Genomic DNA, 121,896 nt, shown 5'->3' with positions numbered 1-121,896 from the left:
CCAGTGGGGGGGGGGGAGGGTGTGCTCTGGTGGACGTTGGCAATCCATCCCCACGTGTCCCCTGCCCAACAGACGTCAGCCACCTGCGTTGAGGCAACCTGGGGAGGGGGATGCAGGTCGTGGCATGGGAGGCTCATTCCATGGGCTTTGAGGGTGAGGCCTTGCACACCCAAATGCCCTTTATTCCACCCTCTCCCCCGTTTTGAGAAGGGGCAAAGGACCAGCCCCCCTCCCAATTTCACCCCAGAGCGCCTGGAAGCAAATCCAAAACCAGGGTTGTTTTTTTAAAAAGGCATTTAACTGCTTTTATTTCAAAGTGGCTGACCAGCGTTTCCCAACCCCCTAGAAAGGACTAACTCAAAGCGCGGGACCCGCAAAATGGCGAGGCCAGGAGAGGAGAGAGAGATGGAGGGGGGGGGGCAGAGGGAGGCGGCTGGGCAGAGCCATTTCCTTCCGCTTCCTTCCGCAGAATGTGGCTCCTCACCCCCTCCCCACGAGGGGCACAGGCAGCGGGTCGGAGTCTGGTTCTGAGCACCCAGGGAAACCGCCAGCAGGCCGGGATCGGGTCCGGAGAAGGAGGAGAAGAGCAGGTTGGGTCGGCCGGCTACAGGCTGCGAGAGAGCAGAGGGGGAGCATTGCAGTGGGCAGGACTGGATGACCCCTGGGGTCCCTCCCCCCTCCAGGACCCTTCCTTCTCCTGACCAGGCTGCCTCCGGGTCAGGGAGCCCTCACCTCTCCTTGTGGTCTCTGCTGGCCTCCTCCTCTTCCTCCTCCTCGTCCTCTTCCTCCTCGTCCTCTTCCTCGGAGGCTTCCTCCTTCCCCTCGCCTCCGGCCGGCGCACCAGCGGCTCGGCTGCTGTTCTCCTCCTTCTCCCCGCCATCGGGGAGGAGACTGCTGGCCTGCGGCTTCTTGGGCTTCTCGGTCTCCTTGTGGGCGTCTCCCTCACAGCCCTTGGGCTTCTCCCCCCCAGCGCCCTCCTGGTCCTCGCTCTCCTTGGCGCGCTTGGGGGAGGAGTCCTGCAAGACGGACAGAGGGGTCAGGGAGGTCCAGCCTGTCTCCCCACAGCCCTTCTGTGCGCTCAAGAGCTGTGGTGCTGGGGTTGGGCTAGATGGCCTGGGGGGGTCCCTTCCGACACCATGGCTCCATGGCTCATTGGAGGTTCTTCAGCAGAAGTTGGGCAGCCATTTGTTGGGGATTCTCGAGTTGCGACTCCTGCCTTGCAGTGGGTTAGTTCAGCCTTGGGGATCCCCTTCCAACCAGGAACCCTTATTAATATTCGGGGGGGGGCAAAAGCTGGGCACAATAAAATAAAATAAAATGCAGGAGATGACAAAGCAGCACAGAACAACGTGATGAGAAATGCAGCCTTGAGTGTCATCGGCCTGTGGACCTCCCTGCCACTTGAGATGCAGCAGTCGCCTTCTCTGCCAACTTCTCAATGCCTGCCAAAAACGTTTCTATTCCTATGCAGGCAATTAAAAGAGTGCAAACCCCACAACTTTTTGTCAATCCTGGCTTTTAAACTTTTTTACTCTGAAATTGGTGTTAATACTTTAAATGCTTTCACAAAAATATTTTTAACGCTATTTTAATGCTTTGGTATGTTACGGAAGGGGGGGGGCATGTCTTCTTCACTACAATATATTTGCTCAATTTCTCTAGTGTCCTCCCTAATTCCTCAAGTAAGGTGTCAAGACCCTAATCCTGTCAAATCACTCTGCCAAACCTTTCCTCCGGGCAATGCCAGGTGACAGACTATGCATACACTCAGGAAGCGCTTATCTGCCCCCCTCCCTCCTCCTTATGTTAATCCGGTGTAACCCAACCTTTCCTTAATGTATTCATGATGTAACTGGGATGTATTTTGCACTGTATTCTGGGACATGGAGGGAGTTTCAAAAGTTCATGTCACCCCTTTCTCGGGGTTCAATCTCGTCTTGAACCTGTTGCGCAATAAACCTTGGATCTCCGCATTTTGCTCCTGTCCGGCTGAGCTCATTTTTCTTCCGCAGGGACCCGCGGACACTTAGTCCGACGAGCTGGGTGGCAGTGTAGCCCCGCACCCAGATTTAGCCGTAACAGGTACGTCTTGTGATTTAGCGGCATAGCAGTACTTTTATAAAGAGATGTGGGGATCTCAGGGGCCCCCAAGACACAGCACCCAGGATCCGTCCCTGGGAAAACACTGCAGATGGGGGCAGACGTGCCTTGCATGAGTAAGACCCCCGGCTCACTATCCCACACCAGAGGCATCTCCAGACCGGGCCGGGAGTGAGACTTGTGCCTGGAGCCCCAGAGAGCCCCTGCTGCTTCCAGTCAGAGCAGGCAACACTGACCTGGATGGACGCTTGGCCTGAGCTGGGATGAAAGCAGCTTCCGGCACCAGCTCACGTGTGGAGAGCAGGAGGACAAGATCCCCAAGAGATCTGCAAGGGGCCTCCAGCCCAGAGGGAGACCTCACCTGGCCGTGGGGGGCCAGGAAGTTCACTGGGTGTGACCCTGAGGGCCAGTCGCTGGCTCTTGGCCTAACCTACCTTTCAGGGCTGTTGTGGGGATTAAATGGTGAGGGGGGAGAACCATGTACCCCACTTTTAGCTCCTTGGGGGAGAGAAGGCAGGACAGGAACACAATCGATCGATCAATGAACCCCTCTAGTATCCCGGGAGAAGGAGAAAGGGAGCCCCACGGTAGGAGCCGCCACAGACCCTTTTCCTGCCCTCGCTTTTAACCCTTTGCACCCCAGCCGGCCGCTGCGAGAGGGCTGGCTGTGGGGTGGGCCACGTGTGGTCGTCCCCCCCCCCCCGCCTACCTCCAGGAGGGGCCCCTCTGCTTTCCTCTTGCTCCCGGCCTTCTCGTTCTTCTCCTTGGACTGCTCGTCAATCACCAGGTTCCCCTCCTCGTCGCTGCTCCCTTCGGGGGTCTCCTTCTTCTGCCCTGCTTCCGGCTCCCGCTCGGCCCCCGCGTCCTCCGTGGGGCCCTTCTTCTGGGTTGGCTGCGGAGGAAGTGGCAGATAGCACACACTCAGCCTCGGTTTCCCCACTGGGACTGGAGCCTCCCATCTCTGGGGCCCCGGAGGCCGGGAAGCCAGCCCCACAGAAGGAGCAGCAGCCCTGGCTGCCCCACACTTCAGGCGCACAGGAATCCTGGGAACTGTAGCGTGTTTGGGCCCCTGGGAATTGCGGCTCTCTTGGGCGGAGGAGGTAATCCCCCCCAGTGCGCACCTGGTACCCGGATGCCTTGACGGTGGGGTTGTTCTCTATCTCCCAGAGGCCTTCGCTGAAGCCTTTCCGCTTGTTGGCCTTCCCAAATTTCCCCTTGCACTCTTCATACGGGAAGAGGTCTTTCGGTCCCAGAAACGCCCTGGGTGGAGAGAGAGGAGCCGCGAGTCACACACGCAAACAAGGGCCGTGGGCTGGCCCAGACCGGCCCCTGAAAGCCCCGCTGGAGAAGCCTATACGCGTGGTAGGCCTCGCCTGAAGTTTTTTAATTTATGTGTTTCTTTGGCGCATCTGTATGGCCTGCTCCTCAGCCAAAATAATACTGCCAGAGCGGAACAAGGCAGTCCCTGCCTGCACAAGCTTACAGTAAAAGAAAAGGACATGACACACAAGGGAAATGGGATAGGGAGGGAGGAGGAAAACTCAAAACACAGGCAGGAATTTTTAAACAGTTGTTTCTATGATGAGAAGGTTAGGTCTGTTCAGACTGGAAAAGAGGAGAACAAGAAGCAACATGATGGCCCGCTAATATCTGAAGGACCATCCCATGAAGCCAGACTGTTTTCTGCTGCTCCAGAGGGGAGACCTTGACCCCGTGGCCCCTTGGAGTCCCTTCCAACTCTACAATTCAGAGAGGCTTTCAACATTTTGTCTCACAGTCCTGGCCAGGGGGTGGTGGAATGCCTTAAAAAAATAAGCTTAAAAAACTTAATTATAATTATGATTATCCAGTATTAGCACGCTGGCTCCATATTCAGAATTTCCCAGTGGCAATCGTACGCAGCCATTCTCCCCTGACACCCCCATGATGGACCCCAGCCCCAAATCACACAGGAAGCAGCAGCTCCAAAGTCTGAGATCCACAGAGGCAGCTCTGTTCAGGTGCAGAAGCGAATCCCCTCGCAAAGGAGAAACCGGCTGCTTCCTTCTACTCACGTTTCATGGGTCCCGAAGAAAAAGACCTGGTACTTGTTGGAAGCCGATTTCACAGCGGACTCTGGCATCTCATCAATCTGGACAGAGGAAAAGGAATAAGAAGTTTTTTGGAGTCACAGAATCATGGAATCGGAGGTCAGGATGGCTGCCTTGAAAACAAGGCTTCCACTTTATATGTAACAAAAGCACACAAAAAGGTTCTGCAGGTTCTAGTCTGCACTGAAATCTCAAACTATCTCCTAATTTTCTCCACAATAGCTCTGCAATGGTGCTAAGCACCCAGTGTCAGATTTTGGGACTAAGGTTGCAGTGACTATTTGAGCTGCTGAGATCACAGACAAGGCCAATGCTTTTGGCCATATACCTCTGCTGGTATCATCAAAAAGATGGAGGCGCAATAAGTCCAGACTCTAGACCTCGCAGGTGAAGGTGGAGGGGAGTCAGAGCCCAACTGTATCCGGGGGGGGGGGGGATTTGGAGAGGACAGCTGCCTGGTGTACAGAAGGTGGGATGATCTCCCAACTGGGAGGCAGCTCTAAACGGGGGCAAAGCCACAGAGGAGAGAGGCTAGAGACCTCCGTGGAGCCTCTGGGCTCAGGGGTAGTCTATTACAGAGGACCACTGGAAAGAGAAAGGAAAGCGGCAAGCAGGTGGGGAGGGACTTTGCACCCCGCACGAGGGCTCTGAGTTAAGCTGACTGGCCACGGGGGGGGGGGGGGGCACCAGGACATTCTCCACCCCCCAGGTCTGATCCGGGGCAGAGGGGGGGAATAAATATATTTTGGGGATTTTAAAAAATAAGTTATGTGAATTTGTTGCTCACTGTGATCCTTTTGCATCTTTTAATGTCTTCCAACTTGCTGTTATTTTTTATCAGCTATCGTTTATCAATGATTTGTTCCAACTCTTCTTCTCTATTATTAATCACTGATCTTTTTGAGTTAATCTTATTGTGTATTGCTATGTTTCAAATGGATTATTGGACATTATTTGATACAAGTTCAAAGAACCACAGAATTGTAGGGCTGGAAGGGACCCCACAGTCATCTAGTCCAACCCCTGCAAGGCCAGAATCTCAACTGTTTATTTTAAGTTGCTTAAAGTCATATTTTTATATTATGACTTTTGACATGGGGTTGGGTCATTATATGTAACTTTTATTGCACATGCTGTTGTTTCTTCGGACTGCAAACCGCCTCAGGTGTGGCAATAGAGGAAGATGGTGGACAAATGAACACTGAATGTTGAAAGGAAAAGCCCAGCAGTTGGGCTCTGTTAAAAAGGCCCCATCTTACAGGTTGCTTTGGGGAGGGGGGCCGGTGGGGAGGGCCAGCCTCCTGGGTGCTGGGGGGTGGGCACTGATCTGGCAGGCAGCCACTCTTATTTCGGCACAGGGCCAGGACTGCAAGGGCTCCCTGCCCCCTTCTGACCAATGGTAAGCTCCTGTCTAGACTGCAGCGCCAATTTAGCTCAGCAGATTCTGCAGCTGGGGGGGGGGGGCAGGGAGGAACAATGGCCAGGCAGCCACCGGCCCCTGCAGATGGGAAGAGAGGAGGAGCACTTCCAAATTCCTGCTGGATTTTCTTCTCTGCCTAACAAAGGCCATCCAGCTCCCTCCCTCCCATGTGATTTTGGCACTGCAAAGCCACCTGCTGGCCTGGGGCCGCTCTGGCCCCCAGGGGCTCCTTTTGCCACCTCAAACCAAAGCCCCAAGCCCCGGCTCTGGCCTCACCCCCAAGCTGGCTTGGCCAACAGCCAGGGACTTCTGCAAGCAAAGCAGCTGCCCTGCAGGCTCTCACCCTAAACACAAAGCAATATTCTAGTCCTCATGATCCCAAGTGAATGACTGGCTTCTGCACAGGAGAAGAGGATGCTGGACTTGGTGGGCCATTGGTCTGATCCAGAAGATTCTTATGTTCTCAGGGAACCTCCAGGTCCAGAGCCAGTCTATCCTGACTCCTTGGTTCTTTGGGGTACTGGAAATCAGGATGGTGGGCTCCATGGGCCCCTAGGATGGCCCTTCCCCCTGGCTACTCCCATGGCTGCCTGAGGCCTCACAGGGGCAGGAGTCTTCCTCTGACCCAGATGGGTGCTTCTTCAAGAAAGGCGGGGAGGTCATGATGCTTAAAAGCAAGCCTTAACTCAAGCAGGGGTGACTGGGCAGACCCCAAAAGGCCAGCAAAGCACTTTGTGCACGATCTATGGCCTCTGTCTGCCCCCTCCAGGCACCTGTCCTGGATGCTGCAGCTGCCATCCCTGCATTGCAGGGGGTTGGACTAGATGACCCTTGGGGTCCCTTCCAACTCGACAGTTATTTTATGATTCTGTCCAGAAGCTGTTTGCTGGCAGCCTGGCTTGAGAAATGCCCCTCCCCTCCACGTGGGCCCCTCCCTGGCCCAGACAACAGCCCCCCCCCCATCTGGTGATTGCTAAAAAGAAAAAAGGTTGGAGAGAGACAAAAGGCTTAATCCTGCTCCCAGGTCCCCTGAGCCTTTCTGAGCTGCAGGAAGAGGCAGGTGCTGCTTCTCCGGGGGGGGGGGGGGAGGAAGGTGTGGGGGAAACCCAACACCCCCATCACAAAGAGGAACAAAGGAGGCAGGTGGGCTGGAGAGGAGGAAGAGGAAGAGGCCCAGGGCCTCCAAAGGGCCCCCACCCTCAGAACCCAGCAAGAGCCCAAAGGGGGCCCATCTCTCCCACTGGCCAAATGCCCCACAGAACCTAGGGGGCTTGACAGACTGCCTCTGGACCTGGAGGCTCCATCAGAACAGGCTGCAGTTGCCTCCGGCCAATGTGAGGGCTTGAAAAGAGGAGGCGAAGAATTCACAGGCTCTTGCAGGGAGGGGGGCGCTTTCCTTTGGAGCCGCTGGTTGGCCCCGTGAGGCCCCCTTAGGCCTGATCCAGCAGCCAGGCCTCCCTTCTGTTCCTATGGAGCTTCCAAGTCCAGAGGCAGTCTATCTGGAGGGGGTTTGGCCATCGGGAGGAGAGGAGGCTGGAGTAGAGGGGCCTGTGGCCTGATCCGGCAGCCTCTCCCTCTGGCCCTGCCCTGCCAGCCGCCCTCCTGACTCACAGCGAGGGGGGAGGAGGAGGAGGAGGAGGAGTGGCCTCTGCCGCCACCCTTGCCGAGTCACTGCCAGGAGGCCCCTTCCTGCTTCCCAGCCCCAGAGAGCGCCCTTTGTCCCACCTGGGGATCTGGCTGGCCAAGGGGGCCGGTCCCATTCACCCTCCGGCCATTATCAGTGGGGTGGGAGGAGAGGGAGAGGAGCAGCAGCCGCTCCCACCCTCTGCCGCAGAGCAGCTGCTTGGCAGGCAGAAGGTGGCAGGTTCCCTCTCCGCAGGCAGCAGCTCCTGGTAGGGCTGGGAACGCCTCCACCAACCCAAATCCCTCTAGTGAGCGGCTGCTGCCGGCCCGTGCCAACAGTACTGAGTGAGACAGACCCGGAGGCAGCTCCCGATGTTTGGAACCGTGAGGACTGGGACCTTCGCTGTGTTTCCAGAGGGAAGGCCACAGATCAGTGGGGGAGCAGACTGCCTGGCCTGGGAAGGGTCCTGGGTTCAAGCCCTGATGCCTCCCAATGGAGATGGGGAAAGGCAGCCCTGCCCCACGCAGACAGCTGAGCAAAGGGGCTCCTGGACCCTCAAGAGCAGCCATGGAGGGCTGAGGGAGATCCCCAGCAGGGCCTGGGCACCCACAGCCCCAGCCAAGGCGCCCTGGGAAGCCTCAGCCCCCCAGAGAGCAAAGGGGCAGGTGCAAAGGTTGGCTGGAAAGACAGGCCTCACCCAGGCAGGGGGCCTTTCCAAGAAGAGCCCGCTGGAGCCGCCCAAGGGGGCCTCTAGCCCAGCCTCCTGAATCCAGATAGACTGTCTCTGGACCTGGAGGCTCCATATAAACCTAAGAAGAACCTGACTGCTGGATCTGGCCAAGGGGGGCCCATCTAGCCCAGCCTCCGGTTCTCACATCAGCTCAATATAATCTAAAAATGTAGGGATTGTGATAGACTGCCTCTGGACCCGGAGGTTTCATAAGAACACAAGAAGAGCCTGGTTCCTCTTCTCACAGGGGCTGGCAAGCAGGATCTGAGCACAACGACCTAGCCTTCCATAGCCCTCTCCTCCACCCCTGCCTCCGGTGGGAGGGAGTTCCAAAGTTTAACTCTCTGTGTGAAGGCCTTTCTCTTTGGCCTGACAGGGGAGGGAGGGGAGCCTAGCCAGAGGGCAGAGGGCCAGAGCAGAGCAAAGCAAAGCAGAGCAGGCCTCTGCCCTCTGCCCCCCTGGCACTGGCCCCACATTAACACACGCATGCAAGCACACACAGGCCAGGCACCTCCGCCAGGAGGCTGGGCCAGAGGCACACAGCCTGGCAGCAGAAAGGAAGCCCTCAAAAGTAGCTCCGCCCCCATGGCCTGGCTTTGCCCTGCCAGCCCCATGCCTCCCCACCTGTGGGGCAGCCAGACAGGGGCAGACGGGGGGGGGGTGTCCCCCTCCCAAACACTCTTTTCCACCCAAGGTTTTTTGGGAGCCTGATCAGCATTATCTGGAAAGGGGTGGGGTGGGGAGGGCACCCTAAGGAGCACCTGGGTGTCTGGTGGGTGGGTGGCGGGTGATTGAGGAGACCATCTGGGCCAACAGGAAAGGCCGGCTGGGAAACAGGTTTCCCTGGCTGGGGGGGGGGGGGCAGAGCCTGATTGCGACAGGGAGGCCAGCAGGCAGGGGCCTCCAAGACGCTCAGTGTGGGGATGTGGAATGGGGGTGGGTGGGCAAATTGGGGTCCAGAGAGGCCCCTTTCCCCACTCCTGGGTTGATCCCAAATGCAACCAGACTGGACCCTGGATCAACCCAAATCGTAGAGTTGGAAGGGACCTCCAGGGGTCATCTGGCCCAACCCCCTACAACAGGATGTGCAGAAACGAGGCCCCTGTCACTCGGCAAGCGCAGAGGCTGAGCAAATGGAGAGAGAGTGGCTTTCCTTTTGCTCTTTGCAGAAGAGCAGGGTTCAAAAGCAGCCTGGAACAGAGGGACAATTCCGCCTGCTGCTCCAGCTGGGAGCCAAGAGGCCCAGGCCCATCACCAGAAACCACAGGCCCTCTTTCCAAGAGAGTCACAAGAGGGGAAACCAAGCCCTATTTGTTTCCCACCATCTCATAGGAACCTAAGAAGAGCCCCTTTGCTGGATCAGGCCCAAGGGGGCCCATTTACTCCAGCATCCAGTTCTCAGTGGCCAAACAGATGCCTCTTTCAGAAAACCCCCAAGCAGACCTATCGCAAGTCCTGGGCCCCCTCCCTTCCTGCCTCTTCCAGCCACTGGCATTCACAGCATTGCTGCTTCCTGCTGTGGGGGCAGAGCACCGCAGTCCTGGCTAGGAGCCCTCCATGGCCCTCTCCCCCCTCCGGCATAACTTTGTCCCACTCTCTATTAAAGCCACCCAGGCTGGTGGCCACCTCCACCTCCAGTGGGAGGGAGTTCCACAGTTTAACTCTCACTGCAGCAGTCCTGCATCTTCCAACATTCAGCTTCAGTGAACTGCCCCTGCCCTCAAACAAACCCACCCAAGTCTGTAATTTATTTTAATAACCAAGCTACTTACAAACTACCCTTTATCAACAGATATCAGAACAGAGAGCAATAAGTATCACCAGAAGTGACCCTATAATAGGAAACAGGCCCAAAACATCATTAAAAGGGTAAATGGGTCCATTTGCTGTTAAAATACCCAAGGTATGACCCAAGGTATGCTGTTAAAATACCCAAGGTATGACCAAAGTCTGACCAAACTGCAGGAGACAGTGGAAGACAGAAGTGCCTGGCGTGCTCTGGTCCAGGGGGTCACAAAGAGTCGGACACGACTAAACGACAACAACAACATTTCAACATGCTTTAACAATCGCTGCATTTATATCACCAGGTTGTTTAGTTACGTTCTGCTTCATTTCTTATTCAACTTTGCTTGACTTTGACCGCTTTGTTTATTCCCTTCTTAACCCAACCCTTTGGGTATTTTAACAGCCATAAAATAATAGCAGTAACATCCATTTTTCTTTCCTCTCAATCTCTCAAGGTCTTCTGTATTTTCTGCTTTGGGCTGTAAGCCATTTGAGGGCAGGGACCTGCCCACTTTTGACTTTTGAAACTGCAAATTGTAAACTGAACAGCTCCAATATAGCTGCAATAAGGAATGCGATGTTAGGTCATCCCCCCATGGAGCTCAGCTCTATAAATTGCATCCTTTTGCTAAGAAACCCTCCAAACAGGTTGATTCGCTCAGCATCGAAACAATGAACACCTCAGAGCTGCCTAAATGGAGACGGTTAAATCGGGTCTGCTGGGTCAAGCTTCTGTGCTCATTTAAAACTTCTGATGGGTTTTAAAATAGACTGCAATTGCTTGGGTTGGTAATGTAAGATGGCCAAGTGTTAGAACTGAACAAAATGCACCAAGCACATAGAAAATAGAAGACAAAATTGCATGAGGAGGAAGCACATGCCAAGTGGGGGACTGGGAGATCCACCAGAAGTCAAGCCGGGCCGGGGGTCCTACTCTGCTGGCCTCCATGGGGTGGGGGCCCAGAGGACCCCTGGATGTGCTGAAAGAGGAGCACCTCTTGCAGAGCCAGCAGGGACAGAGCCCCCTCCCCCCAAACCGCAAGGCTTTCCTGGCTCCCTCTTGGGAGAGGCCTCCTCCCCCCCTCCTCCCCCAACGGCCACAGCAAGGAAGGAAGAAAAGAGGCGGCAGCAGAAGAGAGCCAGGCGGCTGCTGTTTTGTTCTGCAAGAGCGGCAATGACAAAAGGCAGCCATTCCCAGGCCCCCTGGCAGCAGGGTTTCCAGCAAACAGGGCGGCCGGTGCAGGCAGAGGCAAAAATGGCCGCAGACCAAGGGAAGCCAGCCTGGAGGAGGAGGAGGAGTTTTTGCTAGGTGCCCCTAACTCCCTTGCTTCCAAAGAGAGGCCTGAGCAGGCCTCCACTTTGCGGCTGGGAAGTCGCGCCCACACAGGACCACTCGATTCCTGCCATGGCAACCTAGAAATCCATTTCCCCATCGACCGCTCTGGGGGCGCCTGGCCCCTCGCAGCAAATCAAGCCACGACCCTGAGAAGGTTCCCTGGCAAATTAACAGGCCTGGCAGACGCCGCCATAGGGCACCCCACACTTGGGGCGGCTTCCAGCTCCCTTTGGAGCAGCGGGACGTTTGCACCTGCAGGGGCAGCAGAGGGAGCTGGGTGTCTGATGTGGGGAAAACCAGGCCCCATGGGATGAAAGATGGGGGAAAGCGCCACCCCAGGATTGGGGCCGGGGGACGGACTCAGGACCCCCATGGCCAGCTGCAGCAGCCCCATGGCATGGTACATTAAAAAAACACAAACCAGGCTTTTCTGAAGTTTAATCCGGATTATTTTAGAAGTGGAGCTACATTAGCACAATCCTATTCTGCATGTCTACTTAAAAGAAGAAGTCTCTCTTAATTCAGTGGGGCTTACCCCCAGGTAAGTGGCTTTGGGTGTGGGACTGCAGCCTCGATGCTCCTTAACAACCTGGTTTGAAATACCTGAATGCAAAAGAAACGCATTTAGGTCATAGCTCATTCCACCTCTCCTGCGTTCCCTGACTAGCTCATTTATTGTTTATCTTTATATAATGTTTAATCGGTATAACATATAAAAGGAACAGGAGCTTGTCAGTGTAGCCAGAATCCGTGGCCGCCTTTCAAGCACAGTGCAGGCCCCGTTTCCTCTGTAAGAGAGTGAATCCGGAGCCAAGATGGGACTCTGAAGCTCTAGCACCATCAATATGACACAAGAGGCCGCCTATTATTCTACCATTCGTTTATATCGGCTTATGCCAAACGAACAGTGTGGTCATCTACTTTCCTTATCATGGAGAAACACTCCTCTGCCCAGGACCTACCAGCCGCCCTTACTTCTGGAAAGTTCTTGGCACTTTGCCTTCCAGGAAGTGATCTTGCTTAGAATCATAGAATGGAAGAGTCAGAAGGGGCCCCTGAGGGTCATCTAGTCCAACCCCCTGCAACGCGCAGTTCCCCATCCAATGTGTCCTCAGTGTCCTTATACGCAACGGCTCCCCTAAGCAGATACAAGTTCTGTGATCCTGTGCGGTTGGACTGGATGACCCTTGGGTTCCTTCCAAGCCTAGGAGTCTATTAAATTTTGCAGTGCAAAACCTTTGTGGGCTCTGATGCTGGAGAGGTTCGAATTATGCTCCTGGGTAGCACTCAAGGTTCAGCTGGGTTGGAAGCAAGACGCCCAGCTGATGTTTATGCTTCCACTCCAGAACATATATATTAGAGTGGAAAACTGGAAAGTTTATTTGATCCAGAGATTTAAAAGTGATGCCTTTGGGGGATGGAGAATCGCTGAATTAAAATCGCAAACAGCCCTGATGTAAAACATCCCACCCCGATTGCTGGAATGAAACACCTGTGAAAATGAAAATAAGTTCCTGGGGGAAAGCTCCTGCAGCTGCGACTCCTGGCGTCACCAGGAAGGGCTGGGGAAGCCTTCCAGCCAGAGACCCCAAAGAACACCTGCCGGTCAGTCAGGTGAATGGCCCAAGTCAGTATAGGGCAGCTTCTCATGCTCCTCCCTAAATCTGCCCTTTATCCGACACCCTCCAGATGATGCTGAACTCCCGTGGGAGCCAGTCAGGATTGGCCCCAATGCTAAGGGACTGGGAGAGTTGGAGCCCGTCGTGCAACATCTAGAGAGCTGCAGGCCAGCCAGCCCCATCATAAAGCTTTAGGTTAGAAAGGTCTCTTCCACTCCCTGTATAGGAAGCTGCCTTATGCAGGCTGCTGGTCCGTCTAACCCAGTACTGCTTACACTGACTGGCAGCAGCTCACCAGGGCTTCAAGCACGGATCTCTGCCAGTCCTCCCTGGACTTCTTGGCATGCAAAGCAGGTGCTCCAAGCATCGAGCTGCGACCACGTCCATGTTAGAAACTCAGATATATAAGCGAGGAGCCAAATGGCTCCTTAAACCAGGTTTACAGACGCCAAAACGGAATGTCTAGTTGCCATTTTGGGGCCAGACGGCTGGAAAGCCGTATTTGTCAGAACAACTTTGTGGTTTCTGAAATATGTTCCGATTCTACAGGATGTGTTGTTAGTGTGTGAAAACAGGCAAGGCCCAAGGATCCCCAGATGGGGGGGGGGGGGGGGGAGCGTCAGGCGCCATCCTGGCGAATTGTGAATGCTGAGCTGTATCCCTTCTGCCAGAGGAAGATTCTAGTCCTCATGGTTTCCCACAAAAGTCTGGTTTAAAGAGGAAGAGAGTCAGGCCATTGGGGCATCTGGTTCAGTACTGTCCACACCAGGGACAGTGCTCCCATCATCCCTGACGACGGGGCGTGTGGCACTGGCAGACAGTGGCTCCCTGCGGGGTTTGGGCCAGGACATAATGTAATTAACAACAAACAGCAGACAAGTTTCGGAAACGTGCTGTGCTGGTTTGTGTGAACAAGGAGGGGGTGTGTGGCAAGATTTTGGCAACACTGCTGGAGCTGGAATATTGGATTAAAGGAAGGCACCCGCTATAGCCTCTTGGAAGAAGGAGGGGGATCCTAGATTGACAGGCAAAACACACAAAGTTTATGGGCTGTATCCAACTTTAGCCACACAAATATTTACGCAAATATATGCAGGTTTCACTGCTCATCATGTTGATGGTCATTTGAGGGCCATGGAGCCAAGTTCTAGGCAGGTTTACTCAGAAGTAAGTAGAAAAGTGTTTCTCTCGCAGCAACAGACCCATAGAATTGTGGAGTTGGAAGAGACATGACAGGATTAGAAACTTGAGTATATAAGCTAGGCGACAAATGGCAACTTGAATCCAGGTTGCAGTTGCTGCAAAGGAATATCTATTCACCAGGGGGTTGGACTAAATGACCCTCAGGGTCCCTTCCAATGCTACAATTCTATGAGCTCAGCTACATTGCTTGATTGTAGCTTCCTCTTACAAAATTCACTTGTCCCAGTGTGCAAGAAGGAGGAACGCACACGGTGGAAATGGAAATTACTATGGAGTAAGTCTCTAGATTGAGTAATTCTCTACATGAGCACAATTGGATCCACACCAGTAGGAAAACGCGCCTGGCTAATTTTGAGCACTGCCTGAGTTCATCTTGTCCACCCCACTGCGCAATGCAGGAATATGCAGCTATCCCATACGGGGTTCAAACCTGAAACCTTGGCATTATAAGCACCACGCTCTAATCAAATGAGCTACTACTGAATTTCCCTTTTTTTCATTCTGATAAAAACCCCAAGTTTCTAGCCCTCATGGTTACAGGAATAAACAGAAATAATTAAATAACTGAAGACACAACAAGTAAAAACAAAAAGACACACATGTACTTATACAGAGCTTTTTTAAAGGGCTTAACGGGCTAAAACCAAACATTATGTCAACAATCCTCTTAACATCCCTGTAAGGTAGGCTGGTATAACTCCACACTATTACAGATGGCCACCTAGCCGTTCAAAAGCACTCTTAAGTGCAAGTAGATAAATAGGGACCGCTTTATAGCAGGAAGGCAAACGGCGTTTCCGTGTGCTGCGCTGGTGCTGGCTCGCCAACTGCAGCTTCGTCATGCTGGCCACGTGACCACGTGGCCCGGAAGTGTCTCCGGACGGCGCCGGCTCACGGCCTCTAGAGCAAGATGAGCACGCAACCCTAGAGTGGGACACGACTGGCCCGTACAGGCAGGGGTACCTTTACCTTTATTACAGATGGAGGAAATCAAGAGGTTTAGCTTTTGGCTAATGCTCTTGACCAGCGTTCGAAACTCCTGTTGTTCTAGTTGCCTTCTGCGACAGGGAACTTCACTAATGCGCAGTACTGCACCTAAGATTTCAGATTAAAACTGCCTTGGCTGGAACGAAAGGAGGACCTATTGCTGCCTCCCCCCTTCCAACCACGCTCTGAGGATTGGAGAAGGGACCCTTGTAAGAATATTAGGGGAGGCGGGCAGGGGAAGTATGGCTTACTTTTTTGTAGTCTTCAGATGAGGACTAGACCATGTGAAAAATGAACATAGGATTTTAGCTGCAGTTCATTCATTTTCAGCTTTGTATTCATATTATAAAAAAGCATGGCTAGACATTCCATTGTTGCGCCCATAACCTCGGTTTAAGGTGCCATTTAGCTCCTAGATTTCATATCTCAGTTTCTAACGCTGCTCTTGACCCAACAAAAACTACACTCACCCCCTTTGCGTAGGTATCCTCATTCAAAATGGGGTGACACCCCACCCAAATCCAACTGCCATAAGCAAAGGTAGTAAAGGGGTCTTTAGAGGCCAATGTGGCAGCTCAGACCCCTTTCCAAAAATCACGCAGGGGAACTCTGCGGCGGCACAGGAGGTCTGCATGAGGAAAGTGACATCCCCAGCAACACAACATCCAACAAGGAACAAGAGTATTTCTTTTAAAAAGCAACTAACAACTATTATTATTTTTATTAGAAATAATCATCATAAAACACCATGGGAAGGTGGTGTATTCTCCTTCCTTGGAAGTTTTTATGCAGAGGTGCTCCCAGGAGTTATTTAGATGTGATTGGGGTGGGGGTGGGTTCCATGACCCGTAGGGTAACCTTCCAGCTCTACCACTCTATGATCCAACTCCACAAAAAAGGGGACGCGGGGTTGAAACAAACAGCAAGGCCAGCAAAGAAAGTTGTTCAAAGAAAGTCAACTGAAACAAAATGCTCCATGATCTGTTTTTGAGAAGTCTGCAGTGAAGCGGCCCGGTGGATCTCTTTCTCGAGGGAGATTTCCATAGCATTGGGCCATGCCAGAGAAGGCCCTGCAGCTCTGAGTAGAAGCTAGCTCCGCACCAATATAGGATGAAATTTTGAAACAGGAAGATCTGGTGTAAATGGGGGGGGGGGGTTAGTTGGCTGCTGGTGGGAGGAAGCCTCTGACCTCAGAAACCACATTCCTGGGACAGACACATCAGTGCCACCACTTGCATGCTAGCCTTCCTCATTCACAGCCCAGGGTGGCTAAGAACACCCATAAAAAGAAAAGAAACACCACACCATGTAGTAAACTTAAAGGTAAAGGGACCCCTGACTGTTAGGTCCAGTCGCGGACAACTCTGGGGTTGCGGCGCTCATCTCGCTCTATAGGCCAAGGGAGCTGGCGTTTGTCCGCAGGCAGTTTTTCCGGGTCGTGTGGCCAGCATGACTAAGCCACTTCTGGCGAACCAGAGCAGCGCGCGGAAATGGCGTTTACCTTCCCGCCGGAGCGGTACCTATTTATCTACTTGCACTTTGACGTGCTTTTGAACTGTTAGGTTGGCAAGAGCAGGGACCAAGCAACGGGAGCTCACCCCGTTGCGGGGATTCGAACTGCCGACCTTCTGGTTGGCAAGCCCTAGGCTCTGTGGTTTAAAGCACAGCGCCACCCGTGTAGTAAACTTAGCCTATGACAAATCAGTGGGATTCAACAGAAAGGGCTGGAATCATAGCACAGTCTGGTTGGAAGGGACCCCAAGGGTCAGGTAGTTCAACCCCTTGCAATGCAGGAATATCAGCTCAAGCATCCCTGAGAGATGGCTGTCCAACCTCTGCTCAGAAACCTCCAAGGAAGAAGATCTCCCGACCTCCAGAGGGGGTCCGCCAAACAGTATCCACTGTTCAATTCACTGAAATGAATGATTGTGACTTAACTTGGGTCTGTTATTTTCAGAGGGTTTGGACTTGGTTGGGTACTGCCCACCCAACAGCGTTCTGGGTCAGGAATAGCCAACATGGTGCCCTCCAGACAATGCTGGACTCCAATTCGTATCAGTCCCTGCCTGCCACCATGGAAAATGGTGAGAGGTGATGGGAGTTGTAGTCCAACAACACCTGGAGGGTATTATGACCACTTCCTCCTTTTAGGTCAGTGCTTCCCATACTTGGGCCTCCAGGTCCTTTTGGACTACAACTCCCATCATCCCTAGCTAGCAGGACGAGTGGTCAGGGGTGATGGGAATTGTAGTCCAAAAAAACACACCTGGAGACCAAACTTTGAGTGCACCAGGCAGCAGCCAGGATTTAGCAAGCGCTGCGGCCACTTGGGTTTCTAAGCAAATAACTGGACGCTTTTCAATCCCAAAGAATGCAGCTCCTCAGTATTAGTACATTGCTATAATTGCAGGCAACTATTTCTACCGAATGAATGACTACGAAAGAAAGGGTCTCCCCTTCCCCCCCCGAGCAGAAAGCGGGCGCAGGTGAAGGAAAGGCGGCTGCCTGGAGCAGGCCTCACCTGCGCCTCGTGCTGCAACCTGCGAGGCTGCTCCCGGACCCGCCTTGGGAACTCCCGGCCACGAGGGGGCTCCCCGACTCCCCAGCGGAGCCCCCTTTCTCCCGCCCCGTGGAAACATGTCCGCGCTCCACACGCCCCCGCCGGCCCAGGGACGCAAGCGCCAAAGCCCGCGCGGCCAGGCCGAAGGGCGGCTCTGGCTGGCAGCGCCCACCTGCGGCCCGCCCGGGCCCTGCTGCTTCTCCCGCCGCCCGGCCACGCGGCCTCTTTCCCGCCCGAGGCCCGAGCGACGGGGGCGCCCTGGCGGGAGCCGCGAGGCCCCTTCCCGCTGCCGCCCCCCCGCCGGCGCCTTACCCGGGCGGGCCAGTGCGGGTAGCCCTTCATCTTGGCGAAGACCAGGTCGCCGCACTTGTACTCGCGCTGCCGGTTGGAGCGGGACATGGCGCGGCGGCGCGAGGGGGGCCGGCGGGCGGCCTGCCTCTGCCTCTGCCTCCTCCGGGCTGCCGAGCGCCGCGCCTCCTGGGGCTGCTGCTGCCGCGGCTCCGGCTGCTCCTCCGGGCGGGCGCTGCTCTCCGGGCCGCCGCCGCGCAACAGTTTGGCTGGCGGAGGCGCGCCTGGGCTCCCCGGGGGCGCTTGTTTGTGTTTGAAACGCGAGGCTGGCGAGGGAGGCCCGGCTCCGCCTCCTCCTCCGACCAGGCCGCTGCCTTTCCCCGCCCCCGGCCGCCAGGAGGCGGGGGCGCCGCCGCCTGCAGAGCCCGCCGAGGGCGCCCCGAGAGGCGGGGAAAGCGGGGAAGGCGAACCAGCGCCACGCGCCTTCCCGCCGCCCAGACCCGGGGCGGCCCTCCGGGATGGGGCACCAGCCGCGCCAGCCCAGGAACCGCTCGCTGCGCGGAAAATACGCGATCCTCCCGGCCGCCTTTTTTATTCTCAGTCGCTCGTGGCGATGGGATTTGCACTGGCGCCTCCCCGGCAGAACCCAGTCGGCCCGACGGCGGGAGGGCGCTGCTCGGACCTGGGGCCAGCAAAGGGCGGGGCGGGGGGGTCTGCTGGCTTTTACTCAAGGGCGGGGGCAGAGATCCTAAGGGGTTGGCAAAGGGGATGAACCGCAGCCGCGTTGCAAGGAGTCACACTTCGAGGCTTCCTCCGCCTCTGGCGGGCCAGGCGCCTCAGGCGGCTGACAAAGGGGCCCCGCCCCCCGCCCCCCCCCCGCGGCCATTTTGACTCCGCGGCAGGTTTGAGCGCGGGCGGGCGGGCGGGCGAAGTGCCTGATGGGAGCCGTGACATTCCCTCCCTGGAGGTCGGAGGCGAGGGAGGAAAGGGAAGCTGAGCGGACGCCACCCAGGACTCTGCTTCCCGGCAGCCACCGCGCGCCACCATGCCGCTGGCCCAGCGGCTACTTCCGGCGCGGCTGCTCCTGGGAGTCGTAGTTTCTCCCTCCCCGCTCCCGCACTGAGGGAGGAAGAAGGCGAGAGCCCCCGCGCCGTCTCCTCCTTCCACGGCGGCCGCCATTGCCCGGAGCCGAGTCGGAGGTTGGAGCGAGCCGCCTCTGTAGAAAGAAGGAAGAAGGGAAAGAGGGGGCGGGGGGAGCCCAGAGCCCGCCTCCTCACCCGGCCTTCCTTCCGGCGGCGGGGCGTTGCCATGGCGACCGCTGCGGCCTAGCGGGCTTCACGCTCAAGCGAGCGCGGCCTAGTGCGGCGGGCGCAGCCTCGGCCTCGCGTAGCAGGAGCAGCCGGCGGTAAGGAGGGGGAGGCCATGTCCTTGGTGGCCTACGCCAGCAGCGAGGAGGAGGAGCAGGAGGAGAGCGACGCGGCCGAGGAGGAGGGAGGAGGAACAGACGGAGACGACGACGACGACGAAGAAGAAGCGACAGAGGAGCGGGAGAGGGGCCGGGAGCTGAGCCGGCGAGGCGGCCGCGGACTCTTCTCCGCACTCCCGCCGCCCAGGGCCGGCGCGGGCTTCGCTTTGCAGCAGCCCCAACGGCCCCTCACAGCCGGCCTCCCACTTCCTTTGGCGCCGCGGCCTATCCCGGCCTCGTCCCCGCCGCCGCTTCTGGCCCCGGCCGCTGCCGCCTCCGAGCGGGCCCCGGGCAAGAAGAGGACGCAGCCCGTGCGGATCGCGGCGCCTCATCTGGGGGACGTGAGTGTCCTGGGGGTCCTTCGTGGAGGAAGGGCGCAGGATCGGGCCCGCTTCCTCGGCAGGGAGGGACAGGAGGAGCCCGCAGCCGCAAGGCCGACTCGAGAGTAGACCCCTGGCAACGGAGGCATGGTGCCACTGGCGTCCCTCTTCGGCCCTGTCCCTTATCGTCAGTGGGTCTCCTCCTGAGTAGGACTGGTGTGCAATGCAGCCCAGAGGGTCTCATGGTAGCACCTTGAAAACAATATGCTTGGAGCTGACCCGACTCTGCTGGCATCTTCCCATCTTGCCACATCTTCCTGCAGGAAACATGTACAATTTAAGAACTCGCTATTAAATCAGAAAGCAGTTTTTAATACTGTAGCAAATTACACAGCAAAAAATACTAAATGAAATATTTAGTATCTTTATGAAAGCTATCAACAAGCATTAGAATAATAGAGTCTTAGAGTTGGAAGGGACACCATGGCTCATCCAGCCCAAGCCCCGGCAATGCAGGAATCCAGGGCAGATGGCCAGCCAGCCTCTGCTTAAAAACCTCCAAGGAAGGAGAGTCCGCCCCTCTCATGGGAGACTGTTCCACTGCCAAACAGCTCTTACTGTCAGAAACATATTCTGATGTTAAGTCGGAATCTCCTTTCTTGCAACTTGAAGCCATTGGTTCAAGTCCTCCCCTCCAGAGCAAGAGAAAACAAGCATGTTCCCTCTTCCATGGGACAGCCCTTCTTGAAGATGGCTGTCCTGTCTCCTCTCAGTCTCCTCTTTTCCAGGCTAAGCATACCCAGCTCCTTCAACTGTTCCTCATAAGGCTTAGTTTCCAGACCCTTGATCCTCTTGGTCTCCCTCCTCTGCACACCTTCCGGCTTGTCGACATCCTTCTTAAATTGTGGTGCCCAGAACTGAACACAGTCTTCCAAGTGTGGTCTGACCAAAGCAGAATAAAGCAGGACTATTACTTCCCTTGATCTGGACACTATTCTTCTGTTGATGCAGCCTAGAATAGTGCTACCTTTTTTTGCTGCTGCATCACACCTTTGGGCCATGTGATCTATCAAGACCCCTTCTTTTTCTTCTTTGGTGATCATTCATTGCCGAGTAAGATTGTCTTCCATAAACATGGTTTTAACAATGAGTCCATAAGTGACTGTGGAGGCCAATTCTGGATCCACATGTCCTTCCACAGTGGGGACATTGGTTTCCGGGCAGGAGTTGATCATGGTGTGGCTTTGCCAAGCATGCCTTCCTCTTAGCACGTTTCTCCCTTGCGTCCTGAGTTCGAGTGTCTTCAAAGCCTATGTCACCTTTGGTAAAGGCTGTTCTCCAACTGGAGCGCTCACAGGCCAGTGTTTCCCAGTTGTCAGTGTTTATACTACTTTTTTTTAGATTTGCCTTGAGACAGTCTTTAAACCTCTTTTGTTGACCACCAGCATTACGCTTTCCATTTTTAAGTTTGGAATAGAGTAGTTGCTTTGGAAGACTATCATCAGGCATCCACAGAACATGACCAGTCCAACAAAGTTGATGTTGAAGAATCATTGCTTCAACACTGGTGATCTTTGCTTCTTCCAGTACACTGATATTAGTTCGCCTGTCTTCCCCATGATCCTTCTCACAGGTACTACTGGCAAGCCAGGTGCCCCATCTTACATTTGTGCAGCTGGTTCTTCCTGCCTAAGTGCAGAACCTTACATTTGTCCTTTGTGAAATTCATTTTGTTACTTTGGACCCAAGTGGGATCTTGCCCTACTCAGAGGAGACCCATTGTGACTGACAGTGGATATCAAGTCCGTTTGCTTCAGTGGGTCTGGGTGGGCTGTCTCCAGGTGGGACTGGCAATGTCCGTTGCCTGAAACTCTGGGGAACTGCCACCTGCCAGTCTGGACAGTACTCAGTAAGATGGACTCAGTATTATTTAGATGACTCAGTATTATTTAGAAACATGAGGACTAGAACCTTAACTTTATTTGGGGGAAAGGCCTGCAGCCTGTTGCTAGAGTATCTGCTTTACATGCAGAAGGTAGGAGGCTCAATCCCCTACTTCTGCAAGTAGGACTGGGAATGTCGTGTGCCAGTCAGTGTATATGAAGGGAGATGGACCTGGTAGGTTGCAGCTTGTTGAAAAGCAGAGGGAGCAAACATGGGCAAGTGGTGAAGAGTTGATGAACTCAAGGCTCCCCGCCCACACCTCTCTGAACCCGCAGTGGGCGCTGCCCAGCAACTGATAGGTTTTGTGAGAGCTTGGGAACCTGCTGCTTTTTTTGGAATCCAAGATGCTCATCATTCTGCTTGGCTGGAGTGTCAAGGTTTGCCTTTTGTGGTCTGATTCCTTCCTTGACCTTTGGATCGCACTTCTAAGCTAAAACTGGAGGGTGAAGAAGGAAGGCTGTGGTGATAAGGGCACTCGCCTCAGGGAGTGGGGCTGGTGCTCACTGGGCCCTTTTGCAAAGCTCCACACAAAGACAGCTGCTGTTTCTGCTTTCTAGAAGCTGCTGGATCTGTCCTTATCACTTACTTGCAGCAGGAGGGAAGGGAGGAGGAGTTGCCAAATGTTTCTTCCTATCCATGCAACGGGGAAACCTTTTTTTTGTTTTTCAAGTAAAATTTATGTGCACCCTTCTCATGCATAAGTCATCCCAGGCCCACAATACAAACAATAAAGGTAAAGGTACCCCTGCCCGTACGGGCCAGTCTTGACAGACTCTGGGGTTGTGCGCCCATCTCACTCAAGAGGCCGGGGGCCAGCGCTGTCCGGAGACACTTCCGGGTCACGTGGCCAGCGTGACATTGCTGCTCTGGCGAGCCAGAGCCGCACACGGAAACGCCGTTTACCTTCCCGCTGGTAAGCGGTCCCTATTTATCTACTTGCACCCGGAGGTGCTTTCGAACTGCTAGGTTGGCAGGCGCTGGGACCGAGCAGCAGGAGCGCACCCCGCCGCAGGGATTCGAACCGCCGACCTTTCGATCGGCAAGTCCTAGGCGCTGAGGCTTTAACCCACAGCACCACCTGCGTCCCATATACAAACAATACGCGGGTTCTATTTAGCTAAGTTAGAGTAGACCAGATGAAATTTTTGGACCCTATTTAGTCACATCCATTAGCTTCAGTAGGTGACTCTGAGTAGGACTAATGTAACGTAAGAAAAAACTGTACTGCAAATACAGGTTTTTGCAGTCTATATGCCTAGCAGTGTTAAGATCTGAGTGAATTAAGTTGGGAGAAGGATTGTTTGTTACTTACTTTATTGCCTTTATGATTAAGTCCCATAAAATTTCTGGTAGCATCATTGTTAGAAGCAATTTCATATATACAAACAATGACAAAACAATTCCACATGTTCACACAATTTCCTGTGTAAAAAACTATTTTGAACCCAATAAAGATCTGGACTGGGACAGAGGTATATATATATATATATATATATATATATTTGCTTTCGTATATAATTTCCAGATGTCTGGCAAGCGGGATGTGTCGTCACGCTTGTTCATGTTGTGAGGGTGTTTCTCTATCTCGATGGCTTCCATGATTATTCTCTTGTGGTGATGTTCCGTGTTAAAGAGCAATTTGGACATCTGGAAATTAGCCCTCCCCACAAAAACTGACACCAGATCCAGAGGCACACAGAACGCCAACACCAATCAACCACACCAGACCCAAACCCAGACCTTCTCCACAGATGAATTACTGACACCATCCAGTAGCCAATCCATGGTGGCACCTCCGGATGCTGCACCCCCCTGCAATCCCTACACAGATCTGGCTGACACAAGCCACAAAACCACAGCTCGCCCCTATACACGAAGCCAAGCCAAAGCACAACTAAGTGCAATACAGCCATCTTCTCAGGAAAACTCTTCACAAAGTTCAAGAGGTCAAGACACAAAGACTTTAGCAACTAATCCACACCTAATGACCCACCTAAGTGGTACTCAGGATATCACTCAAGAAATCACTCAAGGTATCTCTCAAGTAATTAAGGAACAAAAGAAGAAAAGGCACACTAGCCTGGGAACTTCCTCTCTGCCCAGAACATTGGAGGCTAGACACCACACCCCCTCTACAGTATTTATAGGAACTCAAACATTGAGATCCCGCTCTGTTCCAGTAACAAGAAGCCGAAAGCACCAGCCTGAAGATGACGAGTGAGACCTTGTCGAAACGTCGCCTAGACACCCCAACTTTTACACGGGAAGACACCCGAGGACACCAAAACCTGCATTCCTGTACCCGTGAAAATCTACGAAAGCATATATATATATATATATATATATATATATATTACCTCTGTGCCAGTCCGGATCTGCATTGGATTCAAAATAGCTCTCTCTCTCTCTCTCTCTCTTTCAGTCGGATTCCGAGGAAGATGAACCAGCCAAGAAGCACCCCTCTTTCCAGGTGAGGACTTGGGCAAGTGGTGCTCCTGTAAGGGGGGGGGGAGGAGTGGGAGCACCTTGCTTTCAGTGAAAAGTGCTTGCCCCTAGTCAGGCAGTTGCCTCTCTGGATTAGTCATGTTAGTGAAATCTCACATGTGAGACAAAATTCAGTCGATCAGTCAGTGCAGGCTTCACGGTCAGCCACAGCCCGTGTCTTTCTGGGAAGGCACGGCTAGTTCCTGCTTGGCTCCTGCCCTGAGGCAGCTATTGTTGCCTGGCTTGGTGTTGCTTCATGGTGCAGCTTCCTGGGTGAAGGAGGGGCTGCTGTGGCTCCCGCCGTCCCTTGCCAGCAGGCCCAGGTGGATGTAGTCCTTCCTGCCCCCGCCTCACCTTCCCCTATGTCTTCCACCCTCCAGGCCCAGAGCGAGGGCTCCGGCTTGTCTGCTCTACTTCCTCAGCCCAAGAACCTGACGACGAAAGAGACGAATCGGCTGCTGCTCCCTTATGCTTTCTCTAGGAAAGTGGCTGCTGCTGCTGCCGAGAGCTCCCCGGAAGCCAAGTCTGCCAAGGGCCCGCCCCCCTCCAAGCCAAAGCCTCCCCTCAAGGCACCCTCGGCCGTGACGGCGACCACGACTCCCTCCCCATCAGCCATCAAGGCGGCCGCCAAGAGCGCCGCCCTGCAGGTGACCAAGCAGATCACACAGGAGGAGAATGACAGTGACGAGGAGGTGGCCCCCGAGAACTACTTCTCCCTGTCCGACCGGAGCGATGCACCAGCCCTCAGTCCAGAGGCCTATGCCTACCCTGGCCCCGTGGTGCCGGATGATCTGCCCCCTGGGACGGAGCCGGACCCTGAGCCCGAGAGCCAGGACGCAGCTGCCAACGCCCCGCTGGAGTTCAAGACGGGGCCGGGGGCCAGCTCGGCTTCCCACGGCTGGGCCCCCAAGCCTGGTGAAGACTATGGCGGGCAGCACTATGCGCTCTACCCTGGCTGCAGCGATGCAGGCGGCCCCAGCCCCTACTACCAGGTGAGAGGGGCAGAGCCAGAGGCTTCTTCTGCAGCTGGTGGGTTGAGCCTCAAGGGTGGCTGGCACAGTGGGGAGGGCGAGCGGCTTCTGGGAAGGAGGCTGGGATGGGCATGGGGGGGTGGCAGGCAAAGTGGCTGGTCCGGCAGCAGATTCCTCTCCTGGTGCTAAGGAGATCCTTTCCCCCACCTGGCTTCCTCTGCAGCAGGATTACTACAGCAGCAGCAGCTACTACTCGGACACAGACCCGGAGCTGGGCCCGCCCCAAGAGATGAGCAGCGAAGGCGCTTCTTCCTCCTTCATGGACGATGAAGCGGTGAGAAGCTGCTCTCAGCAGGGCCCCCTAACTGGTGGGGTGGGGCTGGGTAGGGCACCCTCTCCTCCTGCTGTGGTGGCCCTGCCAGCGTTTGGGGGTGAGGGGGTCTCTGGTACTTGGCAGGGACTGCAGAACTTGGATTCCAAGGCTGCCGGGCAGGTAGGGACAAGCAGCCCCAGCCAAGAGGTGTGGGTGCAGCTCTGACATCTTCTTGGCTTCTAGCTTTCAGCAACTCTAAACAGGGCCCTCTGCTTAGAACCGGGGGGGGGGGCAGGATAGGACCCCCAGAAGGGGACGGTTTTGTTCTCTGGTCTTATGAAAGGATGGCCTCTCCCTCCCTCTTCCCACCCCCATTTCTGTCCCCTGAGTGAGCAGAAAGTGAAGGTTAGAGATTGGTTTGGGACTGCTTAAAGGAGGCAGTTCATCTGCATCCACTTGCTCTTCCACAGGAGGTCCAGGAGGGGGCTGGTTGGCTGTGGACACTGCAAAAGGGGCTTCTGGCTGTTTCAGCTCCAGCCCGGCCTCAGTGGGCCTGGGATTAATGGTGTTTGGGATGCTCAGCAGACTGAATCCCTCTTCCCTCCTCCCGTCCCTTGCTCAGTTCAAGCGTCTGCAAGGCAAGCGGAACCGCGGGCGGGAAGAGATCAACTTTGTGGAGATCAAGGGGGACGACCAGCTGAGCGGCGCCCAGCAGTGGCTGACCAAGTCTTTGACAGAGGAGCAGAACATGAAGTCCTTCAGCAAGGTGAGGGGGCCCCTCCGTTCCCTCGCAGAGGGAGCCTTCCCTCCCCCCTCCTGCTCTGCTGGTAATCACAACTCCTGTCTCTTGTTTCTCTCCAGAAAAAAGGGGAGCAGCCCACGGGGCAACAGCGGAGGAAGCACCAGATCACGTATCTGATTCACCAGGTGAGGCTGCCCGGGTTTGGATCTTGTCACCCTAGTTTGGATCTTGTGCCCTGGAAGCCGCAGCAGTTGGCAAAGTGGGTCCTCTTCTGCCCAGGGCTCCCGCAGGGCTTGCGCATGGCCCACCAGACACTTTGCCAATTATTTTTATTGATTTTCCAAACTATTACAAATTAGACACTTTGGGACTGCAACATCCACCATCACCTCCAGGCTGACCGCTGGGGCTGATGGGAGATGCAGTCCAGCATCCTCTGGGAGGAAAATCATGTGTCCTGCCTGATGCTCAGCATTGCTGCCCGTTTGCGGCTGAAGTCCAGAAACCCCAAACCAAGCCCTGTTTTCAAGAGTGGGTCAGGCCACTGGGGCAGTGTGGGTGTCTTGGTGTCGGCGCTTGGTGGTGCGGGTGGGACAGGCGCCCTGCCAAGCGAAGGGCCTTACTTCTGAGCCTCCTCCCTCTCTTTCTGGGGCAGGCAAAAGAGCGTGAGCTGGAGCTGAAGAACACGTGGGCCGAGAACAAGCTCAGTCGGCGTCAGACGCAGGCCAAGTATGGATTCTAGGGCCCGTCTGCCTCCTCGGAGCCCCTTCAGGCAAAAGCTGCCAGCCCCAGACCACGTTGCGTGAAAGGAAGAGAGGAGCCTGCGGAGGGAAGAAGGGCGTGAGGCCATGTGCCTGGAGGCGCCTCTGCTGCCTTTCCCGGCAGGGGTCTTCGGCAGAGGGATGCAGAGGAGTGCTCTGGCCCCCCAAGAAGGCCCACTGGGCTGCCTGGCACCCCAAGCCCCTTTTCTTTCCAGTAGCCAACGCGACACGGACGAGGCCCCTGTCAGCTGGGGGGAGACCAGCGCTGCTCACTCCCTTGGAACTGCCCACCTTGCAGGAGGTGGGGCAGCCCAGGCAGTCCACCCAACCATGGGGGGGGGGGCAGGACTGTCCCTGAGTGCTCTTCTGTAGCTGCCCCACCCTGCCCCCCGCCCGGTTCTTCTTGTGTCTCTCTGTGTTTGTGCTCCAGACCATTTGCCCTCCCCTTCCGGGCTGAGGAGAGTTCTCATCTTCTGTGGGTTTGGGGCAGCCCCATCCTTGTTTCCCATCAGAAGCTCTCCTGGCGGTCTCCTCGATGACAGTGTTTGGGTTTCAGCACAAGGCAGGGCTGGAAGGTGCGTGGCCTGTGATCTCTCCCCCAAAGCCATAAGGACACATCACTGTTAACAGTACTTGGGCTAAGTGCTAGCGGGATCCGTGCACTTCCAGGAGGCTGGCTGCTTTTCAGGCACCCCCAGCCCAGGGCGAGGGCGGCAAGCAGAGCCTGCTCCACGGCCTGCGGCAGCACCCACCCTCTGGGCTTCCACCCCTGGATGAACCTGGGCTTCCCACTCTCTTGGCTTCTGGGGCCTCTGCCCAGACCCCGTTGTGACTGTGGGGCGGGCCCTCTCTTGCCTCCCCTCCCCAGATTCCAGGTGGGAGGAGCCAGACGGGGAAGTCTGCTGGGGCACACACACACTTGCTCTCTTTCCTTGCTGCCCCACCTCAGATTCTTCTGCTGCTGGGCCTCATCAAGCAGCCCCTCGAAATCCCTGGTCTTCTGGTCTCACATCCTCCACTTTGGGGTTGTTGTGTTCTCTTCATTGTTGTTGTTGTCTTTCAAATTGGAGCCCGTTTTCCATTTTTGGAGGGCGTGTCCCCCTCACTGTGGCAGAATTTCTGGGTGAATTATGATGTCTCTGTATTTAGGGTATTATTATTTTTTTTCTAAACAGAAACAAAAAAAAAAGCAATTTCTAGTTTATTTCCCTTAACATTTTAGTATTTAGAGAAGCCTCTCTTTTTTTCAGTATTCCAAAATAAAGCTCTCATTCAGTAATTTATTCGTTATCTTATGAAACTGTCTGGAAAGAGATTTTATAAAAGAATAAAACTTTTAAATGAACTTGCCCTCCCTCAGAACATTTTAGTATGGTTTGTTTGGGCTCCCCTCAGTCTCCACCCTCCGACTCCCTTTGGACTCCTTTCCCTCCCTTTCTAACCCAGGGGCCTCAGGCAGCTTCTGTGTTTCCTGGGGACGCTTCGTGCCTCCGAGGGGCTTGCAGGGTGACAGCTGGGCCCCGATGTCGGGGGGAGAAGCAGCACCACACCACTTTGCGCAGTCATGGATTTCCCCCAGGAATCCTGGGAACTGTAGTTTGGCCAGGGCACTCATAGCGGTTGGGAGATCCTCTGAGCTACAGTTTGCATTTCCCTCTCCCCAATGAATTTTGTAGGTTTTATCTGTGTGAGCAGAATAGGGCGTGGGAGGTTCCTCCTAACAATCAAGGCCAGGAGGCTGTGGTTGAATCTCTCTTTCTGGCCCAGGGGCAGAACAGGGGCAAGGGCCTACAGTGCCGCCTCTTCCGCATTGCTCTCTCCCATCCGGCCCTGAGAAGCCGTGTTCCTTCTCCTATCACCAGCCACGTCTTGGGGGAGCGTCTGCCTTCCTGTCCGTTCTGATAAGGAGTCCCGGCCAAGCAGAAGTGGGCAACAGGCGCTAGGCCAGTTCAGCCGGATTAAAAATAACTCCTCTCCTGCCCCAGGTCAGGAAGCACTAGGAGTTGTGGAAGAGCAGCAAGTTGGGGGCTGGAGGAGGCAGCCAGAGAAGGCGCAGTGGGCCAGCTATCCCCCTGGGCAGTGGGGCTCTCTGGGCTGGCTCAGACACCATTTCATGCATTTCTGAACTCCTGAACTGCTGTTCAGCTCAAGTCCCGCTTCTGGGCTTCCCCTTCAGGTCCTTGTGGTTGACCATGACAACAGGATGCAGGCCTTTGGCTGGGTCCAGCTGCAGCCAGACTCTTACGTTCTCTGCCTGTGTAACAGCAGCTTCACCTTGCCTGACCTTAGCCTGGATTTTTCAGAGCTGCAGCTACACAAACACAAAGACGGGAGGTAATTGCTCTCCAGCATCATCCAAACCAACCCCTGAGAAGTAAGGATGGGATTTCTGCAGAAATCAGAGCAGCCCTGGCCCAAGGAAGCATTTCTAGCACAATATGAAGTCAGTAACTCTCTCCCCCCCCCCCCTTGGTATTCTGCAGTATACTGCTCCTAAACAAGGAGGCTCTCTTGAGCTGCCAGGGCTGGTTACTGTGTGCAGACAAGGCTTCCCCAAGTTTGCTACAGGCACGAGGCTCTCAAAAAGATGCCTACTGCCTTGCAGCTGGTCAAGAGAGGCAGAGAAAAGCAGAGTGGGAAGGGTTAAGAGAGTTTTAACTTCACTTTCAGCCTGGGTGACAGTTCTTTAAGCTTGTCCCCCCTTGAAGGGTCTGTGCCCAGGCTGCTGGGAGTAACGCGCCTGCACATGTCCAGCTGGGTCCGAAGTCAGCAAGAAACCTTCCCTGTTCTCCACACCCAGCAGCTGGTTGACTGCCTTGCTCCCGGGGGCTCTAGCAGTGCTGCAGTTGGGCGCGAGCAGGGAGAGGCCTGCTGGCTCCGCGGCGGGAAGGAAGGATGGAAGGTCCTCACTGGCCGCGGCTGGGAGGCCTGGCCAGGAAGGGGGCTGCGGCCGGGCCTCTCCTTGCAGGCGGAAAAGCCGGCTGGGCTGCGGGGAGGGAGCCGGAGGCGCCTTTCGGAGATGCCCCTCGGAAGGGACTCTCCGGCCGGAGCGCGCCCTGCAGCAGCCCCCGAGGCGCCCACGGGAAGGAAAGGGTCCCGGGCTGGCGGGGCGGCTCCTCCTCTTCGGAGCCAGCCAGGACCAGACCGTCGGAGCTGCGGCCGGAGCAGGAGGGCAGGACTGCTCTCTCGGGCCGGCGCTGCTGGACCGGAGGGAAGCGCCCTCTCCATCCCCCTTCGGGGCTCGCCGGGCTGTGGGAAGGAGGGCGGAGAGCGCGCCGGGCGGCTGCGCTTGGGTCCCGCCGAGGGGGGACCGTTGCCTCTCTTGGGAACTCGCCCCGCGCCGCTGCTCTGCGAAGGGAGCCCGAGAGCAGGGGATCGACTCTGCCTCCTTCCCCCACCCGCAGTGGAGCTGCGCCGCATCCAAGGCCAGGCAAGTCTCCTCCGTCCCTGAAGCAGAGACGACGGGCCCACTCGGCAGCTCCTTCCTCGGGAGTAAGACCCTTTCTGCCGCCCGGCCAGGCGGGCTTTTCTCCCAGGAAAGCGGCCGCCGAGGATCGCAACTCGGCTGCTCTAGCGCGCTATCCCAAGGCGGAGGCGCCTCGAGAGCGCAGCTGAGGTGTCTGGAGGGGAGACGATGCTCCCTGGAGGGTCTCTTCCAGGATCCCCAGTCCCGCAGCCCCAGGACCTTTTCCCAGCACGGACCAACGCCGCCTGGCTGGTTCTCGCATTTATTCGCTTGCCCGGGATTATCCGCCCTCCTTCCCCGGAGCTGCGTGTTGGGAGGCGCGCTTCCATCCCTCCCTCCCTCCCTCCGAGTCCAGGAATTTGCCGCTTGCGACATATTTCCACCGCCCTCGCCCCGAGTTTTCCTCCTGCCTCAAATAAGGTGTTTGTGCTGCTGCGTTTGGGGCGTGCGAGGCCAGCTGGAAAGACAAATGCGCCCCCGGAGCAGCAGCGCCGTCCAGCTCCAGGCGGGGAAGGAATGTGTCCGCCGGGATGGATGCTTCGGCCCGCCCTGCTCCTCCCCGTCCCCAGGGCGAGGATCCTCGGCTGCCCGGGATGGGAAAGAGGCTGCTGGTGCTCCCGGGACCCGGCCTGGCTCCTGGGATCACTGGCCCGCCTGGCTGCTCGCTTCTGGCGCAGAGACAGCGAGACGCTTTCGCCTTCCTCCCGCGGCCCGTTTACGCGGGGCGGCTTTCTGGGCGGGGGCGCCGTGAAGCAAGGCCCCCTCCCTCTCTCTCCTCTCCTCCTGGCAGGCTCGCCGCCCCCCCCTGCTCCTGCCTCCCGCTTTAGCTGCCTGGACAATAGCGGCCCCCCTGTCCGGCATTTCGCCCCCTCCCGAGCCTTTGGTCTCTCTCCTGGCAAAGGGATGGGCCGCCGGAGTTCGGGGGCAGAGCAGCTGCTCGGCGTGCAGAAGGTCCCGGATTCCGTCCCCGCTGGCAGCATCTCCCCGCAGGGCCGAGAAAGCCCGAAGAGCCACAGTCAGTGCTCGACCTTCCGGAGAAACCTGCAAGCGCCATGTGAGCGCAGTCGCCCCTCCTGCTGCTGTGACCCCCAGGGCGGGCACGCAGAGCCTTGTGGTTTCGGATCCTGCGCGCAGACGCCCCAGACCTGCACCTCCTAGGCGGGGTTGTGTTTTCTTACGGAACAGGCCGCTCTCACATTAGCAGCTGCTTGCGAGCGGCCCGTCCGCACCACATCCCGCTTTGCTCGTTGTTCTGCGCTGCCCCTGGAGGGGCGACTCTTGCGCCATCGCGCAGCAAACGCCGAGTCCAAAACCTTGCAGAAAGTGGCGGCCGCGTTGCAGCGCAGCCCGCCGCGCACAAATCGCCGGGCAAGCGCGATCCCAAGGCGCCCGGGTGCGCCCTGCGTGCGCGGCCTCCTCCGCGAGCCCCCCCCCCATTCTTGCTGCCGCCCCGCTCCCCCCCCCGGGGGGGGATCGGGAGCGTGGAAGGCAGCTCCGGGCGCCTCCGGGGAGCGCTTGGGCTCTCCGCCCCTTCCCGCAGGTGTGCCGAGGGCTCCTTCCGCAGGAGGGCGAGGCTCCTCGGCTGGGAGGGGACTCGCCTGCTGCCGCCGCCGCCGGAGCGCCAAGAGGAGGAAGTGGAAGCGCCCGGAGGTCGCGATGGTCGCCTGCAGGTGCCTCCCGGAGCTCCGAGGCGCCGAGGGCGGCGGCGGCAGCAAGAGGGGCCCGTGAGAGCGCGCGCGTGAGTGCGGGGAGCCGGCCAAGGGGGCTCCGTCTCTTGCTGCCTCTGGTCGCCCCGCGGGGGGGGGGGATCCGGCCTGTCTGCGGGGAGAGAGAGAGAGAGAGAGCGCGAGACCCCCCAATGAGGAAGTGGCTCCTCTCTCCGTCGCCGAGGCCCGCGGAGCAGAATCGCGACCGTCCCCCGGCGGGGAGGGAGCGGGACTGCGGGGCGAGGGCGGCCTGGGAGAGGCCCCTCCCGCGCGCGCACGTGTAGAAGGGCCGTGAGAAAGTGTGGGACGCGGGGTCTGGAAGCAGAGAGGAAATTCCCCGCTGCTGGTGCGGGTGGGGAAGGGCCTCGGTCCCGGCGGAGATACTGAGGGGGGCGGAGAGCAGCCCATTGCTCGCAGGAGCTGACCGCTTCCTTTTCTTTTGCAGCTGATGGCCAAGGATGGCGGGGGCGAGGTCCTTGCCAGTGGTGAGGGGGGGCGCCTGGCCAGAAGCCCCGAGGTGAGTGGGGCATCCAGGGCTGGGCCTGGGCTGCTGCTGCTGCCCCCCCCCGTCCCAGCTGGGGGTCCCAGCATGCTCAGTGCACAGAGCCCTTCCTTTAGCCGCCAGAGACTTCTGTGCTTGCTTCCAGGAAGTTCTAAACATCTCACAACATGTGCTCAGGATGCTTATTTTCTTTTTAAATCAGGGTTGGTCAAGTGGGTTTATTTCTTTGTAAAGCATGGGGGGGGGGGAGAGAAAATTGTGTGTGTCAGAGCAGAATGAATGCATATTGTTGCCTGTTGCCCCAATCTCTGAGCTGTGCGAGATCCTGGGGGTTTCAGGCCCACTCAGCGTTCATTCCTGACATGATGTATATCTTGCTCTAGGAAGCTTAGTTTGGTCAGAATGGAGTCTCCACTTCCAGAATTAACACTAAATACATTACATCTGGTAAATGAGCCACCTTAGTCACTAGAGGGCTGTGAAAAATTGTGTCCCTGGCTGTCCAGACTTGTCTGCTCATGTACTATCTGAAACCAAAGGGCACATTGGTTGCAGGATGTGAATTTTTTTCCTGCTCTCCTACCCTACTACCAAGAACCTTGATTAAATTCTAAGACATACTGGGTCCAGGGATTTAGGGGAGTCTGGCACCCACAAACACATAACAATATGAATGTCTAAAGAGGTTGGGGAACTTGCAGAAGACCATAAAGCCCTGGGTCCAAAATGGCCTAGTTGCACTACAGTTGGTAGAGTTTAATTACGACTGTGGGGTGGGTGGAAGGAAAGGGCTGAGACTAGGGTGCCCCCCCCCCCCACTGCAGGGGCTGCCCATATGAATCGGGAAGATGTGCGGCATTTCCCCAGGACATCTTGTTCTGCTAACACATAGTGGGCTTTAAGGGGACACAGCCACCTGCTCCCGCTCTGTCTTTGAGGGGGGCTGGTTCTGTTCCACAAGGTCCAGTTTCCCCCCAGCCTGGATGCCCTGAAATCTCTCCTTCAGCCCTCACCTGCCTTGCCTTCTGCTCAGCATTGCTGCTGCCGCCACCTACAGTGAACCTTGCCTAGTTCCTCCCCCCGCCTTGCACTCGGGGAAAGGGTGCCTTGCACACCAACGGCAGGATCTGTCAGCTTCTATGGGGCTCCTGCTGGGGGAGGCAGGTGGGGAGGGTGGCATCCTTTGACCTTGCCCTCCACCCCTGCTCTCTGCAGGAGGCCCTGTGCAACCTGGACGATGAGGACAACGACGAGGTCTTTGAGAGCCCCGACAGCCAAGGCCCACGGCCGGGCTGGACCACGTCAGCCACCTTCCGCCACTGCAGCGTGGATGAGCTTTATGAGCTCCTGGAGAAGCTGGGCAGGTGAGGACCCAGGAGCACCGGCGGCTGGTGGGAGGAGCAGGGCCGGGAGGGTCTGGGGACAGCAGAAGGGGTCTTCTGGGCCCAGCCCCCGCGGCATCTCAGAGGGAAGCTGGGAGAGGCTCCTGACACCTGCTGCCAGTTAGTGTAGACAGTGCAGAGCTCGATGGCCCCTGCTGCTCTGACCTGACCAAAGGTCTCTTGCTGTGCTCTTCTCGTTGCTGCCCTTCTCCCCCTCCTCTCCCCACTCAGCGGGCACTTCGGGGTGGTCAGGCGCTGCCAGGAGCGCTGCACGGGCTCCTTCTATGCCGCCAAGTCCGTGAAGGTGCGGAAGCGAAAGGGGAGCCGCCTGGGCCTGGACCGCGAGCAAGTGGAGCGAGAGGTCTCCATTCTCCAGCAGCTCCAGCACCCCAACATCATGCGCCTCCATGACGTCTTTGCCGGGAAGGGCGAGGTGGTCCTGATCCTGGAGCTGTGAGTGTCGGAGGGGAGGGACTTGCTTTTGGGGTCCACACTCTGGCTTAGTCTGCTGCAGCAGAAGCAACAAGTTGCCTTGTGATACCTGAAAATATTCCTAGCTTTAACAAGGAAACCTCCATGCAAATGACCGCAAAGTGACCTCCAGGCCACAAAAACTCCTTTAACAAGAAACCTGTTTGGAAGCCCCCAAGCTATCAGCATTTTGCAGGAGGGGCTCAGTTGCACTTCTGGTTTGCACAATTAAGGGTGGAGTCAAAGGGCTCTGTCACCTTTTCACAGCAAATCAACTTTTAAAAATGAATGGGCTGTTCATGGTTTGGAAGGTGATGGAGAAATGCATAGAAAAGCATGAGATGAACGAATTACTCAAGGGAAGGCATAGACACACCCTGTACGAGGGGAAGGAGGAGAAATCTAACTGTTTTGAGACTTCTGTCTCCCAGTTGCTCATAAAACCGGGGGTGCCACTACTATCGGGGGGACGGGACTCCAGGTCTCATGACACCTTTGAGAAGACTGCAAAATAAATAATATTTTGTAGCACCTTGTGTTTCTTTCCTCCTCCTAATTCCCAAAGTGGGGCAGCTTAGGGAAGAAGTGGCTTGCCCCGGGGCACACGCCAGGCCAGCTGCCCCAAATCCACCCTCCCTCTCCCTCCAGCATCCACGGAGGGGAGCTGTTTGACTTCATCGCAGAGAAGGAGCTTCTGACAGAGACAGAAGCCATCCAGTTCCTGCAGCAGATCCTGCTTGGCCTGAGCTACATGCATTCCCGGCGCATTGCTCACTTTGACCTCAAGGTACGCCAGCCCTGTGAGGTGCTTCCTGGATCTCTGGAGGCTTTTGAGCAACACGGGAGTCTTCTCTGAGGGCGCCTTGGTCCTATCTCCTTCCCTGATCTCTTCTGCAGCCAGAGAACATCATGCTCTTCCAGAAGGATGCCCCCAACCCCCTGATCAAGATCATCGATTTTGGTCTGGCCCAGAAGCTCGAGGAAGGCGTGACCTTCAAAAGTTTGTGTGGGACTCCCCAGTACATTGGTAAGAGGGCAGAGCAAGCTGTCCCAGAGCCCCCGACGGAGGAACTTCCTGTGCCCTCAAACCAGCAGCTCAGCCCCTGCTGGGGGCCAGGGTGGACTTGGCCACAGCAGAGAAAATGTTGCTGTTGGTTGTCAGACTTCTTAGTTGCTTCTTATCTCCAAGTGACTTAACAACACCTTTAAAAGCTTAAGCGTACCTGATAAAAGAGACACATTCTCCTCACAGAAACACCTGCAATTAATGAAAACAAATGTTTTGGCAGCGAAACGAGAGTGTCCCAAAGGGCGTCCCATTTCTTGCCTGCTGCTTGCTCTTGTTCGGAGGAACCTTCTCCCAGACACTTCCCCACAGAGGCAGGGCAGCCCATGAGCTCCAGAGGGTAAGGGCAGTGCTGCTCATGAGCTCCAGCTGCCATCAGCCCCAGCCAGCCAGTGGCCAGGGAGCAGGACGGGAGTTTCAGTCCTGTGACATTGTCCAGAGCAGGGAAGCCAAGACCAGTCGGGGGTGGGCTCAGACTCCCAGGAGCCAAGAGTTAAGGATGGTAATGGTGGTGGAGATCACCAGAGTTTGGGTTCGGAGGGGCTCCTTTTTAAAGCTGAAGATAATAAATCCAGGAGGAGGCTAGGCAGCACCGAGGCTGTGGTGGCTCTCTGGGGCCCGAAGGCCAGGGAAGTGTCCTGTCTCCCTAGTTTAATGGGAACCCCTTTTTGGTTTCTCAGCGCTGACACCGTTTTGCCCATTTCTTCTTGCTCAGCTCCTGAAGTGATCAACTATGAGGCTCTGAGCACAGCAACGGACATGTGGTAAGAAGCAGTAGCAAGTGTGTGTGTGTGTGTGTGTGTGTGAGAGAGAGAGAGAGAGAGAGAGAGACTCTGTGCCAACATCCTGCATGCCCTTGGGTGGCTGGGGCAGGTGGGGGAAGAGCGAGCGCCTGAGGCCCTCCAGGAAGTGCTCACGTGCCAGACTCAGGCCTCCAAAGCACCACAGGGAAAAAAGTGCACAAACTAAGCTCATGTTGGGTTTGTGTTTTACCTGTCTAATATGAAGACAGCCACCCACACTTGCCACCAGGCTTAGGCCTTCCTCCAGTCCCACCAGTCCTCCCTGAGTCTTCCCTTTGTCTGCTTGGGGTGGCCCACGCCACAGCCCTCCCGCCCTCCGCCCTGGATTTTGCATGCCCCCCCAGTCCTCAGGTGTCCTGTCAAGGAATGTACTTGCTGGGTCTCCCTTCAGCTTCTCTCTCTCTCTCTCTCCCCCTTTTTCTTCCAGGAGCATCGGCGTGATTACCTATATATTGTAAGTACCTTGGGACTCCCTGTATTTGAGGCTGAGGGTGGGCGTGGGCAGTGCTGGTGATGGCAGTGCAGGGCCTCAGAATTACTTACACCTAGGATGCATTTTAATCCATTAAAAAATTTAATTCGCCCTCAGAGGAAAAGAACCATTAGAAAATACTTTTTAAAATGGTGCTAAAGACGATGACTCCCTGTCGTCTCAGGCCTTGGATGACCTGAATGGCTTGATTCCAGAATCTGGTCTTGAGGTCTGGCCCTGCTGCTTTGCTGTTCTTCTCCTGGCCATGGGTTTATATTGGATCCCCCCCCCCCCCGTGTTGTATAGTATGTTTTCATTGCACCTTTACTGGACGCTCTCCTGCGATGACAACGTAACGAAGGCCAGTCTATAAATAAAGAAAGGAAGGAAGCTGCGTCTTCCCAAATGCCCCTCCGTTCTGCAGGTTGCCAGCATTGTAGGAGCAATGGAGGAAATGGCACCTGGCGGGCAGAAGATCTCCCCCCTTAATTGGTCCTCATTAGCTACTTTCCGTAGCTGATTTTTTTAGGACATTTGTTGATTTTGCATAAGGCTCCTTCAGTAAGTGCAAGCTCTCTTGTAAGAATTCAGGTTTTTAAATAAATCTTAAATGATTGCCCGCCCGCCTGCTCTGAATAATGCCTGCTTGATCCCTGCCGTGAGGTTTCCTTTTGATCCTGCCTTCTCTGCCCTTTGCAGACTGAGCGGCATGTCCCCCTTCCAGGGAGAGACGGACGCAGAGACCCTGACCAGTGTTGTCTCCGGCACCTACGAGTTTGAGGACAAGTACTTCAGCCAAACATCGGAGCTGGCGAAGGACTTCATCCAGCAGCTGTTGGTGAAGGAACCTGGGTAATGGCCCACCAGGGGTGGTTCTCTCAGGTTCTCAGTTTTCCTGTCTTAAATTCAGTTCTCCACATTTCAACAGCAATCTGCAATGAAAAAATGCCTCCTCATCAGCATTTTGGGATGAATTTCTCCTAGTGGACACATTTTACAATGCTTCCATAATGCATTTTTTGTGTCTTACTTTTACTAATATGTGTGTTTTTAATGAACACACAACTTAGCTGGAAGCTGCATTCAGAGGAGTGCAAATTTTGAAGGATGACTACCTTTTGCTTCTCAAATTGTTCTGGAAAGTGCAAACAAGGGAGGTTTGCCTTTGAGATTCCCCCCCCCCCCTTCTCTCCCTCCTGGTGGGACTTTGGCTCAGGCCCCAGAGGGATTCTCCTGCAGGCCTCTCTCTCTCCCTTCCAGCGAGGAAATGACAGAAAGTCAGATGTGCATTTTCCCCTCTGTTTCAGAGACCGAATGTCGGCCGAGGAATGCCTCATCCACCCCTGGATCAAGGTCAGAGCCTGGGAGGGGAGGCTGGCTGGGGAAGCTGCCTTAGACTGAGCCAGACCTTCGGGATCTGTCCTTGAGCTCTAGCTTGAGATTTTCGGGCACCCTCCTTGGTTTCTTCTCTGTCCCCATCCTGGCCTGAACTGATGGGGGAGGGGAGGCAGGAGGATTTTGGCAATGGGCAGAGTTGCAGGTGCCTGTTTTTTCCAGCCCCTGACCCGGAAGCAGGTTGCGAACCGGAGCCGCTCCTCCATCAACATGAAGAACTTCCGCAAGTTCAATGCTCGCCGGAAGTGGAAGGTAAATTGAGCAGCCCCCCCCCCCCCGCCTGCACCCTCAAAGCCAGTCAGCAAGAAGAAGCCAGAGGGTGCGGGACACCTGTCCCTTGGCAGTGGGGGTGCCCTCCTCTGACCTGAACCATTATTATTATTATTATTATTATTATTATTATTATTATTATTATAGTTTCACTTATGAATTGCTTCCTATGAGGCACTTGAAGTGATCTGCAGTGAAACATTGCCTATATAAAAACAATTGCTTGCACACATGAAAACAATTCAAAAATCAAAAGAGCAATTGCATACAGTTGTGCCTTGAGACTCGAACGATTTGGCTCCTGAACGCTGCAAATCTGGAAGTGAGTGTTCCGGTTTGCGAAGGTTCTTTGGAACTCAGACATCCGCGGCTTCCGATTGAGTGCAGGAAGCTCCTGCAGCCAATCGGAAGATGTGCCTTGGTTTTTGAACGTTTTCGGAAGTCAAATGGACTTCCGGAATGGATTCCTTTTAAGAACCAAAGTATGACTGTATTTAAGCCCAGTTTCAAATCCAGGGCAAATCCCAACAGCTCACCATCTCCCCTTCAGAGGCTTTTTGAAAGAGACATCTGTGGGCTGTGAGGGAGGGGCACAAGGTCTTCCGGCGAGAGGCTCTGTGCGCCTCATCTCTGCATTTCCTCTCCAGCTCTCCTACAACATGGTGTCGGCCTGCAACCGCCTCTGCCGGATGGGCCTCCTGTGCCAGCAGAAGCGGGAGGAGGAGAACTTGGTGAGTGCCCTTTCCTGGGCGATGGCCTCCTTGCCCTGCTTCTCAACTCCTGACCGGGAACCCTCCCCTGCCTCTGACCCCCACGTCTTCCCTCCCAAGCCACCCTTGCCTGGCTTTCGTCCCCTTCACTCTGCCCTCCTCTGCCCCCCAAACAGCGCGGCTGCGAGAGCGACCAGGAGGGGGAGGCCAGCAGCCCCGTCACCCTCTTCCGCAGGCGAAGGAGCAGCTGCTCGTGATCGGGGACACCGGGAGGCAGGAGGCAGCCTGCTCTTCCAACCCCATCCATTCACCAACCCAGGAGGGTGCGGCACAGCATCTCGGGCAGCTCCAGCCTTCGACAACCAGCCCATGGTTGCTGCAATGTGGACAGGAAAGGGGCCTGCTGGGAGGGAGCCCAGCATTAAATGCCTGCGTTGCCCCACACTCCTGCTGTGCCAAGAGGGGGGGGGCTCCCATTGTGGGCGGGAGACAGCTCTCTCTCTGCCTCCAGCTCCCTGGGGCTTGGCGTTTTGGTCAGATGGCTTTCAGCAGAGGCAAGCATTTGGGGCTTCTTAAAAAAATGCATTGTATGTATGTTTGCTTTTGGGGAGCAGGAGATTCACTTCCCAACTATTTCTGACCTACTTGGGGAACAGAACTCCGCTCCCCCCCCCCATGCCAGCACCCCCCCCACTACCCATCCCTTCCTCCAGGAATTCGTGACCAAAAAAGGTCCCTGGTCACTTTTTAATAATGTGCATAGCATTAATGATATCTGTACAAGCAAAGAAATGAAACATCTGTGTCTTCCTGCTCGGCTGCTTTTTGTTTTTGCTGAATTTGGTTCACGTTAAAAGGTCAAGCAGATAAACGATTGCTTCACAAAGTGGTTTGTGAGTGATTCCCAAGGATTCAGGTGTCCCCTCTTTCTAGGATTTCATGAAGGGACTGTAGACAAGTTCTTTCCTCCCTCTCTCTCTCTCTCTCTCTCTCTCTCTCTCTCTCAACACCTATAATCTCCCACCCACACAGTCCGCACTGGGGGAAAAGTAATATCTGCCCACCTTGCAGAGATGCTGCCACGAGGGTTCAGTAGCCACCCTGTAGTTCAACTAGTTCAGCATAGAAAGCTGCCATTGGGCTTCATCTAGCTCAGTGTTGCCTGCACTGACTGGCAGCAGTGGCCTGCCAAGGTTTCAGATGAGAAGCCTTTCCCACCGGTGCCTGGAGATGCCACTGAGCCGCGGTGGTCCTTTCCAAGCCAAGCGACATGTTGCTGCCCCCCCCCCCCCACTGCTGCTGAGGTGGGAGAGGCCGAGGCGGCCTGGAGCCCAGCAGTGCAAAGCACCTGGCTCTGTCCTCTTCCCAGAGTGTTGTTGTTTAGTCGTTTAGTCGTGTCCGACTCTTCGTGACCCCATGGACCAGAGCACGCCAGGCACTCCTGTCTTCATGCCTGTTGCCTTTGTCCATGGAGTTTTCTTGGCAGGGATACTGGAGTGGCTTGCCAGTTCCTGCTCCAGGTGGATCACGTTTGGTCAAAACTCTCCACTATGACCTGTCCATCTTGGGTGGCCCTGCACGGCATAGCTCATAGCTTCTCTGAGTTATTCAAGCCCCTTCGCCACGGCAAGGCAGTGATCCATGAAGGGGCTTCCCAGAGTAGACAGCAGATAAAAATCATTCCGGAGGCTGCAGGGGGCAGAATTGGCCAGCAGGGGGCGCCACAATGCAAGGACAGACCATGGGGAGGGAGGTCAGGAGGGCCAGTGTGAAGAGTTCAGGGTGGTTTTTGTGGGGTGGAGTAAAAAGGGTCTTCTTGTGGTCAGCAGAGGGTGCTCCAGTATATAAGGACTCTGGTCTTCTAGATATTCACACACACACTTTCATATTCGTGGAAAGAATTGTAAAAAGTATTACCAACATGGTGAATTGTTTCTGTTAATTATGCAGCGATCACTGTTTGTCATGCCCTGTGTTTCATTTCCTCTGACCCCACTGTTTACAACTCCGCCACCACTTTGATGCCGCTTTGTTTGATATATTTTGTATGTCTTAAATTTTCGTACACCACTTGTGACTTTACTGGACAGCTGACGGTTTTGCACAAGGCCTCCGCGGCCCACAAAAGTTTATTATGCCATAATAAATTTGTTAGTCTTTAAAGTGCCGCAAGATTCTTCTGTTCCTTTTGCTTTGGGGCGGAGGGCCTCCTCCTCCTCTTTGGCAAGCGATCACACCTCCTCTCCGTCCGCTGCTCTGGAGCCTCTTCTCCTCAGGCTGCCTTTGCTGCCGTCCTGGTGTGTGACCTGCCTGCTTGTGTTGGTGGAAGTGCGGGGGAACGTTGCACTTGGCCAAGACGACTCTCCACATGCGCACACCAGGAGGCCTCTGGCGAGAGCAGAGCTAGGTGACGGCCCTCCTTTGTCAGTTCTTGCACACCATGTGCCCCAACTGAGCACGAAGGCCAGCGGGAGAGGGAGTGTGCGCATCGTGCAATATATATATGCACATAGTTTTAAAGAGCACAAGTCATCACAGACGCCAGACTTACTTCAGTGCAGGACTGACCTTTGGGGATGCAGGATTTTTGTGTGGCCTGTTCATTGTTTCAGCTTTGGCTGCCTAGATTTTGGCAAAGGCTGTCCAGGGATTAAACTGTTTGTACGATCTGTCAAGTTGTGCCTGATTGATTATTATCTCCTCTGCGGCTCGTTACTTAGCCAATTGCCTGGATACTTCACAGGCAACCTGTTTTGCCAGGGCTGAACTGTTTGAAATCATTACCTAAAGTCGTTAATTGAGCAAGTTGAACAGGCTGGCTTTTGGAAAGCCACAGTGAGACAGGGAGCGACTAAACAGCCACCTGATTACTAGTGTGGCAGTTGCAGCCAAGGGGTGGGACTCCCTCATCATGTTGAATAATCCAACGCCTTTTCTGTTTCGAGCTGTCAGTCATGCCCTCAGTTTTGACTAAAGCAAATTGGGCGGCCCTTCTGGGTGCAATTCAAGGTAGCAGCTTTAATTTTACAGATTTGAAAACTATTTCACAGCCAGAAGGTGAAGCACAAAAGATTTGAGATTGTGCACACACCACACATTTAGAGCACATGACTTCCCACTAAAGAATCCTAGGAACTGTGGTATGTTGTGGGTGCTGGGAATTGTAGTTCTGTGACTACAGTTCCCAGGGTTCTTGGAGTGGCTGGGAGCAGAAATGCACTGTAAAGGTGTAGCGCTTTAAATCAAATAGAAGCCAAACTTGACAACATAACCTATGCTGAAGGGCCAGGAACCCTAACCTTAAAGTCCCACCTTTGGTCTCTAGCAGGTTGTTACCTTCCTCCAGTTTTAGTGAAGAAAGGAGCAAACAGAGTTTATAATGAAACCCAACTTTGTGTAGAAAACTAACAAGCCTGTTTGCAAAATGAACCCCAAGCCTGACGCCTGTAAAAAGGAAAAACTTGCTTTCTGCAAAGTTTGCAGTTCATGAAGGGGTGAATGAGAGTTTACTTTGACCGGACTCTGACTGGTTGAAAAGTCAGCAGTTGGCAAGGTTTAGCTGTAAGGAAGCCGCAAGGGACACTTGAGGTTTCTGGACTACAACTCCCATAACCCCAGAGCATCAGACACACTGGCTGCTGGGAGTCCCAGTAGTGTCTGGAGGCCTGCAAGTACCCATTAAAGTTAGGACATCTCTGCCTTAGGTAGAGAAATCCCAATAGGAAGGATAGTGTTGTACCTTTTCTAATTTAGTATGTGTGTTTAAATGATTATTTATCCTGCTCTTCCATCACAAATGCTCCCCCAGTGGCTTACAAATCACTTTAAAAACATAAAGACAGTTCCTGCTCTCAGATATACAATCGAAAAACATGACAGAAAAGGAAAATGGTTTGAGAAGGAAGAGGAAATGAGTACCATGTGACTCAGCCATTCAGGCGACCGACAGGAACCCCATGTGATCTACTGAGCTAACTGAGCTGCAGAGCCAACCTCTGGGAGGGATCTGAGTGGGGATGCTGAGGAGGGCAGAGGGGCAGGGCTGGGTTGGTGCTTGCAGTGAAGAGTCTCCCTGAGCACGTGCAGAGTGCATTGAACGGGGGAGTCCCCACGCTTAGAGATTAGAGGAAAGGCATCCAAATGTTGCCTAGGGGGCAGCAAGGTTGGTTGGAGAAGCAGAGAGACGCCCTTGTCTTCGGAACAAATCTTGGCTCCACCTGTGAAATGGGGACTTTCTTCTGCTCTGTGCTCTAGATAGAAGAAGAAGGAAATCTCCTCTCAGAAAAGGTTGAAGAAGGAACGTACGGAGCTGCCTTATACATACTGCATGGGAGCAATGGTCCATCTAGCTCCCCGTTGTCTACCCAGGACTGGCAGCCGTGGCTTTCAGGCAGGGCGTCTCCCGCGCGGAGATGTGCCAGTGGGGACCTGGGCTGCTCTGCCCCGGAGCTTCGCCCTTCCTTCCCAAACAGGAGGCGCTCCTGCCAGTTAGTGCAGTTGGTCTTCTGCCCCCACCCGGCCGGTTTCCTGCCCTGATTTCCCCTCTGCTCCTCTTTCATCGGCGCCCCTTTTGAGCCCCGCTCTTCTCGCCTCTGCACCCCGTTCCTGCCCTGAGGTGCTTTCCCTGCCCCCACCCCTCCGGATTGCCCCCCACTTTCTCTCCCTCCAGCGGCTGCTCCTCACTCCCTTCCTTATTTCCCAAACAAGAAAGGGAAGCCAGTTCCTCCGTCCAACCTCATCTTGCTCCAGTTGTCAGGCTAAATATTTTGAAGTAACAACCGAAAACAAACTGTTGGAACTGGCCCAGTTCTGGCTCTCCAGCCCTCGAGCAAGAGGCGGGCTGCTTCTCTCTCTCGCCCCCCCCCCCAGCCACACACAACCACAGCGGGCAAGCCGTGCTTGTGTGCAAAAGGTCCCGTGTTGCCTGTGCAAGAAAGACAGACTGGCTCCGCCCCTGAGCTGCCCTGGCGGGGATGTTTCCACTCTCCCTCCTTTCCCGTGCCCAGGTGCCGGAGTCCCAGGGGGACCAGATGCTTCTGGGATGTAGGATGGAGAGCAGCCGCTGCCGCCCCCGGGAGGGACCAGCCAGAGCCCAGGGGCTGCTGCTCACCCCTTTGCTGTGGACCTGACCCTCTGTGGTGAGAGGGGGCTCTCTACCTCCCCCATGAAAGAGAAACCCCGGCCTCTTGTGATCGAGAGTGGAGCCCAGCCAACGTTTCCACCTCCCCCCCAGTGTTGCCCCCTCCTCTCCTCCTTTGCCCTCCAGAACTGGGTTGTTCATGGACCATGGAGCGGAAGGTGAAAGGAGGGAGCCCCGCTCTCGCCTTCTGGCCGGCCAAGGAAGCCCTGCTCCTCCTTTGCCTCTTCTGGCTGGCTCCGCCTGAACCCGCTGCAGCAGAAAGTAAGTGCCTCCTGAGCCGGGCAGCTGCTGGGGTGCCGGGGGGGGGGTGCAGAAGTGCTTGGCGGGGGAGTGGTGCCCAGGTGGTGCTTTGCTGCAGACTCAACTCTCCCCCCTCCTCCCCAAAGCGTCAGCCCAGGTAGGAAGAAGCCTTCGACTTGCTCACCTCACCAAGCGCCCTGCAAACTGGCCCAGAGCAGAATTTGGAGATCTCCAATTCCGCGCTCAAGAGTTGGCCGGGACAAACAGACACCCACCGTACACTTCATGCAGGACTATGGCAGATAAAGGCCGGGTGGCCGGGGGTGGTTGTTCTCAGAATGTCTATTATGGGCAGCTGGGTGATGCTGGGGGTGCTGAGAGCCCCCCGGGCTGACTGGATTCCACATTTGAGGGGCTTGTCCGATGGGGGAAAGAGCTTCCCTTTGGAGTGTGTTAATTATTGTAATAAAGGATCTCACTGGGCAAGCGCTCCTGGTATTTAACCCATCAGTTGTCCTGATCCGCTTATTAAGAATGATGTCAGGCAGGAAAACTCTTGACTGATAAACTAATTGCAGCTAGAATTAAAACTCCGCAAAACACACACGAGAGCAGCTACGAAGCCCCCAGCTGGTGGTGAAACTGGCTCTCTGGATAAGATTTAAGAGAGGAAGAAAATGTTTGACTCACGTTGTCTTGAGTGTGTTCATATTTCTGCGTGTTTTGTTTTTAAATAGAAGATTTGGCCAAGGGAGAGTCTCATTTACTGATGTGTTTATCGTGTGTGTTGGCTGCTAGAAGGGAGAATTACTTATTTATTTTATTGTATTTATTTTTTTCCTCTGTGGAAATTCAATAAAAAGTCTGGAATTGTTTTAGCACATCTAAAAAATCTATTTAAAATAATAAACTGTTTGCTTGTTGCTTGCTGCCCTGGGCTCCTTGGGAAGAAAGGGTGAATGAATGAATCAATGAATGAAAAACTTTGGGCACCTTAGAGACTTAACATATTTATCATGGCCTAAGCTTTCGTGGACAACAGTTTACTTTGTCAGATGTGAGTGGACTGTAATCCACAAGGGCACTTATGCCAGACTTTGGCAACCTAGTCACACAATATTTCTCTAACTTGGGTCTCCAGCTGTGGTTGGACTACAACCCTTGGCGTCTACCTACCTGTGCTGCTGTTATGGATAAAGTGAGGACAGCAGGTGTGTGAGGGAACAGGGACCCAAGTATCTTGTGCAAACTGGCCGGATTTATAGGCCAGGCACACAAAAGTAACTTTCTCTGTCGGCAAACAGAGCAGAACCAAAACACAGAGGTTGTTGCAAAGCAGGTTGTGCTTGGCTCAACTGAGGGAAGAATTTGCCCCACATAAGAGGGGAAACTACCCCTCAACCCCCAGCCCATTGAGTCAGGAGCAAAAGGTTGGAGGAACAGATGGTCTGATGCTAGTAAGTGGCAGCACGGCTCCCTGGAAAACGGCAGTTGTGGGGATTTAACAAGACCCCCAGCAGCAGAGCCAGCAGTGGGCCAAGAGGGATCCCGGGGCACTGCTGCTGTGAGCAGAATGGCAGAAACCAGGCTGTGTGGCTCTTAAGCCCTCCAGGACCGTCAAGTTTCACAGAGCTGCAAACTGGAAACTTACCCTAATCTTCCCAGCCCCGCTTGAGTCGACTGGTGTATAATGAGGTCAACCCAAGCCCCTCTTGCCACTTGTGTCGCCCAGAAATTGGTATTATTCAAAGGCAATGCTCCCTCCGGCAATGAAGGCAGCACACAGCCATCATGCCTAGCCTCCCTGAATACACTGGTACCTCGGGTTACAGACACTTCAGGCTACAGACGCTTCAGGTTACAGACTCCGCTAACCCAGAAATAGTACCTCGGGTTAAGAACTTTGCTTCAGGATGAGAACTGAAATTGTGCTCCAGCGGCACGGCAGCAGCAGGAGGCCCCATTAGCTAAAGTGGTGCTTCAGGTTAAGAACGGACCTCCGGAACGAATTAAGTACTTAACCCGAGGTACCACTGTATGCCTAATCCTCTTTTACAGCTGTTGGCCATAACCTCCTCTTGTTGGAGAGAGTTCTGTGGTTTAACTGCGCTCTGCGCAAAGAAGTCCTTTGTTTTGTCAAACCTGAATTTTCCAATAACCAGTTTCATTGGGTGTTCACAAGTTAAAGACTCCCTGCCTGAAACTTTGGGGAGCTGCTGCTGGCCAGGGTAGGTATTGCTGTACTAAATGGGCCCCAGTGATCTGACCAGGGCCGGATTGAGGTTTGATGAGGCCCTAAGCTCCTGAAGGTAATGGGGCCCTTTATATGTCCAGCTGTCCTTTGTCAACAACAAATTGTTGCTGTTTTTTGTGTTGAATATATGCTATATGGTAACTTATGGACCTAATAGGTATCTAAAGCCATTTGCACACGCAGAATGTAGGCACCCAATATATAGAAATGAGCAAACCAGTGATATTTTAGGGAGCAGGTGGGGCCCATTACTTACATCATAGGAGCCTACACAACACAAAACACTGTTCCTGTATGTAAACTTTATTTTATATTTTGGAAATGTACATCCATTTTTTCCCTTTAAATTTTTTGGGGTCCCACAAGAGAGTGGGCCCCTAAGCTATAGCTTGTTTAGCTTATATGTAAATCTGGCACTGGGTCCGACGTGTTGCAAGGCAGCTTCCTCTGTCCCTAGATCCTGCTGCCTGAGAGAGCCTTTGGTGGGGAGAAGGCGCTTCCTGTGCCCCTTTGCTGGATTCCAGGGGCATAAAGAGTCCTTTATGGGAGTCACAGGAGGCCTGGGTGGCAACTCTCCAGGCAGCAACAGGAGAGCCCTAGACCAGAGATGAGTCTTTGTGGGTTGGTGGGGGGCAGCTTCCAGCTAACTCCAGGTGGGAAAGGCAGGAATGGAGACATGGAAGAGGCTGACCCTCGCCCTAATGGGGCCAGCTTGCCAGGAGGACCACCTTGGAGTCCAGCCAGCATCTGCCCGCCAGGCTGCCCGGGTGCCCTCCCTTTGTTAACATGGTGCTAGTTTTGCCTTGGAAAGCTCAAAGCAGCTCATGCCCCAAGCACGACAATTTTAACTAACGAGAAGCCCCCACCCCGTCCCCACCAGCCCACTGGGATGGTGGTGTTTAACTGAGAAAGCTGGCTGAAAACCTTGCCCTACCATTGGGCAGAGTGAGGTGGCTGGTGCTGAGGTCTTGGGAGGACAAAGCTGTGGACTCTCTGTAGCTGGTCAATCAGCGCCATGATAGTCTTTATCAGATCACAGGCACCCCTGCGTAGGGAGAAGGCGGCCTTCTTCCGAGTCAGACCATTGGTCTGCCTGGTTCAGTACTGTCTACGCTTTGTGGCCGTGGCTTTCCAGGGCTTCACACTCAGGGTCCTCTCCCAGCTCTGCCTGGCAATGCCAAAGAGAATCGGACCTGGGACCTTCTGCATGCCAAGCAGCTGTTCCACTGCTGAGCTCCTGTCACTCACAAAAACCCACATCTGAAGAGAGGTGATTGCGGCTTCTAGTCCACCAGCAAGTGCCTCTGTTCTAGGCATGAGCTTGCCTTGTCCAGCCGTCTTTCTCCCGGCCAGAGTCCCGGCTGGCGCCTGGTGGTCTCTGAGGGGAGCTGCGCCCCCCTTCGCTCCCCTTCCCTTGTGCCTCCCGAGAGCACCAGCCGATCCTCTCTTGTTGCCAGGTGGAGTGTTTGGGGTTTGAAGTTTGCGTTTACAGAATTTAGCCCCGGTGTTTATAGTAAATGTCAGTTTGGACTGAAACGTTGCTCTGGAGGTGATAATTTGGCTTCAGGTTTCACATACACACACCATGAGAGAGGAGCATGGGCGGCAGCAGCGAAGCCACGCCAAGACAGGGTCTCTTCTGCTGCCCTTTGCGGCCATGGGGGGGGGGACGACACATGGACTTCTGAGCAGGTTGTCTATTTCTGCACGTTCCTGGGGAAGCCTTTTACACGAAGGGGGTGGTGACCAGGGCTTTTTGTCAGCCGGAACTCTGTTCTGGCACCTCTCAGGTGGGCGCCATTTGCCATTCTAAGAGAGCAAGAGAGGGGCACATGGTGAGTTCCAGCACCTCTTTTTTCTAGAAAAATGGCACTGGTGGTGCCTATTGGGGATGGGGCAGCATCCTTTGACCGCCCCCACTACCACCTGGGGCAGACGATTTGCAGCCCGTCCTGAGGCCTTGCTGACTTGCTCCAGTTCAGGGCCAAGAGCGCCTCAAGCCCCCGTGTGTGCCAGGTGGGCAGGTGGCTCTTTCAAAATGGCCCCTCACCTCCCAAGCACCACCCTTCCCTTGCCTTTTGACAAGCAAAGCTGGAGGATCCCTCCCCGGTTCTCCTCACAGCCCCCCCCCCCCCGTGAGTGTTTTGTCATACTTAGCAAACACTGAGATATCAAAATACTGTGAGCAAATATTCCCCGTGGCTATTCAGACCTTCCGGAACAGAAACGGAACTGTTTGAACAGGTGATCAAACAGGGCTTTTCCCCTGGCCATGATGCCTGAGTGCTGCGCCTTCTCCTCCACCTCTCTCTGGGCTGCTCCTCTTGGGCCTTGGCTGAGCCTTGTAAGGCTGCTTGCCTTTGTCCATGTACCACAAACACACCATGAGCTGGAGAAAGGAAGCAGCGAGTTTGGGCAGGTGCCAGATTCTCCTTTTGTGAAAGATGGAAGCTGAGCACTTGGGAAGCTGCAGCCCCGTCGTCGCCAGGAAGCCAGGAAGCCCCTTTCAGGACCATTCCTTTTCCAGCCACTCGCAGCCGTCTGGACAGCAAAGCAACTGGGGAGCTTTTTCAGGGAGAGTTCAAAGAGCCACCAGTTCAAATGCTTGGCAGCAGAGCACATGATCTGCACACCGGAGGCCCCGGGTTCAATTCCTGGCGTTTTCAGGATGGTCTGGGAATGCCTCCTGTTTCTGAAACCCCGTGGAGCAGCTGCCGGTCAGTGCAGACAATGTTAAGCAAATAGATCTAGGTAAAAAGCAATATTTTATGTTTCTACTTAAATGGAAACTTTGAGGAGTGTCACCTTGCTTTATTTTGAGTGGGCGGCTGTGGTCGGTGGGACAGAGTCCAGGCTTTGCATGCAAAAGGTCCCTGGCTTAATTTGTGGAAGGAGCCTTGCAGAGCGGTGGGCATTCCTCCCAACGGCCGCACTGGGACAAGGTCTTCGGGGAAGAGTTGCTGTGATCTCTAGGCCTGCACTGTTTTGGTTTCTTTGAATAAAGAGTCAACTGCACTCACACCGGGTGTTTTATTGCTGACTCTGGGGCCTGACTTTAGCCTACAGCTGTGGTCTGATGCTGACAAACTGCATACAGCTGCTGTTGGAGGGGAAGAGAGTATATACGGTGATATCCCATTTAAATATTTTTAAATCCCACTTTCCAGCCCCAGAAGGGCCCAGAGCAGCTTGCAGTTCTCTACCATCTTATAAGCCATGGCACCAAAGGAAAGTGGCTGGGGAGGGGGGGGGGAGGTAACAAACCCAGGGGCCAGTTTTTCTGTAAAGTGGATCAACACAAGCTCTTGGAGTCTCCTTCTGGGCATGGCTGTGGCAGCTGCCATGATGACATTTACCACTGGTGGGAAGCAGGCAGCTGTGTCTCTTTGCCTTGCTGTTCATGTTGCCCAGGAGGAGGTAATGAAAATGACCTCTGAGGGCCTGCCCCCACCTCCAAGTAAATACTGGCATCCGGGGACAGAGAGTAGAGCTGGGCTGATGCCAGGCCTCCTCCTGTAGTGCCCTTCCTCTCTTCCTTCCTTATCTGCCTTTCTCTGGGGGGGGGGGGGGGGGACTGGGACCAGCCTCTCGCCCAACACCAGGGAGCCTGACTGCTGCTGCTGCTGCCGGATCCGGCCCAAGGCCTTGAGAGGCAGCCACTCCCAGGGGCCCAAAGGTGCTGCAGAGGACAGGAGCAGGTGTGCATTTGCAGCAGAGCCACAGTGTGCAGCCTCCGGCAGCCCCATTAGCTAAAGTGGTGCTTCAGGTTAAGAACAGTTTCAGGTTAAGAACGGACCTCCAGAATGAATTAAGTTCTTAAGCTGAGGTACCACTGTATATAAAAAACCTTCTTAAACACCCAAAATTCATAATAAATCACTTTATGAAGACCCAGTGCATTTCAGAGAAACTGCTTCAACTGTCAGGCATCACTGGGATCAGACTGTGTACAGTACAGTATTTACCGTAAATAAAAGCACCACTTGATTTTTTAAAAACAGTGGTACCTCGGGTTAAGAACTTAGTTTGTTCTGGAGGTCCGTTCTTAACCTGAAACTGTTCTTAACCTGAGGTACCACTTTAGCTAATGGGGCCTCCCGCTGCACCTGCTGCCGCCACCGCCGTGCGATTTCTGTTCTCATCCTGAAGCAAAGTTCTTAACCCAAAGTACTATTTCTGGGTTAGTAGAGTCTGTAACCTGAAGCGTCTGTAACCCGAGGTACCACTGTATAATCTCCACCCCCCCACCTCTTAGCAATTTACAACAATATAAAGCATTAATAATAACAATATTGATTGCAAAAAAAGGAAAAAATAGAACCTCAGAGTGGTTTACAAAATGATTAAATGAGAAAATTAAGAAAGATTTCCAATACTTAGAACATGCAAGAAGTTAAAATACTAAAACAGATAAAAAAATTCCCAGCAGCATTTCTAAGCATCTGGGTAGGCCTGTCCAATCAATTTTTTAGCAGCAGCCAAAAAGAGTCCAGCAGAGCCACCTGCTTGATCTCAATAGGCAGGGAGTTCCAAAGTGTTGGTGCCACCCTAAATGACCTGGTTCATTTATTCATTCATATTCAATTTGTATACTGCCCTTCCGCCACAATTCTCATGGTAGTTCACAGTATAAAAATACAAGATAAAAACACAAAATATTATCGAATGAAAATAATGTTCGATAATGTTATTTGGGACTTTATGTTGAAAAATTTAGAACATATAGAAGTGGGGGAGGATTTCTTTAATGGAGTAAAAGCCATATATACAGATCAGAAAGCCAGGCTGATTATCAATAATATAGTGACAGAAGAAATAAAGATACGAAGAGGAACAAGACAGGGCTGCCCGCTCTCCCCGCTTCTGTTTATAATGGCCTTAGAAGTACTACTAAACTCTATAAGGCAGAACCAAAAAATAAAAGGAGTGTTAGTTGGGCAGAATGCATATAAGATCAGAGCCTATGCGGATGATGTAGTTATAATGACAGAAGAACCAACAACTGCAACAGGAGAGATATTAAAGGAATTAGATCAGTTTGGAGAGGTAGCAGGGTTCAAATTAAATAAGAGTAAAACAAAAATAATAGGTAAAAATTTGAATCAGAAACTAACAGAAACAATTCAACAGCAAACACAAATAGAAGTGGTTAAAAAAGTGAAATATCTTGGCATTTGGATAACACCTAGGAATATAGATCTGTTTAAGAATAACTATGAATCGACGTGGAGGGAAATAAGAAAAGATTTGGAAATTTGGGGAGGGCTGAAACTGTCGTTTTGGGGAAGGATTAACACAATTAAGATGAATGTGCTGCCGAGGTTGATTTTCTTATTTCAAACTATCCCTATAATTAAAGGAAGCCGAATCTTTAAAGAGTGGCAACGAGTGTTGTCGAGATACATATGGCAGGGAAAGAAACCTAGGATTCAGTTTAAACTATTAACAGACATAAAAGAAAGGGGGGGCTTCGCCTTGCCGGATGTGAAATTATATTATGAGGCGGTTTGCCTATGTTGGGTCAAAGATTGGGTAAGGCTAGAGAACAGGGAATTATTAGACTTGTAGGGTTACGATAACAACCTCGGCTGGCACGCCTACTTATGGCGGGATAAATGGAAGATACACAAGGGATTTGGGAATCATATTTTCAGAGGACCTTTAGTTGAAATATGGGATAAATATAAAAATCTGTTGGAACCAAAAACCCCACATTGGCTTTCACCTCTAGAAGTCATGTGTGCGAGGACTATTAATATGAGAAGTAAATGGGCAACATATAACCAGTTAATAATTAAAGAAGATGGGAAATGGATTGTACGACCATACGACCAGGTTAAAGAATATGTCCATGACTGGTTACACCATCTCCAGGTGAACCAAATGTTCAGGAAGGATCTTAAAGAAAGAGGCTATGCAGAGAAGGAATCTAAGTTTCAGACGGAGATTATAAACAAAGAAGAAAAAATTGTTTCGAAAATGTATAGGATTCTGTTGGATTGGAGTTTAGGGGATGAGGAGGTTAAGTGTGTAATGATTCGCTGGGCAAAGGATGTAGGACATAATATACTATTTGAAGATTGGGAAAAACTCTGGAAGGAAGGACTAAATTTCACGGCGTGTGTAACGGTAAAGGAAAACATAATGAAGATGTTTTACAGATGGTATTTAACACCTATGAAATTATCGAAAATGTATAAGGTGGATAACAAGTGCTGGAAATGTAGGGTTAGTGAGGGTTCCTTCTATCACATGTGGTGGGAGTGTGGAAAAGTTAAACAGTTCTGGGAAAAAATCTATATAGAACTGAAGAAGATTTTAAAATATACGTTTCCAAAGAAAGCAGAATTTTTCCTACTAGGTATATTGGGTTATGAGATAAGAAAAGAAGATCATAGATTAGTATATTATGCAGTTACAGCAGCAAGAGTAATGCTGGCCCAGATGTGGAAAAAGCAGGAGACACCAACGGTGGAGGAATGGAGATTTAAGCTGTTGGATTATATGGAATTGGACAGACTTACAGGCAAAGTAAGATACATAAGAGACCAAAAGTTCACTGAGGATTGGGGAAAATATGTAGATTACTTGGAACTTATTAGTCAAGGGAAAATAACGCTAAAGGGATTTAGAGACGCACTGTGAAAGATTGTGAGTTATTGTTTAAAGAGAATAGGAGACTAAATAATATGTAAGGTCAATATACACTAAGAAACGTATATAAAAAGGTACAATGACAATATATACTAAGAAATGTGTAATTTAAAGTGTTACTTCGAATGATTTTCGGGAAAGCTAAAGGAAGTTTTGAAAATGAAGATTAAGAAATGTGACCAAAGTGAAAATTAAGTTTTTATATATTTCTCTTACTATTATCTCTTTCTTTATCTTTATTTGTCTGTGTAATACTTTTACTTTTGTATGTTTATATGTGTGTGTGTGTACATATTCTTTACTTCCATGAAATAAAAATTTAATGAGGACAAAATAGATAATAAAAAGAAGAACAAGAACTAACCAAGAACCCCGTAAATGCAGAATGGCTACTGCGTGGCCCCTGTAGCGGTGCCAATTCTGCCGAGCAAAGCAGTTCAGAGGACACGTGGGATAAAGCTTATTTTAAAGCTTCTTGTAGGGTTGTTCTTGTTGTTTTACTATGGTATTGTTTTACTTTTCTGTTCAATGTGTCCTGCTTGGCCACTGTGACAAGAGAAATACGACTAATGGATCCATAAGCCAAGCTGCTTCAGGGTCTGGGAGGAAGGTTTTCCCTTCCATCAGGAGCAACAAGACGGGTGTTGAAAATGGGGCGTCTGTCCCAGCAGGGGTCTTGGGCCTCTCCCTGGTGGAGGGTGTGGGGAGAGGAGCAATGTGGCATCTTTGCCATCTCTTTTCCTTGTAATTCCTGTTCTGTTTTCAAAAGCGCATACTGCACTGTCTTGTTTCAGGCCACCCCAGTCTCTGAGGGCTGAGAGATCCCAGGGGTTTTGGACGCTTTCCCAGAGTTCGTGTTTCCCTTTGGAATGAGGCACACCGGAGACCGCGGTGTCTTTATGATATGTGGTTTATTTACACATATATACAAACTGAGCCCACACAGGAGGGGCTCCCAGCCTCCAAACCCCCAAAAGGTCTTGCTTCTTCTTCTCCCACAGTCACAGCCTTGGATCCCATCAGAAATCAAACACTGCTTTCTGAGCCTCTCCTTGCTGCCTTACTTCTAGCTCACACCATAGCAAACTCTGCTGTAAAACTCAGGCTTTGTCCTTCTAGCTATCTGAGAGTTGACGTAGGGCCCCCACCCACTTATTGTCTGGCGCAGAGCCCCCTTTCCTTTGTTCTCTTAATGGCCCATCACCCAGTCAGTCACTTCAACAGGGAGCTTGCCTGGCTTAGCTTTAACACTTGCTGGATCCAAGGATTAGAGGGGTTTGGCACCCACAAACCTAGAACAATATGTTAGGAGAAAGAGTGCATAAGCTGTTATGTATTAGTGAAAATAACATAAAATGCAGCATTGGGGGAAACTAGGAGAGTTTAGTACGGTGCTTTCAATGATTGTTTTGTCCTGCTTTTTAAAGGTGAGATATACATTTCATCTGCCCCCTGGTGTGGCCAGCTGAGTTGGCAGCGTACAAATACTTTTCTAAATAAATAAAGTGCTGGCAGGTTTTCACGAGGGCTTAAGAACTGTTGTGGAAATGGGGTGAGCTGAATGTAAGATTGGGAAAATGGGAAAGCAAATTTGAGAGGTCTGTCCATCCTGTCTTCTTCTGGCTGTTCAGACAGACAGAGGCTCCCTGTGTCAGGCAGAGGCCCTCTGAGGAGGTTGGAAAGAGCAGCCTCTCCTCCTGGGCCATTCACACAAACAGGTGGTGCAAGAATGTTGAGATTCATGCATTGCAGGGGGCTGGACTAGATGACCCTGGGGCTCCCTTCCAACTCCATGAGTCTGGAGCCTGAGGGCTGTTTGTGTGGGTCAAATGCTGCCATCTGAAGAGAGTCCTGTGTGCTGGAACAGTGCGGGAGGTGAAGAGCATGAGCTGTTCTTCATGTCCTGGTGACTTATTTTCTTTCCCTGCCATTCCCCATTTCTCCAGTCTGCGAGAGCATGGATATCCGCGTCGATGTCTCCCAGCTGCGGAATCTGGAGAACTGCACCATCATCGAGGGCAACCTGCAGATCCTCCTCTTGTTCACCACCAGCAGCGAGGATTTCCACCCCTTCAGCTTCCCTCGCCTGGTCATGATCACGGAGTACCTCCTGCTCTTCCGCGTCTATGGGCTGGAGAGCTTGCGCGACCTCTTCCCCAACCTGTCGGTCATCCGGGGGACCAGTCTTTTCTTCAACTACGCCCTGGTCATCTTTGAAATGCCGCACCTGCGTGACATCGGCCTGCACAGCCTGACCAACATCCTGAATGGCTCTGTGCGCATCGAGCGCAACCAGGAGCTCTGCCACATCTCCACCATCGACTGGGGACTGATGCAGACCCCCCACGCCCTGGAGCAAAACATCATCTTGCACAACAAGCCCACGGAGGAGTGTGCGGACGTGTGCCCGGGCATCCTGGACGTGGAGAAGCCCTGCGTCCAGACTCAGACCAGCCTCAAGGGGCAGCTGGAGTATCGCTGCTGGACCTCCAGCAACTGCCAGAAAGGTGCGTTGACCCAGCTCCACCCTGGGCCTTGCGAGGGGCTTGTGAATGGCTGAGCTTTGCAAGGGAGCAGAAGGGCTTTATGAGTCACTTGATTCCCATGGTGCTTCAGAAAGAGTTCCTTGGCATGAGAACAGCAAAAACAACAGTTAATCCGAACCCAAATATAATTTATTTATAGTCCATCAGCCACAAATCCAACAGTTATCATATAACTAGCTGTTGCCGAGGGCAGTGGAGAATCAGGACCAAACAAGGCATGGTGGGGTGAGGTTGCTGTGGCTTTAAGAGGGGATTAGACAAATTCATGGAGGACAAGGTGGTCAATGGCTGCTGTGAATAATGCTGGGTTTTGAGAGCACAGGTCCTGCTGTGGCTCTCAGAGGAGATGGCTGCCGGTGGCTTCTTGCCATGATGCCTCTGCTCTTCTGAATATCAGGTGCTGGAAACCACAGGAGGGCAGAGGGCTCTTGCACTCGGGTCCCGCTTGCTGCCTTCCCACAGGAAAATGTTTGGCCCCTGTGAGAACAGGATGCTGGGCTAGAAGAGCCCTTGGCCGGATCCAGCAGGCTCTTCTGATGTTCTTATGATCTGCTTGACCCCTGTGGGACAGAATGCCAAGCTAGATGAGCCCCTTTGGGCCTGATCCAGCTGCAGCCAGGCTCTACAAAAGCCATGCCTGTGTCCTTTTAACCCCTTCCTTTCAGGCTGCCGCTGCCTGAGCTGGGAGGGCCCCCTTCCCTCTCTCCTTACACACTGACGTTCCTCCCTGGCTGGGCTCATGGCTCATTCTGCCGGCACGGCTATCTTGGGAGCCTGGCTGGCTATTTGCCTGGAGACACACAGGTGTGGCTAGTATGATCCGGCCTGGGAGCTTCTGCATAAGTCTCCTCAAAACAAGGCCCCAATAAACTTTGTTCTTTCCTGTGTTTACACAGAGGAACTATTATTAGCAAACAGGTGCTTTACTTTTTAATTCCTTTGTGGCCTATTTTTAGGAGCTCTCCAAAATTGGAGGCATGAGGTGAGCAAGTTAGGTACTCTGGTGATGTCATTAGTTTCCCTGCTGGGTGCTTGCATTTCTCGCCTGCCCTCTAGCGCCTGGGTTTTTAAAAATGCCACCGCAGAAGGACAGATCCCCAGTTCTGTTCATTTCCCACAGGAAGTAATGACAACGACAACGACACATTTGTTTATACCCCACCTTTTCCCCTAATGGGGCTCAAGGCAGTTTACAGATAAAAACAATCAAAAGCAACAATATTTTTTTAAAAAAACATGGATAGAATTAAAACTATTTACGTATATAAAATCTGTTTAAAACATATAGGCGGCAACCATTTCGCACGAGGGTTTTGTTCCCGGCCCCTGCATGCGTTGGCAGAGCATGTCTATGCATGCCCCGTCCTGCCCCCCTTCTGCCCTCTTCCAGTTCCAAAAGGATCTGCACATTGGTGATTGCGCATCAGTTGGACACTCCCCAAACAATTGTCACCTGTGGAAATAATTACAATACAACAACATGGCCCCAGCCATTTCATTAAAATCAGTCTGTTCCCAAAAGCACGGTTGAAAAGGAAAGTCTTTGCCTGCCGGTGGAAGGACAGCAAAGAGGGAGCCAGTGTGGCTTCTCCAGGGAGGGAATTGCAGAATCTGGGAGCAGCCACTGAAAAGGCCCTGTGATGACTCCTAGCTTGGCCTTAGGCTTCAACCATGATGGGTATTCTGAATAATACCAGTCACTGGGAGTCGGGGGGGGGGGATTGCTGTTGCTTTCAGGTTCTGCTTGTGGGCTCCCCAAAGGCACCTGGGTGGCCGCTGTGAGAACAGGGTGCTGCACTGAAAGGGCCCCCTTTGGTCTGATCCCACAGGCTCTTTCTCTGCTGCTGGTCCAGCGTTCCCAGCATCACCTTGGCGAGTTTTTGGACCCTTTCAGGCTCCTTCAGGATTCCTTAGAGAAATGCTCTGGGCTGCCAAGTGGCAGAGCAGTACCCCAGCTGATCTGTGGAATCTATTCTGTGTGGGATAAACTTGTCTTTGGAAAGGCAGCAAGCTTAGGCCAGTGTAGTATCTAGTAAGTGACCTGAGAAGAGCTACTTCTTTAGAATCAGCCCTCCATGCCCTCCTGGTCTCCTTTGCGTTGTCCTTTGGGGGAGACCCCCCCCCCCATCAGCTGCAGCCCTGCCTCACCGTTGTGAAACTCTCATAAAAGTATGTGAGTCTCCTGGGCTTATTTGCTGTCAACAAGAGAGCTGCTAATGAAATATACACTGCAAACAGGCAGATCGTTATCGTGCGCATGCAACTGCCTCCTCCAGCGGCCTTGCGCTCTCCCTCTTGGACGGGCCTTTGGCCTCCTCGCTGGGAGAGGCGGCCAGCTGTGCCTCTCCGGACTGCTGTGTAGATGTGTGGTGTTTCAAGAGTTGCAGCTGAGATTTCGCCTTCTGCGTCACTGTGCTGGACTGGACCATCTCTAGGGCAGCGGAGAGGGTGAAAGAGGCCTTTGTGCCTGGGCCAGGAGGGCTCCTCTGATTCATTAACTCATTAACAGACTGGTACAGATTGGGAGGTCAATCTGTGGTATGAATTAGGGTGATCCATACAAACCCAAATGTCTATGTGCCAGTAAATGGAGGCAACTAACTTAAATTATGCTTGGCGAGGTTGCCTGCTTCTGCCTTGCTGTTTGCTGTTTCCACAGAGCTGTTAGCTGAAGGTTTAGGATTTGAAATCCTAAAAAGTGTTAAGACAGGGTGGAGTTTACTATCAGTTTATATGCTGATGACATCAGAAACAAGGCAGGAGATAAAGCACTACATTGTGTTCTGCTGCCCTTGTGCATCCTGCCGCCTGAGGCATTCACCTCTCCTTGTCTCATGGGTGGGCCGGCCCCAACTTCTAGGGCACCTTTCAAATTAGAAATGTTTTTCCAAGGTGGCATAATAGAATATAACTAAAACAAAGCATAAAAGAGAATGGAAGTCAGTCATATGGACACTAGGCCAGGGCCAGGCTCTCAACTAAACCAATACCCATAAAACTCAGCTTGCTTTTCGAAATTCTCACTCCTCCATTGCAGTAGACTTGCAACTCTCACAGAGGTTACATTAGAGATAGCAAATAAAGCAAACATCATGTATAGTCAAAACACATTGGGTGCAATGTCAGGTCTTTCTGCTCCCTTTTCAAATTTTTTTGAATGCACACAAGTTAACTGCACATAAATTGCGGGTCTACTGTATTAGTGAAATATACACACAAAAATGTGTGTATTAGTGGAAATATACAAAAAATGAACTGGCTAAGGGGGAATTGTTTGCAAGAGGCATACAAGCAAAATTGTGTACAAAAATATATTGGGTGAAATGTGTGCAAAAATGCACCTGTAATTTTCATGTGGATCTTTTTAAAAATCTGCAGACATGGGGTGTGTGTGTGGAATAAGGGGAGCTAAGATGAAGATTGGGGGGAAATGAGAAGCTGAGGGGCAGCTCTCCCAGTGCTGCTCTTGCCTCCCACTCCAGCTTCCGCCCCCTTTCTCTCCCTTGCAGTGTGTCCCTGCAAAGCGGGGGGGGCTGCCTGCACCAGCTCCTCCGAGTGCTGCCACCGGGAGTGCCTGGGGAGCTGCCGCCGCCCGGGAGACAGCCACGCCTGCACCGCCTGCCGCCACTTCTACTTCAACGGGCACTGCCTGAGCTCCTGCCCGGAGCTGACCTACGAGTACGAGGGGTGGCGCTGCGTGACCGCGGAGCACTGCGCCAGCCTGCGCAAGGTGTCCGAGAACCCCCGCGACTCCTCCAAGTTTGTCATCCACCAGAGGCAGTGCCTCTCGGAGTGTCCCTCCGGGTACAAGAGGAACGAGAGCAGGTGAGGGGGCCAGCCGGCCCGCGCCACACTTGTCAAGGGCCCGAGAGCTCATTTGCAGAATCATAGCACTGTAGAATCAGAAGGGACCCCAAGAGTCATCTAGTCCAGCCCCCCCCGCAATGCAGGAATCTCAGCTGGAGCATCCAGGACAGATGGCCATCCGACCTCTGCTTAAAAACCTCCAAGGAAGGAGAGTCCACCACTCTCGTGGGAGTCTTTTGCACTGCTGAACAGCTCTTAATGTCAGAAAGTTTTTCCAAATATTTAGTTGGAATCTCCTTTCTTCCAACTTGAAGCCATTGGCTTGAGTTCTAACCTCCAGAGTGGGAGGAAACAAGCATGCTCCCTCCTCCAGGTGACAGCCCTTGAGGTATTTGGAGATGGCTCTCCTGTCTCCTCTCAGTCTCCTCTTTTCCAGGATAAAGCTACCCAGCTCCTTCAACCGTTCCTCAAAGACTCTTGTTCCTCTTGGTTGCCCTCCTCAGCACACCTTCCAGCTTGTCGACATCTTTCCTAAATTGTGGTGCCCAGAACTGAACACAGTCTTCCAGGTGGGGTCTGACCAAGGCAGAATAGAGTGATATTATTACTTCCCTTGATCTGGACACTAGACTTCTGTGGATGCAGCCTAGAATAGCATTAGCTGTTTTTGCTGCTGCATCACACTGTTGAGTCATGTGAAGCTAGAGGTACAAGACCTCTAGATCCTTCTCACATCTACGGCTGGTAAGCCAGGGGTTCCCCATCCTATATTTGTGTATCTGGTTCTTCTTGCCTAAGTGCAGAATCTGACATTTGTTCCTCTTGTCTTTAGCTTGCACCCAGTTCTCCAATCTGACAAGGTCATTTTGAATTCTGATTCTGTCTTCTGTGGCATTAGCTACCCCTCCCAGTTTGGTGTCATCTGCAAATTTGATGAGCTTCCCTTCAATTTCTTCAAGCAAGTCATTTATAAAGATGTTAAACAACAACGGGCCCAGGACAGAACCCTGCGGCACCCCACTTGTCACTTTTTTCCAGGATGATGACAAACCATTAATGAGTATTCTTTGGGTTCGGTCAATCAACTAGCTAAAAATCCACCTGACAGTTTCCTCATTCAACCCACATTTACCACTTGCTTGTTCTTCCTCTTACTTCGGACATAGCCAAAGAAACCTTTTAAAATTATTTTCAATCTCTCTTGCAAGCCTGAGCTCATTCTGAGCTTTAGCCTGCCTGCCTGACCTTCTCCCTGCAACTGTTGGCTTCACATGTATACTCTTCCTTTGTGATTTCCACTTTCTTCCATTTTGTATACATGCTCTTCTTAACTCTCAGCTCATCTGAAAGCTCCTTATGCAGCCACACCGGTTTCCTTGGGGGCATCAATATTTCTCCTTTTAGAAACTCCCATCCTACTTGGACTCCCTTCTCATTTAGTATATCTGACCACAGGATCACATCCAGTAGCTCCTTCAGGTTTTCGAAACTGACACCTTAAAGTCCAGAGTGTGTGTCTGACTACTTTTACTGAAGCAGAGTCCACCAGCTTCTGAGGGAGCCCCTTCCACTTTCAAAGAGCTCCTGTCATCAGAAAGTTCTTCCTAATGTTGAATCAGAATCGCATTTCCCATCCATTCATCCTAAGAACAAGTACAGGTCACACACAAACTCACATGGCCAGGGAGAGGAAATGTGCACCGTCTGGGTCCTGCCCTGATCCTGCCTGCTGTGTGAGATACTGTGCCTGGCTGATACTGTGTGAGAGAATGAAAGTGTGTGAACATGAACCCAAAGTTGGTTCTTTGTGGTTGCTGCTGCCGCCCTGCTATCCATTTAAAAGACATTCATGTCTGTCAAAGAAATCCTGGGAACTGTTAGCTATTTGTGATAAAAAATATATGCCTTATGCAGATAGCTGAAGATAAATCTTTTTACTTGACAGGTTGGCTACAGTTGAACCACAAGTATTATTTACAGACTCCTGCAGACAGTGTCTGCCAGAAGTCCCCTCCCTCCTCACTTTCCCAGTCAAGACAGAACTCTCAGAGACACTCCGCCAACTCCCGACTGCCACCTCCTTTCCCCATTACCATTTCGTCTTTGTGAAATGCAGTTCCAATGACATTGCATTACAAATAGTAACAGGAACTGCGGTTTGCTGAGGGGGCTGAGGGATTCTTTGGGGGGAGGTGCTTCTGAGGGGTGGGGGATGGAGAGAAGCCTCTCCCTGCATTGTGGGTGCGTCATCCCAGGTCTCTCCCCCAACCCCCTTCTTTCAGCATCTTCTGCCACAAGTGTGAGGGGCTTTGCCCAAAGGAATGCAAGGTGGGCACCAAGACCATTGACTCCACCAGGGCAGCCAGGGACCTGGCTGGCTGCACCCTCATCGAGGGCAACCTCATCCTGAACATCCGCCGGGGAGGTGAGTGGCTGTGCCCCAGGGGGCTGGGCGCTCCAGGGAGGGAGGTCTGGCCTCTGCCCACTGAGGGACTGAATCTGTAGAGGGACGACTTGAGGGGTGAGCCTGCCATGCATTCAGATTTCCTCAGATTTAACCTGGGGGGGGGGTCTATATTCTTTTCCTTTGCAGCTGAAGGATCATTTAAGGACCCCGAAGCTCAGCACTGGCACCCCACAGGGATGTGTGCTGAGTCCCTTCCTGTACTCATTGTAGACATAGGACTGTATTTCATCTGACCCATCCACTGTAATTATCAAATTTTCAGACGATACTATCATAATGGGTCTAATTACAGGTGGAGATGAATCAGTGTATGGGGGGAGGTTCAAAAAGTATCTGCATGGTGCCTAGAGAATAACTTACACCTAAATATTAGCAAGACAAAGGAGATGGTGCTGGACTTTTGGAGGAAGAGAGGGGAACTAGCCCCGTTGTATATCAGGGGGGGGTTGTGTGGAGAGAGTCTCCTCCTTTAAATTTCTGGGAGTTTAGCTTAGTGAAGACCTCACTTGGAAAAGCAATGTAACTCAGGTGGTTAGGAGGGCCCAACAGAGACTCCACTTCCTCAGGGTCTTGCGAAAGAACAATGTTAAACAACAACTGATAACCTTCCACAAAAGAAAGTGTCCTCTCATATTGTATCACAGTGTGGTATGTTGGCTTGACAGTCACGGACAGAAAGTCTCTACGGAGGGTGGTGAACACAGTACATGATATCATGGGCTGTCCCCTGAGCCCGCTAGATGACATCGCAAGGGATCGTTGCCTTAGGAGAGTGAAAAAAATTCTCAGGGACAATTCACACCCCGGTCAACACCTCTTTAATCTTCTGCCCTCGGGCAGGAGATAAAGTATAATCAGTCATGCCAACAGGCTAAAAAACAGTTTCTGTCCATGGGCTGTTAGGCTGCTGAATGGAAAATAATATAGTGCAACTGACTTTTGGGGTTGGTGTGTTGTGTGACAAGCACTGTAGTAATGCTCGTCCCCAACCTCTTGCCCCTCCCTTCTCCTGTCTCTGCTCTCCGGCCAGACCAGGACGCCCAGGACAGGGTTGGCGGACGAACACTACGTTTTTGCAAAACAGAACAAACAAAACCCGGTAGGGCTGCCACCACTCCCTCTTGTCCAGGGGACCCAGAATCACAACCCAGGGAGAAGGCTGTGACCCGTTAGCCTGGCTGTCCCCTTCTCTACAAGCTGTATCCACAGACTTGCAGGCAGAAATTCTACGGTATAGCGTAACCAAGCGTAAGGCTAGGACTTAGCTATTCCCTTTTGGAAAGGCACACAACTAAAACAGTTTCATCTTTAAAATGTTTATTTTAAAATAACATAAGAAACATGCTAAAATAGCAGGCACATCTTTTAGAACGTTACAGGTAAGAAAACAACAAAGCTACATAGACTAACTAAGATTACATACTTACAACTCTAACACAAAGATAGGATAGTTGTTGTTCCTTGAGCCTCTGCAAGTAGAAGACGATCGAAGATCTCCATTTCAAAAGATGAATAGCGGCCTATTAAGCTGGAACCATAGAGCCGGGCATCTTTGCGATTTGCAGGGCAAAGGCAGAGAGGCAGAGAGGCAGAGAGGCCAAGAGCAGAGGATTCTCTGATCTTTTATTTCCAATTCGCAACCTGCGTCGTAACTTTCAAGCCAATCATAAACTCAAATTATTTTTTGAATGCACCAATGATCGGCTTGCTAGTCTATCAATTTACCTCTTGACAGCTGGGCCAATCTGGAATTCAAACTTTTAAATCAAAGGGTTTCCTCCCTTCCGCCAAAGACACATTCCCAGGCAATTCAAGGGCAGATAACAACACTGGGAGGGGGGATGTTTACATCATTGAACTCAGGTGTTAGATCCTTCATTAATCAAGACATCCTGGGTTCCAATAAACCTCTCAGCTGAGGAGTCAGTTGTCTAGAATTTTAAAGATACACAATTCCGTTCCCAGGGTCCTTGTGGCTGACGAAACTCCCACAAGGCCTCACTCTCTTTTGCTTGGCCAAAGAATAATTTTCTAAATATTCCTACTTTACTACACCCTCCCCTCTAGAATGAAATTAAGGGTAAAGTCCCCTAATTTCATCAAAGAAAATTATTTACACACTGAGGTAGATCATCCGGTCCAGGGGGCTTTAGCAGCTTTTAAAACCATACATCACTAGCAGCACCCCCTTAATCCGATATTTACACAGTTTCATGGCACAGATTGGTACATTCTAGACAAAGTATCAGCAACAACGTTGTTCTTTCCTGCAAGGTGAGGGGGTTACACAAACAGCTCTGCATCAATACCACAGGCACAGTAAAAAAGCTGGGAAATAACAAAAAACTTCCTAACCGATGTTCTGGGTAGGGTAAATGAAGATGACCCCTCGAAAATATCTTTTGGGAAGCCTAAAGATACAAAAATCCCTTGTTCTCCACCTCCCAAGGCGATTAGCAAAGCAAACTCAAGTTTCACATACAGTTTCACAGTATCAGCATGATGGTCTCTAAAAGAGTCAAGCACCTTTTGATATTTCTCCTGATAAGGCACAGGATCAAAGGCACTAGGGTCAGGCCAGTAAGCATCTAACCTCAGGGGAAGACTGGCACAAGTCGAAGTTACAGCACAGTCTCCTTTCTCCACGCTTTGAATCACTATCTCCAAACCAGAAAGACCTTTGGGTTCAACAATGAGACGGTCTTTTCCCTGGGGCAACCATTCTTTGTTCAAATACACCACGGGTTGCCAACTTCTCTCATTGTCCAAACCTTCTCTTAATCCTATTTGACTAGCGTTGGTTTGCATTTTAAAGGGACGCTGAGGGCTATGGGCTAGGTTCACCCAAAAACTTGCAAGGGCTTGTTTTAGCCATTCAAAGGTTCTCAGGCATCGATGTAAAAACCATTCCAACACACCATGGATTTCTGCCTTCCGGGATCTAATGTTTCCCAAGCCCAATCTGAATTCTAAGGGAATCACTCTTCCCTGAGCAAACTGACATTGATATACCTTACTGGTCAGGTTGGCATCTTGCAATCGCGCCAAGGCACTCTGCACATGCTTAAGCTGCTCTGGCCACGATTCAGAAAAAATCAACTCAACCCTTTCCAATCCCTCCCATTTTCCTCTGAACACTCCCAACAGATTTTGAACACAGGGATTGGGCAAAATAGAATTCCAAACAAAACCAAAACCATTTTTGCTCATACCATCATCGTACTGGTTCCTAGGACTGAAATTCTGTAAAAGACCCACCAAATTCAATTTCTTCCTAACACAAACATTTGCATCATAAAACATCTTTTGAAAAACAAAAAACACGTCGTCTGGGTCTTTAAAGTCCTTGAGCTGTGGGCAAAGAATTTCTTTGTTAAACACATCAGCGATAAACTCAGTCTCACAAGGGAGAATTTCCACAGCTTCTCGGCAACCTAGGAGAGAATGATCAAAAAACTCAAAACTTTCTATAGCGTCTTGACTTGGCTGGACAGACCCCCCTGCTTCTGCTGGCCTCTCAGCTTTTGGCTGGCCAGACAAGCTGACATAGTTCACAATCTGTGTTGCTTGGGGGTTTTCATCAGGCTGCTGGGGAGAAACTGTATATTTCAACACACTTTTCTCCAAAATAAAGTTCACACAACCCTGGGGTTCAGGAACTGGAACACAAAGATCCCCCCCAAAGTCCTTAGAGGTAACGAAATCAACAGTTGTAGATTGTGGAATTAAATTTCCACCACCAGGCTTACTCTTTTGGAAATTGGGCTGGTTCCACTGGGACAAAACTTTTGGTAGAGTCTCAGTAACAGAGTCTATACTTCGAAAAGAAGGCACAACAATTCGATGGATCCTGGGGATTACGTCAGACGCTGAGCAGGGCTGATTAACACAAGGAGTGGCAATGCGTATCAAGCCAACCCTCCTTCCCACCAATTTCTCAGGTGTTGCAGTTTCAGTAGCTTTGGGAGTTATAGCATCAGGCACCAAACTTCCACCTTTCCCACCCGGGACAAAGCTCTCCTCAGCCCTCAAACCTTGAGGTGTTGTTCCCCAGTCCTCCATTTCAACAGAAGCATTAAAGTTCTTACTAGAGTCCACATCCAGAACAGGTAACTCTCCCTCCCCTCCGGGTTTTCTATTCAACCCTGTCTCAGGCTCCACTGAGTTTCTCCCTGCCTGGGATGGGATGGGGGGAGTTGCTACAGTTACCGGATTCCCATTCAGCTGTTGTTGCAAATAAACTTGAAACCCAAGATCATTCCCAACCAAAACTGGGCTTTTGCAAACTTCTGGATCATGAACAATTACCAGATGGTCCCCACGGTAACCTTTGTATTTAAGGGGGACTATTGCTGTGGGCTGCAAAATTTCTTCTACCCCATAAGGACTGATTTTCAAGGGTCTTTCCTGCATCTGACTAGGCAAAACCAAATCTTTTGAGACGCTAGTGATGTCAGACCCAGTGTCCCGGTACGAGTTCACAACAGTTTTATTGATTTCAATAGGAGCAGAAAACTCCAAGTTCGCCCAATTCACATGGGGTGATTTTCGAGTTCCCCGGGTGCAAACAGGACCCACGGTGATACTAGTTTTTTCAGGTTTGTTCCCAACAGGGGTCACCTCACCCTCCTCCTCCGGAGCCAAGCTCTCCACCGCTCCAGATTTGGCCGGCCCCTCCTCCCAATCTTCTTCCTGCTGCTGTATCATGCGAACAGCAGGCGTGGAGGTAAGGACGGTGGACTTTTTCCCAGCCAACTGGGGACATGCTGCTTTCATGTGCCCCGGTTTTTTGCAAAAGAAACACAGTCCAGAACTCGGGGGCACTTTAGCACGCTCTCCCCCAGCTGCAACAGAGTCTTTAGCAGGTGTAGACAATCCCTTGCTGGATTCTTTAATGGGGGGGGGCGGTCCTCCCCGATGACGCTGTAGCTTTATACATATTACTCTGTCCTTTATTAACAAGATGGGTGCGGTTCAGCCAAAAAGATTCGGCAAGAGTAGTAGCTTCTGCTAGTGTCTTTGGTTTTTTATCAGCCACCAGGCTAACAATTTTAGGGGGCAGGGAGCGCATTAGTTGTTCAATCAGCATCAGCTGTTTGATTTCTTTCACATCCTCCACCCCTTCAGCCGCCAGCCACAGTTCGAAATTTTGGGCCATTTTTGCAGAAAAAACCGCAATGTTGTCAGTAAGCCCCCCCTTTTCCACTTTCCTGAAAGCTTTGCGATAATGTTCAGGGTGTAAGCCATGCCGCTGCATGACTAGCCTCTTGAAGCTTTCATAGTCATTTATTTCTTCCAAAGGGAGATGTCCCATAAGTTCTGACAAATCACCACAAACTAGGGGCCGAAGCACAGCCATGTAAAGTTCTGGGGCTACACCCATGTCCCGGCACGTCACCTCAAACAAATTTAGGTAACTAAGGACATCAGTGGGGGGGTGGTATTTCTGGAACACCTTCCAGTTGAGATTACTTAAAGTCAGTCCTGGAGGGGACTGTTGATTTTGATCTCCCCCCCTCCTCGGGACTAGTCCATACCTCGGCGCAGGCACAGGAGGCGGTTGCCCCTCGGCACGTAGCTGCTCCGCTGCCGTTGTTGCGTATCCACGCAGGGGTCTCTGGAAGTACTCCTCCTCCTCCTCCTCTGCCACGTACTTTCGCGCCGGCACGCGCACCTCTCGAGCCGCAACCGGCGAGTAGACTCTGCCTGGGCTGAATGAGCGCTGTCTCACCTTCCGACGGGCGTCAGGCGCAAGCTGTTCCCGACGGCAGTCTCCCACAGTCACATCCTGGGACTGCTGTGGCGATTCTTGATAGTCAGGTGCCATCCGGCTAACTCTTGGTCTCATGAAGTAGCCCATCTGGGGAAACTTCTCCCGGCAGCGGAATCCACCGTTCACCGGATCACGAACCCACTCAACATCATAACTCTGCGAGACATCCATCTCTCTGGGTTCTGCATAAACAGAATAGTTCTTCCTAGGACGGGTGGAGGCCCTCACCGCCTCCACCTCCTCACGAGGAGATAACTTTTGTTTACCGGGAGTGCCCCTCCCTCCGTCCACAATGCAGGACTCTCTCTGACCCTTCCGGATCACGCTGGCATCCACCAGTTCTTCCTCTGACCCTGTTTCCGAGTCATTTGAAAACCAGGAAGCGGATTTCACTCCAGGACTCACAGCTTTAGGGGGTTCGGTTTCCACCGGGAGAGAGCTGTCTTCTCCCTCTCCTCCCCATTGATCTAAAGTTTGCAACGATTGCTGCTGCGAAGTTGCGGAACTGTCCTCCATGCTCCTAACTATCACTATCCAAAAAAACAAACCACCTGTAACCCACAAAAGATTCGTGCCAAGTTTAAAAAATCAAAGTGCCTTTCCACGGGAAGTCCAATCCCACCACGCTGCCAACATGTAGTAATGCTCGTCCCCAACCTCTTGCCCCTCCCTTCTCCTGTCTCTGCTCTCCGGCCAGACCAGGACGCCCAGGACAGGGTTGGCGGACGAACACTACGTTTTTGCAAAACAGAACAAACAAAACCCGGTAGGGCTGCCACCACTCCCTCTTGTCCAGGGGACCCAGAATCACAACCCAGGGAGAAGGCTGTGACCCGTTAGCCTGGCTGTCCCCTTCTCTACAAGCTGTATCCACAGACTTGCAGGCAGAAATTCTACGGTATAGCGTAACCAAGCGTAAGGCTAGGACTTAGCTATTCCCTTTTGGAAAGGCACACAACTAAAACAGTTTCATCTTTAAAATGTTTATTTTAAAATAACATAAGAAACATGCTAAAATAGCAGGCACATCTTTTAGAACGTTACAGGTAAGAAAACAACAAAGCTACATAGACTAACTAAGATTACATACTTACAACTCTAACACAAAGATAGGATAGTTGTTGTTCCTTGAGCCTCTGCAAGTAGAAGACGATCGAAGATCTCCATTTCAAAAGATGAATAGCGGCCTATTAAGCTGGAACCATAGAGCCGGGCATCTTTGCGATTTGCAGGGCAAAGGCAGAGAGGCAGAGAGGCAGAGAGGCCAAGAGCAGAGGATTCTCTGATCTTTTATTTCCAATTCGCAACCTGCGTCGTAACTTTCAAGCCAATCATAAACTCAAATTATTTTTTGAATGCACCAATGATCGGCTTGCTAGTCTATCAATTTACCTCTTGACAGCTGGGCCAATCTGGAATTCAAACTTTTAAATCAAAGGGTTTCCTCCCTTCCGCCAAAGACACATTCCCAGGCAATTCAAGGGCAGATAACAACACTGGGAGGGGGGATGTTTACATCATTGAACTCAGGTGTTAGATCCTTCATTAATCAAGACATCCTGGGTTCCAATAAACCTCTCAGCTGAGGAGTCAGTTGTCTAGAATTTTAAAGATACACAATTCCGTTCCCAGGGTCCTTGTGGCTGACGAAACTCCCACAAGGCCTCACTCTCTTTTGCTTGGCCAAAGAATAATTTTCTAAATATTCCTACTTTACTACAAGCACAGAGTGCAATGAGACTGAGTGTTGGGGGGGAAGGAGGCTCGGTTAACTTCATTGTACACAGGTTGTACATTGACAATAAAGGGTATTATTATTATTGTTGTTGTTGTTATTATTATTAATCATGCCAGTTAGGAAGCCACCTCCCCTTTCTTGGGACAGGTTTTTAAAAGAGTAAAAGAAATGTGTGTTGAAAAGCATAAAGTGCCTGAAGAAAGAACACAGCCCCAGGCAATCATTTCAAACATGCAAAAAGCCTAAAAGCTGCTTCTCCCTTCCTACAGATAACCTGGCCTCCGCCCTGCAGGGCAGCCTAGGCCTGATTGAGACCATCACAGGCTTCCTGAAGATCAAGCACTCCTTTGCCCTCATCTCTTTGTCCTTCTTCAAGAACCTCAAGCTCATCCGAGGGGACTCCATGGTGGACGGGTGAGTCATGGGCAAGGGCATGGCTCCCCCCCCCCCCCGCAGGGCAGGCTGTAAAACACCCTCCTCCGTCTCGCCTCCAGGAACTACACACTCTACGTGCTGGACAACCAGAACCTCCAGCAGCTCTGGGACTGGAGCCACCACAGCCTCTCCATCCCCGTCGGCAAGATGTACTTTGCCTTCAACCCCAGGCTCTGCCTGTCAGAGATTTACCGCATGGAGGAGATCACAGGGACAAAGGGCAGACAAAACAAAGCAGAGATCAATCCCCGGACCAATGGCGACCGAGCCTCCTGTGAGTTGCTCTGGGGGGCAGAGGGCTTGGGGGGCACAGCATCGAGGGACCCTGGTGGGCACCTCGTAGCAGAAATGAGGGTAGCAGTGGCAATCGGAGATGGAGAGGGGGGTTGCCCCACAAGGAAGTGGGGTGCCTTCCCAAACTGGTGCCCCCAGCTGTTGTTCCTCTTGTCCCCCCGTCGCTCCAACAGCCAGTACAGCCAAGGGTCAGGGGAGATGACGAGGTGAACTTGAGTCTAGCAACATCTGGCGGGGGGGGGGACCAAGTTGGAGAAAGGCTGGACTTGTGGTTGGTTGGTCCTTTTGGCTTCACTGCTTAAAACTGGCCACTACCAGAGCTCATGGAGCCCGGCTTTTTCCTTCATTGGTCTGTCTCCCATTTCAGAGGGGCAGCAGCCCTGTTCATCTGCTGCATCAAAAAGGCAAGAGACCTTCAAACTGTTAAATCTTTAGGGTGCCGCAGTCAATACCTGCAACCCCAATAGCAGCAGCAGCCGTCATCCCAACCCCTTCCCCCGACCAACTTTTATTCCAGGTCTTTTCTCCCAGAACATTTTCAGTGAAAACAGGATTTGGGATTTTTGTCATTTGCACAGCTAGAAATGAAAGAGACATTTTGACCTTTGTCCATGAAATTTTCCAGCTCTTTGCCAGTTCCACTGTTGCTCCCTGAAGCCACTTGTGTTCCTCCCCCACTCCTCGCCCCTGCCAGTTTTCAAGACTCCTTCCAGGTTTAACCCCCCCCCCATTTCAGGCAAGACCCAAATCCTGCGCTTTGTGTCCAACACCACTGAGTCAGATCGCATCTTCCTCAAGTGGGAGCGCTACCGGCCCCCAGAGTACCACGACCGCCTGAGCTTCATCATCTACTACAAGGAATCGTAAGTCTTTGGGGAGCCTCAGGTGTGTGTGTGTGTGGGGGGATTTGCTCTTTTCTGCTGCTGCTGCTGCTGCTGCAGGGGACACCCAGCACACCTGAAGGGGAAGATACCAAATCCACCCCTTCTGGAACCGTATGCAAGCCAAGACCCAGTTTGCAGTGAAACTTGAATGTGTTCTGAAAAGCACAGGCTAGGAGGGTGCAGTGTGCATAAAAATAAATATATTATTGAAAAGTCCAAAGGAAATGCCTTATATTGGGAACCTTGCTTTGCAAGAACTTCTGTATTAGGAGAACCTTTTAAAAAATATATATCCACAAACTGATGTGGAAATGTGGAGAACTGAACTGAAGGTGGGGAAAGTGAGAGGCCAAAATGGACCTCTTTGAGCATCCTTCTTGGTCTGCCAAGGGCCCGGCAGTTGGAGAGCCAGTGGAGGTGGCAGGAGGGGAGCCAAGCTGGCTCCCCTCCCGGCTGCTCCTGCAGGCCTGACCCTCCCTTGGTTGGGTGCCTCATCCCCCAGGCCCTTCCAGAACGTGACGGAATACATTGGGCAGGACGCCTGCGGTGCCAACAGCTGGAACGTGGTGGACGTGGAGCCGCCCCTGAACAACGAGCAGGAGCCGGGCGTGGTGCTTCAGAGCCTCAAGCCCTGGACCCAGTATGCCATCTTTGTGCGCGCCATCACCCTCACCACCGCCGAGGAGAGGCGCAACTACGGGGCTCAGAGCGAGGTGGTTTACATCCGTACCATGCCTGCAGGTAACGCGGGTGGGCGGGAGGAGCAGGAGCCTGTGACCAGGGTCATCCACCCCTGGGTGCCAGAGCCGCTCCTTGGACGGGGACCGGGCTCTGAGTAGAGTTGCTGGGATGCCGTGGGGGTTCTGGGCCTGCAGCAGAGGGACCTTGAAAGGAGCTCTCCCGTCTGTGGAGGCAGAAGAGGCCTAGCATGAGATGGAGGGCTGCACTGAAGCCACCTCAAAACTTTAAAGATGGCTGAGATTAGGTTAGACTGAGAGAGGCAGTGACTGGCCCTGGGCCACCCAGAAAGCTTCATAGCTGAATGGGGACTTGAACCCTGGTCTCTCTCAGGTTGTAGTCTGACACTCTAGCTGCCACAACACACTGGCTCTGTATATTGGTTCTCTTTCTCCCTCTCTTTTTCTCTCTCTTTCAATTACACTGTCTGCCCTCCTGCCGATGTCCAGCTCCAACAGTTCCCCGGGACGTCATCTCCATGTCCAACTCCTCGTCCCACCTCATTGTCCGCTGGAAGCCACCCAGCCAGCCCAATGGCAACATCACCTACTACTTGGTCTTGTGGCAGCAGCTGGCTGAGGACTCTGAGCTGTTTGTCAATGACTATTGCCACAAAGGTGAGGTGGCTGGCCTGCTCCATGTCGCATGGACCTTGCGCAGCTCTCAAAGGGCCTTTGCTCACACCCTCTCTCCTCTCGCCCTGCCAGGCCTCCGCCTGCCCACCAGCAGCGCAGACACTCGCTTTGATACAGACGATGGGGAAGGCCAGGAGGATGGAGAGGAGCAGCAGTGCTGCCCATGCCAAAGCCCTGTGGGGCAAACCCCCCTGAGGGATGAAACCGTCTCTTTCCAGAAGAAGTTTGAAAACTTCCTGCATAATTCCATCATCATCCCCAGGTGACCGGGGCTAGAGCTGTGCAGGCCAGGCTGTGGGGTTTGGGATTGTGACTCCATGGGCGGGTGGGCGGGCGGAAGTCAGGGCTGACAGCAGCAATGGTCAGCTGGCGGGAGAACCTGTCAGAACTGGTGCTGGTTCTCTCTGCCGTCTTGGCACTCCAAACCTTCCACTGACTCCCAGCGCTCCTTCCCCAACTGCAGAGCAGGCATCTTGAGCCTGAATGGCACTGTCAACTGTTTGCAAGCCCAGCACCCCCCCCCCCAAACTGGGGCTCTGGAGATTCCTGAGCCTTATTTCCACAAGTGTCCTGCAGGGCTAGTCTGAAAAAGTTTGAAAAGACTGGCCTAAGTTGACTTATTCTAGGTTAGGGTGGTTTTACCTATCTCTCCTGGTAATGTCTACTCTGACTGGCAGCAACAGCAGCTCTCCAATATTGTCTGAGGCAGAGATGGGGGTGGGGAGTCCCCTCCCCAGTGACATGCAACCTCAGCCTTCTCCAACCTGGATGTTTTGGGCCACCAACTCTCACCTGCTCCCACCCCTCTGGCTGTGCTCTCATCAGCTGAAATATTCACCAGAGGCAGAGGAGAAGGCTGGAGCCAGGGGGTAGTAAGCAGAGATTTTCACCTTCTTTGTCCTTTTTCAGACCCCCCTGGAAAGTCACTTCCATCAACAAGATCTCTTACAGGTAAGCTGCAGAGTGTAGCTGAAAATGAAAAGGAATGTTCACACATTTCAGGCTTTTCCTGAGGACTAGAAACATTTCTTTAAAGAGATGCCTCAAGTTTGTCCCACCATCTGGAGGCTCTCTCAAAATGCACAGACAGTGCAGACTATCAGGTTGCAATATTGGGCTGCAGAGAATGGACCCCTTTTAGGAAGAAAAGGGGGTCTCTTCCCCTCTCCCCCACCCCTGCAGGACCAGACGTTTCCCTTCTTCCTATTGCCTGCCCTTGCCTACCAAGCCCCAGACAACATCCCCACACTCTTAACTGTTGGGGGATCCTGGGGGAATCAGTATCACAGGTAGAAGGACTGTGGAAACTCCTGTCCAGCTTTCTATTGTAATACGTTTGGACCCTAACCCGACTGTGTCTGGTTTGTCCTCCATGGACTAAGGGCTGGGCATGACACTTGCCGTCTACCTTGAGGTGTAGGGTAGACAGCATCTCCCAGCAGACAGGCCTGCCCTACCCCACACTCTGCCCCAAGGCCTCACCGCTCTGCTTCCTTTGCTGTGACAGGATCCCAAAGAGGCGCAGGGACACCTTTGCCGTAACCCCTCTTCCTGGCCATGCCTTTGCCAACACATCGTCCCCAGAGGTCCTGGGGAATGGAGTGACCCCAAACCGCACAGGGTCCAGCAGCTCCAAAACTGAGAAGGATTTCCGCATCTTTGAGGATAAAGTGGTCCGGGATCGGACGGCCATCTCTAACCTGCGCCATTTTACTGAATATCGCATTGACATCCATGCCTGCAACCACGCTGCACAGACTGTGGGCTGCAGCGCTGCCACCTTTGTCTTTGCCAGAACCATGCCGGAACGTAAGTGCCAGAGAGCACCCCCAGCAAGCCACATGGGGGGGGCATCAGCCCCAGGCAGGAGCAGAGAGCTCAGCTGCCCCTTTATGCCTGTCTGCCCTGCTTTGCCTCACGGTAAGGCCAGCCCTGGTCCTGCCTCTTTGTACAACTCCCGTCCCCATCGCTAGCTGGTAAGTAGCCTGGGCAGTCCATCGTCTGAATCAACTGGCTCTTCTCTACCAGAATGATCGGGGCGGCCTGTCTCAATTCGTCACCTGCAGTGAAATGGGAAGATGTCGCCCAGTGCATCTGCCCCCCCCCTTGCTGCCCCTGCTGATGCCTCGATTACTGGAGTTGTGGGGCTGTGGCTTCCAGGTTCTGACGAGATCACGCAGAGGCCACACGCCAGCTTCCCAAGACTTCATTCAGCAAGGCACTCCATCTCACTTTCTGGGGTCTCAGGAATGTTGCGCAGGGCTCTCATGAGATCTTGCTGGAACTTGGAAGCTGCTGCAACCGCTTCTCTGGTGGTGACGGTGGCAGGGGCTTGTTTGTGGAGTCACACTTTGGATTCTGCCACCTGAGGCGGTTGCCGTAGTCTGCCTCATGGGTGGTCCGGCTCTGGGAATGATGCAAATGTGATCCAGGAATGAGCATTTTGCACAAGGTGTCCCATGAGCTGTGAATAGCTCTGTGCTCCTTCTCGCCCTGCCTGGGCAAAGGGTGGAAGGAAGGGAGAGAGTGATGGGCTTCCGTCAGCCGTACTAAATCCCACACCTGACTCCACTTGAAGCCGACTCAGCAGTTCCTTTGCTTTGCTCTCTCTGCTCAGCTCAAGCAGACAACATCCCTGGCAACGTGACCTGGGAGCCAGCAGGGAAAAACCGAGTCCTCCTCAAGTGGGAGGAGCCGAAGAACCCCAACGGGCTCATCCTCAAGTACGAGATCAAGTACAGCCGGGAGAGTGAGGTGAGGAAGGGGCTGGAGGCCTAGTGGTGGCAGCAGGGCCAAGCGCTGGAACATTTATTAGCAGCAGGAGACGGAAGGTTTGAAGATTCAGGACAAGCAGGAGAGAGGAATTTGCTGCCGCACAAGGTAGTGATGGTGACTGACTTCAAAGAGGGATTAGAGCTGTTAATGGAGGATAAGGCTCTCTAATGTTACTAGCAGTCATGATGGATCAGAGGCAGTGTGCTCAGCAACACCAGCAGTGGGGATAGATGCCTTCAGGGCATCTGGTTGGTGACTGTGAGAAGGAGCAGGATTTTGGAGTAGTTGGTCCCCCTTTGGCCTGATCCAGCAGCAGTAGCATCCTGGCTCTGGTTAACTAGACCCTGCCACTTGCAGCCACTGCATCCTTGCCCCCCCCCCCCCCGCCAGCAGCCACAAGCCTGGGGTTTCAAACTTCCCCACCTACAGGCCTACTGTAAAGAGTGATCCATAGGCCCCTGAGGCAGTGGTGTAGCGTGGGTGGTCAGCACCCGGGGCAAGGCAAGTAATTTGCGCCCCCTAACCCGTGGATTTTAGCACTCGAGTGCGAGCGCCCCCCCAGATGTTGCGCCCGGTGCGGCCGGCCCCCCTGCACCCCCACGCTACGCCACTGCCCTGAGGCACCACTCACGCCTGTCTCCTCTTCGGTTTCCTTCTTCCTCTCCTGCAGAAAGTCACCTCGGTTGTCTGCGTCTCTCGCCACCGCTACACTCGGAACGGGGGCTACCTCCTCGACCTCCTCCAGCCGGGAAATTACTCTGCCAAGGTCCGGGCCACTTCACTGTCAGGGAACGGCTCGTGGACCGGACTGATCAAGTTTTACATCCTGGGGCCGGGTAGGTGGTGGAGGCTGAGCGTGGGCAAGGCAAGCAGAAGAGAGACGGGAGAGAATGGTTGACTTGGACTAAGCAACCCTGGCAGTTCAGGGAGGTTCATCTGGTGACACAACGGAGAAACCCTGTGATGATGTTGGGGGGGGGGACAGCGGGAGGCAGGGCAAGCAAGGACGCCTGGAACAGTTTGTATCTCTGGTTTAACTTCTCATGAAAATGTGGCCCCAGATGCTGGCAGGTGGGTGTTCTGGGGAACTCCAGAAAAAAAGTTTTCCTTTAGGCCACTTTCAGGGCAAGCTTGGGGGCTAATGGTGAAAGAGATCCCTTTGGGGCAAAGAGGAGAAGCACACAGCTGCTTGGATGAATAAAAACAGGGGAGAGGAACCTGCTGCTGTTCCTGGGCTCCAGCCCCAGGAGACAGCAGGACCAGCTGCCTGGAAACCTGGTAGGAGCTGTAGTCCAGTCCTCACCGCCTTCCATAAATAGATGGTCGCTTTGTGGGCCTTGGTGACAAAAGGAGACTAATCAGCCCCAAAAGTGAGCATCACCCAGGAACCTAGCCTGGCACTCTATGTGGGGCTACGTAGAGTGACCCGGAAACTGCAATTAATCCAGAAGGCGGCAGCTAGACTGGTGACTGGGAGCAGCTGCTGGGACCATAAAACACCAATCCTGAAAGACCTACATTGGCTCCCAGTACGTTTCCGAGCACAATTCAAAGTGTTGGTGCTGACCTTTAAAGCTCCACATGGCCTTGGCCCAGTAGACCTGAAGGAGCATCTCCATCCCATCACTCAGCCAGACACTGAGGTCCTGAGCCGAGGGCCTTCTGGCAGTTCCCTCCCTGAGAGAAGATTACAGGGAACCAGGCGGAGGGCCTTCTTGGTGATGGCTCCCACCCTGTGGAACACCCTCCCATAATAAACAATTATCCAACTTTTAGAAGACATCTGAAGGCAGCCCTGTTTAGGGAAGTTTTCAATATTTGATCTTTTATTGCTTTATTATTATTATTATTATTATTATTATTATTATTATTATTACTATTATATTTTGGGAGCGGGGTATAAATAATAAATTATTATTATTACTATTATTAAGATTTTAACACTTGCTAGATCCAGGGATTAGAGTAGTCTGGCTCCCACAAACTCACAATAATACATAATTTTATTTGTATACTGCCTTTCCATAGTTCAAACCATGCTCGAGGTGGCTTACAACATGAAAAAATACAGTATTACAGAAATAATCACCAACAGTAAATAAAACATTAAAAAATACACAGCCAAATTGGACAATTTCCACATAAATCATAATAAAATCTAAAATAAAGATTTAAAAAATCAGTAACAACCCCCTTTAACCCCCCCTCCCAAAACAATATACTCCAGTCCAAGTGTCTAGAGATTAATAGATAGAAAGGGAGCAACTGTTTTATGTCTCCAGTAATCAAGGCTGCCATTGTGCAGAAAGTGATGTGGTCTCTCTACCTCTAGGAGCGCAGAAGGGAGGATGTTTATGGGGACAGTATTTCTATTTCTCAGAGGCTTAGCATGTCCCATCCACTTAATTAGGGAGCCCAAATGATGGCCAGCAGTTGTACCAAAATGCTGTGGGTCATTTAGTGCATAAATTTAGAATCCTTTTTATCACGTGGTGCCAAATGTTAGGAAAGCAGACAAAATATTACCCCAGACCAGCAGATGGAATTCAGAGCAGCCGTTGAGTGGGGTGTGTGTGTGTGTGTGTGTGTGTGCGCGCGCGTTGTGTACATGTCGTTTCTAAGAGCCTGAAATGGCCCAGGATTCCCCCTTAGGATATTAAAAACACACAAACAAACCCAGTTGGGGCAAGTTGTTTGATCAATGTTAAATAGTTATGTAATAATTACATGTTTCTTTCTCTGCCCCCCAAAACTTACTTCCATCATGAACCCCCTTACAAGTAGAGGAAGAGGAACCCGGAAACCTCTATGTGCTCTTAACGCTGATGCCCGTTGTCTTGATGGTGGGGATCACCTGCCTGGCCGTCTTTGTTTTCTTATACAACAAGAAAAGGTAATATGGAACTGGCAGGACACTGGCGCTGTTAGAGGTGTCTCCCCCCCTCGCAACACGGAGTGGAGAATCTGTGGCCCTCCAGATGTTATGGGTCTCCATCCCCCAAGAGCCAGCCTGGCTGATGGTCAGTGTGTGTCCCTTCCAGAACCTTCTCTGGGGAAGGGTCGGCTCACACTTTCTACTGGCAGAGAAGTGTTGATTTAACTTGACATGGACCAGGTCAGCAATGACATTGGACCAAATCCCACAGGAGGGTCCTAAGGGGGAGGGGAACTCACCGCCACTGTGGTCCCTGCCATGCAAAGGACCTTGAGCCCTTTGTCTCTCCCTCCCAGAAGCACAGAGGGATACCCCAGTGGCACGCTGTACGCCTCAGTCAACCCTGAATACTTCAGCACCTCAAACAGTGAGTACGGCTCACCTTTCGAAGGCAGAGGCAGAGGCGGGGAGGACACCATTTTCACAGGGGCACCCTCTGTCTGTGAGGGCAAAGGGGGAGCATTGCTATGGAACTGACTGATGCTGCTGCTGATGCCCTAAGCCTCCCCTGTCCCTAGCCGGGGGCTCTCCAGGTTTTCCTAGACTCCCAGCTTGCATCATCATCCCTGACCACGCTGGTCCAGTTTTGGTCCAGTTCTTTTAGAGGGCAGCAGGTTGGGGAAGCAGCAGCTGTGCCCCCCCCGCCCCCGCTCAGTGTTGCAGCAGGGCTTGTGCAGGAGGACTCCCCACCCGATTCTACCCTTGGCCTTGCCACTCCACCACCTTCCAGGCCCCCCAGCCTTGCCTCTGGGGGGCATATGTGTGTGCCTCACACTGAGTGCTTTGTGCTTTTCCTTTGGTGCCTCTCCTTGGCTAGTGTACGTCCCGGACGAGTGGGAGGTGCCGCGGGAGAAGATAGCAGTGCTGCGGGAGCTGGGCCAGGGCTCCTTTGGAATGGTCTACGAAGGGCTTGCCAAGGACATTGAGCAGGAGGGAGAGGAGACCAGGGTGGCCCTGAAGACGGTCAACGAGCTGGCCACCAGGCGGGAGCGCATCGAGTTCCTGAATGAGGCCTCGGTCATGAAAGCCTTCAGGTGCCACCACGTGGTAAGTGGGCCGGCCCTCCCCTTGGACAGCTGAGGAACAGCAGCATATGGTGCCAGAGCTGCTATTGTTGTGCTTTGTTCTCCTGGGGGAGACACTCGTGGGACATTCTGCCTCGGGTGCCAAACTAACTTGATCAGCCTTGGGGATTATGCAACTTGATGTGTGGCTTGGTGGGCAGCGTCTGCTGCAAAATACCTCAGGGCAGCCCTGCCTGGATTCCCAGAGAGGAACAGCTTCCATGTGGTTGGATGACGTGGGGTGTGCCAAAGTTGGTGTTTGGATGACCAACTGCAGCAATGCAAAGAGGGAAAGTCGTTGCCCCCGTCTTGCTCTGCTAGAGGGTCGGAGGTGCTCATCCTGCCCCATTCAACTCCGCAGTGTGGGAATGCTAATACTGGCCTACTCGGTGGGGGTGGCGTTAGGGTTACTGGACCCCCCTCCTGTGCGTGCGCTGAGCACTTTGAGAGCGTCCTCTGCATGCCAGCTGGCCTCTTTTATCTCTGCTGGCTCTCAGGTCCGTCTTCTTGGCGTAGTCTCCCTGGGCCAGCCTGCCTTGGTCATCATGGAGCTGATGACGAGGGGGGACCTGAAAAGCTACCTCCGTTCCCTCCGGCCGGAAGCCGAGGTGAGTGACGGGCAGAGCCTCCCCCAGGCTTTCCTCCAGGGCTCAAGCAAAGCAGCCTGCTTGGGTGGAGAAGCAGCTGCACCTGTTTGCAGCAGAGCAACATGTCGCCAATACAGTCCAAAGCCAGAGGGTGGGGATTGCCCACATTACACTATGGGAAGCTGGGCTTTCATTTGTGCTGAAGTTCCATTGCCCAGGGCACTGAGGGAGCTCATAAACGCCTTTCCCATCTTGGAGGGTGGCGTCCAGTCTGGGGTCTCCTTGCCTGCCGGCTTTTGCCAGCTTCAAATAGTAGCTGGAAGACAAAAACAAAGTATGGAGACAGACTGAGCGCATGGCATTCTCCGGGAGTGGCTGAGGAAATTTTCCCAGAGAAGTCCTGTTGGTCTCTTCCCCCCTGCCCTGGGACAGGCTATTTTGTGGTTCTTTCTCCTAGAACAACCCTGGCTTGCCTCCCCCATCGCTGAGGGACATGATCCAGATGGCTGGCGAGATCGCGGATGGCATGGCCTACCTGAACGCCAAGAAGTTTGTCCACCGGGATCTTGCTGCCCGCAACTGCATGGTGTCAGAGGACTTCACTGTGAAGATTGGGGGTGAGACCAGGTTGGGGTTCAGGGGTGTTATCACTGTCATTCTCTACGAGTAGAGGTGGTCGTGGTTGAGGCTTGGACGCCCAGGGGGCAGCAGTGTTTGTTTGCTGCTGCAGCAACAACCCCCTCCCCCATTTCTGGTGGCCCCGGCCTCCCTGGACCAGACCTCCTGGTGCCCCGAGGGCTCCCTGCAGCTCCTCTGGCTGCCTGTCTCCCTCCCTGCCAAATTCTCTTCATCTTGGTTCCCCTCAAAAGATTTCGGCATGACCAGGGACATCTATGAGACGGACTATTACCGCAAAGGGGGGAAAGGTCTGCTGCCTGTCCGCTGGATGTCCCCGGAAGCCCTGAAGGACGGCCTCTTCAACACACACTCGGACATCTGGTGGGTGTTGGGGAGAGGAAGGGGCAGGCTTGTCCTCCAGAGCAGCAGGGGGCGGGGGGGGGGGGCGGCAGGTTTCCAGTCCCAGGGAGTTCTGGCACACCTTGTCACCTTTGTTTACCCTTCCATGGTATTTTCACTCAAGGATAATCTGGGACTGGAAGCAGGTACTTTCAAGGATGTGTGGGACAGAGGCTGAGGGTGTGGCTCCTGCTCATGGCACTCTCTAGTGAGCCATGTCTTGTTTGCTGGTCTTTGTGGGGCAGAGGGAGGAGGCGGAGGCCCTGCACTTGAGCAGCATCTTGGTTTGGACCCTCGTGTGGGGGGCCTGTCTGCTCCCTCCCACCGTAAACCTTGCGAAGACCACCTGTGCACAATGGCTGTCCTGGGCGCGTCTCCTCACCTGTGCCCCTTCTGTTGCAGGTCCTTTGGGGTGGTGCTGTGGGAAATCGCGACGCTGGCTGAGCAGCCCTACCAGGGCATGTCCAACGAGCAGGTCCTGCACTTCGTGATGGACAACGGCGTCCTGGAGAAGCCAGAGAACTGTCCCCAGAAGCTGTAAGCGCCCCAGCAGTGTCTGTCTGTCAGTCCATCCATCCAGGTAGCATCTGGGCTGTGCAAAGGCAGATGCGCCTCCCTCCCCCTCCCCTCCCCTCGGGCCCCTTGCTGGCAGTCCTTGGGCTGTGCATGGCCTGTGGGGGCCTCCCCATCTGGGCCCCCACAGCAAGGCGGCTTGAAACACTCCTCCTCTTGGGAGCCAGCAGCAGGCTGGTGTCAAGGCTGCCTTGTGGAGCCTTTGGGGTGGTGCAGTAGTGGAGGGGGAAGTGACCCTCTGCCGTTCTCACTCTCCACCCCACTCCCGCCCTTGTGGATCTTCCAGCCATGAGCTGATGACCTGGTGCTGGCAGCAGAACCCCCGCCTCCGCCCCACCTTCGCTCAGATCCTGGAGAGCATCAAGGACGACATGAGCGCCGCCTTCCGCACCCACTCCTTCTTCTACAGCCTGGAGAACAAATGCTGCAGCTCCTGGGAGGCTTCGGACACAGAGACGGAGCAGCTACTTCTGAGTGGGGAGGAGGAGGAGGAAGCAGCACCTGAGCCAGCCCCCCCTCAGGGCGCCCCCATCCTCAACGGCAGCCCACTCCTCGCTCTCGGCCTTGGCAGGGACCCCTTGCGGAGCCAGCCTACAAACTGCTTCCAACCCAATGGGAAGGTGGGCCTCTGAAGAAGGGCACCACCCTGGGGCCCACCTCACAGGAGACCCCCCCGCCCTCTTTGGGACCTGCGGAAAAGCCAGGATGCTTCTGGGCTGCCTACCATGGCGGCTGAAGTGGAGAAAGGACCCCTTCCAGGAGGAGGACCACCTGGTGACACTCCCTCAGGGTGATAGGATGGAGTCTCTTCTTAGGAGCAGATGACTTGACTGGGCGCTCCTGTTCTTCCCGAGGGCCTTGGCCCATTCTGGCCGCCTGCAGGTTGCCTTGCAGGCATTTCTCCCTTCAGCCACAGGGGGGTGCTGTGGGCAGCCTCCTCCCTGCCCCCCATCACTGTGGGCTGTGGCTTCGTGGGAAGAATTTGCAATCCTTCTGCTGGGGGCGAACTGGCTCTCCTCAGCGGTCCAGGAGCCAGAGATCCACTTAGGCTCCCTGTGGCAGCCTTGCCCAGGGATTTCACGCTCCTTTGTGGGACTGGTGCACACGTGAACTCCTGGCCGTGGGGCTAAAAGGTGCAGCCAGCGCCTGTGAAAGAAGCTGAAGGCCAAATGGACTGGCTGAAGAGCTCCCTGGCTTTGGGAAGGTCGAAGGACGGGCAGACTTTCCCACAGCCCATTCCTGACTCTGGGTGTGGTGGGGATGAGGGGCCACAAATGTGTTCATCCCCACAGCCACTCCAGAGGAGTTACCTTCTTTCCTTTATATCTCACCTCTCTTCCAGAATGGCACCCAGACTGGCATACTTTTTTTTTTTAATAAATAGAAGAGTAACTAACTGCCTTGAGAGAGGCTTCCTAGGAAGTCTCCCATCCAGTGTGGCCTTACTTTGCAAAGTCCCAGATTCTGGCCCGGCAGCTGGGGCCTCCTCCCCACTGCACTTTCCCAGCTGTTGCAAGGATCTCTTCAGACCAAGTGGCCACTTCAGTCCTAATGCCTGCTCCTTGTCACAGACGAGGTCCTGCAGTTTCACCGGCCTCCCCAGATGTGGACTAGAAGCACTGGGGGGGGGGGTCAGTATTTTGCTGAAACTAAGGGGTTCAGGTGAGGTCACTCCCTGGATGGGGGGATCCTCTCTCCATGCAACCATTTGTGCTGCTTTGGATTCTGTGCTGGAAGAAAAGTAGGGTATAAACATAAGAGCCCCATCTCTGGAGCTGGCTGTGGGTGGGTGGGCGGCATGAGCTGCTCCTCCTCTACCCCATTACTGCAAAGGTGCTTTTGTTATTGCTGGATGTGATCGGCTGCTTCCACAAAGTGAAGTGCAAGCCTTTGAACTCTGAATAAACCAGTTTGTTTTCCTGTAGAGCCCGATGGGCGCCTCTTTTATCAGCATTGCAAGAGGCAGCTCTGCTAAAACTTGCTTCCAGCGTGAAGAACTGAAACCAACCTCCCTCCCATAGGAATTAAGTTTCTAATGGGACCAGGTGGTTTTTATAATTAGCCCAGCTGCAGCGGTGTGTGTTAAGAGAGTGTCGCTGCAGTGAGAGGGGTTATTCCTCTGCAGCAGCTGCTGGCTCCATGAAGATTTCCCCCTCTCACGGACACACACAAAAACACGTGTGTGATATAAGTGCATCTGCTCCAGCTCTGGGCATCCCCACTGTGCTCATGTGGCGCCTCTAAGGTTCATAAAGGAATGTGGGCTTTTGACTGGAAAAGGTGCCCTGTTTCCCTGGCGCATTGATCTTTGAAGACTTTTCAAGAGTCTCTGACAGTGCAAAACTTGGCTTACAGAGAGTATGTGACCCCTTTGTACATGGATTTACAGACTCCTGCAAGGAAGTCAGGCTTATGAGTTCTGCTGGCTCATCCTCAGTTAAGCCTTTTCCTGTTGCAAAATAAGCAAGACTGAAACTGCCTGTTTGGACCTTCCAGGAGACAGTTTTGGGAAGGCGGATTGCAAGCTGTGGTTGGGGAAAGGGATTCTTGAAACAAAGGGTCGTCCTTGTTACACCTTGTAATCCAGAGTGAATGACAGTGCAAACACGCAGCAGGCCTCAGGAAGGGGGCGGCTATAAAATGCAGGGGGGGGGGGGAGAGAGACAATTCCTTTGAACATAGGAGTTCACTGAGATGAAGAACTTTCTAATGGCAAGAGCTGTTTGACAGTGGAATGGACTCCCTCAGAAAGTGGCGGCTCTCCGTCCTTGGAGGTTTTAAAGCAGAGGTTGGATGGCTGCCTGGCCGGGATGCTCTAGTTGAGATTCTTGCATTGCAGGGGGTTGGACTAGATGACCCCCTGGGGTCCCTTCCAACTCTATAGTTCTATGATTCTAATGAAGGTGATCTCTGTACATGGTGCAACCCCCTGTTGGCCTATAAGGTGCTTCCCCCCTGCCCCACTTTGCTTTCTTTCATGGGACTGAAGAAGTGGCTAGTCTCTGTCGAAGTTGGGGGCAGGGAAGAGACAGAGACAGAGACATCTGCCCCCACCCAAGAAGCGCTGGAAAGGAGCCAAGCAGCCGTCCCCTTGATGCTGTGCCTCTGCTGGTGGCTGCCTTGGGAAATGATGCCAGCTAGTCAAAATGCCAGCCCAGGAGACTGGGCAAAGTGGTTCCTCTAGTGGCGCTGGGGCCCAGATCCGCCACATCCTGCCCCCATGGCAGCTGCGAAGAAGCCTGGTGCCCGGAGGGATGGAGGTCCTGCTGCTGCTGAGCCAGTTGGAACTCAGTCCTTCCCTGAGAAGGTGGGGGGCAGGGGGCTCTGGCCCTCCTCACCGGTCCTGCCTGCGGAGGGGGGGCGATGGCGGGTAGTGCCTGACGGGGGGCACGTCATAGTGGGCAGGGATGTGGCTGTTCTTGGGGGAGTCGTAGTGGTTGGGGGGAATGGTGGAGGCTGCGTGTGAAGAGATGCCTCCTGCGCCAGCCGAGCAGCTGCCTGGAATGGGGAAGAAGAGGAAGAAGGAGGTCAGCGTTTCCACGGGACACAGAGGAGGGCGCAAAGTGAGGGCATGGGGAACCTCAGCCCAGTTGCAAAAATGGAAATGTTGAGGAACGGAGGAAGCTGCCATCTGCTGAACCAGACCAACAGCCCATCTCAGGCTCGTCTACACTGACTGGCAGCCGCAGCTCTCCAGGAGTCCAGGCAGGGAGTCCCTCTCTGCCTGGCACTGAGCTGCATCCCTTGCCACCAAGAAGGGAAATGAGAGCCATAACCCCCCCCCCAATACCTCCTGCCTCCTCCTCCTCCTCCTCCAGGCTCTGGGCAGCCTCCTCAAAGAGGCCGATCTCGGCGTAGGACATCTCGCGCTTGACGGGGGACTTCATCTCCATGTAGCTCCCCTCCGAGGGCTTCCCTGTGAGGACGGGCAGGTCCTTGATGGTGGCATAGGGGTTCTCGCTGCTCAGGGAACTGTCGCTCCGTCGGTACAAGGTCTCCTCCTTGGCGTAGCCTGGAAGGGGAGGTGGGGCTTTGAGCAGTATCGCGGGCCCCCTGCAAGGGCAGTCGCAGACCCCACCCTGGACTTGGTGGCACCAGGCAGAAGTGAGGCCAGAAAGGGCCCACCAGAACGATCCAGGGTTGGAGTGACCCCCCTATGAAGGAAGGTTGCAGCATTTGGGGCTTTTCAGTTTAGAGAAAGGAGGAGGAGGAGGAGGAGGAGGAGGAGGAGGAGGAGGAGGAGAGATGATTGGAGTGCCTAAAATGATGCATGGTGAGGCAAAGTGGGCAGAGAAAAGTTTTTCTCTCTCATAACACCAGAACTTTTGGACATCCCAAGGAAGCCGATTTTGGGAGGATTCAGGACAGATAAGAGAGTTTCCTCATGCTGGGCATAGTTAATCAGTGGAACTCCCTCCCACAGTAGGAGGGGAGGACCACCAACCTGGATGGAGGAGAAAACAAATTCTTGGAGGAGGAGAGGCCTATCAATGGCTACTCGCCAGGATGACTATGCTGTGCCCTCCACAGGCAGGCAATGCTCTTACCTTTGCTGTAATACCTTCCAAGTCCGTTAGTGTAGCTGTAGCTGCGGTCCATCTGGGGGCCTCCTGCAGAAAAGGAAACGGAGTCCAGGAGGGGGAGGGATTCTGTTGGGTGAAGCTCACTGGGTCTGAGCCCCAGAACCTATCAGTGGGGTTCAGACCTGGCACAGCACATGTGGAGGAGAGGACACCCTGACCAGCTGATGCTGGAAACAGACTCATGTGAAGCCTCACAGCGACACCTGCTGCCATTTGGGGTCCATCACGTTGCTGAAGGTGGTTCTGGAACATTCCTTGCTCCCCCATTTCCAGGGAGGCCTCCAGGTTTGCCGGAAAGGCCAAACCCCTTAGGGAGAAATGTGTGCTGGGGTGGCTGCCCTTTGGGGAAGGGTCTCTACAGGAGCAGCAAGAGGGACAAGGGCACTCTGTGAAAAAGTGGCCGTGTTCCTGAGTGACGGGCACAGATGGGTCTCTTTGCCTCAGCCCAGGGCTCGTGGTGGAGGAGGAGGGAGATGCCACAGCCTTACCTGGCTCCGCTGGAGGGGCCCTGTGGTGCTTCCAGTCGGCGGGCAGCGTGGCATTGCAGTCGGCCCCACACACTCCCGGCCAGTCTCGCTCTAGGCTCTTTGTGCTGCTGATCAGCTGGGGAGGGGGAAGAAAACAGGCAGTCACCCTGGTGCCAGACCAAGTGGGACCCTAGCTCAAACAAAAGTTTCTCTCCAACAATTAAGATTCTTTATCCAAGACATCTGTGAAGGCTAGGGGTGGAATGGGCAAGGGCCTGGCAGATGAAATTCCTGCCTTGGGGTAGGGCTTGTTATGGGGCTCCCTTTCCGGGTCCATGTTTTAGCACGTGGCTTCTGTGCTCCAGGCACGTCTCCCTGTTTAAAACCCATCCCGGAAAGTGTCTGTCTTTATTACTGACCACAGCCAAGTGGGGCTCAGCAACATGGAACTGTCCAATGCCAGCTGCGGTTTGCAAGTGACCAAAATTGTCCCCTGCAGAAGCCACACTTGGCCCCATAGCTGGCTCCCTCCAGGGGTGCAAATCAGAAGAAGCCAAACATTGCAGCTACTTGGGTTTTGGTTTGCACACAGGTGCCCAGACTGGTGAGCGGACTTTTTGTGCAGTTAAAAAGGAGGAAAGTGACGCTGCCACCACTTTGGAAGCTCTGCCTCCTGCAGCAAAGAGCCCAATCCCTGCGCACCTCTCAGAAATGGGAGAGGAAATGTCCCTTTAGACATGCGTTTCTTTATTTTCCAACTCTAAAAGCACACATCTGACAACACACAATAAACTTCCTGGCAATTTTGTAATCCTATGCTGTAAATTACAGTAGACCCGCAACTTAACGAAATGGCAGCTTTGTGTCAGTGGCCCAGGAATAAATGAATGATGCCAAGTGGGGAGAGAGCAGTTGAAAAGGGCCGCCTGAGATCTCACCAAGGCCCCCTGTCCCTTCCAGGGGTCTTGCCTTTGTGCACAAACCCCCAGAATGTAGCCCCCATGTAAGTTGTGGGCCTACTGCATAATGAATGCCCAAACGCCCTCGCCAGGTGAAAGGCCCACGGCCAGCCCCGGAGTGGTGCTGCACTCCCCGGAGAGATCCTTACCTTGCTGGGGCCAGGCTGCTCAGGGGGGCTGGGGCAGGGGAGGCTGGGGCAGCAGGGCGACAGGGTGTGGTAGCTGGGGTTGGAGTAGTAGTGGGTGCAGCTGGGAGGGACGTCTAGGCAGAAAGGCAGACGGAGACAGGTCAGTACAAAAGCCCCCCATTCTCTGGAAATTCACCGCCCTCACCATCCCGCCCCAGCCCAATTTCATAGATATTGTCGCGCTGAATCACAGAATAGCAGAGTTGGAAGGGATCCCAAGTGTCATCTAGTCCAACCCCTACAGGGTGGCCATGCTGGCAGGTGACTGCCCAACCTCTGCGTCAAAACCTCCAAGGAAGGAGACCTCTTCACCTTCCAAGGGAGTCGGAAAGTTCTGCAAGACTGGAGTCTTGCTTTGTGAGGGTGGCGTGAAGAGAGAGCCAGGCGGGCATTCCTCACCTGGCATGGCGTACTCTGAGGCATCCATCCTCGCTGTGGTGTAGGCCACAGCCATGTGGCGATGCTCCTTGTCCTTCTGCCAGTGCCGGTAGCAGAGGAAGGCCGCCAGCATGCCCAGCAGCAGAACAGCCAGGGTGATGATGCCCATCACAGCCCCCAGGGAGGGGTTGCCAGCAGGAATGGCAGGAACCATGGTCAGGGGGGGTGGGTCGAGTGTCCCTGCACAGGGAGGCAGCAGAGTTGCACCTTCTTGCCAGAAATGGGGACCCCCATCTCTTGAAGAGGGTGGACAAGCTCCCCCCTCCAAGAGCTTCTCTCCTCCTGGGTTCAGAGGGGACCACCTACCCTCCACCATTTAGAGATTGGCAGACAGGAGGAGATCTTCTCACCTCCCCACCTGAGCAGAGCCATTTCAGTTTCTCCACACCTGTCTCTGCTCACAAAAGTCTATTGTGGTGGATGCCCAAGGGGCACTTTGACCTGCCACCCCCCTTCTTCCTCCTCCTCCTCCTCCTCCTCAAACCACAGAGTTTTAGCATTGGAAGGGATCTCCAGGGCTCATCCAGTCCAAACCTCCCACCCTGTAATGCAGGAATCAACAGCTGAAGTCTTCTCCTCCTCCTCCTCCTCCTCGCAGTTTAGAGCCCCTTTCACTCATGGGAACGGAGAGAGGGAAGCGGGGGCCTCTTCGTACTTACGGGTCTCACAGTGGGCTCCAGTATAGCCAGAGGGGCACAGGCACCTCCCGGAGTCTGGCTCGCAGGGGGCCTCCCACCAACACTGGCACCTCTGGGTGCAGCTGGCCCCAAAGAACCCTGCAGGGCAGCCTGTGGAGGAAGCAGAGCGGCACAGAGGCGGCGGGTGGGCCGCCCACCGTTTGAAATGTAGGCAGAGCCCAGCTACACAGGCCAGGTGGGTCCTCCTCCTCCTCCTCCTCCTCCACAGCCAGGTAGCACAGGAACCCTCCCTTGGGGCACAGCAGCCAGCAAGCAAGAGGGTTGTGCCCAAGTTTCTCCCCCTCCTCTCCGCATTGTCTCCTTCCAACAAGTGGATAACTCACGTTCGGAGCAGTCACTGCCTGTCCAGCCAAGAGGGCAATCACACAAGCCGTCCACTGGGTGGCAGATGGAGTGGTTGGCACACTTGCAGGGCACAGAGCATTTCTTGCCGTAACGCCCTGGCTGACAGGCTGGGGGGGGGGGGGAGAGGGAGCTCAGTGCCAGAGCAGCAGACTTCTTGGGCTCCCCACCGCCTGTCCCCGTGGGGAGGGCAGTCTGCCCTGGCAGCCAGGGCCACCACTGAGCCCACCGAGACTCAGCCCATCTGACACGCCCCCTCCCCCACTGGTAGGCTGGCTAGCTTACTTACGGCGCTGGCAGGTGACACCCCGGAAGCCTGGGGGACAGTCGCAGCTCCCATCCTTGGGGGAGCAGGGGGCCCCGTTCTTGCAGAGACACAGCTGGCTGCAGTTGGGCCCCCACAGGCCGTTTGCACACTCCTGGCTGCAATTGGGGCCTGGGGGACAAAGGAGCAGGAAGCAGCTCAGCACCACCTGTGAGTGGCTGACAGCAGGGAGGGAATCCTAGAGGCATGGATTGCTCACAGAATCATCATAGCCTTAGACTACAATCAGAATTGTAGAGTTGGGTGGGACACCCAGGATCATCTAGCCCAACCCCCCCCCCCAAATCAGGCTTTTCACTCTGCCTTAGACACTTTAACAGCCAGTTTCCCCTTCTTTGTAGAGACAGAAAACGGCTATTACCAGTTTTCCGATTGTAGATTTTCACCAGCAGACAGATAAATCTCCAATTTGCCATTTTTCTTGTCCCACAATTTATTAAGAGAGGATGCCAGTCTTTCTACCCACGAAGGGTGCTTACATGGCGCTGAATGCTCTTCGGCTTGCCAGATCTTTTAGCCCTTGCCCAAGCCCCCAGGCGCAGACAGCAGAAAGCAGCCTTCATCAAAACATTTGAGGTTCTCCATGATTACTCTGATCTCCAGACTGAGATTAATAGTCAGATAACCTGTATCAGTCACCACATAATGATCTTCTGTCAGTGGTGAACTAAAAGTAATTCCTAATATTTAGTTGGAAACTCCTCTCTAGCATTTTGAATCCATTGGTTCAGGTCCTCCCCCCTGGAGCAGCAGAAAACAAGCTTGTTTCATCTTCCTGTGACAGACCTTTAGGCTATTATTAATATTATTAGTATTATTAATTACAATCATCATCATCATCATCATCACATGGTGTCAAAGGCTCAGGAGCAGAGGCACAGGGAAGAGAGGAAATGGAGAGCGAAGGGGAAGAATCTGAGGGCAGCGTAGGAGAAGATGACAGTGGCCCGAGAGATTCCATGAGCCTCTCCAGCGAATCAGAAGATTCACAGAAGGGGGCGCCGGTGGCAGGGCAAGGGGGGTCCCAAGGGGGACACTCCAGAAGCAAGGGGCCAGCGGGGACTCCCAGAGCAGCAGTTGGAGATCAGGACCAGCTTCCCCACCAGAGCGTACTAGGGGGGAAGAGTCCCAGGTTTCGGGGCCAGCGTCTCCCCCAGCAGGGAGAGAAGATGAGTCAGGGCTGACCACGCCTCCATCGGAGAGTCAGGCAACGGAGGGGAGGTCAGGTCCAGCCAGCATCCCGGAAGAGGGAAGCAGTGATAGAAGCAGTGTAACCGTCAGGAGGAAGGTCACTGGGTTGGCGCGAGCGCCAAGTTCAAATGTACAGGCGCGCGGGACAGCAGAGAACCCGGATTGGGAACCAGGTCCTAAAGCCCGCCAGAGGCAGGGGGAGGAGTCAGGGGACTCAGCGTCAGAAGAGTCCAGAAAGGGGAATGCCCCAGCGGACAGGAGGACCCAGAGGAGGAGAGAGCAGAGGAAGAGGTGGAGCAGGGCTAGAGTCTTAAACTGGTGTCAGAGGGGAGGAGATTCAGACGGAGCTTCGGCGGTCTAGGGTTTAAGACGTAGAGCTGCGCGCCACGGCTTTGAAATAGAGACTGAACTTCAATAAAGACTTTTGTATATAACAACGACCTGGCGTTGGTCCTCTGTGAGCTGGGACCTTGGGGCAGCTCTGACACATGGCCTTAGGACAATTGCTTTTTTGAGGCACTGAAGGAAATGCAAGGCAAGTCATGGTTTAGCAAGCAAAGCTTGCGGGGAAATGTATATATTTATGATTTTATTGAATTTCTATACTGCCCTTCAGCTACAGGGTAGTTTAGCCCGACCACCAAGGTCTGCACCAGTTGAAGTTTCCAAACCACCTTCTCCAAGTACCTTCTCTACATTCTTACTGACTGAAACTCATCCATCACAACAGGGCTAGACTGTGCTCTGGACACCCCATGAGGTTCACCTGCTTTAACAGCAGAGTCAAGATTCTGGTGGATCCAAGAGATTTTACACTTAAAATGCTTCGCAAACAAGTCACAGTGAGATCCTGCAGACTCTGCCACCTTTGTCAGGCCAGACTGTAAGAAAAGCTCTGCAGGACAGCACAGTGAGCAGGCCTTTGCTGCTCTCATTGCCACCTGGGAGGCTCCCTCACCAGGTTCAGTTGCATTCCACAAGACTTTCCCTCCACTAGCATTTGAGCCGCCTATCAGGATAGTCCACATTTTGGCCAGGGCTTCAAGAGGAGCGCCAGTCGTATCAGCTGGAAAATCCCCCTGAGCTGTCTGGAAACCCATTGGATCCATCAGCCGCCAAGGGTGGACCATCCTCATAGGGGTATGTGCCCCCCGCACCTCTGCAAAGGTGAAGAAAGCCTCGATCTCAACAGGAAGTGATCTTTCCCTGACAAGGGACTGATGTCAACATGCCCCACTTTCAGATCACCCTGAAAGAAGGAAGGGTTCCTCCAGCAGGCCTGCCTTGCCCTTAGGCCACTCACAGGTGGCTGGAACCCCAACCTTGCCTGACAACCCCTAACCCTCTCCAGCCCAGGACCCACGGCAGGTGGGAGATTGAGCCCCGCCCCTGCTCACCTGTCCACCCAGGTAGGCAGTGGCATTGCCCCAGAACAGGATCACAGCGTTCTGCGTTCTGGCAGGAGCACCTGCTGCTGCAGCTGAGGCCATAGAAGCCTTCCTGGGGGAAGGAGGGAGAGAGAAGGGGGCTTGCTCAGCCGTGCAGTGGACAGGAAGGCACAAGAGAAATCTCCCCACTACTGGTTCTATCCCTCTTTGCCAGCCACCCCTGGATTTGGAAAGGAGGGACTGTCCCGCCACCATCCCCTGCTCGTCAGGCAAGATGTCTCATGCACAAGAGGCATAGCCCTCTTCCAGCTGCCCAGGTGCCAAGGCAGGAGGCCGCTCCACAGGTGTGCCCAGGGGGCACCCCAGCTCTGCAGTGATACGGGTCAGAAAGCAGCCCTTTGAGAAGCTCTGTTCCTGTCAGGCAGATCCTGGATCACCCAGACTGGGCACACAAGGAGCTGGCAGCCTTAGCTTTGGCAACAGACAGGGGCAATATCCCACCCCACTACAATCCATTTGCCAGAAGCAGGGTGATGCCCAGCTCCCATACCCCAGGTTGAGCCATGTAAAGAGGGGAGGGGGAAACTCTCCACATGGCGCAGTGGGGGGACCTGGAAAAGGAAGTGGAGAAAGCCCCCCGCTCAGTGCCTCTCCCGGGACAGCCACAGCAGCCCCCCCCAAAGGAATCTGTCTATATATTGGTGGCAGCTTAACCGTGCTCCTTCCCCTCCCTTCCCCAAGGGCCACCTACCGGGCAGGGCTCCTCACACTGGCGGCCATGCCAGCCTGCCGCGCATGCGCATGCCCCACTGACCGGGCTGCAGGAAGCTCCGTTGGCGCAGCGGCAGGTCTCGTTGCAAGCAGAGCCCCAGGTGCCTGTGGGGCAGGGGAGGGAGCAGTCTGTGCCTTGCCAACCTGGGGAGGCAAAATTGGCAGAAAACAAGGTGCCCAAGGCAGGGAGGGGGAGAGAGGGAGATCAGAGGTACACACAGAAATGGAGCTTGGATTTTCTGCCCCCTCCTTATGCTTTGCACTAGCAGAGCATGCCAAGCCTGGCCAAGGGAAATAACTCCAGATGACCTCAAGGGATCCCTAAAGGCAGGTTCCCATAACCTGCTGCCTCCCCACACCCCATGTCTCCCCACCACCTTTCCTACCTTCCTTGCAGACACAGGTCCCGTCAATGGGAGAGCAGGCGAGGGCGTTGTGGCAGGTGCAGGGCAGGGAGCAGTTGACCCCAAAGGTCTCAGGGGGGCAGTGGCTGGAGCAGTGGGCACCCTGACGGCACAAGATGGGCGTGAGGGGAAGGAGGGGCCACGCACAGCTGGGGAGACAATCCCCCCAATGCACCCCTTTCCTTTCTGGTGTTACCTGAATTTATGGAAAGGTTGGGGGGCTTGCCCCTCCAGCAGACATCATACCCCCCAACTACCAAACTCAACACAATCACTCCTGCAAATGTTGCCACGAAACACTTCATCACACAGTTTCTTCCTATCTCTATTCAAAGGGCCTCCACTGCACATTACAAAATGCAACAGTTCACTGATAAATGTATCTAAGTATTGGCTCAATGGGAAAATTTTAGAAAGTCGGTATTGCATTTGCACCATTCCAACTTCGTTCTGTTCAGGAAGGAAATGGCTACCAAGAGGGGAGTCTGGGATGTCAGCAGCCATAATCCCTCAAGCCTGAGACCATGGTACTCAGCAGCTTCCTTGCCTGGGTGATAATCGCTGGCATCCTGGCCTCTGAGTGCCAGACACAGGTAGCCATTCCAGAAACAATAGAAACCCAACTTCAATTTATTAGGATCTTGGTCAAGATCCAGGGGTGTGCAAGATCCAGGAACATGTACACACTCACCTTTTGTTTTACTTAATGGGTGTGAGGTGGAGGTCAAGGGAGGGATGGGGGGAAACCTGATGCTCAGGTTTCTGCCAGAAGACCCTCCCAGATTATGGCATAGCTGTGTATATGATGTATGTGTGATGTTTCACTCAGGGTGTTGTGGGTAAAAGGGGAAACTTATAAAACAGCGAGCCATCCTTTGTGCAGGGCTTCTTTCTGCTTCTTCCATGTGGTAGTTGGAAGTCCTGTTGCAACAGTTCCTTGAATAAAAAGCAGGCCTACAGACTGCTGTTTTGCTCCAGTACTCTTAGCTGGTGTCTGTCTGGCAAATCCAAGTGAGCCAGGAGTTTTCCTTTAACACTTGCATCAAGGGGAGGAAAATATTCCAGCACAGAACCAGGGGTGAGACCCCCTATCAGGATGCCCAAGTTTTTCTCTCCTGCAAATGGCCCTTTAAAATTTCTGAGACCCACCCCCCAATCTGTTTCCTGCCTGCCCCACCTGGCAATGCAAGCCCACAGGACCTTCAGAGTGGCCATCAGGCTGTGGGTTAGGAGAGCGATTTTACTTGCAGTTCCAATTTGTCACACCCTCCAAATACACGATCCAGGCTCTGCTTGCCAGTGGGGCACAACCCTTTCCTGCCCATGCTAGATCTAGCCGTCCGCCTAAGACGGAAGCCCAGGGACCTCCGAGGGGGACTCACCATGTAGCCTGGCGGGCAAGCGCAGAGCCCCGTCTCGCCGTCGCAGGTCCCTCCGTTCAGGCACAAACAGGGCTCCTGGCAGCCAAAGCCGTGGTGCCCAGGGGGGCAGGTCTCGTTGCAGAGGAGTCCTGCCCAGCCCGGCTTGCAGGTGCATTCTCCCGAGAGTGGGTGGCAGCTGGGGGGGGGGGGCAAACAAGGAGATGATGGCTGCTCCCGGACATCTTCCCTCGACAGCTTCTAGCTTCTCTGAGCCTGGAGGCCGGGGGGAGGGGGGAGTCCCAGAGAAGAAGGGCTTTGTGGGGGGCAGGGGGTGCAAAAGGCAAATCTTCCCCATCTGCCAAATGGGGGCAGATCAGTGGAGAAGCCCGTCTCCCGCAGGGACGCCCCTGCCAGGGGGCAGAGCAGGAGGACTCAGGTGGGACCTTGCTCTTGAAGGAGGGCTGGGCCAAGAGCGATCCAGGCAGCCTCTGTACAAATAAAGAGGGCAGGAGGGCAAGGGGAGTTTCCAGAGCTTCTTTTCCACCTGGAAGTCTCATTCTAGGCTTCCGGTTTGCAGGTGACCAAAAGGAGAAAGAGGGGCACCTGCCCGCCTACCTCTGTGTGTGGTGCGGGTGGCAGAGGCAGGGCAGGTGGCAGGAGAGGCCATGGAGACCTGGCAGGCACTTTCGCTCCTCGCAGCGGCTGCCCAGGAAGCCGGCTTCACAGAGGCAGGCTCCGTTGATGTGGAAGCAGCGCCCGCCGTTGGCGCAGTCGCACTCCTGCCCGCAGTCCTGCCCGTAGCGGCCGATGGGACACTTCTCGCGGCACCTGAGAGCGTGGGGAGAAAGAGACCACGGTTGTTATGGATAACGATTTAATTTCCTGAAATGGGAATGTTTGCTTAGGTGGATTTGCTGTGTACTTTTAGTATGGTATTTTTTTCCTTTGACTATAGCTCTCTCATGTGATTGGTTGACGTGAGTCACATGGGAAAGGCATTCCATCCCGTTGTGACTGTTATTCCAGCAACTGTCATTTATTAACTGCCTTTTCTGCTCTTCTCTCTGTGTGAGTGAGGGACAATGGCTGAGAGATCCTGAGTGCCTGTCAGCATGATCTGCCTGAAGTGACGCAGAAAGAGGAAGATCCCGAAATGTTAATAGGGAGAATCCTGTGCAGGAACAAAGTGAATAAGCATGAGATTGTAGGTGTGTTCTCAGTTATATGTTTATGAAAGGAAAGTTATTTGACTATAAAGAGTCTGGATATTCTATGGTCTTTATCAATCACCCAGAAGAGTTATTTAGCTTCCTAGCTGTAAGCTACTCTGCATATCATCAACACAGACACACACACAGACACCCCCCCAAACAAGGGGTGGGGTGCAGAAGGATGTAGAGCTGATCAAGATCCATTTAAGAAAGGACATCCTTCTTCAGTATGCGGTTTTATGAAACACCAATGACAGCTGGCAACAGATTCTGAATTTAACACCATCCCCGTGGCTGCTTTTAAAGTCTGAGGGGTTATTTTTCTATATGAAGGAAAAACTCATGGGGGGGGGCGGCAAGCCTTGTGGCTGGCACAGCTGATGAGAGAGAACTGGTGCAGCGAGGTGCCCAGGAGAAAGAAGCTTTGCCCCCTCCAGCCCCTCAGCTCAGCCAGGCAGGCTCCATGGGGGTGCTACAAATGCCCCCAGGTGTGCCTGAAGCCCCCTGCATCCCCTGGCCTCCTCTCCTTCCTCTGACTTAGATGGGAAAACCATCAGGGGCTTAATTTTTCTCCTCCATTGTCTGCATTAAAAAGCTGGCAGAGAGCAGTTTCCTTCCGCTCCAGGCTGCATCCTTTTCTCACCCGGGGGAAAGATCCACTCGCCAAGGGGGGCCCAACTGGCTTCCTCCACAAATACTCACCAACTGGGGCTGCAGCTGTTGAGCCGCACAGCAGGGAGAAGGAGGGGCTGGGGGCAGAAGGAGAAGGGCCACGTGGGGCCAGCCTGTCCAGCAGCCCTGGGACTCCAGGAAGGGGGCTGCTGGGCCATCCAGGGGCACAAGCTCCCCACCTGCCGGGGACCCTTGTAAGGCCAATACAGTTATGCTACTTAGGTATCCCTTGTCTTCCCATCATCATTTCTTTTTTTATTTGCCATAGGTTTTATTAAAGTCAAAAAAAGATATACAAAAGCTAATATCCAATATCTTTTTAGAATCCCAAAGATGAAATAAAATAAAAACACAAGCCAAAAAGAGGAACAGAAAAGGTGCGGGGGGGGGGGGGGAGAGAAAAAAGGGAAAAGAATAAAAGGAAAACTTCTGATTCTTCGTTTTTCTGCTATATATAGAAAGTTATTCAAAACATCCACTCCAAGGTAATACCCAACTATTCCGCTTTCTAAAAACCAATATTTTCTTCAATTCTCAGATCATGCAAAAAGTCCAAAAGGGATTTCCAGTCTTTAGTAAATACCAACAATTATTTTTCTCTAATTAAACACATCAGCTTTGACATCTCAGCTAAGTCCAATCATTTTAGCAACCATTCATTCATGGTAGGTAATGATGAATCTTTCTATCTTTGTGCAAATAAAAGTCTCGCTGCTGTGGTCATATATTGAAATAATGTTCCATAGTCCTTCTAATTACCGGTATATATCCATTACTCCTAGAAGGAAAAGTTCTGGTTTCATTTCATTGTTAACCTACAGCTCCCAATTCCATGTCTTCAGTCTCATCCGTTAGCATTTCTTCCATTTCCCATTTGAATTTCTCCATAAAGTCTGTTGCTAATTTTGTAGAACGTGTATTAATTCTGTAGGTTTTGTTTATTTCATCCACTTCCCCTCAAAAAGGATGCAAGGCAATTAATCACTTTGTCCCCAATGTCTTCACCCTCCTGAATTAAAGGTAGAACTCTTTTCTCTCAGCTCCTTTAATGCCAAATTATCCAAATATATTTCCCTCTCTCTGTGTATTACTCCACTTTTCCAAAGTCTCCACTATCATTTAGTTACCTTATTTCTCCAGACAACAGAAGAATCCTTTCTTCTATCCTAGCAACATGCTAGGTCAGCCAAACGCCTCCCAATGAACTGTTCCTTCTGGTCTTGTCAAAATTTTTTTGTCATTTTTAAAATCCAAACTGTCCATATCATTTTTAATTTCATTTTTAATTTCACTCACCTCTTGAAGAGATTTTGCTTGTTCTACCCTCATCTGCTGTGAAATGTCAACAGTGAGTGGGTTTTCTATAGATGCCATTATTTCCTTTGCTGCCCTTTTCCTAGTATCCAAAATGATGAGTCTTGAGACTTTTTTACCCCCCCCCCATTTCCTGCTTCACTTTTTAAGCATGTGGACACCCCTGCTGCCCGGTGGAGTGTACTCACCTCTCCCCCGTGTAGCCTGGTGCACACTGGCACTGCCCAGACTCCTGGTTGCAGAGGCCTCCGTTGTGGCACCTGCACTCCCCTTGGCAGCTGGAGCCAAAGCGCCCTTCGGGGCAGCGGAAGGAGCAGATGGAGCCCTGCATGGGGGGCAGAGAGAGAACCCCGATCACAGTGGTGCCAAGCGCAAACCCTGCCCCCCAAGGATAATCCTACTTGTCCACAAGAAGAAGAAACAACCAACTCCCTGCCTGGGTGGAGGCCGGGGGGCACCTAATGGCCAGCGTGGCCTAGTGGTTAGCGTGTTGGACTGGGATTGGGGGGAAGCCAGAGTTCAGTTCCCCCACCCCAGCCATGAAGCTCACTGGGCATAACCTTGGGTTGGTCACCACCTGTCAGCCTAACCTACCTCACAGGGTTGTTGTGGGGGGCTGTTAAATGGGGAGAGGGAGAGCCCCTTGGAGGAAAGGCGGGATGCAATAGTAATAATAAAATAAATGAAATGAAATCATGCCCGGGCATGACTGTCGAAGCAGGAATGACTCTCTCAATGGGGTGCACAGAGAAAGAGGGCACTCTTCCTGACCCCCAAAAGTCTCCCTGCAGGGACAGTTCAAGGGCCCCTGAGGACCCTCTTGCAGGGGGAGATGGGGGGGGGGGAGAAAGAAGGCAGGTGGCCTGCAATGAAAGGAGGTGATAGCTGGAGATGAGGAAAGAGGAGCTGCAGAGCGTTTCTTGCCACACCCTAAGCAGAGAAGTAATATACAAACTGGGGGGAAGTGAGGCCAGAAAGCCCAGGGCCCTCACCTGCCCTGCAGCAAGGGGGCAGGAAATCCCAGCCCCCACGTAGGTTGCAATGGGTGCTGCCCCCAACCCCCCTGCAAAACTGTGGGATGTGAAACACAAGAGCAGTCAAGTACAACCTTCCTAGAGTGAACATGTTTACACCTGGGGAGGAATGTTTGTCCAGCCAGCTGGTAAACTTCCTGTTTCCTTCTGGGCTGGGAAAGACTTCCTCTGCATGTGACTAGAGGTGGGCGTGGCCTCCCCTGTGCAGGTAACGACAAAAAGCACAGGGCAGGGCAGCCATCTCTCTCTCTTTTGACTACATGCATCGAGAAGCAACATCTGCTTTGCCAAAGATGCTTTTTTGGCCTCCAGCCAAGAGAGGACAAAGGGACTGTCTCCTTATGAGATGAGTTTCCAGGTGTATGTTACTTTTCTAAGCTAAGTCTGCCTTCTGGGATCCGATTGTGAACAGAATGTGAGTGAGTAAACTCTTTTTATACTTTTATAGAAGACTTTTTCGTGTCTTATCTTTTATGAGGTAATAAGGGGGAAATACCAGAACAGTTATTCTAGAGGCTTTAGTCAGCCTGAGCAAATGCATCCGCTGTGAGTTTAAAAGGGGGAATGTTACTCTGCTAAATTGTGAACTTGTTAACACAAGTTGGAAAGGCTATAATCTAACAATATATCCTCTCCTGCATCCCTGAACATTCCCACAAAAACCCACTTCGCTCAGGTTGGGACTCAGCTGAAAAGGCAGAGCCCTGCGTTCTCCTCACCTGTGGTGGCACCTGAGCAGGTGAACACTCAGGTCAGTGGCTGGACGGACAGTGCAGGCCACTTCCCCCATCCCCATCCACAAGTGCCCCAGGCCCCTCCTCTCTCTCACACACACATAAACGTACCATCCATCCTGGAGGGCAGGCGCACTTGTTGGTCTCAGGGGGGTGGCAGATGCCCCCGTGCTGGCAAGGGCACAGGGCCAGGCACTGGAAGCCACTGGTGTCGTTTTGGCAGGACTGCTCGCAGCTGGAAGAGATGAGGAAGGGTGAGGCTGAGCTGGCAAGGACCCTTCCCCTCAGCCTCACCTTTACAGCGACTCTCCGAAGCACTAGAAACTCATTCTAGCTTTTGCCCTGAGGAGAGATTGGAACCCAGCTCCAGACCATAACGGACCTCAGGCCAGTTCACCAGAGCTCTACAGCTCCCCCCAGCTTTTCTGTGTGCCAACCTGCATCCTCGAAGTGCTACTCACTGTGGGCCGCTGAATCCCGGGGCGCACAGGCAGGCCCCTGTCTCCGTGTCGCACTGGGCACCATTCTCGCAGTGGCAGCCCATCTGGCAGTCCTGGCCGTAGGTACCCGGGGGGCAGAGCTCCTCGCAGGAGGGGCCCTTGTAGCCCGGCGGGCAAAGGCAGGCCCCAGACAGGGGGTGGCAGCTGCCTCCGTTCAGGCACCCGCAGGGCTGCTGGCAGTCTGGCCCCCAGGAGAGGCGGTTGCACCCTGGAGGGGGAGGGGGAGGAGAGGAAAGGCAAGTGGGGTTCAGGGCAGACTGCACCAACCAAAGGATGGCCAAGAACTCTGGGCGGCCACACAAAATGGGGGTACCCCCACCAGCCGGGTGAGTGTTGGGAGGGTCTTCCCACACAAGGCTCTAATAATATTTAAAATAAAAATAAAAATTACATGCCGCCCATCTGACTGCGTTGCACCAGTCACTCTGGGCGCCTTGCAACAAAATACTAAAAACATACAATAAAGCCTCAGTTACAGGTAGGTAGCCGTGTTAGTCTGCCGTAGTTGAAACAAAATAAAAAAATTCCTTCCAGTAGCACCTTAGAGACCAACTAAGTTAGTTATTGGTGGGAGCTTCCGTGTGCATACACACTTCCATAGGCGCCAACTCCATGGGCCTGAGGGGGCCCAAGCCCCCTCAAAAATTCGTTTGGGGGGGCAGAGCCCCCCCAATAATTTAAGAAAATTATTACCGTAAATTTCGCTCTATAACACACAGATTTTTTCTCCTAAAAAGTAAGGGGAAATGTCTGTGCGTGTTATTGAGCGAATGTGTGGTCCCTGGAGCTGACTCGCCGGAGCGCAGGGGCAAAAATAGGCAAAAATCAGGCAAAAATAAGATCTGGCGGTCGGGCGGAGGGAAGGCGGAAGCTGCTGCTTTCCTGCATTCTGCCTCAGGGTCTTACTGCCCACCCGCTTCTGTTGCTGCGTTTGCTCAAACTCAACAAAAAGCAGGGAATCCCCTGCCCTCCTGGCAAGCAGAGGGTTAAGGAAAGGATCAAGTCCTTCCTTCTAATTCTTTCCTAGTCACACTGCGTGCAGGCTCCAGCCCACCACCTCCTCCTCCTCTCCGTGCTCTAGGGATGCAGGTGGGAGAGAGAGAGAGGGGGCTGGCTTGGGGGGGGGACTTTTGCCTTCCTTTCCTCCCCCCCACCCCGTTAAACTCCTCCCCTGCATTCTTAGCCAGCTGCTTCTCCGCACACCCCTCTTGTGCTTCTTGTCCCTTCTGTGTTTTTCCTTCCCTCCCCATTTAAAACGTGGTGACAAAGCACGGATCCACATGGATCCTCAGGATTTTTGCATTGGGTCACCCCAAATTCACCATCAGATCACATAGCATGTCCATGGCTACATCTTGCACCAAAAAAATCACGCACCCACTGTTGCCTAGGGTCACAGTGGTGCAAAAACGTGGTTACAAAGCACGGATCCACATGGATCCTCAGGATCTTTGCATTGGGTCACCCCAAATTCACCATCAGATCACATAGCATGTCCATGGCTACATCTTGCACCAAAAAAATCGCGCACCCACTGTTGCCTAGGGTCACAGTGGTGCAAAAACGTGGTTACAAAGCATGGATCCACATGGATCCTCAGGATTTTTGCATTGGGCTACTCCAAACTCACTGTCAGATATTAAAAATCTTTATAAAATAGAGAATTAAATACATACAGAATGTTAAATTTTCAGTTTCGAAATATTAGTACTAGTTTAGTACTGTATTTCTATATTACTATAGTACTGTATTAGTTATTTTCAAATACTTAAATATTTTTAGGGTGTAAGACCCAATTAAAGCCCGTTATTTACATACAGTATTACAGTATTTACATACAGTATTAGGCATACTGTATTAACTTTATTAACTGTATTAAAGCATTAACTTTGAGATATTATATTTATTTAATGAACCCTCAGTATTATTCAAATGACCCTAACGCTAACCCTTATTCAAAGTAAGCTTAAATTAGCTATTTCACTTATTAATCAAAGTGCTATTACTGTGCGACAGCAATATTTTATGTTTTATTCTTTTAATGATAGTTTAGGATTTATTTAAATATCATTTCAGTCTTTTCAGAGCTATATATTCACTGCTCTGTAATAGTCTATAAGCATAATTGTCAGGACTGCCGCTAGGTCCCAGCTCACAGAGGACCAACGCCCAGTGGATATTATATACAAAAGTCTTTATTGAAGTTTAGTTTCCATTTCCAAGCTCTGGGCGCGCAGCCCCACGTCTTAACGCTAGACCGGCTAAGTCCCCTCTGACTCACTGCTCCACCCACACCAGTTTAAGATTCTAGCCCGGCTCCACCTCTTGCGCTGCTCTTTCCTGCGTTGGGTCCTTCTGCCCTCTGGGGTTCCCTCCTTCCTGGACTCCTCTGACGCGGAGCCTCCTGAGTCTTGCCCCTCCCTCCGGCGGGCTTTAGGACCTGGCTCCCTTCCCGGGCTCCCCGCTGTGCCGCGCTCCTGTACATTTGAACTTGGCGCACGCGCCCAGCCGGTGACTTTCCTTCTGACCGTTTCCCCGCTTCCTGATGTGGGTGTTGCCAAACCTGACTCCTCTCCTCCCTCTGGTGGTGAGGACACTGGTCCCGACTCCTGGGACTCCCCCTCCCCACTGCGCTCTGGTGGAGACGCTGGCCCTGATCTCCAGCTGCTGTTCAGGGACTCCCCGCTGGCCCCTCCCTCTTGAGGTTTCTCCCTTGGAATCTCCCTTGCTCTGGCCACCGGCGCTCCCTTCTGTGAGTCCTCCGATTCGCTAGAGAGGCTTGTGGAATAACTCTGGCCACTGTCACTGCCTGCGCCCCCCTCGTACTCCTCCTCCTCACTCTCCATTTGCTCCCCCTCCTGTGTCTCTCCTTCTGAACCCCTGACATCCATCCCCCCCTCGAAGCCCCCCCTTCCCCCCTCCCCCTCTTCCGGTGCGGGTTCCGGGTGCTCCATTGTTGTAGGGGTGAGTCCAGGATACAGCTCGTCCCCTGAGGCTTGCAACCATCGAGATAAGTCCGGGAAGTCCCCCATGGGCTCGTCGACGACGACCTCCTCCGCTTCCATCTCCTGCGCGGTGTGCTCGAAATCTGCGCTCGACCCCAAATCACCCAAGAGCCCTCCTCCCCCTGTTGCTTGATGGGGGTCCACCTCCCAGGGCCCCTTCGGCATGTCTCTGCGCCAGCCCACTTCGGGTTGGTCCTCCCACCAATAAGATCCCCCCGTGCCAAAACCTGAAAGCGATCCCTCCGGGGAGCTGCCTCCCGGAGCCGAGTCCTCAGCTGACGAGAAACCCCGGAAAGTGCTGGCCGAGAGTGTGGGTGTGAACAAACAATCCTCGAAAAAGCCCGCCGGCATAGGCTTGTGCGGGAAAAGTGTGTGGAATTCTTCCTTGAGCAACTGCTCTTCCACTGCGTAATCCGGCACCCACCTGTGGCGCTGGCCGGGGTGTCCTCTGTGGCGAGAAGATATTCAATCCCGTCCTCCCCCCACCTTGAGTCTAAAATCTCAGTGGCTTCATTAAGTGGCTCCCCTTTCGGCGACCCCCCTTTTTTGGGCGCTTCCCTGAGCGGGTCTGGCGCCTTCCCCGGTGCTTGAAACCTGTGGGGCTCTCTGTAGGGCGTGAGCACTGATCTATGAAAGACCGGGTGCATTCTGGAACCCTCCGGGAGTGTCAACCGGAAGGCCACTGGGTTGATCTGCGCCTCTACTTGGTAAGGCCCTAGCTGCTTGTGCCCTAGTTTCTTCTTGGCTAACGATCTGGCTGGAACTGCTTGTGCTGCCAACCAGACCCAGTCTCCCACCTGGATGTCCTCCCCAACCCTCCTGTGTCGATCTGCCTGCACTTTGTAAGCCTGTTTTGCCAACTCTAACTGCCTCCTGAGCTGCTCGTGGATCTCCTGCAACTCCGCTGCCACGTCCTCTGCTCCCTGTGGCTCCCCCTCCCGCACTGTGTCCAGACCCGGGAAGGTTCTGGGATGCCTCCCGTAGTTGGCGAAAAATGGTGTCACCCCCGTGGACCCGTGCTTCGTGTTGTTGTAGGCAAACTCGGCCAACGGTAGATAGTCCACCCAGGTCGATGGCTGCTGGTTCGCGTAGCATCTCAGGTACTGCTGCATGATGGCGTTGACCCTTTCCGCCTGCCCGTTAGTTTGCGGGTGTCTCGCCGACGCCAGGCTGACCTTGACGTTCAGGAATCCCATCAGCTTTTGCCAGAAGTTGGAGATGAACTGGCGCCCCCGGTCGGACAAAATAGACCGTGGTAGGCCGTGCACCTTGAACACGTGGTCTATGAACATCTTAGCGGTCTGCTCGGCCGTGGCCACCTTCGTGCACGGAATGAAGTGGGCCATCTTGGTGAACAGGTCCACTACCACGAGCACTGCCGTCTTGCCCCTTGAGCTGGGTAGATCTGTGACAAAGTCCAGGGCCACCCTCTCCCACGGTACGAACGGTGTCTGTAGCGGTTCCAACAGGCCCGCCGGCGGCTGGTGCACAGGCTTAGCCCTTTGGCAGGTGTCGCACCTATTGACATAGTCCGCGACATCCCCCCGCATCTTAGGCCACCAAAAGTCTCTGGCTACTAAGTCCACCGTCTTCTCCTTGCCGAAGTGCCCCGCGCTGGGCGCGTCGTGCAGCTGTTGCAGGACCTTCGCGCGGAGGCTGTCTCCTGGTACGTAGAGGACTCCCTTGCGTAGGAGCAGGCCGTCGCGCACTTGGAATTCGTCGCCCCTCGCCTTGCCACTGCACACCTCCTCCATCTTGGCTCGGGCGAACGAGTCCGTTTGCAGCGCGCGGCGCACCGCGTCCAGGTCCACCGTGGCTGACGCGCATGCCCACGCCTGTGGTGTGAAAATGTGCTTGGCCGCCGCCGGTGCCTCTGCCTCCAGATACTGCGGTTTTCTGGACAGCGCATCCGCCAAGACGTTGCTGTTTCCTGGGATGTACTCAATTCTGAAGTCGAAATCTGCAAAGAACTCCGCCCAGCGGATGTGTCGCTGGTTCAGGAACCTCGCCGTGCGCCGGTACTCCAAGTTCTTATGGTCTGTGCGGACCTGCACCGTGTGCTTGGCTCCGACGAGGAAGTGCCGCCACGCCTTGAAGGCTGCATGTATGGCCAGCAACTCCCTGTCCCAAATGGTGTAGTTCTGCTCCGCTTTGCTGAGTTTTCTGGAGTAGAAAGCGCACGGCCTCCAGTCCCCCTGGTGGTCTTGCTGCAACAGAATGGCTCCCACGGCCCTGTCTGAGGCGTCCGTCTCCACTCTCATGGGCCTGCTGGGATTTACGTGCAGTAGGTTCTCCTCGGAAGCGAAGAGCTGCTTGAGCTTCTGAAAGGACTGCTCTGCCTGCTCCGTCCAGATGAACCTCTTCTCCTTGGTACTGAGGGTGTCGGTGATGGCCGCTGTCTGCATGGCGAAACCCTTGATGAACTTGCGATAAAAGTTGGCAAAACCGACAAACCTCTGTACTTCCTTCCTATTGCGTGGGCTCTTCCAGTCCAGTACTGCACGTACCTTGGCACCGTCCATAGCCAGTCCCTTGTCGGACAGTTTGTAGCCCAAGAAATCCACCTCCGTCTTGTCGAACTGGCACTTCTCCAGCTTGGCGTACAGCCTGTGCTCCCGCAGCCTCTGCAGAACTTCCCTAACATCTCTCTCGTGAGCCTCCGGCGATTCCGAGAAGATTAGGATGTCATCCAGGAAGCAGACGCACTTCTTGTAGAGGAGACCCGCCAAGACATGATGCATGAAGGCTTGAAAGCAGTGGGAACCATTTTTTAATCCAAAAGGCATAACTCTGTATTCATAAGTGCCCAGCGGCGTAAACATGGTTGTTTTCCACTCGTCGCCTTCCCGTACGCGAATGAGATTGTACGCTCCGCGCAGATCCAACTTGGTAAAGATGCGACCCTTCCTCACCGTCGCCAGCAGGTCATCGATCTTGGGCATAGGGAAGGCTGAGGGCTTGGTCTTAAGGTTCAAGAAGCGGAAATCAACGACCAGCCTCTTTTGGGGCGTGTCCCGCTTCTTTACAAAGAATACAGGGCTGCCCCCTGCCGCCTTGGACTCCCGGATGAATCCCCGCTTCAGGTTGTGATCTATGAACTCCCTGAGCTCTTGCAATTCATCCTCAGACATGGAGTACAGTTTCCCCGTCGGGAGCGTCGCCCCGGGCAGGAGGTCGATCTTGCAGTCGTAGGGTCTGTGGGGAGGCAGCTTATCCGCCTCTTTCTCGCAGAAGACCTCCAAAAACTCCTTGTATTTGTTAGGCACCGCTTGCAACATGCCCAAGTTCAGCTGTGGTCCATCCTCATGCCCCTCATCTTCCAAGTCCGCCAGGATGCAGTGTTCTGCGCAGTAAGAGGAGCCGAAGGTCAGTTGCCGCTGGTACCAAGCTAATGCCGGGCTGTGCCTATCCAGCCAACTCATTCCCAACACTATGGGCGTGTCTGACAGGCGGGTGACGTTGAAGCTGATGACCTCACGGTGGTTTCCAATGCGCATCACCATTGGCGGCGTCTGCTGTAGCACTTGCCCTCCCAGTAGCTCCCTGCCGTCCACTGTGACGACTTTCAGAGGTACCGCTGCTGGCAGAAGGGCTATGCCATGTTGCTGGATGAACTGCATGTCTATAAAATCTGCATTGCTCCCCGAGTCGATGGTGATGGGAATTTCCACAAGTAGCCCATTGGGGAGCTGAAGGGATGCGGTGAGCTGCACTACTGGTTTGGGTGGGAGGGGGTCGGTGGGCTGTAAGATCCCTGGGGATTGCTTCACTGACTTGTCTGGCTGGTCCCCAGAGACGCCATCTCCAGCCAGACAGTGGAGTTTTCCTGCTGCGACTCCCTCTGCTGAATTGCGTCTGTTACTGTCGCTGCGGCTGCAGTATGCTTGTGAAACCGCTGGGGACACTCTTTTGCCATATGCTGAGCACTGTCGCAGATGTAGCACTTCCTGGTTCCTCTAGGAGGCTTCATCTTGACTGCTCCCGGAGTTAGGGCTCCGACTGTGGAGTGAGCCTTAGCACCACCTATCTCCATCGGCTCCTCTCCCCCTCCCAGCGGAGGCATGGATCGAGCGCGCGCCACCTCCTTGGGGAAGGGAGGCAGTCCTCTCGCTGGCGTGCCTCCCAAATGCCCTTCCTCCTTGCCCCAAGGGCGTCCTTCCAACCGAACCCCAATGGAGAGTGCCCGTTCCACCACGTCCTTGGTGGTTTGGGGTCTTCCCCCCCTTGCGATCTCGTCTTTCACAGCTCCGCTCAACCCCTCCCAGAACAGGTCTCTGACGGCAGGCGATTCTTTCTCCCAGGCTAGTACATTCACCAATCCGAAAAAGCGTGAATGATATTGCCTCACAGTGGCTTTACCTTGTCTTAGTCCGTGAATCTCCCTCCTAGCGATATCCACATCAATCTCAGATAAAAAACACGCATCCATCACTTTAATGAAGGCAGCCGCATTTTGGAGGGCTGGATCCTTGTCTCTCCATAGATTGCGCAGCCACGATTTTGCCTCCCCCCGTAAATGCGAAATAATAAATCCCACTCTCTCTTCCTCATTTTTAAAGTCTTTGTCCAGCAGCTGCAATGCATAAATTACATCTGCTCTGAAGTTAGGATACTCCTGCAGGTCCCCATTGAAGTGAGAAACCAGGCTCCCTCCTCTGTTTCCCAGCCCAATCCCTTCTGGTCTGGTGGCCGGTAGCCTCTGTGTACTTAGCACTTCTAACCTGGTTCGCAGATCCTGGCAGGCAGCAGCTGCTTCCTGTTCTTTCTTTCTGGAAGCCGCAATTTCTGCAGTCAACTGCGTCACTGCGTTTTGCAAACTCGCTATCCTCTCTTCGGTAGTCATTTCCCTGTTTTTCGTGAGCTCGCGAAGCACCAATCTTCACCCCTCGCTGCTTTCCCGCACTCCACGAGGTTGCAAAATTGGTGAAAAAAGGAGAGGGGACTTACTGTCAGGACTGCCGCTAGGTCCCAGCTCACAGAGGACCAACGCCCAGTGGATATTATATACAAAAGTCTTTATTGAAGTTTAGTTTCCATTTCCAAGCTCTGGGCGCGCAGCCCCACGTCTTAACGCTAGACCGGCTAAGTCCCCTCTGACTCACTGCTCCACCCACACCAGTTTAAGATTCTAGCCCGGCTCCACCTCTTGCGCTGCTCTTTCCTGCGTTGGGTCCTTCTGCCCTCTGGGGTTCCCTCCTTCCTGGACTCCTCTGACGCGGAGCCTCCTGAGTCTTGCCCCTCCCTCCGGCGGGCTTTAGGACCTGGCTCCCTTCCCGGGCTCCCCGCTGTGCCGCGCTCCTGTACATTTGAACTTGGCGCACGCGCCCAGCCGGTGACTTTCCTTCTGACCGTTTCCCCGCTTCCTGATGTGGGTGTTGCCAAACCTGACTCCTCTCCTCCCTCTGGTGGTGAGGACACTGGTCCCGACTCCTGGGACTCCCCCTCCCCACTGCGCTCTGGTGGAGACGCTGGCCCTGATCTCCAGCTGCTGTTCAGGGACTCCCCGCTGGCCCCTCCCTCTTGAGGTTTCTCCCTTGGAATCTCCCTTGCTCTGGCCACCGGCGCTCCCTTCTGTGAGTCCTCCGATTCGCTAGAGAGGCTTGTGGAATAACTCTGGCCACTGTCACTGCCTGCGCCCCCCTCGTACTCCTCCTCCTCACTCTCCATTTGCTCCCCCTCCTGTGTCTCTCCTTCTGAACCCCTGACAATAATTGTTACTGTAAATTAAATTAGCTTTTTACGAAAATACCGTGCGTGTTTTTGTTTTGTTTCTTTTTTCAAAGCCAAAAAGTGTTTCAGGCTTGTCGAGTTTCCCGGAGTGTGGAGTTATAGAGAGTCGAGTTTTCGGGGTTCTAATGTTGATCATATGACTCTAAAATACTTTTTAAAAACTTTAAAACTCACTAATTTTCATCTAAAATTTAGAAAACTTCCCGGGGCAGGACCCCGGTATGGGCCCCCCCAATATTTTTTATAAGTCGGCGCCCCTGCACACTTCTTCCGATACACTGAAACAGACGTCACCAGACCCTTATATGTAGTGGGAGGGTGGGGAGGGGGATTACTCAGAAGGGTGGTGGGAATGGGTGATTGGCTGATAGGTGTGGTAAACCTGTTGATGACTGTTAATGACTGCAATTGGTCTTATAGGAAAAAGCAAGGGCTGAGATGGCTAAAAATTGCTTTATCATGTATAATGAGAGAAGAATCCAATGTCTCTATTCAGATCAGGTCTCTCCATGGTTTTAAGTTTGGTAAGAAGTTGCAATTCAGCAACTTCTCTTTCCAGTTTATTTCTGAAATTCTTTTGTAGTACCCACCTGTAACTAGTTACAGGTAGTAGCTGTGTTGGTCTGCGTAGTCGAAACAAAATAAAAAAATTCCAGTAGCACCTTAGAGACCAACTACGGTAAGATGTTCTTGGTATGAGCTTTCGTGTGCATGCGCACTTCTTCAGATGCACTCACTCTCTATATAAGGAGCTTGGCAGCCCCCCCCAAACACCCAGAGCACAGCAGGGTGAGGGTTTCTGGGGTTGGGGGGGGGAGCAGTGTGTCACACCCCAGGGCTGCTGCCTGACAGACCCCTCCTCTTGTTCACAACTGCCCTTGGTGGCTGCTGGCTCCCCTCACCAAGGAGGGGAAGTTGAGGCTCCCAGCACCCCCTCCCGTGCCATGAAAAGCCCCTTCTCTTTTCCCTAGGAAGCCCAAAGGAGCTTCGCCCCAGAGGAGCAACAGCAGTGGCAGCCTCCCTGAGGCCGGTCCCTGTCTGCCTGCCTCCCCCCACATGCACACTTGAGCAGCCCCCTATGCAGACAGCCCCCGCTCTCCGCCCGCCCCTGCTCCCTCTGCAGTGCTTGTTTCCCAGCCAGTGACCTGCTTTCAACTCCAGGCCCAGAGGGACGCCTGGGAACTGGCTGCCTCCGCGACCTTTGGAGGAAGAGGCCCCTCTGTTGCCTCAGGCTGGTGCAGCGAAAACAGGACCCACTTGGCCACTCCTGCCCGGCTCACAGTGAGCCCCACAACCTCCACCCAAGAGGCATCCCTGCCTCCATCCCTTTATGCGCATGGGAGGGGGAGGGGCTCCTGAGGCAGTTCTCTGTGTGTCCATCTGCATGTGCACAAGGGCAAAGGTGGTCACCTGGTTCCTCCATCGCAGGCCAAGCCTTGCTGTGACCACCTGAGCTTCTGAGAGGGGCAGCAGGTGGGGAGGAGGCACAGCAGCAACTCACAACCCCCATAAATCAAGGACCAAGAATGCTGGCCTGGAGATGCCCTCAGAGAGGATGCTTTGCCGCTTCAGAGGGGCGACAGGCCAGGGGGAGAGAAACAGGCCCAGTTCCCCCAGGTGCAGCTCCAGCTACTCCCAAGTAGGCAGCCCTCTCTGTGCAGCAAAGAAAAGACCTCGTGGAGACTCACCACTGGAGCAGTCGGGACCCTTCCAGCCGTCAGCACACTGGCATTGGTTCGGGGCCACACACCTCCCGTGGACGCACTCCTGGGTGCAGCTAGCTGCAGGGGGGGGGGAGGAGGCACAGGGTCAGGGACACATCCTGCCTGCTCTGAGGTCTCCAGGCAGCTGCTGGAAAAGCAGCTCCACTGGGACCTCAGGGAGGCTAGGAGGGAGCTGGTCAAGCAGGGCGGGGGGAGACCAGACACTGTGGAGGAACCGAGGGGGGTTCAGGCAGCCGTGGGAAAGGGCCCCACCTGGACGGCCAGACAGGAGGCCAGGAGCAGGAGGGAGGGAGGCCCACAAACGAAGACCCCACCCCTTTGTGGCTTGCCAAAGCAAGCAGAGCCCCCTCCCCTCCTTTCCCTACCACCCCTTGCAGGGGACCAGCCTCAAAGACTCGTAGCCAACCCCCCCACCTGCCGCTTGGCCCCCTCTCCACTTTGGCTTCTGCCAGGCCAGGTGGAGGGATGGCACAAAGGCAGAGTTTGATTTGGGGACCCCCCCCCCACACCCCGCGGCAACTGGGTTGGTTGCTGGGCTGGGTGGGGGTTGGGTATGGGGATGGACGGACAGACAGACTCACGGACGCAGCGCTCCTCGCTCTCATAGTAGCCATTGCAGCAGTGATGGCGCCTCCTGTAGTCGATCTTCACGCCTTGCCGATAGGCTGCCTTGTAGAGAACCCTGCGCGAGGCCAAAGGTCAGGGCCTGGCCTACCTTGCAGGGTGGGCTGCTGCGGCCAGGGTCCAAGGAAGTTGCTGACTGCATTTGCAGCAATGGAGGAGGAGCAGCAGCCCCCTTCTCCTTCCCTTACTCCTGATGCCCCCCCGGGGGGGAGATATTGCCAAAGGGCGACTGGGAGAGGCAAGAGCCCTGCTGCGGAAGCCCTGAAGGCAAAGATCTCCCTGCTGCCACTTGCAGCTGGGCTTGGCCAGAGAAGCCCTCTGGAACTCCCTGCTGCAAGGAGCAGGAGGAAGCATCAAGTTTAAGCCCTGGAACCTCAGATTGGAGCATCAGCAACAGCAGGCCTGGCCTGGCCACCTCTCCATGCATGAAGCCGGCACAAGACAGCCCCCTCCCCACCCGCGGCATCCCAGGCAGAACAGGCCCCTGGCTCGCCCGGGAGAGCCTTGAGGCCAGCACCCAGCATCTGCCGTTGCCCAACCCGCTTCAACTGCTGGAGAAATGCAAAATGCAAGGAGGAGCCGGGCTCTTACTTGTGGCGGGTGCAGGTCTTGGCGAAGGGCCACGCTCCGTCGCAAGGCTCCTCGAAGGCCTGGGAGTACGGCTGCACATAGGACTCCTTGGAGGGGGTTGTGAAGCTGCGAGAGGGGAGGCAGGAGAAAGGGAATCCTCTGGGGGTCACTGGCCTGGCTTGGCTGGCCACCGAGAACTCAGCGGAAGCAGATCCCCAGATCACAGGCAAAAACAAGCTGGATCCCGCTCCCCAACCACATTGAAATAAACACCCACAAAACACTTGCTCTGTTTAGATTTCTACTCCTGAGAAAAAAAGGGAGGCACCCTCTTACCTCTAATTTATTTCAGATCTTTATTTGAATGGCATTGAAATGCAGTGAGAGCCCCACAAGAAGAGGGGGGCAGTCTTGGGGTGGCTGGGCTGAAAGAGAAGCCCCGAGACCTTTGTCCCATGGGCAGGGATTATTCAACTGAGATTCGTGCATTGCCAGGGGGTGGACTAGAGGACCATTTGGGTCCCTTCCGTGGGGTTTGCAGCCAAATCAGAAATGCACGTTTTGCTAGACAAGCGCAGGGCTAGTGCACAGGGAGTTCCCAAACTTCCTGGAGGGCCTTCTGTATGTGGCCCACTTCCCCAGCCTCCTCTGGGAGGTTGTGTGTGTGTGTGTATCTGTATACACACATCTCGTATATCTGTATCATATATCGTAAACTGCCCTGTGAGCCTTGGGTGAAGGACGGTATAGAAATTTTAATAACAACAGCAGCATTTGGGCTGTGATTCTAAGTCGCGCAATCCCTCTGCCATGTGAGCCTCATTCCCACCCACTTCCTGAGGCATTCCGCACAAACCCTCCAAGTCTCCCTAGTTCCTCACCTTTCCCAGTAGCTGCACACGTTGGGGTCGCTGGGACTGAGCAAGAGGCCCCAATCCAGTTGCATCCACAGCAAGAGAATGGAGTACTGAAGCATCCTAGGGAGGAGGAGGGAGGAGGGCAGGTCAGTCCCGATGAGACAGGAGGAGCCTCCAGAGACCCAAAGCCCTTCCAAGGGAAGCCGCCTGACCGTTCCGCTCCCAGCCCTGGCCTCGGATGTGAGGGGCAGCCCAGGAGAGGCAGACCGTGTTCCAAAGGGGGAAAGTCATCTGTCACAATTATCTTGTATCTGGCACGAGAGATTGATCCAGGCTAAATACAGCCTTGCAAGTGTGCTGAATGCTCTGTTGCCAAGGCGACACAAAACTGAGGACGGGCCAAACAAAGCAACATTTTGGGTACTGCAGATACTGGTTTTCCTGCATCCTCTGCTGAAGGAGAACCAAGCGCTCCCTCCCTGCGGCCATCAGGCCACTTGTGCTGATGCCAGACAGGCTGGCAGGTGGAAGATTCAACTCCTTTTGCACCTGCTCCAGGAAGATTTCTCCACGCCTCCCAAGTCCAGCCCAGCCAGAAGCTGCACATAGAATCCAGTTGTTTAAATAAAACAGAGGTCGGATGGCCATCTGTTGTGCAGGATTTGGGTGAGAATCCTTCATGGCAGGGGGATGACCCTCAGGAGAGAGGTGAAGAGATCGGTGATATTGGGTCTCTGCAAAAGTTCCCACCTGACTCTGTCAAGCAACATACATTATTCTCTGGATTGCTGCCCTCATCTGTTCTGTTCCAGAAGAAGAACCTCCCAGATTTCCCTTGATGCCCCCTGAAGCCCCCACCCCTCAATGCCAATGCCAGCTGTGCAGCTCGGAGATAAACACAGGAAGCCCCCAGTGAAAACAGGAAGCGAGCAGAGAGAAGGTTTTCCTCTCTCACCTCCAGCTGGGGCCACCTCTAGATGCCCAAGGGGCAAGATGAGCCCTGGAGCCAAGCAGTCCCACCTAGAGATGGGAAGGCCTGGGGGGGGAAACAGAAAAATTGGGGGGGGGACCAGGTTTTCTTTCCAGAAGCCGTTTTTTTCCAGAAAAAAATGAAAAAAAATCGTTTGATATAGTTTGAATGTTCCACACACTCCCCCCCCCCATTTTTTCCTGAAAAAAAAAAGACTTTGGGAAAAAACAGGAAAAAAACTGCCCCCTCCCAATTTTTCCATCCCCCCCCAGGGCTTCCAGCACCCCCACTTTGGAGCTCCCTGCCAACTGACACCAGGCAGGTGCTCTCACTGTACTCTTTCCAGCAACTGCTCAAAACATTTTTGTTGGGGCCAGCCCATCTGAAGACATAGAAGCTGCATGCGATTTACTTCCCTTTAACCACTGCTGCCTTCAATAATCTTTTGAATACTCTTAAATACCTGCTTTTAACTGTGTTTTATCTAGAGATGCCTGTTTTATTGCAAGCATAATACTTTTTATCTACACTGTGTTTCACACAATTTGTAAAACTTTTCCACACCGAACCTTTTTTCAATTTTTCCCAGAAAAAAAACAGGGGGGGGGACGTTCCCCCACCCCCATGGCTTCAAAATTTCTGGAAATTTTACATCTCTAGTCCCGCCTCCCCCCGCTCTCCGAGGATGGGGTTGCTGGCAGGGCATTTATTCTACAGCAGAATGGCCCCTCCAAACCCCATTTCTTCAGGGACACCTTTCAGGCCAGCTGCAGCCACCCACACGCAGGAAAAGTACAGCAGGCTTGGAGGGGAACTTCATGGCTCCTTCGCATCTCCCCTCCTGCCAAACATTTCTCCCCACAGAGATCCCGCTCGCCGAGCCCAGCCCAGGACGCAGGAAGCCCCTTCCTGGCCTTGTGCTGGGCGGACGCGGCCTCTGTTACGGGGCCACTCGCTCCCTATGGCAAATCAGCACAGGCTCCTGGTGCGGCAGCTGCTCATCTCTGAGCCGATGGCTCGTTTCCTGCAAAAGGCTGTTTTCCAATCCGGAATGCAAGCTGGCGCCAGGAGCCCAGGAGTCTCTGCGTGGTCTCCCTCAACCGTGCAAACACATTGAAGGACGCCCTGCGTGCTGCTTCTTCTCAGCGGCTTGCCTTTTGGTCAGCCAAGGCTTCGGCGGCAGCTCCATAGCTGGACAGGTTCTGCCGTCGGGGGAAAGCGTGTTTCTTGGGTCTACTTCACACGCCCTTTTGCCACCCTGATGGCTGCAGCGCCTTTCCTTTACGGGAACAAGGAGAGCCAGCTGGCAGCAACATCCATCGCTGCCAATGAGCTGGTCGTTAGGGGCCACTGTCACCCCCAGCCCCCCCCCCCAAGGCTCAGATGCGCTAGTTGAGGTCAGGCAGGCCCATTCTCCCTGTTGATCTTCTGGCACCTATGGGAGACCTCCCCCTCCGCCTTGCAGCGGGAATTTAAACCGAATTCTGACTTCATAGTTTTAACTGGGGTTTTTTTTTGCACTGAATTACCGGTACTTGCACGCTGCTTAGAGACGATTTCAGTTACGCTATCAGAACAAATTACATTTAAAAAAATGAAAGGAAAGATTCCTCCACTATTAACACTACGGACATATCGTGTGTGTGTGTGTGTGTGTGTGTGAGAGAGAGAGAGAGAGAGAGAGAGAGAGAGAGAGAGAGAGAGACTCTGCTTTATCTCACTGTTAAACATTGACTACCTTGGTCTGTTAAACAGGAAAAAAGTGTCCTCTGTTGCAGTTAGGAGAGTCATCAGCAGGTCTCAGCTGTGAACGGGTTACTTGCACCTGCTGCCCTAAGTGCCCCCCTTCCCTTTGGCAGCAAGTCTCCTGGGTTATTTGCTGAGCAAGCTGTTGCCTGTGAGTCCCCCTCCCTCATCCCTCCTGCCCGTCCCCCTGATGCTGGAAGTGGGGTGGGGTGGCATGGAGGAGACTCTGAGGAGCACCCAAGGGTGCTCTGCACAGTTAGCCCCACCCACTCCAGGATCTGAGCTGGGGAGGCGTTTTTTGGAGGGGGAAATGCCAGAAACTGTGAAACCAGGGAGGAAAAAGAAAGCCCCCAGGATTGAACCCAGGACCATTCACAAGCATTACAGAGCCGCCACCCAAATGACAGCAGGGACCAGGGTGCCAACTCGAATGAAATGGGGGGGGGGCAGGTAAGCCCCGCTGTGCATAAGTGATCACATGACACGATGCACACACACTATTTGAATTGCAATGCCTATCTACTGGGGGGGTGGGAGGCTGCCCACCCCCAAATATTTTATTGGGGAAGCTGAATCCCCTTTGGCTCCTAGGAGCTGGCTCCTATGGCAGGGAGTCGATGCTCAAGATATTGCCCGAGAATTCTTGGTGGAAACAGACTGCTGGCCTGGGTTCAAAGGGGGGAGGTGAGGCTGCTGAAGGGGGGACTGCATGGCCCAGAGCCCTCAAGTGGCACAAGGGGGGATCCTTGCTGCAGCGGCGGAGCATAAGCCCGCACTGCCCAGGGCGGGCGCACTCCCAAAGGGGGCGGAACACACAGCTCCCCCCTTCCCCCGATGGCTCGGGGTAGGCTTGGGAGTCGCAGGTGGGTGGCGTGCCAAATGTCACCCCCTCAGCAAAGACACCTGGGGCGGACCACCCCCTTGTCCCCTTCCTCCGCCCCTGCCTCGCTGGGCAACCTATATTCCACCAGAGAATGGGGGGGGGGGAGACACACTCCTTGAAACCACATCCAGGAGCGCCTGGAACCGATCAGACCAGAGGGCTCCTCCTGCTTTTGTGTAGAAGATACAAATCCAGCCTCTGCTCGCCACCCTCCTGCACTGGGACCACCCGTGGAGGAGGAGGAGAGGGGACAACTTGGCAGGAGGCGGCATTCCCAGCCCCCAGCCCTCCAAAAGTCGCTTATAGAGAGCGGGAGGCAGGTGGGGGCGGATTCCCAGCGGGGGGTGGGAGTTTCTAGGCGCTCCTGGCCGGCTGTGGCTGGACCCGCCCCGAAGCTTGGCTGGAACAGGCGTTCCAGGGCTTGTCCGGGCCCTGGAGGGGCTCAGCCTGCCTGTGTGCGGCCCCCGCATTGCCTTCAGGAGCAGAACGAGATTCCTGCGGCTACAGGAGCCCCAAAGGCACATAGAGAGGAGTTGGAGAGGGGTGGCCCCACCCACTCCCTAGCCCCAGAGATCCAGGAAGATTTGCCTGTTCCAGCCCTTGATTGTGAGGAGCGACTTCACTCTGCCTCCCTCGACATGGACATCGCATTCTGCCAAGGAAGACCCTGGGAGACGGAGGCAGAACGACGCAAGTCATAGCCAGAGCGACACAAGAAGTCGGAGCTTCATGAGAACGTCAGAGGAGCCATGCCCTGCTGCTGGATCAGGCCAGAGGGGCCCCATCATAGTACAGCCCCCTCTTCTCCAAGGGCCAGCTAAATACTCCAAAGGGGAAGCCCACGAGAGCGGGGCCTGAGCAAGAGCAGCACTTGGGATTCCCAGAAACTGGTATTCAGATGAGCACCACCTCTGAAACGGGAGACAGCATCTAGCAGCAAGAAGACCTTAAGAAGAGCGGCTGCAGCCAATTCGACCCACCAGCCTGTCCTCACAGTGGCCAACCAGATGCCCGTCCCAGGAGCCATAAGAGATGGGACTGAGGGACCCCCAAAGCAGGCCAAAAGCGGCTCAGACTCCGCAGAGGCAGGTCTAGGTTCTGAAATAAATCCAGTGGCTGCAAGTCTTTTTCGGAAGCTCTGCAGCCGAGCTCTGCCTCGCCCTTTCAAGGCCCACATCTGGACTCCATCAGCCCCCTGTAGTGGCTTTTTAGTGTAATTAAATACCCCTCCCCATTAATGCTTGCGGTGCGCATTTTACGTTCCTTCTGCAACTGACTGGAAACAGGAAATGACCCCTGGAGCTTCCCCATCCCAGTACCAGCTGGAGGTTGCTGCGTGGGAAAGAGGGGCTGTCTAGCTCTGCCACTCTCCCAGCCACGCCAAGGACACCAGCGCTGCAGCCCTCCTTGTGGCTGGGAATCGCCAGGAAGAAGGTGGCCAGAAATGGGGATATCCCATCTTTGCCTGCTCTTGAGTTGTCCTGAAGGCAAAAATGTCAGGGTGCGCTGAAGCCAGGCCAGGACCTGCACACAGCACCATGACTGCTGCTTCGTGGTTTGCTGCCGAAAGGTCACCTGTGGGGCCTGAATGGGGAGGCAGGAGGGTCTTGTGGAGGGTGCACCACTCTCACCCTGCAGCTCTTCCCCACCCAGCTATGGCCTTTCATTTTGGCCTGAGACAAAAAGGCTCCTTTTGTACAGGGCTACAAGCAAAGGCCTAGACTGAGCAGGGACCACTGCTTGCCCAAGACCCCACTCCAGAGAGGGGAATGTTGTTTGGCATTAAGAGGGAGGTGCTGCTCCCCCGGGGGGGGGGGGATTCCGGAATGCGATTCCCCAAGTAGCGCCAGAAGCCTGCAAAGGGGGCTTTTGCTTCCTTGGTGGTGAGCCCGGCTCTGCCAAGCACAGTTGCCTGCTCAGCTCCAAAGGGAGCAACGCGCCTGGGAAGAGGAGGAAAGTTGAGGGGGAGAGTGGGAAGGGGAGGCCTGGAGGGCACTGAGGTGGCGCTTGGCTGGCCTGGAAGAAACAGCCTGCAGGGTGTCAGGGGAGCCTCTCAGCCAGCCCTGGTGGTGGTGGTGAGATGGGATGGAGGGGGAAGAGAGGCTGGCTTGAATTACGGCTAAATTGTCACTGCGTGGGAAGCAGGGAACCTGCCAGGAGCCCCCCCTCCCTTCTCACACAGTCCGAGCCCAGCGATGCCAGAACTTCCCGGTTTCTCTGGCCAGGGTGGATCTCCGAGCAAGAACATTCCTTGAAGGCCCGCGGGGACATCCTTAATGCTAGTGGATCAGCTGGCCTGCTGCCCCAGTTGAGAGACTCAGCAAATCTAATGCAGCTGCTTAACTCCTACGCTATAGCCCAGCCCCACAGCATCCTGGAAGGTGTGTTTCTAAGCATGCACCCATGCAGGCTAGATTTAGAGAGGACCACAGAACTGTAGAGTTGGAAGGGACCCCCAGGGTCATCTAGTCCAACCCCCTGCAATGCGGCAATTGCATCCCAGAGTTGAACATTCTCCCTAAGATGGGACAGAGGCAGATCCCAAGAGGCCTGTGGGGAAGCCTTGTTCCCTCATAAGCCCAGCGGCCAGAGGCTCCCAGGAGTCCACAGACTGGCCTGGGCAGCTCAGAGGCAGTGAGCTCCTGCCAGCACCCGCCCTTCCATGCCACTGTGTGCCGGCAGTGGGAAGAAGCACAGGCGCTGGTGCCAGGCTCCTCCGAGTGTGTGTGCCAGCCGTGGCGCTGCAGATTCCTGGAAAGGATCGCTCTGCCTTCCTGAACTGATGCTGCAGAGGAAGACCCTCCCTCCCTTCGCCCCCACTTGCCGCCTTTGTGTCGCTCATCTTAAGGCTGAAGAGATGAGCTCCAAACCACAGGAATGGCGCTGCCAGCCTGAGGGAGGGCACCAGGCAGCCAGATGAAATTTAACAGGCAGAAAATCTGAACCAAAAGACTGAAGTCAGCAAAGCAGAAGGTTCTAAATCCCCAATACTGTATAAGTTTTCAGCTAAGAGAACCGACACCCAAGATGGTTCTTCCCCCTGCCACTCCTAATATTACTTGGAGCCAGTGCTTTTTTCTGGGGGACGTGGGGGGACGCACACCCCTAAACATTTTGTGTGTGTAAGTTTGGCTTCATTGAGGGGCAGTATTTCAATATGAGTTATAAAAATGAGAGTACCCCTAAACATTTTTTTAGACAAAAAGCACTGCTTGGAGCCAATCCTCTTTTAAAAAAATGTGCATTAATGAAGCCCAGGACTCGCAAGCGAGAATGACAGAATGTCGTCTCATTTAGTTTAAGGACAGCTGTTTACAGACCTTCCAAGGATCCCTATTTTCCAGGGAAAGTCCTGGATTTACAGAAACTGTCCTCGTTTCTGATTTGATCCCAAAAGGTCCTGCTTTACCTTATGGCATCCCTATTTTAATCAAAAAAATGTTGGAGGGCATGATAGGATGTCCCTCTTTTCATCTGAGAAATATTGGAGTGTGAGGAGTTAAGTAACTATAGATAAGTAACTATGCAACCTTTAGAAGACATCTGAAGGCAGCCCTGTGTAGGGAATATTTTTTTAAAAAAATGTTTAATCTTTTGTTATGTTCTTATATATGTTGGACGGCACCTGAGGGCTGGGGCAACCTAGTCAGATGGGCATGGTATAAATAGTAAAATAGCAACAACAACAATTACTACTACTACTATTGAATTAAGGTAAAGGGACCCCTGACCGTTAGGACGTCCCTATTTTCACTGGAGAAATGTTGGAGGGTATGTGTTTAGTGTAATCGCAGAGAAGGGGGCTGCTGTTGGCCACAGGTTCAAAACAACAGGAAGTAAATTTGGATATCAAAGAACTCTAAGAGCAGCTGAGCAATGAAGTCAGTTGGGCAGAAAAAGCTGGACTCTCCCCTCCTGCAAAAACTTGGATGAGTCCCTGGGACGGGGCTGCAGCAGAACTTGGCTTGCTGAAGAGTCATGGTCAAGCAGACAGTGTCAGAGCAGAAGAAATGTGTGGAGAGGAGAACGGCCTCACTCTGAAGGTCTGTCCCAAGCGACAGGGCAGGGCACGCTCTTCCTGCTCCCCACCCACTCCTTGCCCAGGCTCAAGCCAAGCCAGCCAAGCGCTTCTGGCTGGAAGTGCCCAAAAAACAGGGAAGGGCAGAATGGCCGTCCTTGTGACCCTGGCAGCCAGTGAGAGAGAACTGCGGGAGCTGAAGCAAAGGACCAGCAAGAGGCAGAAGGACGCCTTCCCATCAGATGTCAAGGAAATAAACAACTATCTGACTTTTGGAAGACACCTGAAGGCAATCCTGTATCTGGAATTTTTTTTATGTCTAATGTTTTACCATTTTTAATGTGCTGTATGCCACCCAGAGTGTCTGGGGAAACCCAGCCAGATGGTGGGGTATAAATAATAAAATTATTATTATTATTATTATTATTAATGGGGAAAGGAGAGAGAAAAGTGAGGATGGTATGTGGCTCTTGCCCACAATGAGTCTCCAGGGCCTCTGGCAAAGAGGGGTGCCCAGAGCCCCTCTAACTGCCACTGCTGGAGGCTGAGAATGTGCCCCCGAGTTCTGGGCCCCCTTATCTCTTCCCCATCACTCATGGGGGAAGCTCATCAAGAGTCCCACCTACCGCTGACTGCTCTGACTCTCGCTTTGCCACACTTGCGTCAAGGCCACACTTCCTTGTCACTATGACTTCATCACAGGAAGCACAGAGTTTGGGACAGAGCTCCACTGCCAGAGGGTGGCCAGGAAATGCCTGCAAGGGAACACATTTCCAGGAACGCTGCATATCTGAGCACACAGACAGAGACAGATCTCACACAGGCTGGCTCTCTAGGAAAGGAGGCTTGAGCAGCCGGGCAGCTGGGGTGGGGCATAGCTGTCAACTTTCAGATTTGAAAATAAGGGATCAGCAGCCTCACCTGTCCCGGGGACAGTCTACGGGATATCTAACAATCCGGGATAGCAGCGGGAAACGGTGCTGAAATAAGGGAATTTCCCGTCAAAAAAAGAAAAGGTTGACAGCTATGGGGGCCCCCTTCAATTTCATACAATGCAAACCTGCATAATCAGCTGCTCTCTCCCTCCTGTCCATTACCATCCCATGGAAGATAAACCCCTGTTCAAAATAAGTCATGCAATATTGAGTCACAAGGATGCATCTGACTCCACTGGAAGCTTTCCACCTGGGGGTCCCCATTCCCTTCTTTACCTGTGGGGAGTATATCTGTATCTACATGTCTCTGATTCAGCATTCAAAGAAGGATGCTTCATGGCCTGAAAGCTGAGGGGAGGGGGAGACAGCTGCCTTTGAAGACCCTGTCTCTGGGAGGCACTGCTGAAAGCGAAAGACCCATTTCCAAGCGACGATGCACAGGCAGGACTGACCCTTAGGCCACTTCACCCTCGGGGCTGGTGCCACTTCATAAGCCCTTCTTGCCAGCCAGCCACAAAACAAGTCCAACTCCATTGCATGGCTGGGGGTGCCTGCACAGCCCTCTCCCAAGCCCCATGGTGGCCTGTGCCTTTGGGAGGTGCCAAGAGGGAAAGGAATGGGCAGGATCAGGCCCCCTTGAAGTTACCCCTCCAACCAAAAGGCTTCTGGCAGCAGCTCAGGCTCTGGTGAGCTTCCACAGGGAGACCCTT

General features: G+C 53.5%; 5 protein-coding genes across 14 annotated transcripts; 3 read left to right on the top strand and 2 right to left on the bottom strand.

The window, feature by feature from the left end:
• Positions 1–276: 276 nt before the first annotated feature.
• On the bottom strand, positions 277–18,112 carry HDGF (heparin binding growth factor). Its single transcript, XM_083716112.1, has 6 exons — positions 17,770–18,112; positions 4,155–4,231; positions 3,222–3,360; positions 2,810–2,992; positions 733–1,016; positions 277–611 (listed from the first exon to the last, which is right to left on the bottom strand). The coding sequence occupies exons 1-6, from the start codon at positions 17,854–17,856 to the stop codon at positions 605–607; spliced, it is 777 nt and encodes a 258-aa protein (XP_083572238.1). The 5' UTR covers positions 17,857–18,112; the 3' UTR covers positions 277–604.
• A 223-nt stretch (positions 18,113–18,335) lies between these two features.
• On the top strand, positions 18,336–28,090 carry PRCC (proline rich mitotic checkpoint control factor). 2 transcript variants are annotated; one of them, XM_083715873.1, is made up of 7 exons: positions 18,336–19,551; positions 23,897–23,944; positions 24,339–24,950; positions 25,153–25,263; positions 25,865–26,008; positions 26,104–26,169; positions 26,640–28,090. In XM_083715873.1, the coding sequence occupies exons 1-7, from the start codon at positions 19,168–19,170 to the stop codon at positions 26,724–26,726; spliced, it is 1,452 nt and encodes a 483-aa protein (XP_083571999.1). In that variant the 5' UTR covers positions 18,336–19,167; the 3' UTR covers positions 26,727–28,090. The 2 variants fall into 2 exon arrangements, with proteins under 2 accessions (XP_083571999.1, XP_083572000.1); XM_083715874.1 differs by having other exon boundaries at positions 18,634–19,551; positions 25,156–25,263.
• A 1,386-nt stretch (positions 28,091–29,476) lies between these two features.
• Positions 29,477–41,155, top strand: LOC310833237 (death-associated protein kinase 2-like). Of its 7 annotated transcripts, none has more exons than XM_083715792.1 (13): positions 29,477–29,956; positions 32,363–32,434; positions 33,635–33,783; positions 34,033–34,254; positions 34,921–35,059; positions 35,170–35,299; positions 36,054–36,102; positions 36,569–36,595; positions 37,313–37,465; positions 37,921–37,966; positions 38,171–38,260; positions 38,926–39,009; positions 39,165–41,155. In XM_083715792.1, the coding sequence occupies exons 1-13, from the start codon at positions 29,492–29,494 to the stop codon at positions 39,243–39,245; spliced, it is 1,707 nt and encodes a 568-aa protein (XP_083571918.1). In that variant the 5' UTR covers positions 29,477–29,491; the 3' UTR covers positions 39,246–41,155. The 7 variants fall into 7 exon arrangements, with proteins under 7 accessions (XP_083571918.1, XP_083571919.1, XP_083571920.1 ...); XM_083715793.1 differs by having other exon boundaries at positions 29,735–30,175; XM_083715794.1 differs by lacking the exon at positions 29,477–29,956 and adding an exon at positions 30,365–30,631.
• A 2,859-nt stretch (positions 41,156–44,014) lies between these two features.
• INSRR (insulin receptor related receptor) lies at positions 44,015–83,468 on the top strand. 2 transcript variants are annotated; one of them, XM_083715511.1, is made up of 22 exons: positions 44,015–44,389; positions 55,223–55,783; positions 59,332–59,647; positions 61,912–62,054; positions 69,877–70,021; positions 70,102–70,316; positions 71,073–71,199; positions 71,723–71,961; positions 72,408–72,575; positions 72,666–72,855; positions 73,503–73,544; positions 74,101–74,402; positions 75,211–75,347; positions 76,039–76,204; positions 78,153–78,261; positions 78,600–78,670; positions 79,121–79,350; positions 79,865–79,975; positions 80,412–80,571; positions 80,824–80,953; positions 81,374–81,508; positions 81,831–83,468. In XM_083715511.1, exons 1-22 carry the CDS (start codon positions 44,275–44,277, stop codon positions 82,174–82,176), a joined length of 4,158 nt encoding a protein of 1,385 aa, XP_083571637.1. In that variant the 5' UTR covers positions 44,015–44,274; the 3' UTR covers positions 82,177–83,468. The 2 variants fall into 2 exon arrangements, with proteins under 2 accessions (XP_083571637.1, XP_083571636.1); XM_083715510.1 differs by having other exon boundaries at positions 44,016–44,389; positions 78,150–78,261.
• Positions 82,901–115,106, bottom strand: PEAR1 (platelet endothelial aggregation receptor 1). Of its 2 annotated transcripts, XM_083715599.1 has the most exons (22): positions 114,445–115,106; positions 112,659–112,756; positions 111,799–111,903; positions 111,165–111,265; positions 110,548–110,640; positions 100,086–100,332; positions 99,736–99,859; positions 98,045–98,181; positions 95,275–95,487; positions 94,681–94,855; positions 93,281–93,401; positions 92,875–93,038; positions 92,133–92,235; positions 89,509–89,655; positions 89,201–89,329; positions 88,839–88,967; positions 88,141–88,359; positions 87,703–87,815; positions 86,616–86,730; positions 86,092–86,154; positions 85,335–85,556; positions 82,901–85,042 (listed from the first exon to the last, which is right to left on the bottom strand). In XM_083715599.1, the coding sequence occupies exons 1-22, from the start codon at positions 114,454–114,456 to the stop codon at positions 84,879–84,881; spliced, it is 2,994 nt and encodes a 997-aa protein (XP_083571725.1). In that variant the 5' UTR covers positions 114,457–115,106; the 3' UTR covers positions 82,901–84,878. The 2 variants fall into 2 exon arrangements, with proteins under 2 accessions (XP_083571725.1, XP_083571726.1); XM_083715600.1 differs by lacking the exon at positions 114,445–115,106 and having other exon boundaries at positions 112,659–113,169.
• Positions 115,107–121,896: the final 6,790 nt, after the last annotated feature.

Source organism: Podarcis gaigeae (genome assembly GCF_964106915.1).
Source record: "Podarcis gaigeae genome assembly, chromosome: 16".
Classification (NCBI taxonomy): Eukaryota; Metazoa; Chordata; class Lepidosauria; order Squamata; family Lacertidae; genus Podarcis; species Podarcis gaigeae.
The sequence above is the reverse complement of the archived record's forward strand: the minus strand, read 5'-3'. Positions and strand labels throughout refer to the sequence as shown.

Coding starts and splice junctions, on each gene's coding strand:
- PRCC (XM_083715873.1), top strand. CDS start 19,168: ATGTCCTTGGTGGCCTACGCCAGCAGCGAGGAGGAGGAGCAGGAGGAG. Junction 23,945..24,338: donor AGAAGCACCCCTCTTTCCAG/GTGAGGACTTGG, acceptor TCCACCCTCCAG/GCCCAGAGCGAGGGCTCCGG. Junction 26,170..26,639: donor TCACGTATCTGATTCACCAG/GTGAGGCTGCCC, acceptor TTTCTGGGGCAG/GCAAAAGAGCGTGAGCTGGA.
- PEAR1 (XM_083715599.1), bottom strand. Junction 94,856..95,274: donor CACCCGCACCACACACAGAG/GTAGGCGGGCAG, acceptor CCCCCCCCCCAG/CTGCCACCCACTCTCGGGAG. Junction 87,816..88,140: donor CTCAGAGTACGCCATGCCAG/GTGAGGAATGCC, acceptor CTTTCTGCCTAG/ACGTCCCTCCCAGCTGCACC.
- LOC310833237 (XM_083715792.1), top strand. CDS start 29,492: ATGTCCAGCTGGGTCCGAAGTCAGCAAGAAACCTTCCCTGTTCTCCAC. Junction 35,060..35,169: donor TTGCTCACTTTGACCTCAAG/GTACGCCAGCCC, acceptor TCTCTTCTGCAG/CCAGAGAACATCATGCTCTT. Junction 39,010..39,164: donor AGCGGGAGGAGGAGAACTTG/GTGAGTGCCCTT, acceptor CCCCCCAAACAG/CGCGGCTGCGAGAGCGACCA.
- HDGF (XM_083716112.1), bottom strand. CDS start 17,856: ATGTCCCGCTCCAACCGGCAGCGCGAGTACAAGTGCGGCGACCTGGTC. Junction 3,361..4,154: donor TTCTTCGGGACCCATGAAAC/GTGAGTAGAAGG, acceptor CTCTCCACCCAG/GGCGTTTCTGGGACCGAAAG. Junction 2,993..3,221: donor TCAAGGCATCCGGGTACCAG/GTGCGCACTGGG, acceptor CTTCCTCCGCAG/CCAACCCAGAAGAAGGGCCC.
- INSRR (XM_083715510.1), top strand. CDS start 44,275: ATGGAGCGGAAGGTGAAAGGAGGGAGCCCCGCTCTCGCCTTCTGGCCG. Junction 76,205..78,149: donor GTTTTACATCCTGGGGCCGG/GTAGGTGGTGGA, acceptor CCCCCTTACAAG/TAGAGGAAGAGGAACCCGGA. Junction 79,976..80,411: donor CCCTCCGGCCGGAAGCCGAG/GTGAGTGACGGG, acceptor TCTTTCTCCTAG/AACAACCCTGGCTTGCCTCC.